General features: G+C 36.8%; 6 protein-coding genes across 6 annotated transcripts; 3 read left to right on the top strand and 3 right to left on the bottom strand.

Moving 5' to 3' along the window:
• Window positions 1-19,753: 19,753 nt before the first annotated feature.
• LOC141812311 (uncharacterized) lies at window positions 19,754-23,228 on the bottom strand. Its single transcript, XM_074700353.1, has 11 exons — window positions 23,192-23,228; window positions 22,966-23,034; window positions 22,809-22,890; window positions 21,978-22,057; window positions 21,752-21,820; window positions 21,657-21,676; window positions 21,104-21,156; window positions 20,987-21,017; window positions 20,827-20,905; window positions 19,942-20,072; window positions 19,754-19,855 (listed from the first exon to the last, which is right to left on the bottom strand). Exons 1-11 carry the CDS (start codon window positions 23,226-23,228, stop codon window positions 19,754-19,756), a joined length of 753 nt encoding a protein of 250 aa, XP_074556454.1.
• A 9,016-nt stretch (window positions 23,229-32,244) lies between these two features.
• Window positions 32,245-35,579, bottom strand: LOC141812310 (G-type lectin S-receptor-like serine/threonine-protein kinase LECRK4). The gene is given in 3 exon segments (XM_074700352.1): window positions 32,245-32,466; window positions 32,468-33,131; window positions 35,479-35,579. Coding segments are annotated over 3 exon segments (987 nt in total).
• LOC141812090 (chloride channel protein CLC-d) lies at window positions 35,395-58,590 on the top strand. The gene is made up of 23 exons (XM_074700137.1): window positions 35,395-35,846; window positions 35,946-36,018; window positions 39,538-39,759; window positions 39,831-39,877; window positions 39,949-40,047; window positions 40,630-40,704; window positions 40,899-40,987; window positions 45,200-45,340; window positions 45,430-45,500; window positions 45,618-45,697; window positions 46,142-46,282; window positions 46,415-46,474; window positions 46,563-46,637; window positions 49,337-49,488; window positions 51,817-51,952; window positions 56,830-56,961; window positions 57,020-57,097; window positions 57,177-57,232; window positions 57,325-57,405; window positions 57,498-57,651; window positions 57,726-57,827; window positions 57,896-57,942; window positions 58,366-58,590. The coding sequence occupies exons 1-23, from the start codon at window positions 35,667-35,669 to the stop codon at window positions 58,448-58,450; spliced, it is 2,376 nt and encodes a 791-aa protein (XP_074556238.1). The 5' UTR covers window positions 35,395-35,666; the 3' UTR covers window positions 58,451-58,590.
• LOC141812092 (uncharacterized) lies at window positions 52,562-53,805 on the top strand (the record flags this gene model as incomplete). The annotated part of the gene is made up of 2 exons (XM_074700138.1): window positions 52,562-53,573; window positions 53,705-53,805. Coding segments are annotated over exons 1-2 (1,110 nt in total), but the record flags the coding sequence as incomplete, so codon positions are not given.
• Window positions 58,591-59,402: 812 nt separating the features above from the next.
• On the bottom strand, window positions 59,403-60,167 carry LOC141812308 (mavicyanin-like). Its single transcript, XM_074700351.1, has 2 exons — window positions 60,008-60,167; window positions 59,403-59,839 (listed from the first exon to the last, which is right to left on the bottom strand). The coding sequence occupies exons 1-2, from the start codon at window positions 60,165-60,167 to the stop codon at window positions 59,403-59,405; spliced, it is 597 nt and encodes a 198-aa protein (XP_074556452.1).
• A 2,253-nt stretch (window positions 60,168-62,420) lies between these two features.
• Window positions 62,421-66,152, top strand: LOC141812307 (adenylate isopentenyltransferase-like). Its single transcript, XM_074700350.1, has 2 exons — window positions 62,421-63,469; window positions 66,107-66,152. Exons 1-2 carry the CDS (start codon window positions 62,421-62,423, stop codon window positions 66,150-66,152), a joined length of 1,095 nt encoding a protein of 364 aa, XP_074556451.1.
• The last annotated feature ends 40,305 nt before the right edge of the window (window positions 66,153-106,457 follow it).

Genomic DNA, 106,457 nt, shown 5'->3' with positions numbered 1-106,457 from the left:
ACAAGTAAGTGCCTGTTCGGCGTTAAAAGTGGGTGTTTCCTAGGCTACATTATCATCGAACGGGGGATTGAAGCCAACCCAAAGAAGGTCCGAGCCATAAAAGACATGACCTCTTCACGAAACACTAAGGAAGTACAAAGGTTGGTCGGATGAATCATGGTCGACGGAGAAGAGTCTGTCTTTCTTCAAGATCCTGCGCTAAGCTACTCGGTTCTCATGGGACGAGAAGTGTGAACAGGCCTTTGCCGAGCTGAAGAAGTATCTGGCCGACTTGCCTGTTCTGTCTAAACTGACCCTACACGAGCCTTTGTGGGTATATCTTTCCGCCTCAGAAGAGGCCCTTGGCTCAGTGTTGGTTAAACAAGAAGATCATACACAGCACCCAATATACTTTGCAAGTCATTTGTTGAAGGATGCGGAGACTCACTATACCTCTTTGGAGAAATTGGCATCGACCCTCACCCTCATGGCTCGAAGCTGCATCCTTACTTCCCATCACATCCTATAACGGTAACCGGGTTAGCGTTTGATCTTTATATTTTATCATTATTATTTTGCTTCCGCTAACAATCTCGCAGAGAAAGATCGAAAATCGCTATTCACTCCCCTCTAGCAAACGCCTCGGTCCCAACATAGAGATAGTACATAAAGCATTCTGGGTAGTCAAATCATGTAACCTGGGCATGGATCAAGCTGGAGTTGAGATGAAATTACAGATACAAGAATTGGAAGAATTAAGACTTGAAGCCTATGAGAATTCACGGATTTATAAAGAGAAGACCAAAGCATATCATGACAAGCACATACTATGAAAGGAGTTTCAAGTAGGTGATAAGGTTTTGTTGTACAACTCTAGACTCAAATGGTTTCCAAGTAAATTGAGATCTAAGTGGGATGGTCCTTTCTACATTATTAATATTTTTTCCTATGGAGTGATTAAGTTGCAGGACAAGGAAAATGGGAGGACCTTCTAAGTGAATGGACACCGTCTGAAGAAATTTCATGATGGGGCTATGCAGACGGAGTTGGAACGTGAAACGCTCAACAACCCCATCTACCCAACTTGAGGGGAGTTCATTCATTCTTCTTTTTATTTTCATGCTTTAGTTGTTTTGCTTGCATACATGTTTTTGTGAATAAGATACTTGATTTTGCATTTACACATAGTGTTAGGAATTTAGATTTCATTTCCTTGAGTGCTCATACCATTCTTTAGGAGATGTGAAAGTTAGTTAAGTTTGAATATTATGTTTTGAATTCTATGGCATGCTTAGATACTTTCTGTGCATATGGTCATTAGTGTGGTGAATGATTCTAATTGATTGACTTTACTTGGTGATTTTTTTACACCTAGTGAGGATTTAATCATTTTTCTCCTTGTTGTGTGATATGCACTCATGTTGTGGAACTCTAGAACTTGCTATGCTTCTTTTTGAGACCACAATATCATAAGTTATGTGATGATGATGATGAAGGCTATCTATACTCTTGGAACCTAGAATTTGTCATGCTATCTTCTCTTTTGTGTAAATGTCTTCTTCTTTTACTTCCTTGATAGTTGCATTCTTTTCCCTTATTATATATGACCTTCTTTGATATATCTTGACTAAAATAATTTACTATTATCTTGTTGAATTTATTGCCTAAGACGGTCAAATTTTAAGTGTGGGGGAGGAGATGTACACTTATAGAAGAGATGTGGTTGGAAAAAAAATATTGAGAAATGGTGAAAAAAATGAGGCTAGATATAATTGATAGCATGAGTGAGCCGTACTTGATCACCATAGTTGAACCATGCTTTATTATCTTTGAAGTCATATTTTTGTTTAGAAAGAATTGGTTGGTGTTGTTGAGAGACATATATGGATATCACATCATATTATGATTTGTAGATAGGTTTTTATTCTCTTTAGATTGGTTGAAAAAAAATCAAAAAATAAGAAACATAAGAAACATAAGAAAAAAAATTCTAAAAAAGAAAAAAATTGAAAAGAAATTTTGTTTGAAAAAATAAATAAATAAAATCATTGATATGATGTGTAATTTTTCTAAAAGTGAGTGTGATGATGATGATTAGTAATTTGGATGCGCATCCAACGGAGGAGGATGAGAGTCATTTTTCTCTTTTAGGGAGGAGGAAGTGGATTTCTTGTAATGGGTATGTTTAACATCATAATAGTTCATTGTTTTATGTCTTTTTTCTTCCACATTCATACCATCCTTTTATATATCTTGCTTTCTTGTGTTTCATTGTGATTTACTTACACGAGTTGTTCTTCATAGAGATGATAAACCTTTGGAGTCATGGATACTTGTGTTTATAGTGGTGGAGAGTAGGAGTCATGGATACTTGTGTTTATAGTGGTGGAGAGTAGGAGGCATGCAAGCATATGGTAGTGAAACATCATGAGTTGCATTGAGTGGGAACTTATGAAAGTGAGAGCGCCACCATATACATCATATACCTTGTGAGAATTACATCAAGTTTTAGTTTAATCATGTGCATGAAATCACCATGCTTGTTGATTTGTGTATGAATTGGGTCTCTTTATGCCTTGATTCATGAAAACTTGATATCCTAAGTAACTACCTTTTACTTTCTTTGAAGCATTGATATGAGTTACTTAGGGGGATGTTTGTTTTCTTTGCTTGCCCGAGACGTGCAAGAATTAGTGTGGGGGAATTGATAACATGCATTTGATTACTTAATATTGTCATTTCATTTTAGCAATTGCGTTTACTCAGATTAGTGTTCTTTCCATTGTTAGATGATTTAGAACTTAAAACAACCCCCCCTCCCCCGTCCAATACAAAAGGAAAACATAAATCCGGCTACAATAACTGCTAGAATTATCATACACCATCTACAATCATTGGGAGATGACTCAAGTTACCCTCTACTACTTTAGTTAGGAGGTTCGATCTTATTTAAGTTGGTGTGCTCATTTAGACAACAATCTGAGCATCACATCAGCGTAACACTTCAGCCGATCATTGTGGATCTCAAAGATGCCTTTGATTTGTTGGTCCACCCACTACGAGTCTGAATGAATAATAACTCGAGTAGCACCGATATGCCAAGTAGCTTAGAGTCCTACGAGGAGGGCTTCATACTCGGCTTCATTGTTGGTGGCTCGAAACTGTAATCTCACGGCCAATTGCAGCGTTTCTCCTCGAGGAGATCATAGTAAACCCCCAACTCCGCTGCTCTTCTTGGTGGTCGACCCATCCACAAAGATTTTTCACGTTTTCAATGATTCTCGGCCTGTAACTTCAATCAGGAAATCTGCTAGAGCCTAAGCTTTAATAGTCGTCTGAGGCTGATACTATATGTCATATTCACTTAGCTCAGTTATCCATTTAATGAGGTGTCCGGAGGCATCAGGATTAAGCAGGACCCGACCCAAGCTGCTGGTCGTGCCTCTTTAACAGGTGGTGCCTACCCCAGGCTATGCCTAAGAGGCACGGTTGTGTCACGGAGCAGTTTTGGGGGTATAAAAACTGATTTTTGGTGAAGAAAAAGGATTCTCTCCTCGGGATTCGCCCTAGCCGCCACCTACCTTCATTTCTTCACCACCATCTCCATTCATTGCCCAGAAAAGAAGATGAGGAGATTTTCTTTCTTCCATCCGACCACCTTCCATCCATCAAGGAGCCAAGAGGATCTTCTTCTCCTTCACGTCATCTCATCCATCCACATCATCTCCGGATTGCTTCGAAGTTAGGGATTCCTTATTTCGGCGCAACACTCGTGGAGTCTGCTTCGCCTCGCATCCACCTTCGGCGAGAACCTTAGGGAGAATCATTAGCTTTACTTTTCTTCCATTTTTAAGCATAGATTAGATTTTTGGCATGTCAAGTGTTTGTTAAAATTCCCCTTACAGTTTTGAATGTTGTTTGTCCTTAGATTTCTCTTGCTTGTTTCTGTGTTCATGCAATTATTTACTTGTTGCACTCCTTACTTCATTAATGCAATTTGTTCTTGATACTTAGTGTTCTTTCCATTGCTTAGAACTAGAACTTAAGACAACAACCCCCCCATCCAAACCAAAAAGAGAAAAAAATCTAAATCCCCAATTGTGATAACCACTAGAATTACCACACACCGTCTACAATCGTTGAGAGACGACTCGAGTTGCCCTATACTACTTTAGTTAGGGGATTCGGTATTAATTAAATTGACGTGCTCATTTAGACGACAATCTGAGCTACGCATCATCACCCAACGGTAGTCTATCAGTCGACTGCTCCAACACCAGTCGACTGGTGCCAGTCGACTGCTCACTCGACTGATCTTTCTATCTGCTTCGGTATGCTTCTGATCAATCTCCAGTCGACTGAAAAAATATTTCAGTCGACTGGTGAGGAACTGGTCAGTCGACTGATCAAGCTGAAACTCCTCTTTCAGCTTCTTCTTCAGTCCTTAGCCTTGACGCAAGCCTTCAAACGTCTTTCACAAGCCTCGTGCCCTTCCTTGCACTAACTTGAGACGTTTCCCTCAGCTTCATCGTGCTAAGTCTTCCTTTGCCAAGAGGCCGCACCTCCGGGACTTCATCCTTTGCCAAGAGGTCTCGCCTCCGGGACTTCACCTTTGCCAAGAGGCTGCGCCTCCGGGACTTCACCATTTGTCAAGTCTTCCAATCTGGACTTTCCTGTGAACTCAATTCACACACGTTAGATCACCAACATTGCCTAACTTAAACTCATTTTAGCCAAACATTAAAATCCAAATCACTTGGGGCAAGATTGCACCAACAATGAATAGCATTATTCACCCCTTAACACTTTCTCGATCCAACAATTGGTATTAGAGCAGGGTGCTCGAAATTGTGGCAACCACCAATCGAGCTTGGGGTTTTCATTCATTTTGTATTTTTTTCATTCTTAGCTAGAATTTGTGCAATCACCTCTTTTGATAAATCTTTTTGGTTTTTCAAAATTGCTCGAAGTTAGTGCAACACCACTCGAGCGACTTTTCCCTTCAGGTACTTTATTCTTCCCACACTACTAATCCAAGGCCAAGTCTTTAAACATCATTCTTTTTGTGTGTGTGTGTAAGTTTTTAAGTGGCACCAAGAGGGTTACAGCACAGCTTGTCCCCCGCTCTTCACCAAAGATGACTTCAGTTACTGAAAGAGTCGCATGGAATTTCATCTGAAGACTCAAGTGGAAATGTAGATCTCCATCTAGATCGAGTTCACGCTACCTACCAAACCAGACGAAAGTCTAATAGACCATGAGGAATGGAACCCCATCATCAAAAAAAATAAGTAGAAGTCGATGCTAAAGCTACTCATGCTCTTCAATATATATGGCTTGACCAAAGAGAAGCTCAATCGAGCCAGTCCCTTCATTAGTGTGCAAGATCTGTGGAATAAGCTAATCAAGCTCTGCGAAGAAACATCCGATGCTAAGGTAAGCAAAAGGGATTTGCTTTTAAATAATATATATAACACAACAATGCAGGAAGCAAAGTCCGCTAGTCAACTCCACGCCCAACTCCAGAACATTATCAATGGATTGCACGCAATCCAATAAATCATGGAGAATCAAGACATCATAAAGTACACACTGAGAGCTTTCCCACACCTTGTGGGCATCGATCGTCGATGCTTACAAAGTTTCCCAGGATCTCTCAAAAATTAAATTAGATCAATTATTTTTAAAACTTGAACTCCATGAGCAAACTATCACAAGCCAAGCCGAGAAGGGTATGACTCTTTTTGCAGGACAACTAAAAAAGAACAAGCAAAAGGTGAAAGTTGAAGAATCACTGCCGAACTAGTCAACCTCGTTCAGAAACTGGTGAAGAAGAAAAAAGGGTTCAACACACATGAAATTGAAAGAGCAACACGAAGCAAGAAGGACAAATCAAATCCAACATATACTCTGAAGCGCGACTCAACCTGCTAAGAGTGCAATCAAAAGGGGCACTTCAAAGTTGATTGTCCTAAGTTGAAGAAGAAATATCAAAAGACAATGAAGGCACTCAAATCATCATGGGTGAGTCATCATCCTCTGAAGAATAAGAAAAGCACCATAGCCACCTAGTAATGATGGCAGAACCAACATCAAGTCCGAGATCGAGTCCGAATCTACAGCTAAGTCCGGGAGAAGTCATAGATTTGTATCTGTTTTAGAAGGATCAAATCGCAATGTAAGTACTAAAGTAGAGTTACAGTTGTATGAAGTTATTAACTATTTGAATAATAAATTAGCAAAATTCAATATCTAGGTCAAATCACTCCTAAAGGAGATCAAACTCCTCAAAGAGCAGACTAACTCGAGTTTGATAACCACTCAAGTTTGGGTCGAAATCTCAACTCAAGTCCAATAACTTGAGGAAGAGAATTCTAATCTAAAAAATCAGGTTACCAAACTTAGAGGTTTATTGAAAAAGTTCACTGTCAGATCCAAGGGCCTAAATATGCTTCTTGGGTCTCAACGAGCCGTGTACAACTGAACCAAACTTGGATTCAAATCAAAACACAGTCAGAATAAATCATTCACATCTTTAATTGATCGGAACAAACCTAGAGTTCAAGCATGGGTTCCTAAGTCAAACTTGAGCAATCAAGTTGGTTTAAATCAATATTGGGTCCCCAAGGATTAGATTCACTTCTGACCAGACCTTATCAAGGTCATGATCTAAGAGGAGCCAATAGAAAAATCATCTTAGTTAGATAAATTCTTTTTTCCTTTTGCTTTTGAAATTATAGACTGAACCTAAGTTAGATAAGGGCACAAACTTGACTAATACTTGCTCAACCTAGTACCGGGGGGTGGGGCAAGATGATAGTATGTTAGAAAAGCTTAATTTTGATAGTCAAGTGAGGTAGGGAGTACTTTATTTGGTCTGTTGAGCAAAATGAAATTAACTGAAGCTACCTCACCACATTCTAGACTAGTTAGACTAGAGTTTTTTAATAAATTGACTAGGTATATAATTTTACTAATTAATTTTATCTTAGAAAGTGGTCGTTGCTCCAATATCTAAGAAAGCATCTGTGCCTCGCCACGACCTAGATGTTAAAATCTAAAATGTATACTTAATTGATCAATGGTTAAACTTAAATCTAACTAAGGTCAATCAAGTCTTAGAATTCAAAATTATGTTAATCAAGAATAAAATTGACAAACCATCTCACACAACTCATATAACTAACTAATTAAAAATCTTGAAATGAGTGAAATAAATTTAGGATTTAATTTGAAATTAATTTATTTAATTAATCAATTTAACTAAATTTAATAAATAATATTTAATCAATTAATCTGAAATTAAATGAGTAAAAAATTTCAAACTTAAATTCAAATTGAAAACTTAAATGATGAAAACCTAAATAAGTTAGGCTAAAGTAATTAAACAATTAAATCCTATATTTAAACTTAAATAACTCAATTAAATTCTAAATAAATTAAACTTAATTTAAAAACTTGAAATAATTAATTCAATCTTATCTTAAATAAGTTTAATTAATCCAAACTAAAACAAATTAATCTAAGTTACTTACTTAACTTAAATAAAATCTTAAAGGCAATTATTAATATAACTTTAATTAAATAAGATTTAAACGTAAACTTAATTATTAATTTAATTTTAATTAACTTAACTTAATCTAATCTAATAATCCAAGTAATTTAATTTAACCTAACATTCAATTAATCTAATTAATTTAACTCAATTTTAATTCAAACTAAAATTAATAAACTATCTCAGACAGCCCATCCAAAATTAATTAATAAATAAAATCTTGGCAAAATATAACAAAAATGTTAGGACCTGAGTGAGCTAGAGAGGGGTGAATAGCTCTGATTCGTGTCGATTAAAAGATTTGTGCAATCGAAGACTTCGACGTGCAGAAACAACCACACATAATATTAACACAAGTGGTTTACTTGGTTCACAACCCCCAAGGTTGCTACGTCCAAGGTTAGACCTATCGTTCTATCACCACTAATGAATTTTCTCATTTTCGGATTAAATACAAAGGTGGAGAAATCTCACTTACAATAATTTTACAACAGTTACAATCAAATAGTGAAAATAGAAGAGACAAGATGAAGAAACCTTAAGCATACGACCTCTTCTTTTCACTTCAAGAATGTTGAGATTTGATGCTTGAACACTTGAGAAGATGAGAAGAAATATAGCTAAAAGCATTGTCCAAAACCCACCTCAAACTCCCTTTTAAATAGTCCTCAATCGGGCTAGTTTTTGCACCTTTTTGCCACCGCCAGTTGATTGCTATCACCCAACAATCAATTGTTGTAGGAGATTGACCATTGACTTAGTTGTTGAATGGTCACTAACTCTAGATCAGTGGCTAATATCATCTTGAAATTTGAATGCAATTGATTGTTAGGAATCATCAATCAATTGTTATTCAACAATCGAACTGGCTAGTTGTGTTGGAAGCCTTCTGTTTGCTTGAAACTAGTTACCAATCAATTGCTACATCCCAACAATAAATTGTTGGCCAATAGTATAACTGGTCAGTTGCGTTGGAAGCCTTCTGTTTGCCCAAAATCAACTACCAATCAATTGTTACATCCCAACGATCGATTGCTAGCCAACAATCAAACTGGTTAATTGTATTGGGAGCATTCTATTTGCTTGAAATAATTTATCAATTGATTGTGATCTCACAGCAATCCATTGTTAAGGTTATTGTGCAAAATTTAGCTCAAAAATTGGTTGTTGTGCCTTAGCAATCAATTGTCATGCAAAAACTCTGATTCAATTCGGGGTTTGGCTTAGTAATCGATTGTCATGCCTTAGCAATCAATTGTTGGGAAAACCCATTCCCCATTTAGGATTTAGCTCACTAATTAATTGATAGGTTCCGCCAATCAATTGTTGAATCCTAATCCAGGGTTTCCAAACTTAACCCCTCAACCACAAACCCTCTTTAATTCTATAATGTATCAGTCAATTGTTAGATGCTACCAATCGGCTAATTTACTATTCATGCCTAAATTCACTACCCTTGTCTCACGAATATCTCATGTCAGATGAATCTCCTATTCTTTAAACTTTTGTGCCTAGAACTTCCTCGTCTCCAAATCTTCATCCATCCATGCATTCGATCTCATCACAATCTACTCGAGCTTTCTCCTTCTGTCAAGAATCCAACTCTCGACTTTCTTAAACTTCCATGCCTTGTATTCGGTCTTTCGAACTACAAGGACTTCTCCTTATCAAGAATCTAGCTCTCGACCTTCTTAAATTTCTCTTACCTTACATTCAGTCTCCAGACTTGCAAGGATTTTTTTTACACACTTATCACATTGCAAGGATTTTTTTTGTACACTTATCACATTGCAAGGATTTTTTTTTATACACTTATCACACAAATGAGATCTATATTTTTATCTAAACTTAAATACTCATCAAATATTAAAATTTCACATTCAAGACATGATTGTACTAATAAAAAAGGTCACCTTTACTTGCACAGTTTACCAAATTTGGAGGATGCGAAACCTTGTTACTTTTGAAGGAATTAAATCATGTAGTGGTGGAGCAAGTAGTTCATAAGATTAAAACTATGATTTTAAGAACCTTATTTGTAACGTGCCCTGAGGTCCAAATCTTATATTAGCATTGGATAAGAAGTACATGAAATTGGTCTTTAGAGGATGGGATGAATCATGTAGGTGGCAGCTAGTAATGCAACCTATGATGGGGGTATTACGTGACTATAAGTTGACTATTCAATTGATATATTTTGAATCTCAAAATGGAATAACATTCTAGGAATCTCAAAATGGAATGGTGGCTTCTAAGTATCCTGTACTTTGAATTTATCTGATAAGCGAACTAGAAGAAGATCGTCCACTTCAAAATTTATGGGATAAAGCCCGAACACTTAGATTATCAACTAAATTAGTAAGAGTTAAAAAATAGTAAAATTGAATAATTTTTCATCAATCAATTTTTTTATTTTTTTCTAAATATCTTTTCAAGCAAAGGAGAGTAAAGACGGAAAATTAATAATTCATCATATTTTTCTTGCCAATTTAATAGTTAATTGCCCCTGTAGACAGGCGTAGATGGTTCATGCATGGGTATTGCTGTCAATAGGTATGAGGTTGAATCTCAATAAGGATGAAAATATCCCATCGGTTGCCTCAATAACCTCGTACGACTGTTGTTAAGGGTGAAGTCTCTCATCATTTATCCCCTTCCAAATAGTGAGAGATCATCTTGAAAGGTCCGTTAAGGTGACAATTTCACCTTTTATTGTTAATAGTTAATAATTTAATCAATTTTTCTATTTGTTACCGATATTTTTGTTCATAAATAATAATAAAATAGTTTCCTATATATTCATAATGCAAAATATATTTAGTTAATATATACTGATTTGATAAAGCCAATTTAGTTAATGAGCAATGATACACTACATGAAAAATGTAGTATGAAATTTAACATGATACACTTCATACAGTGGATCTCACATTCATGCAGTGGGGTCCACGTCCATGTAATTGAGTGTGTCATGTTGAGTTTCATGCTACATTTTTCATGTAGCGTATCATTTTATTGTGGTCTCTCATTTACGACTTTTCAACCTAATATATTTTTGTCTATGAAAAGTCTTTACTCTCCTAAAAATTCTAATCTTATATCAAATAAACTATACATTTATTATGTAAACTTAAAAATAATTTAAATGTTACGCAATCATTTAGTGAAGTAATAGATATTATACAAAATAATAATAGATATTACACATAGTAATAGTCTATGTATGTTATGCTTGATCAATAATTTTAATTTATAAGTTTTTACTAATTTTCAATACTGATATTTTAAAAATCTAAAAAATTTAATTTAAACTCTTTTAGAAATGTCCACCTAATTACTATCTCTAATATCCAAAAACCTTCAATACCCAAAACATATGAGAGTGAGCTAGAGATAGGGGTGAATAAAAGTTCGATTAAACCAAATAAACTGATTGAATCGATCGAATTTAAAAATTTAGTTTGGTTATTTTAGAAAATTAGTTTTTTTCTTAAAAAATTGATTAATTCGGTTAATTCAGTTTGATTTTGATTTTAAAATTTTATTCGGTTAAACTGAATAAACCAAATTAATCAAAATAAAAAAATAATTGATAAATTTCTAATTAAGTGAACTTATAATCCTTAACTAATTGATAAATCTCCCATAATACTTTAAAAAATCAGTTATTTCAGTTAATTCAATTTTTGACTAAATTATTTAATATTTTATCGGTTTGGTTTATTTGATTTTTATTTTAAAATAATGTTGGTTCAATTAATTCAAAAAAATTCAATTCTATTTGATTTCGATTAATTCGATTTGGCTTGATTCGATTTTAACTGAATACTCAACCCTAGTTAGAAAGGGAATGAATACATGATACACCTAAATCAAATCTCCTATTTTCATACGTAAACCCAAACAATATAATTGTTAGTAATACAAATACACTTGTATGTATTTAGTTGATTGTGTCAAGATTATAATTACAAAAAATAATAAAGAAAAACAAATTACACAAAGTTAACATATGATTTTATGCAGTTTGAGATCCATCACTTACTCCACAGTAAGCTATATTTAGTGCATTAGCATCAAAGATTCACTATAAACTATCCTTTACAAACCTCTATAACACTTAACCAACAAGTTTTCTCTCAAACAATCGATCACTTTTCCTAAAGATAAAAGTGAAAGACTATAAAAGATTGAAGAGAAATAATGCTTCCAAATGGTTGGGTTTGATAAGATCATTTAATGTGCTTGATAAAAAATTTAATTAGATTTATTTGTATTTTTGATGTGTATATTAAGTGTGCAAGAACTTGATATAGTATACATAGAGCTAGTGAAATGGCTAGTTCAACTAGGTCAAGTTATCTTAGTTTTTTTCGCGATGAATCAAAGACCTAGTACAAGGACTTGGAAGGCAAGGAGAAGGATGCATGAATTCGAGGAGTTTGGTGCTTTTGATGGATCGAAGCTCTAATGCAAGGTGAACTCTAAGGAGGCATAAATGTAGTTAATTTGGAGGTGATGAAAAGGATGAAATAGAATAAATTCAAGAAGTTTGATACATATGAGGGATTGAAAGTCTGACGAGGTGGACTCTAATTAAGGTAAGAAGCTTTGACAAGATTAAAAATAGAGGTATGAAATTTTGAGAGATTGCATGAGTGAAATGTAATATTGTGATTTCTATTTTAAATTTGGTAGTGTAAATTATCTAGTGGCTTGGTTTTGAGCACTATTAGTCTCAGGTTGTAGCCTGCAACTTAGTTCAATCCTGATAGTTTGTGTAGGCTTACGGAAAAGTAAGAAAAGTAGAGGGACCACCAATAAGATTCAAACAATTGGATGGTGAACTCAATCCACTAGAAAGTTCATTCAATTTGGGAGTCAGTTTAATAAATTTGATGAATATAATATTTCTGTTAGTGTAATAGTTGATTAGGAAGTCCATTAAACGTAAGGGTGTAGGAAATGTGAATGGAAATAAAAGTGGCATGGATGAAAATGGACTCTCATTTTACTTGAGAAGTTTAGTCTTGTATTGGGGGATGAGTGACTTTGTGATTGGTTTATATATATTGGATCACAATACTTGAAGTTGTAAATATGTATGGAGAGCTAGAGACTCTCTCTCCTACACAGGTCCGTAAAGGATGTAAATCCAAGGCCTAGATTGCACTGAACTAAGATGACTTATATGTGAGCACGACCTATCCACTTCGAATGTCAAACCAATAAGGGTAAAATTTGTCCAAGCGAATCAACTAATATTTTTTCACCAATCTTCTTTTTGCTACTTGCTCAAGTATGTAACTGATGCATTAATGTATCAATTTGGATGATTAATATTGAATTTATAACCACCGATCTAAAACGGTCGACCATTGATGGTCGACGATTGACATTTCAAGCTAGGCGAGTGAAGGTAGTAATTGGTCATTAATCAACCATTGAATGTTGTCAATGGTTGGTGATCCTATATAAGGCGATCATGACCTTCAACAATGGAGAAGAGAGACACACAATGATGCACTCACTTCCTTCTATATGTCGTGCACTCTGCTCGACAACTCTACATGTGATAGCATTCAAGTACATGCTCAATTCGGCACGAACAACTAGTGCTTGTTGTGTACGTAATATTGTCATTGTATCCTAGGAAATAAACGTCTAGCATGACCTCGAAGCACAACTAAAGGGGACTAATTTGTTTTAAGAAAACTGCGTCAAATGCAAACCTCAGTATCTTTCTCTTCCGACTCGATGCTCTTCGGAGACAACCCACTTAGACTCGACCGACTTAGTAGTCAGATGATGCAACCACTCGGCATCCTATCAACAGCTCAAGTGACTCGGCACTCGGTTAGCTTGCTACTCAAGAGCACTGATGTGAGTTATTTTGGTGGGAATATTTTATTTATATATTTTTATTCCCTTATTTATTGTCACTCACACCCATCAAAATTATTTATTTATTTTATTTACTAAACCCTAACTATCGTCTTAAGTGGTATAGAAAGGTCCGAGTCGTCTCTCTAGGACTCAATGATGTAAGTTTATTCAAGACATATGGTGTGGGGTTTGTTATTGACTTTTATTCATTCCTAACTATTTATAGACGTCTTTTATTCAAATTAAATCCTATAATTTACAATAACAATCAATAATCGTATTTACAACAACCATATACAGAATATATGTATAATAAATAACAATCAACATGATACAATCCTGGTACATGATTACTACAAATGACTAAACATACAAGAGCAACAACAAACTTAAACAAATCACACTAACATACACTTTATACAAATCAAACAACCTATATACGCAATGTCATGTTACATCTAATTCACAATAGTTTACAAACCATTACAATCTACACTTCTCTATTCACACTACAACATAAATCATACAAGCGTTACCCTACGTTCCACAAGTATTACATTTATTACATAACACACTATACATGTATTTTACAAGAGATACAACAACAAATTTAACATATCCACAACAACATGAAATTTATTCATACAAACTCCACATACAACATGCTTTTAATTACAAGACATACAACTAATCGAACATGTATCATACTAAGACACACAAGCATACAACACTCAACCTACATAAACTATACAAGACATGAATCCCTCATACAATCTCAATTCACACGCTTATTCAAATCTACAACCCAATAACACATTATGCTATACAACCAGTACACTCAAAACAATATGAACATGTTCACAACATTTATCACATCCTCAAAGACAATCCAACATAAAGAATTCATTCTAATTTCATCGATAACGCAAATTCAAGTTCAACATGAATTACATTCCTCATACAATACATTAGCTAATGTGCACATGACAACTGGTTCCAATCACTACATATGATCCAATTACACTTGAATTAAAGCCACTTTACAATCATATACTCGTTCTGTTCACAGTTAAAGCCTCACCAAAATTCAATCAAAACATCCAATTCTCAACAAATTCATGCTAACAAAAACTCAACCAAACAGCAAACAATAATCATCCAACAAGATACCCATTTAAAGGAACCAAGGGGTTTTTGATACCATGACAAAACAAACAAGAACAATCAACATTTGAATTAGCTCCGGTTGAATCAACAAACAAGGCAACAAACAGGGGGGATTTTTGAATTTATCAGCTAGCAACAAAAATGGAAACAAAGGGAAAACAAAGCTAGGTTAAAGGGTTAATGGCTTCCCTTTCAATTGGCTCCGATACCAATCAAGGAAAGGAGAAATGGTGGAGATTGATGACTGTGGTGGTGGATGAACGGCGGGTTCCAATCGGCACAGAACAACAATCTCAGCACCTCCGGTTGTTAGCACTCATGGGACGTGTAACGCCCTCCCCTCTCTTACTAGTAAGGAAGACGTTACCAACTTACTTTATCTTAACATACATGCAAGAATTATTTATATGCATAAAATCTAAACTTAATTACAATCTATAGTGCTACCACTCACATTATACGACATTCTTATATGGTTTAATGACCAAATCAAAGTGCACATATCATCAATCTACAATGCAACTTAGTTCTAAGCATGGATAAACAATTTACTACGCATAGACCATTAAATGATCATCAATGCACTCTAACATACGGAAGCAAATAAATAACATGGAAGGGGTCTTATTTCAACTTAAGAATGCAAATTTTAATATTCTTCCGCGGTTCCGTTGCCACACACACCAACGTCCATCCTTGCCGCCTTCTTCTTTAGTTTAGCTTTTCCTTTCCTTTGTCTGCAATAAGAGGAATGCAACTATAAGCGGATAGCTTAGTAAGCACTTTCTAACTCACAAAAACACGAAGAAAAGTACATGTAACTGTTAAAACTTTCATGCTCTTAAAAGAAAATACATGCTTTCTACATTCACAATAACTTGTACTGGGATCCAAGTAACATGTAAATAATGAACTTGCTTAAACTTTTACTTATAAATTTACTTCAAAATACATAATCAACTTCTCTTGGGCCCTAGGCATGGTACCAAAGCGCGCTCCCTAATAGAAACTGGGGTAGCGAGCCACCAGTCCTACGAGGGCAAAGACTTTGGTCTTACCAGGGCCAAGACCTTGGAATTGGTCACCTGGATTTGTTTTACGACAACCTTGGAAGTCGGGTACTAGCCTCTTCAAAGTAAAATAACTTTTTTTTTCTTTTGTACTCATATGCTAGAATGTCTTGGCATTTCTTCAAACACTTGATATGCTTTTTTTTTCATTCTACATGCATATAAATTTAGGTTCTATCATTCCACATGCATATAAATCTAGGTTTTATCATCCCACATGCATATAAATCGAGGTTCTCATGTGTGAAGCGAAAATAACTCTTTAACATTCTACTATAGCAAGGAAGAACTTCGAAAACTACTCTTATTGCAGGTGAGAAGTACTTACCCCTTGTTCTTGTACTTACAACGAACCCTAAGGTCGAAGACTCCGAGAAAACACTAGCGTGTTTATAGAATCCTTGTCGGCATGTCCGAATCCCACCAATAAGGCTCTCTAACTTGCTTCTCTTGACTGCCCACCACAAGGAAGAAGAGGGAAGAAGAAAACCTAGGTTTTCTTCTAATTTCCGCCGCCCAAGGAGAAGGAAAATGAAAAACCCTCGTTTTCTCTCTAACTTAACCTCTTTTATACCCGATGAAAAAAATAAAAAAATAATTTCAGTTTCTAAAATTACTTAATCAAGATTTCGTTTCCTACTTGTTCATGGAACAAATTCTTGAACTCTTGGCTAGTTGAAACAAATTAAGGTGCTCTTTGGTTAGAGGTTTGCGGTTCGAGCCTCGGCTTGGTCCTTTTATGTGGCGATTTTGGTTCTTTTTATAAAAATACCAAATGACCTCCAAAAATTATATTAAAATACTCTAAAAATTTCTAAAAATCTTTAGAATATTTCTATGGCATTTCTAAATATTTTTAAGCACTCGGAATAAGGGAATTTGGGATGTTACAATCGGCGACGCGCGCTAGAGAAATCACCCACAACGGCGAGAACGGAGAGACGAAGGTGACAGAGCTCACCATTTGCTCTTCTTCCCTGCTGAAGTCACAGATAAAGCATCAGAAACAAGGGATGATACCCCATTACCTTGCCCTTTTCCGGTGACAATGGAGGACGAAGACGACGGCTGTGCTATGCTGAAATCATAGATAGAGGCCAAGCTTCCTGTTGAAATCACAGACAGGGAGCTTGGTTATCTCTGGCGCTTCTGGGAGAGCAGAAGAATGAGCTGTCGTCGACTGCCGATGCTGGAGAAATCATTCACAACATCGGATCCAAACAACAGAGGAAAGAAGAAGGATCACTGTCGGAGCTCTCGGCAGAACCCTCTGTGGCATTGATGCTCGACAATCAGAGGTGGATGTGCCGTGCTTTGCGCTGATCAGAAGGAGAAAGAGGACGGCGGGGCGCGCGACGAGGCTCGGGATCGCTGCAAATCGGTGGTGAAGAAGATGTACAGTAGCCACGATTGGGAAGCCATAGTGCTTCCCAATCGCGACTGAGCCTCCCTTCAGCTGTGAACCGGATTCCTTTTTATTCACGCGCTTGAACCCTAACCCAATGAACCAGATGACTCGATGAACCAACGCCGCTTGAATCGATTTTTATTCCAATTAATTTGAACCGGATTGATTGGGCCGAACCAAATTGAATTGCTTGATTCGGCTAAACTGGATTTGGGTTGCATTTTAGCTATATTGGGCTTGCTGGATTTGGGTTGAATGAGCTTATGAATTGAATCAGGAGTGAACCAAACTCAAATTGAACCAAAAGCTTACAAAACTGATTTTAAACCTGATCGAGCCAAATTAAATCTGATTTGAGCCCAACTCGAACCAGGATTGATTTTATTCAAATTGGACCTCCAATTATTATCAATTTCATCCAAATTTCCTGTGAAATAAAATATAACAAATTAATATTCATAAATGCCATGAATTAATGAAAAATAGGATACCCCCCAAAAATTCATCCAGATAAAGAATCAACCCAAAATCCATATTTATGATAAAAATTATAATTAAAATAGTCCAATCTAATCCCAATTTACCCCGACAAATAGTCAGTTATCAAATCCCCCACACTTATTCTTTCACATCTCATGAAAATAAACTAATATACATTATTTTCCACCGTAACAATATCAATCAAATTAAAAAGTTGCAACAACAAGTTAAATAAGAGTGCCAAATTTTAGAAATTCAAACAATCCAGAATTCAATTCATACATGGATCAATAAAATAGCAATTTTAATCTACCCAAAATAAATTGAGAATGATGACTAAAAAGACCTCACAGGATAAATAATGTGTGGTCGCTCATCCTCATAATCAAGTAAAAAATGGAGCTCTCTCAAGCTACTTATGGATCATGCACTACCATAGGTTTGCTCTTCTTCTAATCTCCACCACTATCATATGCATAAAATCACACAATTCATAAAGGTTTATATACAAAAGAATAAAGAATAACGAATAAGGAATAAAAAATAGGAAGAAAACAATGTATGGAAGAGAAAAATAAAGATAATAAATACAAGTGGGAGAAATGGGAAATATGATATACTTCATAGAGTCAATAAAATTATGCCCAATAGATATCAAACTAAGCTAGTGTGGGGTGAGTTAATAGCAAGAAAACAACTCCTATGATTCTTCTACACTCTAAAATGTCTACCATAAAACTCAAGAGGAGAAATAAGAATTACAAAAACTTACTACCAACTATTCCAATAATTTCACCAACTCAAACCTTTATTTTTATTTTTATTTTTATTTTCATTTATTTATTATTTTTTTTCATTTTTCAAAAAAGAACCAAACTCTCTTTTTTTTTCTCATTTTGTTTTTTTTCTTTTCTATTTTTTCTATTTTTTTCTTTTCTTTTCATTTTTTCTTTTTCTTTCTTTTTGTTTTTTTTCTTTTTTTTTACCTATCTAAAAATGTAATGAAACAAAAAATAAAAATACAACAAGAAAATAAAAGGCAACAAAATAAAACAAATAGTCTGTCGATGGTGAACTATCTACTCACACCCCCACACTTAAATTTTTGTCCGTCCCGGGCAAAACTCTCATCTCAGCATTCAGAGTTCCCACATCCAATGAAAGAATGAAAGAGACGATAGGAAAAAGAAATGGCAACAAGAGATGGATTATTCGATAACCTATACTAAATAGAAAGAATGAATGAATACAAGAATAAAAGAAGAACCTTCATAAAATTATGCAACCTCATGGTAATGTGGCCTTGACAGAATCAAAGCAAGTTCTAGCATAACATTTACCCTAAGTGCTACACAACAAATAAAAAATCAGGCTCAGTTCTCACTAGGTATAAACAAGTGATCATCTCAACTATTTAAGATAAAATCCATCACTAAATTGTATCCTCACGCAATCCAAGAACGCTTTCATGTCTATGAATTTCTAAAACCCGACAAACTTAGATAACTAAGTTATCACAATTCCTAAGATGATTGAGTCATGCAGGGGAAAAATTTGTTATGAAAGAATGATAAATAACTAAATATACACATCCTAAACTAAATTATTAAATATATACACATCCTAAGCTAAGAAGGAATGATAACAATTATATACATCCTAAAATAAACTAAACAATGAAATATATACAAACAAATAAAACAAATAATAAAGAATATCAATAAACATCCTACTAAACAAAAAAAAGAAGGGGTGAGTATTCGGTTAAAACTGAACCGAACCGAACCGAATAAACCGATTTTTTTTTCAAACCAACCGAATCGATCGAATTTCCCAATAAAAACCGAACAAACCAAACCGATATTTTATCGATTAATTCGGTTTTCAACCGAATTAACCGAATTAACCGATTTTTTTTAAATATTATAAAAATTTTACTAATAAATTAGAGATTTATATATTTATTTACTTTAAATTTATAAATTATTTTTTTAATTTAATTAATTCGGTTAATTCGGTTTAACCGAATAAGAAAATTTAAAATCGAAACCGAACCTAATTAACCGAATTAACCGATTTTTAAAAAAAAATAACCGAACTTCCGAAATAACCGAATCGAATTAAAATTTTGATTCGGTTCGATCGGTTTATTCGGTTTAACCGAATTTTTGTTCACCCCTACTTCCAATGCATCATTGACCTAAGTAATCAGGTATCATTTTGTGAACTTGGTATCTCAGTATCTGTAGCTTGTTTTGCACTTAGGGATTCATCAGTATCTGTAGCTTGTTTTGCACTTAGGGATTCATCCTGAAAAGAATTCGCAATTAGGGAAAAAAAATTGATAGCTAGATGATGAGTTGAGTCTCTCTATCAATTCTGGCGAGATCATTAACCTTGATGCAGACATATACGTAAAAGAGATCCAACTGTGAACGTAGAACTTCAGTGACCCAACTACCATCCCTGTCTAATGGCCATGGAGCGGACAGTTCCCAATTTATCTGCCGTGAACTCATCAGTCTCTCTGTAGTGCACCAAGCAATGATCAATTTCCACAAAACTAAATTCATGACGAGCAAGATCCATAATTGTTTTCTTGTTCAATAGTTTTGAGTAACTGATGAGCGAGATCTGAAAGAATATATGAATAGCAAATAGTACAAGAATTGATCTCAATGACTCAGATAGAGACTCAGGTTCAAACACTTGCCAAAAGTCCAAACAAGCAGGAAACAAGCTTGAGGGAAAATGACAGTCCTGAAAATGATTGGGTGCATCAAATTTTGTTGACTAAAAATGACAGCCAAACATCCCTGATTCTCAAAGAATGTATCAGATCAGAAACCGTTGTCACCTCAGGCAAAATCCAATGAACCACCCGTTAACAAATAAACGACATACATTATCATCACAATAGCTAGAATGCTTTCTTAGCTGATATGCTAACATGCATAGAAGCTTAGTTGAAAGAATGACAAGTAGTATTTGTCTGAACTCATGAATAAATGATTTCGATTAGACTACCACAACCAGCAACAATTTTTTGTTTTTTTTTTAACTCATGATACACTCAAAGGAAATTTGAAGATAGAGACAATTTATGACATTGCTAGAAGTGTAGATGTAGTAAATCATGTGGAATTATGGCACTTTCCACTCTCTTCCAATACTTCTTTTGTCCTTCTCGATTTTTTGTTCACATGTAGTGAACCAAAGAATATCAAATCATTCTGAAGAACCAATTGGAGAATTAATAATATAAACAAGTAAAAACTGACCCAGCGTATGCAGTTTTATATTCCATAGTACAACGCGCCTTAACAAATGCAATCGATGAATTGGAGGATCAAAAGTGATCTGCGTTAATAAAAAATGAGTTAGTAATAATACAACTTTCTTTTATTTCCTAAAATGCAATGAAATCCATGCCAAACATACCAAAATATATGCTCCTTTATCCTTGAGGACCATGACAGAGATTTCATATCGTACCGACGTTTGTTAAATGACCAATAGTTAGTTAAATTTATTACTATAATTGGGCAACACCTTTACCTTCCAACCTCCTTCAACAGTTGAGTTGCAACAGAAATATCATCCTCTCCACACTACATCAAACTAGGGGTGAGTATTCGGTTAAAATCGAACCGAATCGAATAAACCGAAAATCGAATAAACCGATTTTTTTCGAACCAACTGAACCGATCGAATTTCCCAATAAAAACCGAACAAACCGAACCGATATTTTATCGGTTAATTCGGTTTTCGACTGAATTAACTGAATTAACCGAATTTTTTTAAATATTATAAAAAATTTACTAATAAATTAGAGATTTATATATTTATTTACTTAAAATTTATACATTATTTTTTTAATTTAATTAATTCGGTTTAACCGAATAAGAAAATTTAAAACCGAAACCGAACCGAATTAACCGAATTTTTTTAAAAAAATAACCGAACTTCCGAAATAACCGAACCGAATTAAAAATTCGATTCGGTTTGATCGGTTTATTCGGTTTAATCGAATTTTTGCTCACCCCTACATGAAACCATCTTCTACTATCAGCTTACAAAACAAGAAAAGCTTGAGTCGCGATACACTCACCATTAAAGTATCAAGAGTTCCTGCAGAAGGTAGTTCAAATTTTAACCTTGTATACTTGAAACAATCCCAGGATAAAGTGATAATTGCATGAGTACCTTTATTAATAACAGCATCAAATGAACCAGACTCAAAAGGACTCATATCTCGTACATCCATTTTGATATCTGTTGATGTAATCAAGAAGCAGCATGCATCACATAAGAACTTTATCTACCTAACGACAAATAAAGACTAAAATATGTGATGAGAATATCATCACCCAATGAAAAAGTTTGTGGGCAAAAAATAGTAGAGCAAGCTATCATAGATTAGAGAGCATACACTTGAGCGCTGGTTTATCACCATACTTCGCCTGCATAGTTTCTATCAGCACAGATGATATATCTATGTTGACGACGTCACTACAAAAATAATCATAAATAACGACCGATTCCAAATCGGTCGCTAATTTAACGACTAATTTTTAATTTCGGTCGTTATTTAGCGACCGAATATAATTCGGTCGTTAATTAGCGACCGAAATTAATTCGGTCACTAATTAGCGACCGAAGTTAAAAATCGATCGATTTTAAAATCGGTCGCTAATTTAGCGACCGATTTTAATTTAGTCGCTAATTTTATAGTTGGATAGCAAGAGAAAAATTTTAACGAATCATAATGACCGACTCAAAATTCGGTGATTAACATTTACCGACCGAACTACGCTTCGGTCACTATTTTAGCGACCGAATCTGCAGAAACCGAATAAATCGAAAACCGAATAAACCGATTTTTTCGAACCAACCGAACCAACCGAATTTCCCAATAAAAACCGAACAAACCGAACCGATATTTTATCGGTTAATTCGGTTTTCGACCGAATTAACCGAATTAACAGATTTTTTTTAAATATTATAAAAAAATTACTAATAAATTAGAGATTTATATATTTATTTACTTAAAATTTATAAATTATTTTTTTTAATTTAATTAATTCGGTTAATTCGGTTAATTCGGTTTAACCGAATAAGAAAATTTAAAACCGAAACCGAACCGAATTAACCGATTTTTTTAAAAAAAATAACCGAACTTCCGAAATAACCGAACCGAATTAAAAATTCGATTCGGTTTGATCGGTTTATTCGGTTTAACTGAATTTTTGCTCACCCCTACATGAAACCATCTTCTACTATCAGCTTACAAAACAAGAAAAGCTTGAGTCGCGATACACTCACCATTAAAGTATCAAGAGTTCCTGCAGAAGGTAGTTCAAATTTTAACCTTGTATACTTGAAACAATCCAAGGATAAAGTGATAATTGCATGAGTACCTTTATTAATAACAGCATCAAATGAACCAGACTCGAAAGGACTCATATCTCGTACATCCATTTTGATATCTGTTGATGTAATCAAGAAGCAGCATGCATCACATAAGAACTTTATCTACCTAACGACAAATAAAGACTAAAATATGTGATGAGAATATCATCACCCAATGAAAAAGTTTGTGGGCTAAAAATAGTAGAGCAAGCTATCATAGATTAGAGAGCATACACTTGAGCGCTGGTTTATCACCATACTTCGCCTGCATAGTTTCTATCAGCACAGATGATATATCTATGTTGACGACGTCACTACAAAAATAATCATAAATAACGACCGATTCCAAATCGGTCGCTAATTTAACGACTAATTTTTAATTTCGGTCGTTATTTAGCGACCGAATATAATTCGGTCGTTAATTAGCGATCGAAATTAATTCGGTCGCTAATTAGCGACCGAAGTTAAAAATCGATCGATTTTAAAATCGGTCGCTAATTTAGCGACCGATTTTAATTTAGTCGCTAATTTTATAGTTGGATAGCAAGAGAAAAATTTTAACGAATCATAATGACCGACTCAAAATTCGGTGATTAACATTTACCGACCGAACTACGCTTCGGTCACTATTTTAGCGACCGAATCTGCAGAAACCGAATAAACCGAAAACCGAATAAATCGATTTTTTCGAACCAACCGAATTTCCCAATAAAAACCGAACAAACCGAACCGATATTTTATCGGTTAATTCAGTTTTCGACCGAATTAACCGAATTAACAGAATTTTTTTAAATATTATAAAAAATTTACTAATAAATTAGAGATTTATATATTTATTTACTTAAAATTTATAAATTATTTTTTTTTAATTTAATTAATTCGGTTTATTCGGTTTAACCGAATAAGAAAATTTAAAACCGAAACCGAACCGAACCGAATTAACCGATTTTTTTTAAAAAAATAACCGAACTTCCGAAATAACCGAACCGAATTAAAAATTCGATTCGGTTTGATCGGTTTATTCGATTTAACCGAATTTTTGCTCACCCCTACATGAAACCATCTTCTACTATCAGCTTACAAAACAAGAAAAGCTTGAGTCACGATACACTCACCATTAAGTATCAAGAGTTCCTGCAGAAGGTAGTTCAAATTTTAACCTTGTATACTTGAAACAATCCAAGGATAAAGTGATAATTGCATGAGTACCTTTATTAATAACAACATCAAATGAACCAGACTCGAAAGAACTCATATCTCGTACATCCATTTTGATATCTGTTGATGTAATCAAGAAGCAGCATGCATCACATAAGAACTTTATCTACCTAACGACAAATAAAGACTAAAATATGTGATGAGAATATCATCACCCAATGAAAAAGTTTGTGGGCTAAAAATAGTAGAGCAAGCTATCATAGATTAGAGAGCATACACTTGAGCGCTGGTTTATCACCATACTTCGCCTGCATAGTTTCTATCAGCACAGATGATATATCTATGTTGACGACGTCACTACAAAAATAATCATAAATAACGACCGATTCCAAATCGATCGCTAATTTAACGATTGATTTTTAATTTCGGTCGTTATTTAGCGACCGAATATAATTCGGTCGTTAATTAGCGACCGAAGTTAAAAATCGATCGATTTTAAAATCGGTCGCTAATTTAGCGACCGATTTTAATTTAGTCGCTAATTTTATAGTTGGATAGCAAGAGAAAAATTTTAACGAATCATAATGACCGACTCAAAATTCGGTGATTAACATTTACCGACCGAACTACGCTTCGGTCACTATTTTAGCGACCGAATCTGCAGAAACCGAATAAACCGAAAACCGAATAAACCGATTTTTTCGAACCAACCGAACCAACCGAATTTCCCAATAAAAACCGAACAAACCGAACCGATATTTTATCGGTTAATTCGGTTTTCGACCGGATTAACCGAATTAACAGAATTTTTTTAAATATTATAAAAAATTTACTAATAAATTAGAGATTTATATATTTATTTACTTAAAATTTATAAATTATTTTTTTAATTTAATTAATTCGGTTTATTCGGTTTAACCGAATAAGAAAATTTAAAACCGAAACCGAACCGAATTAACCGATTTTTTTTAAAAAAATAACCGAACTTCCGAAATAACCGAACCGAATTAAAAATTCGATTCGGTTTGATCGGTTTATTCGGTTTAACTGAATTTTTGCTCACCCCTACATGAAACCATCTTCTACTATCAGCTTACAAAATAAGAAAAGCTTGAGTCGCGATACACTCACCATTAAAGTATCAAGAGTTCCTGCAGAAGGTAGTTTAAATTTTAACCTTGTATACTTGAAACAATCCAAGGATAAAGTGATAATTGCATGAGTACCTTTATTAATAACAGCATCAAATGAACCAGACTCGAAAGGACTCATATCTCGTACGTCCATTTTGATATCTGTTGATGTAATCAAGAAGCAGCATGCATCACATAAGAACTTTATCTACCTAACGACAAATAAAGACTAAAATATATGATGAGAATATCATCACCCAATGAAGAAGTTTGTGGGCTAAAAATAGTAGAGCAAGCTATCATAGATTAGAGAGCATACACTTGAGCGCTGGTTTATCAACATACTTCGCCTGCATAGTTTCTATCAGCACAGATGATATATCAATGTTGACGACGTCACTACAAAAATAATCATAAATAACGACCGATTCCAAATCGGTCGCTAATTTAACGACTGATTTTTAATTTCGATCGTTATTTAGCGACCGAATATAATTCGGTCGTTAATTAGCGACCGAAATTAATTCGGTCGCTAATTAGCGACCGAAATTAATTCGGTCGCTAATTAGCGACCGAAGTTTAAAATCGATCGATTTTAAAATCGGTCGCTAATTTAGCGACCGATTTTAATTTAGTCGCTAATTTTATAGTTGGATAGCAAGAGAAAAATTTTAACGAATCATAATGACCGACTCAAAATTCGGTGATTAACATTTACTGACCGAACTACGCTTCGGTCACTATTTTAGCGACCGAATCTGCAGAAACACAATTCAGTTGCTAAAATAGCGACTGAACTGCAGTTCGGTCGCTAATTAGCGAATGAAATGCAGTCGCTAAAATAGCGCCTGAACCCAAATCTCTCCGAACTCTCGATCTACTCCTCCGGTGCGTTTTCCAGCATGATCTCCTTCACTTCGATTTTTCTTTTTTCTGTTGGCGCGGTGCGGTGGCGGCGGGCTGGTGCCCAACTCGCGCGGTCCCACCCGAGCCTGGGGCTGGTGGTGCGCCAACCGCCTGTCTGGTGGGGCGGCCGGCCGCTGGGTCTTTTGACGCGGTCGGCCGCCGGGCTGTTGGTGCGGTCGAACACGGATCTGATGACGCGGTAGCAGGGGCTGGTGGCGCTGTTAACCTCTTGGTAGGCTGGGTCAACATGAGCAAGTTTGATAGTGAAGCTGTCTGGTACTTGTATGAATTGGAAGATTAATACTGGTGTGATATTCCATTGTGCAATTGTTTGTTCTTGTTTTTAGTTTTTCCACACTTGAAAGACTGTGTGTTGTTTTTACAGATAGGAAAAATTGTGCTGGATCATGTTGATGAGCGGGCCTTAGGGCTTCATCTTATTTATTCTACTTGGTTACTGTTCAAGATATCAAGTGACACTGCGTTCTTCAACACACTGTTGGAACTGTTAGTTGGCATCAAGGAAACCTATTTGGTACTGCATTTTCATCTTATTTATTCTACTTGATTTTCTTCCTAAGTAAGCCCATTTCTATTTTTGGTACTGCATTTTCATTTCTTATAATTCATTATTATCTAGTCTCATTATTTATGAGTTGTCTAATTTGCACCTGCTGGCAGGTATCTGATGTAGTTTATTACAACTCTTATTCTAGTCAAGAATAATCACTGATCAGCCCTTCCAAGTCAATCCCAGTCTTTTACAATTCCAATTTGAGATGTGTACCAAATTAAAATAGTTAACTGTACACTTTTCAGGTATGTTTGTATACCAATTGTGATGTTTTCCTTCCTTCACTTGTCATCCACACTGTTGCTGTGTTTGATAGGTCATCAACATTTGTGCTTGTGTTGTGCATTAAGTTTTATCCATCTTGCTGGCTGTTGCTTGGATTATGTGACAGATTTATTTTTTGTGTTGCTGTTTTCCTGTGTATCATATGACCACTCTTTGTTTCAGATGAAAGAAAGTGAAGAAATTGTATGGGCATCCGCCGTTAGTTGTTTATTCTATTTTGTGTGTGATAATGTAAAAATAGTAAGGAGCAGACTTGCTGGTCTTGACATAAGGGTGAGAACACTTGAACATCAGGTTTTCTTGATTACAGGCATCTCATTAAAGTTAAGTCATTATCATCTTTGGTTTCTTGCTGTAGGTTATTAAGACCAATCTGGACAGCAATGAATATTCATGGGCAGAGGTAGTTCATTGATAGAACATGTTCTATCAAACTTCAAATGATCCTCCAAAGGATGCTCTGCATATTTCCAAGTTTCTTGTTTAACAGATGTACTGTTATTCTAGTTCAGACCTTGATCTTTAATATGGATATATTGTTGAACCTTGTATGAAATTTACAATACCCTAGTATTGTGAATAATCTTGATGATGTTATTATATCAATGCATTCAACTCAACTTCGATTTTATTATGAAGTGTTTTTATCAATAAATTTCCAAGTCTTGCTTCATTAATGGCTATATCATGCTTCCATCTCTGTCACTACTGATTGGTCCTCTCCAGTTTGGGAGCCAATACTATATTGATGTCTTTGAAAAACAGTTCTTTGCTGGTGACGATTCAGATACGGAGTCTCCTCCTAGAGGTAGGTATTTGCTGCTTCCATATCTCTGTATATGTCAAATTATTCAACATATAGTCTTTTGATTAACAGGTCCACTAGTCATCCCCTGATGCGGCTTCATCCCAAGATGTAATCATGGACGACACTCTCTCTAGTGGGATCCATTTGTTGAACAAACAATTGTTATGGCCTGGAATGTCCATTGTCACCGCTGCTGTATGGGGGTTGAATACAAGGTTACTAAAATTGAGATTGTCACAGAGAACTACAAGCCAGTGAAGGACGACAAAGAAAAATGTATTGTAAGAAAGCTTTATAGGACTGAGTTTGTCGGAGTTGTGTGTGAGAAAATCTTAAGCTTTATAGGGACTGAGTTGGTCGGAGTTGTGTGTGAGAAAATAAGATTGTTATTTTCTGTTTAATCATTTTATTTTAAAAAATTTTCTTGTATGAACAAGTTTGTCTTTCAATAAGAAATTAATTTTTTTATCATTTATATAAATTTGTGATATGTATTTTAAATGTGAATTGTAAATATAGCTTGTATGAGAAAGATTTTAATATGAGTTGTAGGGAAATATAATCATTGGATTTTGATTAATTTTTAAAATAGTAACGATGAAATTAGCGACTGAATTGGAATTCGGTCGCTAATTTTAGCGACGGAATTAGAATTCGGTCGTTAAAATTAACGACCGAATTAGAATTCGGTCGTTAAAATTAGCGACCGAAATGAAATTCGGTCACTAAATCGAATTACGACGGTATTTTTTACGCTTTTTTTTCGGTTGCTAATCGGTCGCTAAATCCGATTAACGACCGATTTAGCGATCGAAATTTCGGTCGCTAATCGGTATTATTTTTGTAGTGCGTCTTGGTAACCAGCATCAATCATGTCCTCACCAAGTGCTGTTAGAATTTGAGTATCAACTTTAACAAGCTAATCATTGTCAAGAAAGCAATATTTGTAAATACATCAAGGATTGATGAGGCACCTAGGGATGAATAATTGAACTCAAAAAGATCAATAAAATTTTAACAGCAACATATGATCATGATTTTATAACTGATGCCAATAGTGAACCTATAACACTACTCGGTAACTAATCTCTAAGTTATGAAATTTTGTTGCCAATAGTTCTATTAGTTCCTTATCTAAAATGCAATAAGTACATACAAATCACTAAACAAGTTACAATAAAATCTTAAGGATTGATCGGAGATCTAGGAATAACTGATTGAAATTCTAAAAGGTCAACGGTAATCTTCAACAGGAACATATTGGTCATGATTTTATAAGTGATACCAACACTGAACTCAATACAACTCGTAGCTAATTTGTATCTTGTGAAAGTTTGTTGCCAATAGTTTTACTCTGTTCTTATCTAAAATGCAATAAATATATCAATGGTTCAAGAGAACAATCAACTAAGCAGCTCAACTAGGAATGAGAACTTTTTTTTCGAACCAACCGAATCGACCGAATTTTCCAATAAAAACTGAACAAATCGAACCGATATTTTATCGGTTAATTCGGATTTTCGACCGAATTAACCGAATTAACCGAATTTTTTTAAATATTATAAAATTTTTATTAATAAATTAGAGATTTATATATTTATTTACTTAAAATTTATAAATTATTTTTTTATTTAATTAATTCAGTTTATTCGGTTTAACCGAATAAGAAAATTTAAAATCAAAATCGAACCGAATTAACCGATTTTTTTTAAAAAAAATAATCGAACTTCCGAAATAACCGAACCGAATTCTGACAACGACGTTTGGGCAGGCGACGTTTGCGCAGGCTGCGCCGCCGCTGGCACTTGGGGGCCGGAGGCGATCTCCGCTGGTTTTTTTTATCTCCGTTTTTTGGTAGGCTTCTCGAGCTGTTTGGACCCGGCGATGTAGTTTTCTTGAGTTCTTTGGTGTTCTGTCAACGCCAACGCCAACTTTACCTCTACTTGCTTCAACTGGAGTTGCAGTTGCCTTCTCTCTTCCACGAGGGTGTCGATCTCTTCAGGCGCGGCAGTTTTGCCTTTTTCTTCCGCCATCAAAAACTTCGGGTGAGCAGTTTTGTCCTTTTCTTCCGCCATCAAGAACTCCAGGTGACCATTCTTCTTCCCGAGGGTGAGTATTCAGTTAAAATCGAATCGAACCGAACCGAATAAATCAAAAATTGAATAAACCGATTTTTTTCGAACCAACCGAATCGACCGAATTTCCCAATAAAAATCGAACAAATCGAACCGATATTTTATCGGTTAATTCGGTTTTCGACCGAATTAACCGAATTTTTTTAAATATTATAAAAATTTTATTAATAAATTAGAGATTTATATATTTATTTACTTAAAATTTATAAATTATTTTTTTTATTTAATTAATTCGGTTTAACCGAATAAGAAAATTTAAAATCAAAATCGAACCGAATTAACCGATTTTTTTTAAAAAAAATAACCGAACTTCCGAAATAACCGAACCGAATTCTGACAACGACGTTTGGGCAGGCGACGTTTGCGCAGGCTGCGCCGCCGCTGGCACTTGGGGGCCGGAGGCGATCTCCGCTGGTTTTTTTTCTCGATCTCCGTTTTTTCTTGGTAGGCTTCTATACCGAGCTGTATTTACCGGGTATACCCGGCGATGTAGTTTTCTTGAGTTCTTTGGTGTTCTGTCAACGCCAACGCCAACTTTACCTCAACGCCAACGCCAACTTTACTTGCTTCAACTGGAGTTGCAGTTGCCTTCTCTCTTCCACGAGGGTGTCGATCTCTTCAGGCGCGGCAGTTTTGCCTTTTTCTTCCGCCATCAAAAACTTCGGGTGAGCAGTTTTGCCCTTTTCTTCCGCCATCAAGAACTCCAGGTGAGCATTCTTCTTCCCGAGGGTGAGTATTCAGTTAAAACCGAATCGAACCGAACCGAATAAATCAAAAATCAAATAAACCGATTTTTTTCGAACCAACCGAATCGACCGAATTTCCCAATAAAAACCGAACAAATCGAACCGATATTTTATCGGTTAATTCGGTTTTCGACCGAATTAACCGAATTAACCAAATTTTTTTAAATATTATAAAAATTTTATTAATAAATTAGAGATTTATATATTTATTTACTTAAAATTTATAAATTATTTTTTTTATTTAATTAATTCGGTTTATTCGGTTTAACCGAATAAGAAAATTTAAAATCGAAATCGAACCGAATTAACCGATTTTTTTTAAAAAAAATAACCGAACTTCCGAAATAACCGAACCGAATTCTGACAACGACGTTTGGGCAGGCGACGTTTGCGCAGGCTGCGCCGCCGCTGGCACTTGGGGGCCGGAGGCGATCTCCGCTGGTTTTTTTTATCTCCGTTTTTTGGTAGGCTTCTCGAGCTGTTTGGACCCGGCGATGTAGTTTTCTTGAGTTCTTTGGTGTTCTGTCAACGCCAACGCCAACTTTACCTCTACTTGCTTCAACTGGAGTTGCAGTTGCCTTCTCTCTTCCACGAGGGTGTCGATCTCTTCAGGCGCGGCAGTTTTGCCTTTTTCTTCCGCCATCAAAAACTTCGGGTGAGCAGTTTTGCCCTTTTCTTCCGCCATCAAGAACTCCAGGTGACCATTCTTCTTCCCGAGGGTGAGTATTCAGTTAAAATCGAATCGAACCGAACCGAATAAATCAAAAATTGAATAAACTGATTTTTTTCGAACCAACCGAATCGACCGAATTTCCCAATAAAAATCGAACAAATCGAACCGATATTTTATCGGTTAATTCGGTTTTCGACCGAATTAACCGAATTAACCGAATTTTTTTAAATATTATAAAAATTTTATTAATAAATTAGAGATTTATATATTTATTTACTTAAAATTTATAAATTATTATTTTTATTTAATTAATTCGGTTTATTCGGTTTAACCGAATAAGAAAATTTAAAATCGAAACTGAACCGAATTAACCGATTTTTTTTTAAAAAATAACCGAACTTCCGAAATAACCGAACCGAATTAAAAATTAATTCGATTTGATCAATTTATTTGGTTTAACCGAATTTTTGCTCACCCCTACTTCTTCCTACCTATCCCTTATTTATAAGTAAACCACCACCCCCCACCGCGATTTTTTCTGTCAAAATTTCAAAAAGCACATCATATTTTTATATTTATCAAAGAGCCTACTTTTTTTTAAAAATATTTTTTAATAAAAAATATACATATTTTCTTAAAATTATATACACCCTTGTAAAAAATATTGAATCCGCTTTGATAATTTATAATTTTAGTAGTTAAAATATCTATAGTATAAGACTGTCATTATATAATTTATAATTTTAGTAGTTAAAATATCTATAGTATAAGACTGTCATTATCATTGAGGTGTTTTTGACTAAAATTAAATTATCATTAAATTTGTCATGCTTTTAAAAAAAGATTTAGTCCTCCCCCGTAATCCTTATTTACTTATAAATCCAGATGGCCACCGTCACGAACCTCTCCATCCGCTCCCTATCATTCTCGTCGTCCCTCAGCAGCAGATCCAGCCTCCCTTCCTTGTAGCAATCGTAGGCCCAGTACACCAGCACCGCGTCCTCCTCCACCTCCTCCGAATCCTTCTCCGTCTCGAGATTCCTGCGGCAGCACACGATCTCCAGTAACATCACGCCGAAGCTGTACACGTACGTCCACTTTCTTCGTGATCGCCATGCTCTTGAACCACTCCGGCGCCACGTACCCCCTCGTTCCCCGTATCCCCGTGTTGGTTCGCGTCTGGTCCGTCCGGAGCAGCTTCGCGAGGCCGAAGTCGGAGATCCTGGCGGTGAGGTTGTCGTCGAGGAGAACGTTCTGTGGTTTGACGTCGCAGTGGATGATAGGGGCGCTGCAGTCTTCGTGGAGGTACATGAGCCCCCTCGCGATCCCCACCGCGATCGAAGCCCTCTGCTGCCACGGAGGCCTCTCGCAGCCGAAGAGGAACTCCTGCAACGACCCTCTGCTCATGTATTCATACACCAGCAACCGATGCGTCCCCTCGTCGCAGTAGCCGATCAGCTTCACCAAGTTCTTGTGGTGCGTCAGCCCGATCGATCTCACCTCATTGGTGAACTCTTTATCGCCGTTGTCGTCGATCATCTTCCCCAACCTGTCCAATCTCTTCACGGCGACGAGTTTTGCGCTCCCGCTCGACGACGGCAATTGCCCTTTGTATACGACGCCAAAGGCGCCTCTGCCGAGCTCTTCTTTGAAGTCCTTCGTTGCCTGCTCCAGTTCTTTGTAGGAGAAAGCCCGCAAATTTAGCTCCGTTACGCTCCTCTGCTTCTGTGATTTGTTTCTACGGGAGCAAACGATACTGGCGTTCGTCACTCAGTCAAGGATAAACTCTATGGTGCTAAGGTGGCAGTGATCGACGTAAAAGGGTTGATGTGGCAGGCAAAGAGTGGCATAAATCAGATTTGGATCTGAATATCGAGGTAGTTGGATCATGGCTTTAATTAACTTTTTTCCTGCTCTGAGCATCTTACTATCATATTGATGCCTTATTCTAAATAAATTTTTTTTCACCAATAATGTTTTCCTATAATTGAAGGCATTCTGCCTCTTGAAACACATTGATCTTGTTTTCATTTTTATTATAGTTGTGATATGCTTTATGCTTGCTGTGATTTCCAACACATTAGTTTTAGTCATTTTTTTTTTTGAAAAAAGGCTCAAGTGTGGATGTTGTCACTCTTAATATAGTTATCAGAATCATACGATTTACAATTCAAATCACGTAATTCGATTTGTACTCAAAATGGTTCAAACTGTATGGGTGAATCATTTGTTTGTCTCATTTGACATGATTCAAACCGACCAATCAATTGAATTCTCGGATATGCACTTAGTCATTAATTAATTCTAATCAAATAAATAAAAAAAAATATGTATAATCTTCAATTTACATATACATTTTATAGTTAGATTAATTAGTTTGCAGGACCATCTCAAGATTTTATTTTATGAGATCTAGGCTAAATTTTTTTAGATCTTTAATATATATTTTTTAAATATAAAATTTTTTCATCCTTTTTCATTCGAATTTGGAACTGACAATGGTAGATTTAAATTTTTTAAAAATAGAATATTAATTTAAAAATAAATTTTTAAAAATAGAATATTAATTTATACAAAATTTAGTTTTCTAGTTATTAATTTAAAAATAAATTTTTAAAAATAGAATATTAATTTATACAAAATTTAGTTTTCTAGTTATTAATTTAAAAATAAATTTTTATATAAAATTTAATTTTCTAGTTTTTTTAAGATGCAAAATTATTAATTAAAATTTTATATTCAAGTTTTGTTAATAAATTTTTTCAATTGATAAAATTATTAAATTATTTAATCTTTCTTAAGCACACAGTATTGATTGATTTGTTAGCTCTTGAGAGAATGAAGATATAAAATAAGATTAAAAAAATTTACTTGTATTGACGTATAAATATAATTTTATATTTTTATAATAATATAATAATTATAATTAATATAAAATTAATTATTCTTACCGTTGTTTTTAAAATGATACATCAAATATTAATTCAGCCATGCATTAATTTTCATGCATGCAACAACTTCTCATGCATACAGGCATGAGCAGTGCATTAAATGTACGAAACAATATCAAATTCTCATGCGTAACCATACAGATGTGATGTGACCCTGTAGAAATTGAAACACCGCAATCTCGTGAAATAAATGCACTGTTCGATTGATATAAAAAAATTTTCATTAAAATAATTTTTTTAATAATAATGGGCCCCAATTTTATTGGGGCCTAGGCATAGGCCTTAATTATGCCTTGAGCCAGCTCTGTTAGTTTGAGATTACTAAAGCATGATTAAAAAGAGCTAAGACCAATGTCACATGAGGAACTAAATTAATGACTGAGTACAAGAGTAATAAAATGCCAAGGTGCATAGTAACTTAGGTGAAAATGTTTAGAATGATATTTATAATAAGGGATAGAATTGCTCAACGTGGCCTCCTCTTTTTTAGTATAAGATGGAATTTATCATTCTAGCAGTTTCACACGGTCGATTCCAAATCTCTCCATTTTCTCCACTTGCTGTACGATGTATTGAATTCTTGGGTCCTTGCTCGCAACGCCATCGGTCTGGGCTCAGCCTTGGTTTGGTCATGCAACCCAGTCTATTAGACGAGGAGGCCGGTTGACTTCCAGTTTGATGCTTTTGTTATCGGAGTAATGCAAACTTGTGCCATGTGGCTCCGGAGTTTTCTCTCCCTCGTGAGAAGTATGAAACTAAAAGATAAGTCAGCAAATGTTGCTTTATTTTTATTTTTTTATGTTTTCCTTTTGTGACGTGAAAATAAAGAAAGCTCTAAATTAAAACGAAATAGGAAAGTAATGGAGAGATGGATATGAAAATTTGTACCCGGATTAACTTTTAGATTCGTGTTTTTGATCAAATGCAATTTTGGATTATGCAACGTAAAATCCTCTCGAATTCGAACGCGGTCCGTTAAGCCCGCTAATTATAGCCGCTGATCGCCGCCGCCTCGTGCTCTAGTGGAGCGTCGACGATTATAATTCGAGATTCGACGAGTCAAGAAAGACTCGTGGTGGAATATCGGCGTCGAGTTTGGGGAAAAGGCACGTTTAACCGACGGCTAGCAACGACGCTCCGTTCCCTCCTTACGTCACTCCTGCTCCGTAGCATAACACGATCTGCCTCCCCTCGTCGTCTTCCTCTTCCTCTTCTTCGGCGTCCCTTCCGTCTCCGATCGCCCACTTCCACATCGCGTGCTGCGTGGCGGAGCTCCAATCACGTCGCGGGATCGGATCTCTTGCGGATCAGCCGATTCGTTTGGATCTGGTCCCGTCCCCATGCTGTCGAATCACCTCCAGAACGGGATCGAGACGGCCAAGCTCGTCTGGTCCCGCCTGCCGAGCTCCGAGGATGGCGCTGCTTCCGAGGTCGAGTTTGCTAACCGGAGCAACGACGGCGCCGGCTCCGAGAGCCTCGATTATGAGGTCGTCGAGAATCACGCTTACCGGGAACAGCAGGTGCGCTGTACCCTAGGATTCTCGGTCTTGCAAAATTAACGGGATTTCTAGTGATATATCTATCTTACAAAGACGAGATATTTGGCTCTTTTCTTGCAGGCGCAGAGAGGAACGCTCTGGGTTTCGTATTATGTAGTCCTCAGATGGTTGTTCTCTCTACTGATTGGCATCGGTATGACGTTTTGAACGTGTCTTGCATGCCAATTAAATGAATTCCTTGGTGGTCGTCTGAACTCTGAATGACTCGACACATTCTGTTCACAATTCCAGATCAAAGTTATATAATAGTAATTTTAAGTACGGATAAGCGCTGTTAGTTCTGAGTGTATAAGAAGGCATGAATCTTAATCTTAGTTGTTATAATTTACCCACGAACAACTTGTTTAAAAAAGATGGATTTGGAGAATTCCAAATCCTTATTTAAGTGTATCCCTTTTTTTTTTTGGAATGATAATATCATCATCAAGCCTTGTTCTCCCAACTATTTAACATCTCATACATAAATCTTATCTCACTAATGTATTCAAGGCTATATCACTTGGAACGATAACATATAGGAATCCAAAATTCCAAGAATAAGAAATTTTTTATTTACAAATCCTAGAGAACATGCTGGGGATTTCTAAGTTTTCATCCACTTTCTTTGCTACTTAAGAGAAACATCGAAGGAGAATCTACAAAAGTACTTTGAGAAATATAATTCCTAGTCTTCCAGGAGTTTACTTTTTCAATTCTTGCATTCATTTCTGTTAGAGAACTAAAATTCAATTCTTGTAAAAATTGGTTCTTGCACTAAGGAAATGGATCAAGAATCAACCATACTTGGAGATGTTGTGGTCCTTACTAGTTATCTGAATAATGTATCAACTTCTTGGAGTGGGTCATGTATCTTTCCTTAGTGTATCTTCAAACTACTTAAGGACACGAGTTTGTGTGCTCAAGAACGACCACTTATGTTGAGATGTTTTTGCCCTTAGTGTGTTCTCAAACTACTTGAGGCAAGTTTGTATGCTCAAGAATAAGCACATGCTTATTTACTGGCAATGTTATTTGACCATTTTCTATGTTCATCATCATTAGTTTCATGCATATGGGAGCTGAAGGCTATCCTGGTGCAGAGGAAGAATACCATTAGGTGTATATCAAGTAACATAAAGATTGCTGTTAAAGTTCCATCCTTTGGAAAATAAAAGAAACATGAAGCATAGAAATAAAGTTGCTCTAGGAGAAAACTTCATAAGTTGGTTAAAGCTTTGTTTGTAGAATCCCTGCATTCTCAATAGCTATACCATTGTGGATCAGTCTCAAAGTGAGGTAGAAGAGCTATCAACAAAAATTTTAAAAGTGACACAAAGGCCGCAAAAGGTGTAAAAATACGAAGTTGGAGCAGGTAGAATGTCATAGGATCAATTCATCTTGTAGAGAGTTGGGGTGGGGCTTCTAGTGAGGATTGCCGAGATTGAAGTTGTGAAGCCAGCAATGCAAGTGGAAAAGCAAGGAGAAAAAATGGAAAAGGAGGTGATGAGATTGATAAATCTACCCATAGTTATTTAAGGCATGAGACGCTGAAAAGTACATATGTATTATGGGACCTGAGGCGCACGATGCAAGATGAGGAGCATGCCTTACTGAAGTAAGACACTTTGGGTATAAAATTTTACAATTCAAACATATATAAGGAATTTCTGTCAAAATATTTCACTAACAAAATTATAGTTCATAAAATATTAAACAATAATGTAAATATAAAATTCACTAACAAATGAATACGTTATGCACATAATTCAAATTATTATTTTTTATCTAAATCATCAAAATCTTCATCATCTTCCTCAATCATATCATTATCATCATCACCAACCGAATCTTCATCGATTTCCTCAAGACCGATTTCTTCCTCATCTTCAACAAGGTGCACACTTAAGGCGCACAAGCACAAGAGGCTCGCTTGGCTGCGACTTATGCTTAGGGGTAGCTAGGTGAGCGCCTTTAATAACTGTGAATCTACCAAGTTGAATAATAATAAGTTAGTGAAACTTGAAGGTTGATGTGGATTGAGAATTGATCAAGACTACAAATCTTAGTGAGCAACAAATGATTTTATTAATGCAAATGAGTAACTAGAAAGTACAATGTGAACAATGATGCAATTTGCTGTCGAAATGTAGAGAAAGAAGAATCTATAAACAATAGGCTTCTCGTACTAGCGAAGGTCAAACTCCTAATCCAACTTGCACACCTCTTAGTTATTGTACAAGGAAATTCATCCTAGTGTCAACCAGTGGGTTTCAAGGAAGACAATGGATACATAGTTGTAGACTAGTAGAATGAAGTTCGTAGTTGTCTTGATAAATTAAAATTTTGAGTCTTTTTATGGTGGTGTACACATCGTGCATCCTGATATTTTCAAAAACATTATATGAAAGTAATACACCATATCTTAAGAGTTGCGGTCAATTACTGCATGCCATAGATGGTACTATTGCAATGTTCAGAAGTATTGGTGTTGCACATGAAGTATGCCCAAAATGGAGAGAAACCATTTTCATGTTGTATTAAGTATGTTTGTAGCTATGTTCGACTTGTTTCTTTCCATGCATACTTGATTTAACCATAAGTCTGTGACTGCAGACTTTCGTAATTAAGCAAGAATGGTCAAAAGAACACTATCATGGCAGAAGAGCAAATGGACTAATAAAGTAATATGGTCATAGCTGCATTCCCTTTGTTTCCTCTTGTGCATGCTGGATTTTATGCCAAGTGGTCGAGTCCTTGTGATAAATTATGAATGCAAACTTACATAACTAAGCCAAAATAGACAGGCTGCTTATAGTAAATGGCTTGAGATTTAGGTCCCATCTAGCTCATATTGGGTGACATGTCCCATTTTGCTCACACATTGAGATGGAAAACATCACATCTACCTCCTTTCAAGCTGTTAATGATCATTGTACAATGATCTCAATGAGGAAAAATAGAGGTCTGGTGAGGTGCTTGTGGTGGTTGCAAGGATAGCTTACTAAGCAAAATCAAACAACCTGCTTATAGTGAATAGTATGAAACTTCGGTGTTGTCTCACCCATATCTGGTGAGGTGTCCTGTGCTCTCACACCGAGATGTGCATGACATTGAAATGTGACATCATGCCTACTTCCTTTCTGTCGTCAGTGACTATCCAGTGGCAATCTTGGTGGGAAGAATAGAGGAAGGTCTAACAAGGCCATTGTGGTGGTTGGGTAGGATAGCGAGCTTTTTCTCTGCCAAACCCACCGAGTACCCTCCTCCTCCTCCTCCCTTTTCCCCCTCTTTTGCTTTTGAACCTCCCTCTCTGTTGCTGGTTCCAGGTTAGCATGGTTGATCTATAGCATTTTTCAGCCAGGTTGGCACCAGTACCAAACTGTTTAGTCTAGGACTTGAACTGGTTCTGGTACTGGCATTTTGAATCTTGTTATAATGCACTCATGAAATAAGGGTTTAATTGTGCTAATGACCTGCAGAGTGCAAAAAAAGAAGAAAAATATTACAATTTTTTTCTGGTTACTGGCGACTGATTTATGCAGAATTTAATGTTAGTAACACCAATACAAAATCAGTTACTAAAATCATGCTTAAATAGTTAAATCTATATTGGTTTGAGTTTTATTTTTCTGTGGTATTTACCAAATACTACATTTACCATCTTTTCCCTCAGGTACTGCTTTGGCTGCTGTATTCATTAATCTAGCTGTTGAAAACTTTTCGGGCTGGAAATATGCTGCAACTTTCTCTATAATACAGCACTCATATTTTGCTGGCTTTTTGGTGTTCATATTATTCAACTTGGGTCTTGTTTTATCTTCTGTTTTCATTGTGACAAAGTTTGCACCAGCAGCTGCAGGCTCTGGTATACCCGAGATTAAGGGTTACTTAAATGGTAAGCAGGACCTATATTCAAAGTTGTATGCTATCACTTAGAATGAAAGTAAATAACTGAGGTATGTGCAGGAGTTGATACACCTGGAATCCTTCTTTTCAGAACTTTGATTGGGAAGGTATTTTTTCTTTCTATGGTGTTGGTTGTTATTGTTGAGATAGAAGTATTAATGCCTTTTCTCTAATCTAGATTTTTGGAAGCATTGGCTCTGTGGGAGGTGGACTTGCTCTGGGTAAAGAAGGACCACTGGTCCATACTGGTGCTTGTATTGCTTCTCTTCTCGGACAAGTAATTTTTTTCTTTTCAAACTAATTTATGCTTAACTAGTATAATGTGTATATTAAGCTTTTGAAGCATCACTTACAAGTTACAATAATCTTTCTGCCTTATTTTAACACAGCTGTAATCTTAGTCCACCTCTTTTAAGTTTTAACACCTGTAGTCCTAATTAGCTCTAAGTGCTTTGTGGGCTAGATCTTACTTGTCCGGTTTGCCTAGTTAAACCAATGGACTGTGGGTTGCCTTGACAAACTTGCTTGTAAATACCTATAGATGCATCCTTCAAAATTTTTTTTTGTTATCCTATATGTTTTTCAATGTTGAAATGTCTTTAGGGGTTTCTATAAAAATGTTTTTAGGAATGTTTCTTGGTTCAGTAGGATTTCCATTAAGAAAATGGATCTTTTCATTACATGAATGTACTGATTTAATTCATTAAGATGTTTATCTCAGAGTTGAACAATTCAAAATCAACTTTGCAAACTCTTTTATTGAATCTGCATGGAGAATTTTGTTCCTTTCTGTTGTTTATCTGGATGATTAAATTAACTGAGTAGATCATGCTAATTTTGTTCTTTTTGTATTATGTAGGGTGGAACCAAGAAGTACCACTTAAGTTCAAAGTGGGTACGGATTTTTGAGAGTGATCGTGATCGGCGTGATCTTGTATGTTACATTATTGAGTTAATAATATTTTGGTTTCTCGTTCACTTTATCAGGAAATATTGTATTGTACAATTACTTTCTGTTGCTCTCTGAAGATCAGCTTTATTTAATACATTTAATTGCTTCTATCAATTGGTTTGTGAAACTTGGTGTTTCTTTAGATGCTCTTGACTGTTTGCTAAATTTTTGAAAAGGTGACATGTGGATGTGCAGCTGGGGTTGCTGCTGCTTTTCGAGCTCCAGTTGGCGGTGTATTGTTTGCCTTGGAAGAAGTTACATCTTGGTAATTAAACTAACCTTTTTTTTACTATTCTCCTTAGTGTTCACAATTATGTTTTTCTTCTTTGTAATCATTTCTAATGATACAAAATGTTGCTATTTATGACTAACCAATAGATGCAAATAACAATGGCGAAGATCAATTAAAAATTTTCTTGACAAGTGAGCTCTTTTGTATATGTATTTTTTAAAAAAGTAATTTCAAGTAATTGCTAAGGGTAAATTATCCTACAATTGAGATTTTCTTGATAATCTCATTGGTGCAGTAGGATATCTTGGGAGTTGATAATCTCAACCAAGGATTGAAATTTCGAGCTATTTTGCTTGATATCGGCGAAAATTTTCATTCCGCTAGCAGACTGGTACTAGCACTAGCGTTCCAGCCAGGATACCGTCCGGAGGCGTCGTATGGGTTGCACGCGCCCTCGGTCGTGCGTGCCCAATCGCGGTTACGACATTGATTTTTTTTTAAAACTTATATTTTAATAATTAACTCCTATCTATAGTTGGGGATAATTTAAATAGGCTTAATTAAAGCCTCATAAAATTATTCTATTATTTTTATTAAAAAAATTTATTTTTTTAGTTAATATATTTTATACTTTAAAAATACCAAAACTATACTGGCATGGTATGATACGGTCTCGAAACTGTATCGTTTCGGTTCGAGACCGAAACGTCAGCACGGTTCGATATTTTAAACCTTGATCTCAACCTTTCTTTTAGGTTCAATCGTCATAAGATTGGTTGGACTTCATTGGCTTGAAATTTGCTGTTTTAAGGGAAACAGCTTTAATAGGGAAATCTATCTGTGACTTGATGCCTCAATGGACGTATTGGAATTATCCAATTACTACCACCAGCTGTAGGTCAAATGGGTAAAGCCAGTCTTAGGCTAAGAGTATCTAAGATCACTGAAGCACCAAATAATGATCATGCTTGTGTTGAATGACTCACCTTGATTTGAATTAGATAATCTTGTAAACCATAAATCAACTACTTAATCATGTTTAGTTTCTTTCACTTTTGAATATGTACTTAATCATGTTTAGTTTCTTTCACTTTTGAATATGCACCTCAATTATAATATCTTCATTGTTGCAGCATATGAGTTATCGTGAATTTCACATAGGCTTCCAACTAATCTGCAATGCAGATGCAGTGATCCATGTGGAATTTCGTTAGATGAAAACCATTTAATCACTAAAACCAAAAACCTCCAACTTTCTTTAAAATGGATCCGTTAATAATTTGTGTTATCAACACTCTTCCTTGTTTTGGAGGTGGATATATCTGGCCCAAGTCTATCATATGGATTGACTTGAGTGGGCACTTTTGGAATATTGACATTAGTAAGATTCTAACAGAGGCTTGTTTGCTCTAGTGCCAAGTTAAAGGATAAAATCCATATCTAATTAAAATTAACAAGTAAAATAATACACCACATATGAATGGATTCCGGGCCTAATACTCCTAGGCTGATTAGCAATTTGGTACTAAAACTTATTTGTTCTAACAATCTCCCTCATGTTCAAGCATATATATCGCTTATGCTTAGCTTGTTGCACAGAATATATTATTCTGAAGTAGATATTTGATAAGTAGTAACTTTACTTAGTCTGCAACAAAAAAATGCTCTAATGCTTGTTGCATAGAATACATTATCTTGAAGTAGATATTTTAAGCGGCAACTTCACATAGTCTGCAACGAAGAATGCTTTAATGTTTTGATGTCTATTCTTCTTGTAGAGTAAGCATTTCTTCAAAGAGCATTTAAGATATTATAAAATTCTTATACTACTTCTGAATGATACTTTTAATGGGTTTTAAATTAACTCACTGAATGAACCACAAGGCAGATATCTGTCGTAGGATAGTAAGATAAATTTCTCAGAAGTTGTCGATGATGAGAGCAATTTTTGAAGTCATCATCACCTTCTCATCATAGTTTATGACTCAAAGTTATGATATCGTAGGTTTGCATCTATCTAGTTTTTTTTTTATTGTAGGCAATCCATCACACACTTCCTTTTTAACTGTAAGTGCAATTTCGATTCCACCAAAATCATGTGACTTCTCCATGTCTTTGGGGACAACTTTAACTTTCACATACCAACTTCAGCAATTTCTTACATGCGGCATCATTGTAAACAATGTAAGCAGCCATTCTTGTGGCATTATGCCCAACAAACACTAGTTTTACTCACTTATAGTTGAATATTAGTGTTGCCTAAGATAATTTCTCGATTTCATTCAGTGACTTTGTCTGAGGCCATAAGTTGCCATTTTGCTCTTGCATAGTTTGGTCTCCTTTATACCTTAGTGTTCTTCCTTGTCTACCTCAACAACAAGGTCACCATCCGAAGAAACAATTTTCTCATCTTTGATTGATTGCTAAAGAATTCAAACACAAAATAAAGACCATCAAATGGTGAAGATGTCCTAAAACATTCAATATTGTATGTCTAACTATATTTAGCAAAATAATTGAGTGGTGTACCAATTTTTCCATTTGGAATATCTAGCTGTGATACCCAACGTCATAAAGTAGATTGACTCCAGGAGGTAGAGAAACTAGATCCAACTGTAAACATCTCATTGATGACATGTTTCTATTGGATATCACCAAGGGCATCATGAAATGGGCTCAGTATTGTCACAACGGATACAAACAAAGACAAAATTGTAAAAAGGTGATATCAAATGTGTGAGAGGAGCATGAGGGATGCATGGTGAGGGCGGGCCTACCCTTTTGAAGAGTCATATGAAGCTAATTGTGTTGATTATAGAGATGGGCTAGTGAAGGCTGAGGATCTACTGAAGGGAGTTTCCTTCATTGATGATAACCTTATAATGGAGGAAAGATGATGTCGAATAGCTGGTAGAGGAAGTGTTATGAATGCAGGTCGAGATGGCAAGAAGGCCAAAAGATATGGCAATTCCAAAGGAGTGTGATTTCAGTAGATAAACAAGAGCAATAAGGCAATGAATCATAACAATTGTACCCTTCTGTGTGAGTACCTAAGAAAATACAAGTGGAGGAATAACTTAGGTTGTAGTGCCCTAGTATAAGAACATGGAGAAAATATAAACAAGCATAGTTCCCTAATAATAAAGAAAACTATGATGTTAAGGATAGTGGTATAAGGTAGTTCTACCACTGAGCACAGGATGGAACCTTAAGAAGATATACTTAAGGTGAGAATGGTCTTCTATATTGCTGTTGTGGTCATATTGAACATAAGGAAATGAACTTCCTCTATGAACACTAGCATGCTCATCACCTCCACACTCTCATCCAACATGAGTAACAACATCTGAAGAAGAATGGAGACTGCAGGTGCAAATGCATGAGAAGCATAAAGTGCACGAGCTAAAGTATTGGAAAGAAGAGTTATTGTGGCATTTGCAAGCGTGTGTGATTGAATAGCACCGTGAGAGTTTTCAAGAGTTCAAAACTAGATAAAACATTGTTGATTTGGAATCTCCATGCTGGTGCTTCAGAAAGAACATGGATATAGGATGATATATGGCAAATATTTTTCCCTTGCTTTGGAGAAGGACAAAGTATTTGTGTTACGATCAATTATCTTGATTTCAATTAAAATTTTTATATCCAATAAATCTGAGAGCCATTCTTCTCATGAGAATACATAAAATAGATATAATTCCATGTCTTCTTCAATACAAGAAGCATCATGGAACAAGCTATGGTTGTTTCCCTGGAATTGAATAGCTAAACAAAGTGACATCAGAACTCTTTCATCCAGTTACGAGCGTCCTAGGCTGTGATGTGAGGTGACTATCCTTTCCATGAATCAACAAGAATCTAAATGATCCACGCACATGAAGATAATTGGAACCATTTAGTTTGATATTGATTCTGTTTGGTCACTTGGATCTGAAGCAATTGATATACAAGGATTCCAAGAGAGATGCGTTGGTGATTTCATTAGAATATCCAGTTAGGCTGAAATTGTAACACAGAACAATGATGTTCTCCATGTTAAGCTATTGTATATCATGATTAAAAAATTGTTTTAAGCGTTTAAAATGCTCATTAGCAAGTTCTGTATGTATTGATAATCAACATTAGATAAGACTAGTGATGATTTCAAACTAAATGAACATGAAATTTCATTTTGGTTCGATTTTGTTACTGATGCTGGAATAAGAACAAATAACTTGAAAACTTTGGTCTTATTTACTATTGAAGGTGGAGAAGTCAGCTTATGTGGAGAGTGTTCTTTACATCGGCTGTCGTGGCTGTGGTGGTAAGATCAGCAATGAACTGGTGCAAGAGTGGGAAATGCGGACATTTTGGTTCTGGTGGCTTCATTATCTGGGACATATCAGGGTCGGTATTCCATCTGATTATCCACTGACATTTTCTTTTCAGAATGCTTGATCAATTGATTCTGAATTATGATAAATGCTTACTTAAAGTGGTCAAGAAGACTACTCTTTTCAGGAATTTCTTCCTATGGCTATTATTGGGGTGATTGGCGGTCTTCTAGGTAAGCCTTTCACGATCCAAAGTTTTTATGAATCTCCAAGTGTTGAAATCACGTATACAAATTTTGCTTAACCTATTGATTGTCAAATGGCTTTTGCTGTGCTCTGTCATTCTCCAGGAGCCCTATTTAATCAGCTTACACTTTATATAACAAGTTGGCGCAGAAATTCTTTGCATAAGAAGGGAAACAGAGTCAAGGTATGCTATAGGGTAGTATTTCTTGAAATATTTTCTAGGTTAACGTCTCTGTACTCCTTTGAGTTTAGTGATATTCCATTTACTCCCTTTCAATTTCAAGACTTCCACCTTTAATCCCTACTTTCAACATGTTATATAAGTTAATACAAATTAGGTAGACTTAAAAGATTATAAAATCCTATGTCAATTTCTTTAATATTACCATGCATGCAAACAAGGGATATTTTGTATTTTCCTTTTTGTACTTTTACTTTCCACACTGGTTTAAGAGGTAATAAAGTGAATATTTAGATTTTATTTTATTTTTGGGTGGGAGGACATGGAATTTGCCTATTCTCCAAGGCTTTAGTCAATTTTTTACTATTTTTTAATATGGTCTTTTGATGCCTTATTATCAAGTGCTGTTTATATACCTGAAGTGGATGACTCTTGTGCTTGTCTCAGATTTTGGAAGTTTGCATAATATCCCTTGTAACCTCTGCTATCTCTTTTGGCTTACCGCTTCTAAGAAGATGTAGCCAATGCCCTGATTCAGAAGGCATTGAATGCCCCCGCCCACCTGGGACAGATGGAAATTTCGTGAATGTAAGATCTCTTTTGTATCTATTCCACCTTGCTTATCAAGTATTATAACCACTTTGCAACCTTTCTTTCTTCTAGCAAACCCGAAAATCTTCCATATATATTTTTGTTTAACAATTGTATCTCTGTATACAGTTTCACTGTGCTAGGGATAGAGAATACAATGATTTGGCAACAATCTTCTTCAATACACAGGTGTCTTACCAATACCTTATGGTTTGTTCAGGAAAGGAACTTCTTTAAATTTGCCCTGGTTTTTCATACCTTGATATTTCTGTGGCAGGATGATGCTATACGAAATTTATTTAGTGCAAAAACATTCCATGAGTACAGTGCACAAAGCCTTGTCATCTTTTTGGTATTACTTTTATCATTTTGTTCAATCAAGCACTCATGTTTGCTTTATTTTGTTGTTCCTCAATTATAGATGTTACATTCTGCAAAATTTGAGATAGGTTGCAGTTTAAGATTGGTTATTTGGAAGCTACCAAAGCATGGAGTAAAATCTTGGTCCTATATCAGTACCTTTCCTATGACGGACCAGTATGGTATTAGAGTAGTATATCTTGGGCATCGGCCCATCCAATGTTTGATGCTTTTTACTATGTCTTTGTCCCAAAATACCTTATTTAAATGTCTGTTTGAACTAGTGAATTGATTAAAATTTGAATGAAACAGGACAATGCTTTTCTTGTCTCCATGGTCTTTTTTGTTTATATCTACCACTTCAATGTTGAATTGTAGTGAATCAGTTCATCCCCTCCTCATCGCTACACGAGAATCTAACAAGAAGACAAATCACCTACATCAGATATCACCAAGATGATGATAGTTCCCATAATCCGTTTTGCATGAGACTTGGTCGAGTGGTTATTAAAGTATTTGAAAACTTAGATTAATGCTGGATGAATTTTGGGATTGCCAATCAGCTTCTTGGTAATTTCAGGAACAATAATGAAACTAGTTATTTACTATTCCTAGTTTAGCTTCCTATTGTAACTGCAAAATTAATAGAATAGGTATTTGTAGGTGCATTTTGAATATGTGAAGATAAATATTCATTTTGTTTCCTAAGTAGTTGCAACTTTAAACTATTAGTTTTTTGAGGGTTATATCATTACTAATTCCTGATAAAATAGGATGGTGAAGGGGTCCTTAAGCAACTTGTCCAAGTTAAGTATTTGTTTGTTTTACATTTGACACGCTGCCACTGGGCTTCCACATTTGAATTAAAGTCTGCATAATTTATTGTGAAAGAAATGATAAATGAGCAGTTTAGAAATTTATAGTGAGTTATTGTGAACTTGGAAGATAAATGTTTGGGAGTCGTGGGGGCCTACATAAGCATTTAATGACTCTCAACATCCAAATGGTGGCCAACACATTCACTGAATTCTTGTATGAAAACTGAATAACTCGTGATCTTAGAACACTTTTGATTGTCAAATAACTAAAATTGCTCAGATTTATCTTAAAGCTGGAATTAATAATTTTAACCAAAATAAACCTCAGATCAAACTGAAAAAAATAAAATTAAGATAATGCAACACCTAGTCACTAGTGATATTGTAGCCTGATCTAGCATATTGATTTGTTGAGGACTAATAAATTATATATTACAGAAAAAACACAAATCCTAGAATGATACTAAAATCTAGTTTAGTGCACTTGATATTGAACTAGATTGTAAATCATAATCGCATTCGATTGGATTGTCCTAAACCAAAATTTTAATATCAACAATTTGGTAAAAACATGAGGCCACAAGTTTTTTCCATTATATATCTCAAAAAATCAAATTGCAACCAATTGAAAATTCAATTCAGCTTAAATTTAACCATATTGATTGGAATTGTCAAGGTTGACTAAATCATTATAAATCTTTAGTTTGATTTCCTTTTAGTTTATTGGCAATTGAACCAAATAGGAAAATCATTGAAGTTTTATAAAGTTTGATGTAAATTCGTAATGACAATTTCATTTGTTATATTATTTTTTAATATAAAATTTATGTAAAAAAATAATTTCAAAAATAATACTTAAAAAATTGTTATTTCAATTCGGTTTAAATGGAACTAAATCAAACCAAATATATAAGTTTGTTCTAGTTTTAATTTAATTTATATATCTACTCGATTTGGTTGAATTTGTAAAAGTTGACAAAAAAATTTGATCTAAAGTTAGTCTAGTTCAGTTTGGTTCAAATTGAACTAACTCTCTATGCCTAGATGCTTAACAATATTAGTATGCGTCTTTCATATAATGTAATTAAGAGTGTTCACTTAAATTAATCTCACAAAGATAAACTTATTATATGCTCTTAAAATCAATAGAATTGGCATATGAGTCAAATTCAAACTGAGCTGAAACTATTCAATTTGATTGAGTTTAGTTTGAGTTAAAGCAAGTTACTGACCAAATATGATATTTTTTTAGTTTAAATATTAATTTCCAGTGACATATTTTTTTAATTTACAAACAAATTAAAATTGAATTGAAATTTGGAGATGTTTCAACAAACTGAAACAAACACAATGATTTGCTTGAAAACGAATTGAAAATATATTAAATTAGGCTCAAATAAAATAAAAAATTGAACAAGGATAGGTTAAAATGATTTTTTTTTCATATCATTCTTGTAAAATCAAAGAAAATTGAAATAATAACTGAACAAAATTGAACTTGAATTAAAAATTTCAATTTAGTTCGGTATAGGTTAGATTAATTTTTAAAATTTTCAAATTTAATGTGTCTTATTTTTTTAAAGAAAAATTACCTGTGCTTTGAGTGGTTATTATACTATCTGGTACGCTATTAATTTGTGTATATGCCCTTCAAACTTAAATTGATATGTATCTTTCTAGTTTTGATCAGTTTGTCCTAGTGAAGAATTGAAAATGGTCTTTATTTTTCTGTATTTAATGTTTCTAGTACTTATGATTCTTTTGCGATTCATGATATCCTACGTTTGACTGTGAACCTGATATGTCTGTTATTTCCAACCAACTTCAATAAAAAACACATCACGTGAATAGTTTTACTCTGATTCTTTTCCAGGTTATGTTTTATTCCCTGGCAGTAGTGACATTTGGGACTGCTGTTCCAGCTGGACAATTTGTGCCGGGTATAATGATTGGATCAACTTATGGACGTCTTGTCGGAATGTTTGTGGTCAAATTCTACCAAAAACTAAATGTTGAGGAAGGAACGTAAGTGCTTCTTCTTTTCAGTTTTCTCTTGTGCTGTTTGAGTACTTTTTCCCGTAAATTCTCCAAACAAGATTTTGACGAGAACATCCACAGAGAACACCTTACCTACTACCTTAATATAGTTGTGGCCCTATAAAGTGAACATGTTGTGAGATGTGACTTAAAATACTAAAATTCAATCCAGAACTAGTTGGAGGAAACATAAAGCCAGTCTTCTGGTTTCTAACAAACAGGTTATGGCCAGGGCAGTTAGATAAATAGGTAAAATGCATAGCTGCATTTGTGCCATGCAGCATTGACCAGTTTAATGGCACATGATATATTTGAAATTGCTTGATATCAGATTAGAAGAGTAGATCTGACTGAAGTTAAGTAGCAGATGCGACAAAAGAGGATAGCAAGGTAAGGGGCAGCTTTCATGATCAGATTTCTAAGGACATCTTATATAAGATCTAAGTACAATGAGGACACATAAAAGAATAGTAAAAAACTTGTGAATACTTTTTTCATTAACTATATGTTAACTGAAGCCTACTAATTTTTTCAGCTAAATGGTTTACCAATTTGATTTTAGCACTATTTTTTTTTCTGTCTCAAAAGCAATCTCATAGTCCAGAGGCATCTAAAGTTCCATCAAGTGCTAGCTTATTCTATCCACTTAATAAATGCTTTTTTTTTCTTTTTGGTTTTAACCGAGGTGTCTTCACATCACCTTGCATGTGAAACTATTTCCCATTCAGAGTGTGAGGGAAAAGGTTAAACCATTCTCTCAACAGTGTTATTATATGGATTCAAACACTTAACCTTTAGCCAGAAGCCCTCAGGATACTGATGCACTACCAACAGTGTTATTATATGGATTCAAACACTTAACCTTCTTTAATCTGGTATCTAACAAACCGCTTATTTATAATTTCTCTCTGTTGAACTTAGTTGCTAATACACCACCAAAGACCAAATTCACCAAAGAAAAAATTTATTACAAATAATATGGTTAACATTGAGGAGGGAGGGGAAGCGGAGGGATCTCTTTAAAGGTAATCAACGAAAAATTGGAAACCAGTTGTAGGAAAGAAACAATCCTGTACCTATTGAACTCATTCAAACTTGGAATGCATTTCTATTTTCTAAACAAGAAAATTACCAAATCAGAAAAATACCTTGATTAACTTATTCTCTTGAACAAAAAGATCTACCAAAATAAACTTATTAGAACTAAAAAATTAATTTCCTCATATGAATGACTAATGAAAGCAAAGAACCAACCAACTATTCTGATTCAACATATTAAGATAGTCTGTTTAGAACCTCAACAGTTTTGGCACTACTTTGGACAGTCATTCAAATTAATTAATATATCAAACAAACATCATAAACTCATAATATGCTCAAGACAATGATTGATTATGCAATCAAAAGATCAAAATACCATAGACTTAGCCTATAAAGAATGCATCATTAGTGTAAATGAAATAGTTGTGGGATAGGGAGAACAGATAAGAGAAGACAAGATATCCAATAATGACCATAAGTAAAAACATTTTTTAGGATCATGAGACCATATGGTTGCTCTCCTTGATGAATCATTGTGAATCTTAGATGAACTGCAATCTACCTACACAGTTAGAGGAGCCATGGCCAATTGGATGGGGAGTTCAGGGGTGGGGGTTTGGCAGCCTGGGGCAGAGAGATTGACGATTGAACAGCAATGGAATCCAACAAACAACTATGAGTTGGCACCTATGCCTGATTGATGGTGGAGGAAATAGGGGCAGTCTCACTGATTCTGATAAACCTGACAGGGTAGGTTGTGATTCAACAGTGTTTCTATCAGGGTGCAAGCCTGCATCTGTTCCAGCTGGGATTTCATGATCCTATGGCCTGATTTGCATTTTTGATAACCTTAGTTGTGTGTACTAGTGAGCCTGAACAGAAGCTATTATATGATCTTAGTGTGCTTTACAGAATGATCTGAAATATTGCTCTTGTACATTTTGTGTTACTTTCTCTCTCTCGTCCTCCTCCTCCTCCAGTGTTTTCTTTGTTAACATTTCAGTTATATTCTGACACAATCAAGTACAATGATGGCATCTGTGTGCATATAGTCTTGGTATTTTTAAAGTTAAAACTTAAATTTGTTTGTGGTAAGGGTAGTTCTCTATGCGGTAATTTTAAAATCTATCAGTTTCTGGGTTCAACATTTCATTATCTTATTGAAGGGATGTGTTAATTGGGTAGTTATATGATTCTAGTTGTTTTTTTTTTAATATCAAGAACCAATAGTTAGTGATGTGTGTCCTTTACTCCTGAAATTTATTTCCTTCTCAGATATGCTCTACTTGGTGCTGCTTCTTTTCTTGGTGGTTCCATGCGGATGACTGTTTCTTTATGTGTCATTATGGTTGAAATTACAAATAACTTGCAGCTCTTACCCCTTATCATGCTTGTTCTTCTAATATCAAAGGTATGAATTTGTTTGTTTTTGTTGTGAAAAGTAGGGGTAGACACGTCTTTTTCTCTTATGATCTTAGGGTTATATTGGCTATATAAACCCTGTACATATCTTCTTTTGGAGTTAAGATAATTTAACATGGTATCAGAGCGGGTTTTTCCAAAACCCTTATTTTTTCTCCGCCGCCTCCCGCAACCGCTACCTCTCTTCTTTCTTTTCTCTGTTCGACGCTGCGACGGAGAACCATCGCCTCGAATTTTTTTTTCTCTCCTCTTCCGAAGCGTTGCACGCTCGAGCCTCTTTCCTCCGTAGCCATCGCCTCAAGCTTTCCTCTTCCGAAGCACTGCACAGCCACGCGTTGGACGCCGCCTCCCACTCTTCTTCGTTCTGCCGCTACTCACGAAGAGAAAAGGAGTGGTGGCCGACCGCGACGTGTGGAGGGTTGCCGATCAAGGAAGGCCCTGTTCTTCTTCTCCTTCTCCTTTGTGATCGCCGGCTGTGTGGGAGATGCTTGAGAAATTTGTAGCCACAACCTTATTTTATGACGGACACCTCTGGAGAAACTTCTGGTATTTCTGCAGATCCCATGGCTTCTTCTGGACACAAGTACAACCATTTTTCACAATGTCAGGAACTGGAGGATCCGGTCTTCAGATAACCTCGGAGAAATTGACAGAGACAAATTATGCATCTTGGGCAGTTGCTGTTGAACTTTATGTTGAAGGCCATGATAAACTTGATGTTCTTCATGGTACTAAAGTGAAACCAGATGAAAAGGACCCAAATTTTCGTATTTGGAGGCGTGACAATATTCAGTTGATGACTTGGATACTCAATTCTGTCAGTTCTGGCATCAAACAGGTCATTCTTCATAACAAAACAGCTTTTGACATGTGGAAGACTCTGGAGCAAATGTACGGACGCAAGCATGACATGTTGCGTACTTATCAGCTAAGTAGTCAAATCTTTAAACTTGATCAAGGTTCTATGTCTGTCACAAATTATTTTGCTGCTCTGAAGGGGTTGTGGGATGAGTTTGACTATTACAGGATGGAGAATTGGATTTCCACTGATGATCACCAGAGATATCTAAAGCTTCTGGAGAAGGACAGAATTATTAAGTTTCTAGATGGGCTTCATGCAGAGTTTGAGAGTTTAAAAGGACAAATTCTTAGTCTTGATCCTACTCCCTCTCTAGAACAAGTTTACTACAAAGTTCTCAGTGAGGAGGGCAGGAAAAGGACCATGAGCAACAAGGGTATTTCTGCTACCAGCACTCCAATTGGGGAGACTTCTGCTCTTGTCAGTTCTGTAAACAGGTCCAAGCCTGGGGGAACTAAAGGAAAAGGTGATAAATTTTGTCGGCACTGCAAGAGGACTAATCATGATTCAGATTTTTGTTGGGAGAAATATCCAGAGAAGAAACCTGACAAATTCAAACACAGTGACAAGAAGGCCCCTAGTCGTGGGAATGTTGCTGTCAAGAAATTAGTGGAGGAGGAGACTGCTGGTTCCTCTGTGTCTTCTTCTGTTGGGTTGTCCTCTACTGACATTGCCAACCTTCAGCACCTTCTCTCGCGGCTTCAGGCTTCATCTTCTGCCTCTACCCCTCCATCTCAAGCGCACACAGGTATCCGTGGCTTGGGATTGAGTGTTGCTGGTTCAAGCTCTTATAGCCCCTGGGTCATTGACTCAGGAGCTACAGATCATATGACAAACATTGCTAACTCCTTTATTTCCTACTCTTTGTCCTCTGGGCAAGATAAAGTGACCATTGCAAATGGAACCAAAGCCACTGTTGCTGGCAAAGGTTCCATACAACTGGCAGATCATTTTATCCTATCCTCTGCTCTTCATGTTCCTTCTATTTCTCTTAATTTACTTTCTGTTAGCAGCATTACAAAACAACTTCACTGCTCAGTAACCTTTTTTCCTGATCATTGTGTCTTCCAGGATCTCGAGACCAAGCAAACGATTGGGACTGGCCGTGAAGTAGGAGGTCTTTATTACTATCAGCTTGGAACAGCCTCTGCTCTGAAGTCTACAGCACAGTGTTTGGAGAATAAACATCAAGAAATCCTCTTATGGCATTCCCGGTTGGGACATTTATCCTTTAGGTCTTTGAAAGTCTTATTTCCTAGTCTTTTCTCTTCAATTTCTTTTGAGTCACTTCAGTGTGAAGTCTGTCAGTTATCAAAACATTGTAGAACTCAATTTTCTGAGTCCATAAATAAAAGTTCTTCTCCATTTGATCTTGTTCATTCTGATGTGTGGGGGCCCTCTCCTGTGACTTCTTTGGATGGCTATCGATACTTTTCTCTCTTTTATTGATGATTACACCCACTGTACATGGCTTTATTTGATGAAAAGCAGGGAAGAAGTTCCTCGACTCATTCAAACTTTTTGTCAAATGGTAGAAACTCAATTTCATACAAGAGTAAAGACTTTACGTTCTGATAATGCCCGTGAGTACTTTGCTCAGTCTCTAAATACTTTCCTTGAGGATTCAGGAATTCTTCATGAGTCATCCTGTCCCTACACACCACAACAGAATGGAGTGGCTGAAAGAAAGAATCGTCATATCCTTGAAACAGCCCGTGCACTATTATTTCAACGCCACTTACCCAAATATTTCTGGGCTGATGCTGTCCTTGCCGCTGCCTATATCATCAATAGATTGCCATCCAAAGGTCTCGGGTATCGGTGCCCTCTCACTATTCTTCGTCCTGGCACCACGTTGTTCTCCCTTACACCTCGGGTTTTTGGCTCTCTCTGCTTTATTCATGTTCTTGGTCCCAAGTCCTCCAAACTTGATCCTCGTTCTATACGGGGAGTTTTTCTAGGATATTCCACTTGTCAGAAAGGCTACAAGTGCTTTGATCCTATTACTAGGACGAGATATGTCTTGAAGGATGTTACCTTTTTTGAGTCCGAGTCTTATTATTCTCTTCAGCCTCATCCTCAGGGGGAGAATATTACCTCTTCTGTGTCTCCTTGTGTACCTCAAGTGGTCCCATCATCTCCTATTCCACTGGATGCCATGGAAAATAAAATATGTTACATCACTGGGCTCGCAGTCTTCACAAGAAATTATCACTTACAAGCGACGAAGACACAAGCAAGGACCTACTACTGACCGGCTAGCCGAATCAGATGCTCTGGCTCCTGATTCCTTGGAGCAGTCATTAAATATGAATGAGCTGAACCTTCCTGTTGCTGTTAGGAAGGGGGTCAGGTCATGTACTCAACATCCTATCTCCAATCACGTTTCTTACTCTCGTTTGTCTTCTTCATATCATGCCTTTGTTTCACAGTTATCAAACCATGCTATACCTTCTTCTTATTATGAAGCTGTAAAGGATGCTAGGTGGCTGGAAGCAATGAATGAAGAGATAGAGGCTCTTAACAGGAATGGTACTTGGGAATTAGTTGATCCTCCAAAGGGGAAGAACTTGGTTGGTTCTAAATGGGTCTATGCTATCAAGTATAATTCAGAGGGTGAAGTGGTCAGATATAAAGCCAGACTTGTTGCCAAGGGATTCACTCAAACATATGGGGTGGATTACTTGGAGACTTTTGCTCCAGTTGCAAAACTGAATTCGGTCAGAGTAATTCTTTCTCTTGCTGCTCAATATGATTGGCCTCTATTTCAGCTAGATGTTAAAAATGCCTTTTTGAATGGTGACCTTCATGAAGAAGTCTACATGTTGCCACCTCCTGGAATCGAAACAAAAGGAAAAGTTTGCAGGCTAAGAAAAGCTTTGTATGGGCTTAAACAATCTCCCAGAGCATGGTTTGATAGGTTTTGCAAAGCCATGATATTGTTTGGCTTTAAACAAGGAAATGCTGATCATACACTTTTTGTTAAAAAGAAAGAGGGCAGAACTACCATTCTCTTGGTTTATGTTGATGATATGATAGTTACAGGTGATGACGAAGCTGAAATCCAGGCTCTTAAGTCCAAGTTAACATCAGAATTTGAAATTAAAGATCTTGGACTATTGAGGTACTTCCTTGGTATTGAAGTTGCTCGGTCTCAAGAAGGAATTTATATATGTCAGAGAAAGTATGTGTTGGATTTACTCAAGGAGATAGGGAAGTTGGGTTGTCGACCAACATCTACTCCTATAGAAGTAAATCATGATATATTTGTCTATGACTAGGCCTGACATCACTTATGCTGTTAGTGTGGTGAGCCAGTACATGCATGCTCCTAAAACTGTCCATATGAAGGCTGTTGATCGGATTTTAAGGTACTTGAAGTCATGTCCCGGAAAAGGGTTGCTGTTCAAAAGAGGTGGAAGGAAGTGCACGAGGCTTGTGCAAGGAAAAGGATTGCTGTTCCGGAAAAGGGTTGCTGTTCAATCGATTTGCAGGCGCTGATGCCTCTCTCTTTGTTATCTCCGATCGTAGCACTGAAGGAGCGCGCAACAAGGGAAAAGGGTTGCTTATCCCTTTTTCCCTTGTTGCCGGAAAAGGGTTGCTGTTCAAATCGACTGACTTCAATATTGCAAATAATCCAGTACAACATGATCGGACTAAACACATCGAGATTGATCGCCACTTCATTCGGGAGAGGCTTGATTCCGGAGAGCTATGTTTACCTTATGTCAAATCGGAGGATCAACTTGCTGATATGTTTACTAAGGCTATACCCCAAGCTATGTTTAATTCTGTTCTTAGTAAGTTGAACATGTTTGATATATATGTTCAACTTGAGGGGGAGTGTTGTGAAAAGTAGGGATAGACACGTCTTTTTCTCTTATGATCTTAGGGTTATATTGATATAAACCCTGTACATATCTTCTTTTGGAGTTAAGATAATTTAACAGTTTTTAACAAGCATAATGAGTTCAGCAAGCGTGTTAATTTATTTTTCTTCTGTCCAGTCTGTTGGTGATTTTTTTAATAAAGGCCTATATGAAGAACAAGCTCAGTTGAAAGGCATTCCTTTACTTGAATCTCGACCAAAGCTTTATATGCGTAACATGACAGTTAGGGAGGCCTGCAAGAATCAAAAGGTGAATAGCTCTTTTATTCAAATTTTTATTTAACATTTGACTTCTGTTGCGTTGAAAGGTTGTGTCCTTCCCCCGCATAGCTAAAGTTGGGGAAATTGTTTCAGTGTTGCGTAGCATCAAGCACAATGGCTTCCCAGTGAGTAAAAACTAGAGCCTTTTGATATTCATAACTTAATTGATTAGTTATTGTAATTGATTCACATGGTTTATGCTAGGTGGTAGACCAAGGGTATAATGGCGAGACACATGTTATTGGTCTCATTCTTCGCAGGTATCTTCGTTTGTCATCACAAGGAAAACTTTGCTTGTTGGAAGAACTGATCAAAGTGTGGCTTAGTTCTGTAATTGTCTTTGATTTTGCAGCCATTTATTGGTACTTCTACATTCTAAGCTGGATTTTCAAAACAACCCTTTTCCTTGCGAGATGAGAGGAATATCCAACAGGTAGTTGCCTTTATTACTTTAAAATTTTAATCAATTTTTTCTTTACAAATGAGTGACTGCCTATTTCTTTTCATTTCCATTTCTATTTCTAGACACTTGAGTGATTTTGTCAAACCTATTTCAAGCAAAGGAATGTCGATTGAGGAAATTCATGTGACTGAGGATGAAATGGAACTTTATCTCGATCTTGCGCCGTTTCTAAATCCTTGCCCATACATTGTGCCAGAAGACATGTCTTTGGCGAAGGTAAATGGAACTTTTTGTATTTGTGTTGTAACTAGTTTCCTATGCATACTCATCTATGAAATCAATAATGACAGGTGTACAATCTTTTCCGGCAATTAGGACTGAGGCATATATTTGTTGTTCCTCGTCCTTCACGTGTTATGGGTTTAATCACTAGGAAGGATTTGTTAGTCGAGGTGAGATGACAGATTTTGTCATTTATGGGAACCTGGCAGTGACACTAATGTTACATGTTGAATTACAGGAGAGTGATAGTTCTGCCACCATGGAACTTCAATCAACTAGTGTAAGGTCTCGACACCGCTTCACTTTAGTTGCTCAGTGATTCAGAATTTTAGTCTTTCATCAATTGGTATTTTACATGCATAAGTAAAACAGTTGGAAGTCATGTGCATCTATGCCTCCTTAGAAATAAATATTTCTTGTTGGGTACATGGCCAATCAACAAACTTTCTGGTTGCAAAGCTTCTTATTGAAATTTATCCAACCTTGACGATTCCAGACAATTGCAAATGTTAGGATGTGCCCTAATTGCATTTTCATAAACTATCATTAATTGTTTGATATGACATTACCAAACTCAATCTGTTTTTTACCAACCAAATGATAATTATTCTGTTTCTTTCTTTTTTATGAAAAAAAATAGAATCAGTCTGCTAGTTGAAATTGTTTTTGTAGTGTATTCTAATTCATGGCTTCTGTTTGTATTGGCAGAGATCAACATCAATACAGCAGAGCAAATGGTCGACACGCACATCTGGAACACCCTCTTCTTGATAGTCTCCTCTTCCAAGAGTAGCAATATACTATTTTCTTTTTGTTGGCATGGCATCAATATTCTATATATGTTATGATCCATCATGCAATGGAGCACATTATCATATACTGGATCATTCTCAATGTGTAATATAGAGAAAACTGGAAATTCTTCTTTCGTTATTATTTTGCCTTAATATCTTTATAATAGGGAGACTAGATGGTGGAATTATTTTGTAGGGCCAAAAACTCACGAGTAGCCACAGATTCAGTACATAGAAATGTAAAGCTTCGACAAGCAATAAGTGGTTGAAAAGATGTGATTGTACATGCTACGTTTTGTGTAATATTCTTGAAATTTGATCTGTTCTGATATTAACATCTTAATGCTCGCTAAATTTATTGTTGTAATCATCTGAGCACCCAGTGTGAGTTGCCTAGAACCAAAATAGTTTGCAATGTTTGTCAGTCAGAATAAAAAAGAAATATTTCGCATATGAACTGTGTTTCATGTTTTTTATTTCGTCCTGATCTGATTTTCCACAGCTCTAGTTGGCTCGATTCATTTCTGTCCAAGTAATTCATAGCCATGATCGGCACAGGGTATTGAAGATAATTTGAAACCATAATGAATCTCCAAGAAGACTCTTCCCAGTAAAGTGCTTAGTCGGTTCCCAAATTGCTCCATCGAACATCACCGGAAGCAGTGATATGGATTAGTTCTTACCTGACTTATTCTGAGAAATATGAATGAAAAGCCCAAATCTGTACTGTCTCTTATTAAAAATATTAAATTCCTAATTTATATTTGAATTTTATCAGTAATAAGACAAACTAAAACTAAAATTGGGAGAGAAATTTGAACCTGAAACAAACGCACGCCAGTTTTAAACGAGAAACAGACGAGTTCTTGCCTGGCTTATTTCATACTTAGGACGCGACTCAAGTTACGACAAACTCAACTCCAAATGACCATCCATCCATTTTTATAGATCCTACGCGAGGGCCACGACAAAGGCAACGACCCCCAGCGTCTGAGCCCATCCCTGGGGCACCACACTCGTACCAGCACCCCGGGCAGGGGCCGGGGCCGGGCCCAGGAGCGGGAACGGGGAAGGGCCTTGCTCCGAGGGCCCCGGCTGGGGTGGCGGAGAGGAGGAGTTGGATGACAGCGGCTGAATGCCCCTGGAAGGCCGGGTGGTGGTCTGGGGCGGCAGAGCCGGGCGGTCGAGGACCCGGACGTCGACTTTCTGGCCGCGGAGACAGTGGTCGGGGAAGCCGCAGATGAAGTAGATGTGGGCCCTCTTCACCAAGATGAACTTGTCCAAACCAGTTTGGTAGAAACGGATCGGTCTGTTGGAGCTGCAGCTGCGGAAATCATCCAGGCTCACCATCATCACATTCTCCCCGCGCTCCTTGTCATACTCGAACCCTGATCGAACAAGAACAAATTAAAACGATAAACTAGAAACATCAGAATTCAGGAAATCGATCGACGACGACACTAAAATATAATAAAAAAGAATGGAGCTAGGAAGAAATCATCATTAATCATTTATATATACAAACGCAATCGATCATGATCATATATAATTAATACCGATAGTGTCTCCCACATAGAAAGTCTTGGAAGCAGTCCACTCAGTGTAGTTGACGTAGTACCCCTTCCATCCTTGCTCATCTCCAACTTGGTAAACGGCTGCCTCGGACACGCACAAAATGCACACAAACACAGCCATCAGAAACCCTACCTTCCCCATTGCCACAAACCCTAAGAATTAAGGAGATGAACACCACGACGGTAACAGCAAGGGTCGTCTTATATAATTGGTCGTTCTTCAGCAACTCTGTTCTCTTTCTATTGCACCCTCTCACTGTAGTCTATAGATAGGGAGGCACGGGCACATGGAAACCTGCCATGCATTTTTCTCGTGATGGATTTGCATGCATGGCCATCGAGCGTCCATTGATCTTGATGGACGGCTGGATTTCTTGGGTTCGAATTCATGCCCCTACTGATACGTACGTAGGGATTTTCCATTTTAGAGATTTTATTATATGCATTTTGCTTAATTCAAACGATTTAGACATTTTTTTAGGTTTAATTCCCGCAGAATATTATGGACGATCGATGCTACTGTGCTTCCAAAGGTAGTTGCCATATATGGAGGGACTTATATTTAAAATGCCCCTATATTTTTCCACAATTTGATTAACATGAATGTACATTTTTCAAAATTTTGTTTTGTTGTGAAAATATCTTTATTATATATAAGAAGGTGTAGTTTAAAACTAGTAGATCAATTAATTATTTGGATGCATATTTAAAATTGTTATTTTATTATAATTTAGTCATTTGGTTGGGTGATTCTAGGTATAGCCTTAAAAAAGATTTGTAGCTTTGCATCAGTGGTGGTCTTGTTATGCATGTTTATGTTTTTATAGAAAGAAAAACTAAGCAATTTAATTACTCTATTTCTTCTAAAGGTTGATATTGAAATATAAATATATCTCTTATTCAGTTATTTGGAATTTTTTCCTGGAATTTCCACGTGCCAACATTTAAATATTTATATATATGTGACGCTAAAAAAAAAACAAACGTTTCCTCTTCTGAGTTGTTTTTGTTAATGGTAATGATGTTAAAACGAGGCTAGTGAAATAATTTATAATTAATAATTATCAAATTGTTTCATTAAGTAGTGCATGAAACGCATGGGGGAAGAGAACCAATTGGAGACGAATTTATTCTTCATCAGACAATTCTTGAAGTCGGACGTTTCAACATATTTGCTTCATTTTCTTTTTTACTAAGTCAAATCAAATTTTATGTTGTGCAAATTTATTTGATAAAGTAATCAAATCGATTAACTTAAATTTAAAATTAATCAAATTGAAAGGATTATTTTAGGAGATCATTTCTTTTAAGTTTGGGTTTAATTTAAATTTGATTTGAGTTTGGTTCATCTAGAAATATTATTAAATTTTTTTATTTTGCATTTATTTAATTGTTTGTAATTTTTATATTTTTAAATTTATTTAATTAATATAATAAATTTGATAAAAATTTTATTGATAAATATAATTTATAAAATTTATTCTTTGTTGATAAATATTAATAAATTAAACGCATGCATGTATGAGTTCTTATATGAGTCTTAAAAGACTTTGGTGAGTAAATTAATTATAAAATATCCCGAGTGGGATGGTGAAGAGAGTTACCCCTATCTCTTATATATCAAGGGGTATGTTTTTTATTCCATCAGAGTAAAATATAATGTCTTCTAATGTCTAATTCTAACGGTCTTATCATTTACTATGCGAGGGATATGCTAGTTTAAATCATATCAAATGACTCATTAATAATAATAATAATAATAATAATATTATTATTATTATTATTATTATATATATATATATATATATATATATATATATATATATATATATAATTCCTATTGCATATTCATGATCCAAACAACTCTAGCTAGGAGCTAGGATAATTGACTATTTTATATTTTTGTGTTTAAGTAAAAAAAAAATAATTTAGATTAATTGGTTATCTACCTCCTACCCTCTAACGGGTCAAGCGAGCCATCAATGATTCTACACTTCACTCCATTTTTAATAAAGAAATATTGTTTTTGTAACTATATATCACGAATGTCCTTCCGATCATATCTATCATATCATATCATATTAACATGAACAACCAAATTGCAAGATGAGGACACTAGTAAATAAGTTGTTACATGAGACATAATTGAATTGATTATGAGGAATTCAATAAACAGACTGATTAATACAAGGTGTCAAAGAAGGATAGGACTATATTTACCATTTATTGTTTCAACGAATTCGAATCCGTGACCTTAAGTCCACATGCTTTGAACTTTGAAGGAGAATAAGTACTGGTTATATATGTCACTTCTCTTCTTCCTTCCATTCCTTGGCCTTCTTCATTCACGGCTCAAGCTGCTTCTTTTTGTCCTAGTGCTCGTGGACTGGGCAATATGAGAATTCTACTCGACAGAGCGGGCAGCGTTCGCTGGGACTTCCCAGCCTGTCGTGCTCTTGCTGCCGCCACGGGTGTCGTGCCGTCGCCGAGCAGCTGCCCCCGTCACCTCGACATGCGCCGGAGCTCTTATCGCCCTGGACGCCACTGTCTTCGAGGCAACGGTGATGGGACGACGGAGGAGAGCGTGGTGGTGGTCATGGGCGCTACTGGCACGGGGAAGTCGAAACTAGCTGTGGAGCTGGCCATCGAGTTCGCCGGTGAGGTGGTGAACTCTGATAAGATTCAGGTCTACCGGGGGCTCGACGTCGCGACCAACAAGATTCCCATGGATGAGCGACACGGCGTGGTGCACCATTTGCTGGGGGAGCTCGACCCAGAGGAAGGTGAGCTCCCGCCTGCAGCTTACCGGGAGTTGGCAGCGGTCGCCATCGCCCGTATCACTGACCGCGGTCAGCTTCCGGTGGTGACCGGCGGGTCGAACTCCTTCATCCATGCGGCCTTGGCCGGGAGCTTTGACCCACGGTGGAGCCCGTTCGAGGCGCCGTGGGGGAGGCCGACGAGGAGGAAGGCGGCGCTGCGGTACCGTTGCTGCTTTCTGTGGGTAAACGTGGACGCGGCTGCGCTGGCAGAGCATCTCGACCGGCGTGTAGGCGAGATGGTGGCGGCAGGAATGGTGGAGGAGCTGGCTCGGTACTTCGTGGAAGAGGCGGCGGCGGAGAAAGGCGAGTTAAGGCATCCGGGGCTAGGCAAGGCGATCGGGGTGGCTGAGTTCCGGGAGTACTTCCGGGGGAAGAGTCAGGGGACAGTGGCGGCGTACCAGGCGGCCCTCGCGGCCACCAAGGCAAACACGCGGCGGCTCGCGAAGGATCAAGTGCGGAAGATCGAGCGACTGAGGTGGATGGGGTGGCCACTGCGGAAGCTCGACGCTACCGCAGCGGTGGCATCTCGATTGGTGGGGTCCGTGGCGGAGGCAGAGGCCGCGTGGCAGAGGGACGTGGCAGGGCCCGGTGCCGCAGCCGTGGAGCATTTCCTAAACGACGCGAAGTTAGGCACGTACAATTTGCATCATTCATGGGTTCTCAACGATTGTGATAATTGTTTGTTTAATTAAATAATTACTCAAGGATTAGGGTTAGTTGAATCAAGCATCATTGGGGTTTATTATTTATTCAAATATGATTGCATTGATTCTTTTATATTTTTCCAATCTGTAAATATAATCATCGATCTGTGTCAGTTTACATTAGAGCCCTGCACCAAATGATACATATAAGATTCTAATACACAGCAAATAGGATCTCATGTGTGTATTTCTGGTTTGCTTCAGGGTATTGAGAAAGGCTTCTTCCATGGGGCTATGTTACTGATATCCCAGTAGATCCGGGTCCATATGGAACTGACCCGATTGATAGTTCGTATAGGATAGCAAAGACTATAGTAATAAAGAGCTCAATCAACATCATCAAAATGCCAACGTTTGTGGGAAGACGACGAGAAAAACATTGAGGATTCTAGCTAGACCACCATATGTTGGTGGCCGACGGTAGCCAAGGAACCACCGTAACAAAAGCCCCAAGTAAGACATCGCAGAGTAGAATTAACTCTCTGCGTAGAGAAAATGCACAATGATTTGGAAACAAAATGTTAATGTCAGTCCTTAGTGTCAATTCGGATTGAGTGAGATTCGAATTGGACTAAAATCAAATCGAATCCATTAAGATGATTACATGATCATCATGCATGAGATTAATAGGGTATTAATTCTCTCATCATTAAGAGGGCTGCATGAGCATTATTAAGAGGGTTGCATGATCATACATGACATGCATGAGATTATTAAATGTATTAATTTCATGAAATCCCAAGAGCCAAAATCCCTTTCATATTCCATGGTTGGATATAAAAATGGATGAGAACTCTTGAGAGAAGGACTATTGGTCTTCTTCCTCTTCTCTTCTACCTTGGCTGAACCTAGTATTATAGCTAGCACCACGATCTGGTTCTTCTTCATCTTAGTGTTCGTGTGGATACCGTGGAGGTGCGAATACACTGATCGTGTTGATATTCGTCAACCTTTGAAGGCAAGAGTTGCTGTTGGGATTGCGAAGGACTCGCATCGAAAGTAACTTTGATTCCAGTAGATAGAATCGATAAAATAAATATGGTTTCGCATGGATCTTCTGGAGGGATCCCTTTTCCGATGCGTGCATGCAGATCCTTACACAAAAGACGTGAAGAGGAAGTAACAGCTCTATAACAACTCCCACGGCGACCCAACCGCATCACCAGTGTTGGCGCCGCCTTGTTGTTGGATTTTGAATAAAGAAAGAGGAGGAATGACATTCAATAGAATCCATGGGATTGCGATTGTAGGCTCGATCCACCCACTGTAGCATGGGACTATACTTGCAGCTAGGGCTTAATTGACTGTAGCCGTGTGATTATATAATAAGGAATGAAGCGTTGGAAGTACACTTGCAGCAGCTGTCCGGCGCCCATTGTCAGCCAAATCCACCGTTAACAAAGCAGCAAAGTCAAATTACCATTAGTGGCGGCAACTGCTTTAATGAAGAATGGACAAAACATACCAAAAACAAATTTATCATTAACAGTGAGACTTGATGAATGGGTAAAACATGTACACTAAAGTCAAATCCGTCTTCTTCTTATATGATTGGGACTAGGAAAGGAGTTCATCAATATTAAAATATTTCTTCTGTGAACAGCTGAAAATAAATTGGAATTGAAGAAAAAGTTAAGAACTAATACTTTATTTGAGGTACTTATATTCATTCTCTCACGTTTGTGAGATGGAGTTATCTTTCTTGATTGTTCGATCAAGATTGAGTTTATCGCAAAACATACCAAAGTCAAATCCGTCTTCTTCTACACGATTGGGGCTTGAAAGGAGTTTGTCGGCATTGCCATTTTATCCACAGATCGCCGAGACAAACTCAAATCAAAAGAAAAAGTCAAGAAGACTTAATGCTCTATTTGAGATACTTATATTCTCTCTAGGTCCTCTAGTTGGGATTAAGTTATCTTTCTTGGCTGTTTGATCAGGATCGAGCCATCTCTCTCTACCGACTACTAGATTGAGTCATCTTTTCTTACCATTCAATTGGGATCAAGCCACCTCTCCTTGTCATCTGACAATGATAGAGTTCTCTTTTCTTGTCATCGGGTCAAGATCTATAGTTATCTCTCCCTGCTTTCCAGTGGGGATCGAACCATCTCTCCCTATCATCAGACGGGGATAGAGGTATCTCTCCTTGTCGTCTGATTGGGATCGAGCCATCTCTACCTGCCATCCGATCGGGATAAAGTTATCTCTCCATATTGTCAAGTCGAGATCGAATTCTCTCTCCTTGTCGTCCAACCGGGATCGAGCCATCTCTCCTAGTTGTCTGATAAGGATTGAGTTATCTCTATCTACCATCCAATTAAGATTGAGTTATTTCTCCTCGCCGTCTGGCCAAGATTGAGTTATCTCTGCTTGTTGTCTGGCCGAGATCAAATATCTCTCAATGTCGTCCGATTAAGATTGAGACATCTCTCCTGACCATCCAAACAGGATCGAGTCATCTCTGTAGAAAAAACATGAATTATGTTAGTCATAGCCTGTCTAGTAGTTCTATGCTTTACTTGACAGTTGATACGTTACAAGTGCATGCTAATTAGAAGTAAAATGCATAGTTTAAAGTTAGGGAACCATTTCTGCTGTTAACATGCTGTTTATGATGAAATCAGTTGATAGCATTGCTTAGTTTTAGTGCCAAGTTGATACAAAGTCCAGGTTTCTAAATTCATGCTTAGAAATCGCTAAAGTATGCCTAATTGTCATGCAAACATATGTTTAATAGTCTAGGATCATTTAATACCTGTTGTAAAGCTTAACTATATATTTATTGTTCCACTCCCTTCTCCATGTTCTTCGATTGTAATGATTGTTTGGCCATTGTTTGCTATTATATTTAGACTTTATGCTACTCTTTCGAAAGTATGTGTTTACTCAACTATCACATTGCAAGAAAATTTAAAATTAATAGTAGATTTTAGCAAGCAAGTAACAGATCGCCTTCGGGGTAAGAAGGGCGGTCGTTACAAGGTCCACCTCAGGTTATGTCTTCATATTGGCGGGAGGGGTTATATCATGGAAAAGCATCAAATAGACTCTAATAGCTAATTTCACTATGGAGATAGAATTTACAGCTTACTATAAAGCTTCCAACTATGGGATATGGATGCAGAACCTCATTACAGGGTTAAAGATCATTGGGGGTATTGACAGACTATTGAGGATCAATTGTGATAATAAAATAGCAGAATTATATTCCAAGAATAACCACTGTTCATCAAAGTCTAACACATCAACATATATAAAGTCTCTGGCGGTTAAAGAAAAGGTTTAGAATGGTCAAATTATGACAGAGCATATAATGATAGATTTCATATTAGTAGATCCGCTCACCAGGGGCTTGTCATCCAAGGTGTTTCATGCTAAATATGGGGGTTCTTGATAGATCATATAAGGACAGATTCCATATTAATAGATCTGCTCATCAGGAGCTTGTTACCCTATGTGTTGAATATGGGGGTTCTTCATTTTAACAAAGTACCCATCTGGTAGGAATTTGTATTTAATGTGATGCTCTGTACTAATGAATACATGTATTTTTGATTTATTATACGTACTAAAGTTTTACATACGTATATAGTTTTTTTTTACTCTGATATAAGGATATCATGATTTACTATTACGATTTTGCATACGATTTTGTAAATATGATGTGAGATTCTTTTGAGTCATAAGGTTGAATCATGGTTTACTATTGCGATTTTGCATAAGGTTTAAGTAAACATGATTTGAGACCGAGCTTGGTCATAATGTAAACATGATTGATGTCCAAGCTCTTGTTTACACCTTCATAAACCTACGTAAAGCTCCGATAGAGAGCTTTTGGTCATCAATCACAACCAGAAATCTTTTTTCCTAAGTAGAAGGCTTTCTAAGACACATTTACACTTACCTAAAATATGTGAATCTAGAAATTATAAGTCATACAATTTTTTTTCATTGATCACAATATTTCAAGTCTTGACCAACTGTACCAAGACTCACTTCAGCAAAAGGTGAAATCCGCCACCCTAACTGCCCCATACGGTCAACCCCACGACCATCTGTGAGGAGGTAAATCGGGAAGCTGTAGTTTGTCACGATGGGGGAGGACATTGCCTCGGCTTCACAGAGATTCGACACTTGCCCACTTCAGTAAGTCTGTCCTGTCGTAACCAACTCAACTATGCCCTGGGGGCTAACTATATCAAGACTACGTCTTTACGACTTCTTACCCAAAATCCGCCCTCCTAAGACTTTCACATACCTAAAGGTTGTACTTGTAAGACTTCATTCACTTGCCTACAAGCTACACATCATGGTCCTCCAACGCGTTCACCTCTAAAACTTTTGTAATCAGATGTCAAATAGCATCCTATACTAATGTCTAATATACAATTTGTCAAGTCTCTTCAAACTCGATGCACACACATTAGTAACATATACAAACTTAAGTTATTTAGAAATTGTTATAAAACTTTTTACATGATCAAAATTAAGAGAATCACAAGAAGAGTATCATGATTTTTTTAGTGAATATGATGATTATAGTGCTATAGGTATGCAATGTTCAACAACCTCACACGCAATGCAATGCTCAAAAGATATTCAACAATTGATCAAAAGTGCATTTAAAGTTATGGAATTTTTAAAGGTGTACATAACTTTCAGATTTTCCAAAGGATGTATTTGTATTTATTTTTCATTTTACCTTTCCCGCCAACCACTATGATACTGCATTCAAAAAATAGCACCACAGTGATATTAATTTTTAAAAATTAATACCACTATGATACTGCATTTTAAAAATCAATACCATTGTGATATTAATTTTTCAAGATCAACACTACTTTAGTTCCGCATAAATCTTAAAATCAACACCATAATATGGTGTTAATTTTTTAAACCACATTGGTATTAATTTTTAAATACAGCATCATCATGCAAAATCATAGTGAATGACGGGAGGGGTAAAATGAGAAGTGTGCCCTTTAAAAAAAATAAAAATAAAATTAGGTATTCTTTTTTAAAGTTCTACAACTTTAAATGCCTCTTTTGATCAATTATCAAAAAAATATTTATAGAAGAAATTAATAGTATAATAAATCATTTAATTAAATTTTTAATAAATTTAATACTTAACTAAATTTACATATATTTAAGGAAACACTCTAAAAAGAAAATTATAAATTACACTTGTAAGAACAATTTTAATATTACTAATAAATAACCTATGTTTGTTAATAAAAAATTATTTTTTACATGTATTATTTTTTATTGTTTGTCAACAAATTTTTAAAATATTTTTTAACAGATTTTTTTATAGAATGTGACAAAAAGTTATAGATGAATATTTTTATTTTTTTAAAGCATAACTCTACTGTTATTATTTTTATATATGTGATACTTGGCATTAAAATATTTTATTTTATTAAAAAGTAGTAGTACTAATATTGTTTTAAATTGATTAAAAAATTACTATTTTCATTAAATTGTGAGAAACATGAATGCATGCTTACTAAGATTGAGAAGGGAAGTAGGTTATAGATGGTATTATAAATAAAATATTAGTATAAAAATTTTAAATAAATAATAATTAGTGATGCATTACATGTCGACAAAAAATCCATGTTATAATTTTAACATAATTCAAAATTTTAAACATGATAGTTATGTAAATTACATTTAGCAATCTATTAACATATACTATATATATATGTCAATATTATTTGACTAGCTACTTGCAAGTAACTTATATCAATGCTCACTTGATCTTGTATTAATACATAATATATATATTTTAAATATAAACAAATACATATGCCTTTAAAATTAAAAATATACCTTCTGACCCGTACATGGACAATGGTAATTCCTTTCTATATATGGTCACTATTTCTTGTTTTGGATTTCCATAACTCATTTGAAAGATTTCATAACACCTCTATAAAAGTCAACGAAGAAGCTAAGTGGGGAAATACATATCACTTAACAAACATTACGCATAGTAAGACTAGAGTGAAGGATCAATGGCATTATCAAAAGGAGTGATCCTTTGTGTGCTCTTCAATATGATCATTTGCTCGTGTTATATTATTGCAACAGGTTTGATCATAGTTCAATAGAAAGATTTATCATTTTAACATGCTTTGGTAGGAGATATTCTTGCTTAAATTTGACTCTCATATGCAATTAAATTTTAATTTGGTTCTAACAAAATGTCTTTATGTACTTCTCTTATTTGTAAAGAGTCAAGAAATTTTGGAGAATATCGCAACGTGGTAAGTTACTTCGATGCTCAATTAACATGTATAAGTTAGCTAAGGTTATTGTAATTTTTAATTGAATAAGTGTACTGTGCACGCATTTTTTAGGCAAGAACATGGTGCATAGCAAATCCCATTGCAAGCCCAGACGCATTACAAAGGGACATCGATAGCTTATGCAATGGCGTTGTTGATTGTAGCTCGATTCAACCAGGGGCCTCATGCTTCGAACCCAACACAGTGGCGGATCATGCCTCTGTTGCCTTGAACCTCAACTATAGGAATCATCAGTCTCAACAACAATTTTGTACTGGTGATGGATTCATAACGGTGACTAATCCATGTGAGTTGATTTTGATTAAGATCAATCGAGAATAATTCTTTTAATGGTTTTTGTTCTTCAAATAGGGTTCATCTTTCATTAGATAATTTCTTAACTAGTTTATTTGTTTCGATATTTGGCAGCTCATGGATCTTGCGTTTTTTCATAAAGGAGAAGGTTGTTGAATTAAATGGGACTCATTGCCAATAAATGTTTCTTATCTTGTTTTTAAACATGTGATGTGCCATTTTTGGCAAGCTTAATAAAAGATGTCCCTCTTATGAAAATTCAGCAAACGAATTTATGCAAAATAAGGAAAATTTCAATTAATGTCTGTTTAAAATTGATTTTTTTAAAAAATAAAACTAAATAGATTTATTTATAAATTAAATTTATTCTTTTAAAAATAATAAAAAAATTCTACTCTATTATATTTTTTTATATTTTCAAAAAATTAATAAGAATTTATTAAATGAAAACTAATGCTCGTTTCGTATTAAAAAATAGTTTAGATCCATAGTCAAATACTAATTATTTATCTATATCTAGATTTTAAGTAGAGAGCTCGAAAATTTTAATAATTGGTTATTATTCATTTAAAGGAATATGGTTAGCCCCATTAACCAATCAACCATCGAATTAACATCACGTGTAACTCTATTATTAATTAACTTATCTCTTTGATGTGGTCTTCTTCTCCATCCCGTTACATGTACTACTCTTGAACTTTTTGCACAAGCCACAACAAAGGCATTGTATTTCAAAATTTGATTTTATTATATTTTATCATCAATCCAAAATCAAGACTTTAATGATGGAACTTCTTTTAATCATGTGGATGAAATCAATCTTGGGATAACTACCATTTAATTATGGTAGTAGTCACTCAATCATTGCAGACCAGGGATTAGGATATGGAGGGGCTACCATTTAGATCATGGTCATGTCATCTCAATGATTGTTGGGGGTAACAGTTCAACTTGGGTAGACGAGTTTAAGTTGACTAAGAGAACTCGAGTATTGAGTTACACAAGGATTTTGGGTGACTGAGTCACATGGGGAACTCAAGCAATTGAGTCACATGGGAAACTTTGATGGACAAGTCAATAGAGTTGATGAGTTAAGGTGCTCGAGACACAAAACTCCTGAGCTGATATGTTAGGGTCCTAAGGGTGATTAGCACCTTACATATATATTGATGTGGCAAAGCACCTTGCATATGTGTATGTGGATGGGGACGACAAACGCTTAGTGCCTTTTTTACAATTAGGTGTTCGAGCTTCACTCAACTAATTTTGAAGATAAATGGTGTTCCCAACTCCTTGGTTTACCTGTCAGATAAACCTAAAGTACAACCTATGAACACTTAGAGGTCGATCTCTGAGATATTGGCCTCATTTGAACTTTGATTCTCTTATTGTTCTTTTGAGCGCTTTACTACTCTAGCACACCTATGGAGTTTTTTTGATAGGTAAATGTAGGTATGTATTACTAAAAAAAATGTACAAGACTACCTTAGTTCTCTACTCTTATTTTATACAGTAGTAAGTCAGAGTAGATAAACAAGGTTCAATATACATGCATTTTTATTCCTCTAAAAATTCTCTACATAAATTTTCTCATTCTTATGTATGCTTCAGTTCCTTTCTTGTCACACATGATGTATCATGTATGACATGGGTATATGGCAGGCCTTTACTAAGACTCCATCACTACTATAGTGTCGTCTATAAATTTTTAACACCCTCTTATAGGTGAGCATCTCCTGTTGCATATGTACCCATGCGCTGACTCTCCTCTATAGCAAAGCCACAGAGGGGCACATGAAGAAGAGGTGCTCCTGCATTTCCATCTATTCTTAATAAAATTAAGATGCAATTCTTTTTAGTAGCATACTCTCATCGATCTCTAATGGGGAGCCTCCTGTTCGCTAGAAGCCATACTGTGGACACATGGCTTGGTTGGATACATGATTTCTACACCATGCGAGCCCATGATTTCTTCGGAGGTAACTGCCTGAAATGATCATATGCTATGGCTACTCTTTTCCCCCTATCCAAACCATCTAGCTAGCATCTATGCAGTTGCCTATGAAGAACCTGTTGAAGAAGCCATCTCATCCCATATTTGCAACATATTTTTAATCAATGGAGAAAAGTATGCATGACCTGCCAAGCCCAAATGTCCAGACTGCTTAAGTATGTGTGATATATCCATTTGATTTATTTTAGTTGTGTTCGTTGCACCCTTTTTTGCTCTTCTCTCTTCGTATTTATCGTTGATCCAATTGAGATGGGGTGATAGATTGATACCAAGAAGATGACTTTGAATGGGTCTATGTGTGCATGTCAGCGTGCATGGGACAATTGTTAACTGGGTCGACTCTTACTAAATCGCCTCAATCCTATTGAGGTTGGGTGACGAGTATAGGATCGCTAGAACACGCTAGAGGGGGGTGAATAGCGTGTTGTCATTTTTCGAACTCGTTCATTTTCTATCAAGATACTAAGCAGCGGATTAGAAAACAAAACACAGGGACACGTGGATTTTACTTGGTTCCTAACCCCCCAGGATTAGTACGTCCAAGGCCTATGTACGGGAGGCGCCCGTCCACTAGTGGTCTCCTTTCCAAATCGTGTTCGGAGGCGGAGAAACCCGTCTTACAGTCTGATCAACAATGCAAATAAAATAAATATAGAAAGGACAAGTAAGAAAAGATTAACCAAATAATAGCCGCTGATCTGAAAGTCCAAGCGCTGCGCACTCTTGGATCTTCCCCGGTTGCACGTGTTTGGCTCCGTTTGCGTTTAGAATCACCACTAGTAGGAGATGGGAACTTTTTGGTTGGATTCTTCTGTTCATGCACGTTCGCCCTCTTTTATACTGCACCTGAGTCGACTCCAGTGCAAATCTATGTCGACTCCAGTCGGCATGGCAGATAACTTTTCTTTCCCGCTCATTATCCTCTATCTGAGTTGACTCCAACTTGAGTCGACTCCAGCTTGAGTCAACTCCAACCTGAGTCGACTCCAAGACACTTTTTGTAGAGCTCTGAAAGGGTTTCAAACGCATCCAACTGTGCCTCGTTCTAAGTCCCGAGTCAAACGTTATGACCCGTTGAAGTCGGACTTCTCATATGTTACCCCTGCATCAAGATCTCTGCAATATAAGCATGCAAACAAAGCAACACATCTTACCCTTATTTTGTGGGTCTAACTTCAGATTTCTATCGAAATCCTAGGTTAGTCTGACGCCTACCATTCCACTCCAGGAACGCGCCCTTACCCATTCCACTCAGGAGAATTTACCTTTGTCAACCAAGTCCTCCTGACTTGTTAAACTTTTGCTCGGCTCTGTCCTCAGCCCCCAGGATCTGTGTTGCGGCTCGATTCTCTCTGACCAGCCCAGACTTCTGCTGTGACTCGATCCTCCAGATCAGCCCAGACTTCTGCTGCGACTCGATCCTCCAGACCAGCCCAGACTTCTGTTGCGATTCGGGCCTTCAGACCAACCCAGACTTCACCTGGTGCTTCGACTCTACCAAAACTTCCTTCTGATCCTCCAAATTAGGACTTCCCTTTGCCTAGCCTACAACTAGGACTTTCCCTTGCCTAGATTCACTCACTAGGACTTCCCTGCCCGATCATCCAGATTAAGACTTCCACTGCCTAGTCTAACCGAATAGGACTTCTCGCTAGTAATCTAACTAGATTTCACTCACTTCCACACATTCAAACATCAAGTCCTGTTTGGATCAACCCTTGGTCAAACTGACCAGACTTAGGTATATTATCAAACATCGAAACCCTAGGAAAGATCTAGTACTTCTTGCATCAACAACGAGTTAACACTAGGAAAAGAATTCTGAAGGGTTGGCTTTAATCAAATCGCCTCCTATCAAGTCGGCTCTTATTAAGTCGGTTTCCAAGCGACTTAGAATATTGTCAAGTCCGACACCAATAGGTTGTCTTGGCAAGCATGGAAGAATGAGAACGAGGTTAGTAGAGGGTCGTGGCGGACCTCGAGAAAACCCTTATGATGCTCAAGTAAGAGTCAAGGAAGAGAGAAGATAATAAGCCACATTATAGTTTTGACAGTTGAAAGAATAACAAACCTACATAGCTCGTAAGGGTTGAACCTCTTCAAGAATTGAACATCTTTCATCATTAGGGATCCACCTCAAGAATCCACCGAATCATCCACCTTGTCAGTGATTATCTATTTGTCTCTTGAGTCGTGCCTCTCCATAATTGGAGATCATCCTCTAGAATTGCTAAATCCCCTGACCTATCACAAATATCCATTTGACAGTTAACTCGAGATTGGGTGTCTAGGTCTCGAGTCCTACGTTGATATACTATCCATTAGATCTGATGATTCTATTTTGTGAACCACTCCTCTACCTAGATCCAATGGTTCCTAGTTGACATCCAAGCCTTTACTAAGGCTAAAGCATGTTGAATCCCAACATTCGTTGCCTCCAGGCCTCGCCGAGCAGTTACCTTCATCTTTGTCTTCCTCAGATCTATAAGTTTCTTTTGAAACTTCTTCTCCTTTGCTTTCTTCAACATTAGATGGATCCCAATATCCCCACCTAGTTCTAGTTTGAAGCAACCAGATCGATCTATAGTGAGATAGAGTACTCATTCCTTAGGGCAATCTTCGGCATACTTGCCAATCACCAATTCATGATTCATTATCCCATCACTTCCATTTGCCCCACATCGACTACACCTCCCTTATCTACAAGCCGACGACCTACGTTTCCATCTTTCTACATTCTTCAGTGAGATTTCATCCTACTTTCAAATTTTCTTTGTTAGAACTTCCAACTCCTTTTGACTTCTCTATGGAGTTGTTATCATTTTTTGCTTCTATCACATTTCCCTTTCCTCCTCTATCTTCCATTACTTCTTCTATACAAAGAAGAGTGAAGCTAGGATCTTCTACTTCATTGTCAGCCCTTTCACCTAGTTTCTACAATATTATTCAGCATCTCACACACATCAAAAAGAACATTATTTTTTCATCTAGTATGCTTCTCCTTTCTCATGGACAACCTCTTGACAACTCGAGCTCCCTCCTCAACCTGAGTTAGGATACTTTAAGGATCACTTGACCTATTATCAAGTCATTAAAGTCCTCCAATGTCTACATTTTGACATTAGTTTGCTGATCAAGGAGAATTTACTCTTCTACTTCGGGTTGAGTTCAATGAAGACTAAGCTCACACTTCCTCTAAGTATTCTGCCTAGCATTTATCTTCCTTTTTGGTGATAATTGACTTATTTTTCTCTACTGCTTCTTTGGTAGGAGACAAGATTTGGCTTGCTTCCATCACCAAGTACTTGAAGGGTCCTTGATCATCACCTAGACAATCTGATCCTTCTGCCCCTATTGAGCTGATTTAATAGAAATATCTAACTCCCTAGGCATTTCCTCTTTAATGTCCGAGGAGCATTTCTAGCCCCGTAAGAGGGCCCAATGCCTCCAATCATCAGGAGACACTAAGTATCAAGAACAAATTGCATTAATAAAGTAAAGAGTGCAATAAGTAAATAAGTGCATAAACAAAGAAACAAGCAAGAGAAATCTAAAGACAAGCAGCATCCAAAACTGTAAGGGGAATTTTAACAAACACTTAACATGCCAAAAGTATAGAATAGGAAGAAAAGTAAAGCTAATGATTCTCCCTAAGGTTATAGCCGAAGGTGGATGCGAAGTGAAGCAGATTCCACGAATGATGCGCCGAAGGAAGGAATCCCAACTTCGAAGTAACTTGGAGATGATGTGGATGGATGATATGAAGTGAAGGAGAAGAAGATCCTCTTGGCTCCTTGATGGATGGAAGGTGGTCGGATTGAAGAAAGGAAATCTCCTCGCCTTCTTTTCCAGGGCAATGAATGGAGATGGCGGTGAAGAAATGAAGGTAGGTGGCGGCTAGAGCAAATCCCGAGGAGAGAATACCTTTTCTTCACAAAAAATCAGCTTTTATACCCCCAAAAGCTGCTCCGCGACATGACCGTGCCTATCGGGCACGGCCTGGGGTAGGCACCCCCCTAGAAAATAGGCACGGCCAAGAGCAAGCGTTTCTCTGGAAAAGAGGCACGACCGTGTCTATCGGGCACGGCCGTGACCTGTTGCGCCTCTGGAAAAAAAACACAACCGTGCCTTCTTGGCACGGTCTAGGCATGACACACTTCTGGAAAAAATAACACGACCATGCCTTTTTGGCACGGTCTGGGTAAAATAAGGCACGCTCGTGCCTTTTGGCTACGGTCTGCATAAGCCTCTTTTCTGTTAAGTAGGCATGGCCGTGCCTATTATACACGGCCTGGGCAAGGTGGGGCACGACCATGCCTTGTGAGACACGGCCTGAAAAGATGAAGCACGGCCCTGGGAGCCTCTTAAACACTTCAAATGACCTCCAAACACGTCAAATTGTGCTCCAACTTGGTTCAACTTCATGGCTCTTTAAGTATCCTACAAAAATACATAAAAAATGTTAGATTCAATCCAAAATTTGTAGGAATAAGCAATAAGGTCCAAAATAAGCTCCTACTCACAATATGTGTTAATATTCAATAGTTACACAACGAGAGAGTTAAAATATCAATTTTTAGAGCCAAAATAAACTATGAAAATGAGTGTTATCACCTGATAGCACCTAACTTGTGCAGTGCTATAATGCTCTCACCCAACCTGTGCAGTGAGAGTTAACAACACCAATTTATGCTATGATGCATAGTTCAACACATAGCTACTACAATATCAAGATATGCAAAACATCAATCATGATAAGTCAACATAGATAAACAACAATTATTGAGATTGTACAGATCATATCAAGGTCAACGGGAAGTGGCAAGCAACGAATTAAGCAACAAATGTAATAAGAATAGCAACAGGATAATTATGCACTATGAAAAGAAGACCTGTGTTGACCAAGCACAGGAGTACCCACCTGATATGTCGAATCATCAAATAAGAACCCCTCCGTATAACAAGATCTATAAATCAAGGTCCTGTAATTTAAAATAAACAATACTCACTAACTACAATTATCAATTTAATTTTATTAACAACAGTCATGATACATTAGATTATTATCAACCTCACTTGACTTAACCTATTCCAATTAAGCTCAATTTAACCTAATCAATTTAAATCCATTAACCCTAACGTTAATCGGATCTAATGTTAACCTTCATCATTTCCAATGAATCGAATTAAACTGATCAAATCAAATATTAACTAAATATTAATACTTTAACCAACTCAATAATTATATAATTAATTTAATTGTTTAACTATAAGCAAACTTTAATCTAATTTACTCAATTAAACTCGTTCTTTAATTAAACACAAATTAATCTTATTTACAAACTTCACCCAAATTTAAGTTATCCTAAAAACAAAAACTAGTATCAAACCAAACCGAATCCAAACTAACCCAACCAATTAAACTCTAATTAACCTAATTAGATCAATCTTTAATTAGATCAACCCATCCACTAAGCTAATCAAATAGAAACCCTAAAATCCAATTTCAATTTCATCTACCCTACATCATGGAATAGGATTAATCCCATTAACCTTGTCAAATCCACTTGCTAATTTGACCTAAAATATCAGCTCGAATCCATCAATTTTCAACATCAAATTCAAAATCCTAAAACCGATCTATCCCCAAAATCGTTACTAAACAAGAACACTAATTGTAATCCAGAACGCCTACCTCAGATTGATCAGACCCCTTACCTCAAATCGCCCCCGGTTCCAACTCTCTCGCGGCGGGCGACGGTGTCGGGGATCGCAAGGGAAGGGCGGCATCAGGCGCTGGCTCCATGCAGCAGGCGACGGGCGACGATCGGTGTCTTCTCCACGCGGCCAGTTAGGGCAAAGGACGGCGGCGGCGTTAAGTAGGGCGAGCAGCGGCGGTGTTGAGTAGGGTGAGCGGCGGCGGCGTTGAGCAGGATTGCGAGATGGGGGAGGAGCAAGGGACGATGAACAGGGGCGTAGAGGGGCAATCGCGCGGTGGTGCGGCGGAGCGGTGGCTAAACGCGAACAGAGGGAATAATCACCGGCGAGGCGCGACGGGGTTGATGGCGAGGGTCGGCTAGGGTTTCGGTCTCCTCTTATAGGTCTCGTCGGCATGAGAAATCCAACGAAGGATTTGACGACGAACATGGCGTCGGCGTCGCGGGTCGCGCGGAGAAGGGGACGGGGTCGCGCGGTTGTGGGTTGGGAACAGTTATCGAGGTATATTTTGAGGAGTAATAGTAACTCCTAAACTGGGGTTTAGGTTTAGGCTAAACCGGTTTAAAACTTTCAGGTTTACTATAATTAATTGATTATCTTGATTCACTAATCAAACGATCTCCAATTTGATCCAAACTAGTTTTGTTCATTTTGTCTTCTCAAGATGAAAATTCTAATATATTCCGCTTTGCCAAAATTCTTGAATATGTTTTGGATGTAAATTTTCCTAGGTAATCTTTGGTGTTAAGTATATAAACTTTACATCCAAATACTTTAAGATAATTTAAATTAGGTATTTTATTGTTAAAGATTTCATAAGCCATTTTATTATGTCTTTTATTTATTAAGACCCTATTTATTAGATGTGACAGGTTGTGTTAATTGCCTCAACCCAAAATTTATTAGCGAGTCTTTATTCATTTAACATGATTCTGGCGGCTTCTTGTAGGGTTCGATTTTTACGTTCAACTATCTCATTTTGTTGTGCGGTTCTAGGGCAAGAGAATTCATGATGGTATTCGTTGTCTTGACAGAACTTAGTGAATTTGGCATTTTCAAATTCACCACCATGATCACTACAAATTCTTTTGATTTTTAAGTCTTTTTCGTTTCCTTGTAGTTTACATAATGTTGTAAACTTTTTCAAAGGTTTCATCTTTTGTCTTTAAAAATTTTACCCAAGTGAACCTTGAGTAATTGTCGATTATTACTAAACAATATTAATTTTCGCTTAGTGACTTAACCCCATAAGAGTTAAATAGGTCTAAATGCAATATTTCAATGATCGAATTGGATTGAGTCTGACTAGTTACCTTATGTGAAGATTTATTTTATTTTCCCTATTGACAAGCATTACAAACTTCGTTTTCTAAGTTTATTAAGGTTAGTAGGCTTCTTACTAATCCATTGTGACTTATTTTTGAAATAAGTCTGACATGTGTGTGCCCCAATCACTACAAAAAAATACTGATTTTGGGATGAATTCTGCGATGAATTATTTTTCATTGCTATAAAGTCGTCGCCAAGCTTGGCGACAAAATTTCTCATTTCGTTGCAGATATTTACGATGAAAACTAAAATTCATCCTCAAATTCATCGTAGATTTGCGATGAATCCGATTTTCATCACAAATCTACGACAAATTTGGGGACGAAATCATTTTCATCGCAGAATTCGTCGTAGATTTGCGACGAATCCAGTTTTCATCGCAAATCTACGATGAATTTGGGGATAAATTTTGAGACAAAATCATTTTCGTCGCAGAATTCGTCGCAAAATCAAATTTTTTCTTTCCTACCCCTTTATTTGTTGATTATCCCATAGATACAATACATGATCCAATCGAATCGAATCAAATTTTACAAATAACTTGTACACATATTAATATCAATCCACATCCACATACATATATCAATTCACATAAATTGAAATCACAAACATCCACATCCATATATATCGTCAATCCACACTCTACAAATTAATATAAATATCAATCGACATCCACAAACATATATCAATTCACACAAATTAAAATCACAAACATCCATATCCATATATATCAATCCACACTCTATAAATATACATATCAATCCATATCATGATCAAAAACATTAATATCACTCCAGAACAACATCAATATCAACATAATGAAATCCAAACCAGTACATCCAGTTATATAAATCCATATACAATATATGTAATGTCAAGAGGGATGATCAGGTCCAAGAAAAGATGTAATAGAATCATCATGCTCGTTTCTTCAATGGTACCATAGGATGCTTTAACCAGAGTCATTATCCTTCTGACTAATGAAATCATTAGGCATATCATTATCCTTCTTTAACCCACGTATCATGGCATAAGTATATCTACTGCTAGTTGTTGCCTTTAAGATGCTATTCAATGAAATAGGTAGCATTTTATTCTGGATCAAAGTAATAGGAACTCCTCTGGTGTCGAAGGATGAAGGTAAAGGCACAAAAGTTTCAATTAAAGCTCTTGTCTGAGAATGGTCAAGCTCAAACTAGAAGTGTTGAGGTGTATAGTAGTTATCCTTGATAATCCCCTTGAATTGGTTCTCTGTGAGGGGTGCACATTATACCTTGAAGTGCACTAAGACCTTCATAAACAAAACATACACTAGACAAAGTGAGTATAAAAAGGCTAAAACAATTTTGATGCAACCAAAATATAATCTTTTGACATGTGAAAGGAAGTAGCTTTAGAGAGATATCTGTGTTGGAAATTGTGTTCTTTCATCACCATCAGTCCATGCATATGAGTTGATGTTTATCTAGCCACGGCTTGTGGCCTCAAAGATGTCATGTAGTGGAGTTAAGGGAAGGATAGTAATGGCCATTGCCCTGGCAGGCCATTACTTGATCTATTTAACTACAGTGATAGGAAATTACATGGTATTTTTTTTTTTACAAAAAAAAGATGTCATGTAATTCCGATCACTGTAGTTAAATAGAATAGGTGGTAATCATTCTTCAATATTTTTGACATAGTTGAAGTGAGGTGAAGGTAAACCTGCCAAAGACATTTTGTGTCAACAAACAGTACCGATGGATGAAAGTAAATTTAAGAAGAAAATGCAATATTGATCATCCTTAATAGCAAAATCCTAGATAGTGCATTACTATCTTAACATCTTCACGCTAACTATATGCATTGTTTTTTAAAATCTCAACAATTTAATTCATAAACTAAATTAAATAAATAAATATTAACATTAAACTAAATACAATTATAACTACAAACTATTCACATTTCTAAAATAACTATACTTATAAATATACCTCAAGTCGGTAAATTATCTCTCTAATTATTTTCATCCACGTAAATTTGTCAACCTGCAAAAACAACATTAAAAAAATAATCAACATTAAATTCACATTGTGTATCATACAAAATCTGATCACTGAGCATGCACATTTATCTATCGGACAAAATCTAAAAACTTGAATTATTAATGAATAAATTAATAAATGTAACCAAGAATAAAATATAATGTGTCACAGGTGTTCCTACTGAGAACCAGTGGAATCCTTTTGCCACTCTACTTGGTAATGCGATTCATTGCAGCATTTCAGGAAGCAGAAGAAGAAGATCACCTGCAGCAGCAACTTCATGTAAAGTTTTTTTCCCCTTCCTTTTACTTCCCTATTTTGTCTTGCTTGCTTTCTTCAAATTTTTATTGTAATTCACAATCCTTTTTTTCCCATCTAACATATGGAGGAAATTTTCTCTACACAGAGAGAAGCTTTGGATGAGCACTACGAGCACAGAATTCAAATACGTTTGTGACTGTATATTTGTATCATTATTTTCCCAATCTTTCTTTCAGTCTCTCTGACATCTTGTTCCTATTAAGACAGTGCTGAGGCAGAGTTTTCATTTCATAGTATATTTGTAAATTTCACTTGTATTGAGGTGGCCACACCTAATGAAACAGCTCCACCGTTTCTTCTTTTTTTTCTCAGCTTTAAAGTAAAAGAGAAAATGAAATAAATAAAGACAAGACATCAAATGTTCAAACATATACTGGTTGTATAGAATGCACTGCCCAAACCTATAAATTTTATACCAAAAAACATTTTGAAGCACCGACCAGCACCGGCCAACGACGGCCAACGTTGGCCAGCAGCAGTCGCGCAGCCAGCGCCGGCCGGTAGCAGCCGCGTGGCCAGCGGCCAGTGGGCGCGCAAGCGCAGCCAGCGCCAGCCAGCACCCGCCAGCACGACCCAACGCTGCCAGCAGTCGGCCGGCAGCGGCGACTGGCCCCTACAGCGGTTCGACGACGAAAACACACTCACGAGGAAGGAAAAAGGAGGAACGAGGAAAATTACCACACGCGAGGAGGAAACATCCGGCAAGATCCCGACCGGCAAAAGCGAGAAATCGACGAGGAAGAGACTGTTGGCTGGCGTTGTTGAGGAAAGGGGGCATTTTTCGTGTAAAGAAGGAGGCGGAGAGGCGGTTGTTCGCGTAAAGAGGAAAGGATTCGCGATTCATATCTAGGTTATTAAAGATTTGGCGACGAAATGTGTTTGTCGCCAAATTTGTCGCTGAATTGGCGACGAACATCGTATTCGTCGCCAATTTACAACGAACAGAAAGTTCGTTACAAATTTGCGACGAAAAGAGTTCGTCGCAAAAATTCATCCCTAAAAATCAATTTTTTAAATTATAATTTAGCGACCGAATCGGAGTTCGGACGCTAATTTAGCGATCGACAGGAATTTGATCGCTAATTTAGCGATCGAACGCCGGTTCGATCACTAAATTAGCGACCGAATTCTAGTCGATCGCTAAATTATGGCATTTGTCCCTAAAAAATTTATTTTTTTATAGTGGCATTCGTCCCAAAATTAGGGACGAATCCAGAATTCGTCCCAAAATTTTTACGACGAATCCTAGATTCGTCCCAAAATTAGGGATGAATCCAGAATTTATCCCAAAATTAGAGACGAATCCAGAATTCGTCCCAATATTTTTGCGACGAATCCTGGATTCATCCCTAAGTTTGGGACGAATCTAGAATTCGTCCCAAAATTAGGGACGAATCCAGAAATCATCCTAAAATTAGGGACGAATCCAAAATTCGTCCCTAATTTTTACGACAAATCTTGGATTCGTCCCTAAATTTGCGATGAATACTAGATTCATTGTAAATTTACGACGAAACAAGAATTTATCATAAATTTTGATGATGAATTCAAATTGGACATCCAAACATCAAAAAATTAGCGACGAATCCAAGATTCGTCGTAAAAATTAGGGACAAATCCTAGATTTGTCTCAAAATTAAGGACGAATCCAAAATTCATCCCAAAATTAGGGATGAATCCAGAATTCATCCCTAATTTTTGCGATGAATCTTGGATTCGTCCCTAAATTTGCGAGGTGGTGCCTTTTTAGTGACGAAAAAATATTTCATCGCCAATTTACGACGAATAAAAGTTTCATCACAAATTTGTAATGAATTTGGCAACAAAATTTATTTTTGCAACGAATTTTATGACGAATTTAGTTTGTTGCTAATTCAGCAACTAATTTGTTTTTGTCATAATTTTTGTTGTCAATTAGCGACGAAAATCATATTCATCGCAAAATTGGTTGCCAATTTACGACGAAAAAAATTCGTCCCAAAAATTCATCGCTAAAAATCAATTTTTTTATAGTGAATCTTCTGTGCTACAACCTAATTTCCTCTTGTTGTATTAATAAACACTTATTTGAGGATATGGGTAGGTCAATATTATAGATGTTATTTTTCCTGATTCCAGTTAACTTAATTCTTGGGTTTTCTATATTTTTTATTAAGCACTTAGTTTTGGTGAACCTAACTTTATAAGCTGAGTCACACAGCTGACTTATACTAAGTAGATTGAACTCAAACTTTGCAACCAAAAGTACCTTCTTAATTACAAAATTAGAATCTAGTTCGATGTTACTTGATCCAATTACTTTCAATTTGTTATTGTTTCCGAAGGCAACGGACCCTAGGTCTTTGAACTTGAGTTTTGTAAATTTTGATTGGTCTCCAGTCATATGTCTGGAGCATCCATTGTCCAAGATCCACTTGTCCAATTTCTTATGTTCCTACACAACGAAACATATAGTTGGATTTTATAGATTTTAGCTTTAAACAATTTTTAATTTAGAATTAAAATTATTTGTAAATATGTAAAGTTTTGAGAGTTATTAAAATATTTAAGTTTTAAAAAATTAATTAAGATATTTAAGTTTTGAAAATTAATTAAGATATTTAAGTTTTAAAAAATTAATTAAGATATTTAAGTTTTAAAAAATTAATTAAGATATTTAAGTTTTGAAAAATTAATTAGAATATTTAAGTTTTAAAAATATTTAAGTTTTTAAAAAATTAATTAAGATATTTAAGTTTTAAAAAATTAATTAAGATATTTAAGTTTTGAAAAATTAATTAGAATATTTAAGTTTTGAAAATATTTAAGTTTTAAAAATATTTAAGTTTTAAAAATATTTAAGTTTTAAAAATATTAATTAGAATATTTAATTGATTAATTAGGTAAAATTAATCTAGTTGGTTGAGTTGATTTAGAAAATTATTACCTAACTAATCTCACCCGAGTCTAAGTGAATAAACAATTGATCCTATGGGTGTTGTGAGATAATTTCACCGATTTTCTCTTTGTTTATTGTTTGAGGTATCTATATTTGATTAACCTTGAGTTAGATTCAGGTTTAACCGTCAATCAATTAAGTCCACATTTTAAAAATTAGTTTACAGACAGTGGCAAGGCATAGAGACCTTCTTGGTTATCGAAGCAATGACCACATTCTAAGATAAAACTAATTTAGAAAATTATGACCTTAACCAATTTCTTGATAAACCTTGGTTTAACTAGTTTAGAATGTGGTGAGGTAGCTTCGGCTAGTTTGGTCTGACTAAGCGAATCAAGTCAGGTACTCCTTATCCTTCTTAACCACTTAACGCAAACTTCCCTAACGTACTATCATCTCGCCCCACCCTGGTACTAGGTTGTTAAGTATTAATCAAATAGTTAGTCCTTATCTAACCTAAGTTTTCTATTGCTGGAAAGTAAAGACTAAGTTAAGCATGTTATCAAACAATGTGTTTTGGATCCCCCTGGATCGTGACCCTTGATGGGTCGGATCAAGTAGACCTGATCCTTACGGACCCAAAATTGGTTTAGTCCGACTGGATTAACCAATTTAGACTTAGGAACCCATGCTTGGACTCTAGTTCGATTTTGTTTTCTATGTGTCAATGATATGAATGATTATGTTTAGTTGTAAATCCAATACCCGATTGATTGTATCCAGCCTTCTGTGACTCAAGCATCATATTCAAATACTTGGACCCAGAGGTGAATCACTCAAGTGACCATCTGAGTTCATTGACTTGGGTCTTCAGTTGAGAATTTTCTTCCTCGAGTTGAACTCAAGTCGAATCCTCAACTAAATTGACCTTAGTTGGTGGCTCAATGTTGACTTTCTCTTTGAGGTGTACTAACTCCTCTTGGAGCGATTCAACTAAGGCGTTGGACTTAGCTAATTTCTTAGTTAAGCTGATAATAATGGAAAGTCAAACCTTCTGAATCGGATACGGATCTGTGGCTTTCGTCGTTGTCCGAGTCGCTGTCGCTTAGATTAGATTCATCCTGAGTTGGAAGGGTGAGGAAGCTGGTCGTTGTTGGTTCCTCGTCTGACTCTTCAAAAGATGACTCATCCCAAGTCACCTTGAGAGCCTTCTTTCTGGTCATCCAATCTTTCCTCTGATTTGGGCAGTCGGCTATGAAGTGCCCTTTCTGACCACACCCATAGCATTTCATCTCAGTCTTGCCGGTAGATACCGATTTTATCTTGTTGATGACTTTTTTGATCTCCGATCGTCTAACTTCGCGCTTCTTCCAGACGAGGTTCACTAGTTCCAAGGTGACTTCATCGTTTGCCTTGGATTCTGAAGATTCAGAGTCTTCTTGTACTTTCTTCCTTCCTTTCTGTTCTTGATCGGTACCTGCAATAAGCGTTATACCCTTTTCCTGCACTTCCGTATTAGATTGTTCTTGTAATTCAAATTCAGAGAAGAGGTCGTCGAGTTTTACCTTGGAAAGGTCCCGGGAAACTTTGTAAGCATCCACCATGGATGCCCACAATGTGTTCCTCGGGAACGCTTTCAAAGTGTACCTAATTATGTCACAGTTCACCACTATTTGTCCAATTGCGTGTAGCCCATTGAGTAGGTCTAGTATTCTTGTGTGTAGGCCACTCGTAGTCTCTCCTTCTAACATCTGAATATTATATAATTTATTAAAAAGCAAATCTCATTTGCTTACCTTAGTGTCGGAAGTCCCTTCGTGAAGCTCGATTAGTTTCACCCATAGTGCTTTTGCACTTTTGAATGGGTCGGCATGGTTCAACTCCTCCTTAGTTAGACCACACTAGAGAGTCTGAGTTACTTTCACGTCTACTTCTATCTTCTTCCGGGTAGAAGCATCCCAGTGCTCGCAAGACTGTAAAATTTCATCACTATCAAACGGGATTGTGAATCATGTCTGTATGATGATCCACATCTCCACATATGTCTTCAAGTGACATTCCATCCTACTTTTCTAGTAGGAGAAATCATCCCCTGAGAATAGTGGAGGTCTCGCGGTGCTGAATCCTTCTTGATGGGCCATTAGTCTAGCACACAAGAAAAACAAGCAGGATGAGTTCCAAGACTGGATCTTGGATTAATAGTGCGGGAAGTCTAGGCAGTCAGGAGAATCGATAGCCTAGCAGCAAATCCTGGGGGTCGAGCACTATGGCTAAGCGGGAAGTCTAACAAGTCTGGAGGACTTGTTGGCAAAACTTCTCTTAAATGGAGTGGGTAAGGGTGTGTTCGTAGTGTTTAGAGCAGTAGGCGTCAGACTAACCCAGGATTTCGGTATAAATCTGAAGTTAGACCTACAGAGTAAGACTTAAGTTGTTTGCATATTTGTATGCTTGTCTTGTAGGAACCAGGAGCTGGAAGCAAGATGAAGAAAGCATAAGTGAAGCAAATAGAAGCAGCCAAAGCAATCCCGGAGTCAACTCAGGTCAAATCTGAGTCAGATGGATCCAGACGACTCTATCAGATCCAATTGACCGGACGGTTGATAACCCTAGATTAGATGTCACGAGTAGGGCTTCAAATTGAAATTTGTAGATTTTATCGAAAACTCATAATAAATTCAAATAAATGAAGTAAAGGGGCCTCGAGTCGTGTTTTTCCAAGGACTAGTAGAAAATCATTTAATTCGAGCTTAAGTGTCGCTCTTTTTGAATTTTCACATATAAAATGGGGTTTTGGTGTTTTGCAATGAAATGTAAATTTAAAATCCGTAAATTAAACAAACTGCAAGTTGCTAAACTAAAACTAAAATTATTGAATTGAAATATAGACTAATCTATCATTGCAACAAACCTAACGAGCAATTCATGAAGCAAGGAAGGAAAGAAACTAAGCTAAATGCAAGTAATTGAATTTGAAAGCAACAAACCTAACTAGCAAGACTACTATGCAATGTAACTATTCAACCTAAAGCAACTAACATCAAGTCCACCGATTAACCTACTCAAGCTTATCAAACTGATACAAAGAAGCTGAAAATGGCACGCAACAGTGTCAATTTGAGATTTCAGAATTGCAAAAATCAGATTGCAAGAAAGCTTGAACTCGGCTAAACCAACGCTAATGCAAATCAAAATCTAAAACAAATCAGGATCCAAACAGAAGCTAAGAATTAACCCAATAACTGAATTTACATAGTTGCTAAGAAAAGAAATTGACAAGAACTTCAATTACAGAAACTGCAAACTGAAATCAGAAACAAAACTATCAAAAATGTTCAGTAACACATCCAATCCTTCCCTTTCTTCGATTTCCTCGTCTCGGTGTCAAATGAGAGCCGAATTGGAGACCCTCCTCATCGGAAATCCTTTTAGAAGCTCGAACCAATCGCTGGGACTTGTCTGCTCGCGTCCAAAACCATAAAATCAGCAGAAACCCTCTACTGAAATCAGAACAGTGGCATGAGTAGGATTTTGAATCTGTAAAATATGGAATTCCTCGTCTCGTCGGGTTCTGATGGGTTCGAAGATGCTGTAGAAGGTGCTCCACAATCCTTAGAGAACCCCTCGTCGCCTTGTGGGAGCTAATGACGCCGCCGAACACCAGAACACCGTGAAACAGGGGAAATCAGCGCCGCAGAAACCCTCGCCGGTCGCTCGCCTCCAGCCGCCGGTTGTCGCCCAACGAAGCTGTTCTATACTCTTCAAGGATCAAGACACACGAATCAAAGGGGAAAATTGGAAGGGGCTTTGCCGTTTGCTACATCGCGCAACAGGGGTAAGCGGCGCGGGACGAAGGTGAACAGTGTGGCCAACCCTGTTCACTTCGTGATTAAACGTGGTTATATAGCCGGTTGATTAATCAAGGATCCTGGCCGTCCGTTTTTGATTTGATGATCTGAACTTGATCTAGGGCTTTAGGGCTTGCAAAAAATTGAGGGATCTTGATCGGGCTCGATCTAGGTCATGTCTTCCATGTTGGCTTGATCAATTTGGGCAAATTTGACTCGATTTGATCGTGAATTGAGCTCGAGCTTAGTCCCGATTTGAGCCCTAAAATCAAATAAACTCAATTAATGTAAAATTTGCCATTAAATCATAGAAATTATAATCAAACCTTCAATTATACCATATGACACAAATATAATCAAATTGATTCATTTAATAATTATTTTCATGTAAAAATCCAAAATTGAATCGATTAAAAATGCATAAAAACCCTGACTCATCAAATTCCCCCACACTTACCCTTGAGCGTCCCGCTCAAGTAAAAAAAATAAAACTAAGTAAAACTCCTACTATCGTACCCCCTAGATCATCCTCAATCATAATTAGAAAACTATTGAAAGAAAGTTATCTAGGATTATTAAGTATCAAAAATCTAAGCCATGAATTAGACCTTTGTTCTTGGCTAACCACCTAGCAAATTTCATCCTTCATGATTAATTGAGATAAATGTATCACACTCATGCTCACAAGGTTATTAAATAATTTTTAGTGGCTCTCATCCTAAATGCTAAGTCATGATCAATGTAGAGTGGAGCTCACTCAAACACTCATGTTTCATGCTTTCCATAGGCTTGCTTGCTATCTACTCTCCACTAGCATTCATGATTTGGAATCCACACCTATTAAGGATTATTGAAGACAATAGAGAAATCATGAACTGAAACAAATGAAATAGCAAATTTTGTAGAAAGAAAATTTCAAGTAAAAGTGCTTTCAAGGAAAGTGAATGATAGTGGTAGATATGGGTATAACTAAATGCTAATCAATGACTTCTTGCCCTCTTTTCTGAATTCTTTCTTTGGTTCCATTTGTTTCTGTGTGTTCTTCAAATCCATGAAAAAATTCTGATCTAAACTCCTTGAAATTCCTTCACTTGATACAAACTCCTCTTTCACTTTTTCTTCTTTTCTCAAAATCACCCAAATGTGCCATTTTTGTTTTTCTTTTCGAAAACAAACCCAATTCTTTCACATTTAGACTTTCACAAGAGCTAAGAAATAGCATCCAATCATCAGAAATCAAAATTCACTTCACATGAAACCATAAATTCAATGTATCATTGGCACGTTTAAATCTGAAAATTATTGAAAACCAATCTGAAATTTTGCTTTTTCTCTCTTGTTTCTTGCTGTTTTGCTTCCATTCTTTTTGCATCATGAAGCTTGATTGATAATGCTAATATCCATGCAAAATTCCGTGAAATCCAGATTCGGATCAGTAGCAGCAAAATTAGAAAACATGGCTGAAAATCAAAGCTGAAAACTGAATTTTTCTCAAAATGAAATTTTGTTTTTCTCTTTTGTTTCTTGCTCTTTTGCCTCCATTCTTTTTGCATCATGAAGCTTGATTGATTAGGAAGCTAATAGCCATGCAAAGGTTTCCATGGGTTCATCCATGGATCAGTTTTCAAAAATTTGTTGAAAGTACTGAAAAATAACAACTGAAATTTGTTTTTTTTTCTGATTTTTTTTTCTTCTGTTTTCTTTGTTTTGTTTTTCTTTGCAGCAGCATCTTGAAGCTTGGAAATCTAATCTGAGTTGGTTGTTTAGGAAGTGACTGAAGTGGAGTAGGTTTTACCATGTGCTTCATCCACCGATCGGAATTCTTGAAACTCTCTTGATACATTTGATACAAACTTCTTTCTCTTTTTGTTTTTTTTTTGATTTCTGCATTCTCTTTCTTTTTTTTTGAATTTTGAACTCCATTTCGAATCTGAGTTTGTATCCTGATTATCACACATCCATCCCACTTCTTCGACTGCTTTCAATTGATTTGTTGAAAGAAAACCAAGCAAAACTCATTCCCAACTTCACAACTCTCATAATTGTTTTCCTTTCTCTTTTCTTCTTTGTTTTTCTTTGTTCTGTTTGATTTCAAACTGATCATTTGCTTTCTCAACTCAATGCATTTCTACAAATATAGATCAATCAATTTTCTTTGAAATCGATCCATAAGAAGCTTCCAAGATCAAAATTGGTACAAACCATCCCAACTTTTGGCACACCCTTCTCATATTTGATTCTCCAATTGGTTTACAAGCTTCATTCTTACAATTTTGAATCCTCCTTTTCAAACTCATTTCTGAACATGTCTTTAACATTCTTTTGTGCCAAATCCAGCCATGAAACCAAATCATTAGTGCCCAAATCCGGCCACTAAGCAATTAACTTCTTGTTTTTCAACTTCATAACCTCTCATCAATGGAAAATCCTCAAAATAACTCATCAATGCATTACATTGCAAGCATGACTCAATGCACTCTGATATCAACTCATTTCCATCTCAAATCAGCAATTCAAAATGCTCTTTAATCAAACTTGGCACAAAACCTCCAACTTTTGGCACACTTCTCATTCTTTCTCAAAAAAAAAATTTTTTTTTTCAAAAATTCAAACCTCCTCCCCCACACTTAAATCTTTGACCGTCTCGGGCAAGAAACATTAATAGCATTCAAAAATATCCACATCCAAGATAAAAGAAAAAATGAACCGAAATTAGGATGAAAAAGAATAAAGAAAAATGGTGTGAAGTATAGGTATAGCATGAAATGTATGGGTTGATGAAACAAATTTATTAACCTTCATAAATGTGGACCCATCATAGAAAATATAGCCTTGAAAGAACACAAGCAAGTTCTAGATTACAATCACATAAGTGCTTCACACAATTAAGGCTTAAACCTCACTAGGTAGAAAAGTACATCATCTCAATTTCATCAATTTGGACTCCATCACTAAGGGTTACTCAAGTGTTCAAAAATTTTCATCCATGAACTCAAATTATTCAACTTGATAATCAAAGTTAACTAGCTTTTAAGAGCCTCTAGCATGATGTAAAGAACTACTAAGGGGGTACATTTATTTCCTAAACCAAAGCATGCATGAGATGATATTCACAATGAAATTTTCAAACTAAAATGCTCATGAAAATGAAATTTATTACTGATATAAAAATGCAAAGAAAAAAAAATGAAAAATAAAAGATGGAACAAACTCCCCTTAAAGTTGGGTAGATATCCATGATGTCCAATCCATCCACCTCTAGCTCCTTGATCTTCAAACAATTTCTTGAGCCGGTGGCCATCAACACTCCATGCATGTCCTTTAACTTTACCCCTAATCTCAACCACACCATAGGGAAAAACGTTAATAATACAAAAGGGACCTTTCCATTGAGACCTCAACTTACCTTTGAACAATTTGTGCCTCGATTTGTACCAAGGAATCTTGTTACCAATTTGCAACTTTTTCTTCAAAATGAGTTTGTCTTGAAAATTCTTGATCTTTTCCTTGTAAAATCTTGAGTTTTCATAAGCTTCCCACCATATATCTTTAAATTCTTGAATTTGCAATTCCCTTTTCTCTTCACCTTTATTTGCAACAAATTCATCAAAGGTCGTCACGTGTCCATATCCATCTATCTTCAATTGTTTTGGCAAAAAATTTATCTCAAGTTGTGACTGCTTAGTAAATATGGGTGATTCCTGGGGCTTAGTGCAATCCCCTACACTCGCATATCTATCCTCTAAATTCTCTGATATATCAAGCAATATAAGTGATTCCTGGGGCTCAGTAAAATCCCCTACACTCAATTGTCCATCTCCATCTGAATGTAAGTCACAAGTAGGCTCCAGATCAATGGCTAAAACATGCTCTCCATCATCTAAACTGAAATCAACCTGTGACACTGTGCTTATTGAATTTTGTTCACCATTAATTGTTGTAAAATCCATTTCAGGGCTGATTTGTGTGGGAGAAAGAGTTGCTGAAATTTCTTCATAAAAATTTAAATTTTTAGTGCTTGGAATTGCAGTAGGCTCCTCATTCTTCAAAATTATTTCATTAAAATTTTCTTCAGGATTTGAAATTTCTTGAGAAGGTGATTGACCTGATCTTTGAGCCTGCAATTGATTCATGCTATTTAAAAGTTGTTCAACTTGCCTTTCAAGATTTTGTAAATTCTGTTGTTGCATCGATACTTGTTGCGTCATCTCCTCAAGCTCTTGTTCTTGTTTTTGCATAAACTCACTAGAACTTCCATAGTCTTCTTGGATTGAAACTGAGTTTTGTTGATCTTGAAATGAGATGGGCTGCTCAAAATTAATTGAATTCTGTGGAGGCTGGTAATTTTGAAATTGATGAAGTTGGAATTGATTTGAATGTTGAATTGGTTCGTTTTGATACTGAAAATTCCCCTGAAAATTTGATGAAGATTGTTGGAAAGTGTCGCTTTGAAAATTCTGATTTTGGGGCTGCTGAAAATTGTTGGAAAATTGCTGAAAATTCTGATATGGTGGCTGAAATTGTAGTTGTTCGTAATTTGAGAATTGAGGCTGAAAATTTTGAAATGGTTGCTGAAACTCATTGTAGTTTTGCTGGAATTGTTGTGGTGGCTGGTATGGATGTTGAAAATTCTGATCTTGATACTGAAACTGTTGGTTCACTTGTTGAAAATCCTGATAAGGTTGTTGGAATTGATATTGAGGATGTCCACTCTGAAAATCTTGCTGATAAGGTTGAAATTGCAGCTGATTTTGCTGTTGATATTGTTGAGAGGGTTGTTGATAACATGAGTCTCCGTACCACATCCTCTCAATCAATGTATCAAACTCTACCAACAAACCTGGTCATAAAACCAACAAAGATGAAGAATCAAGTAGATATACAGTCAAATCAAGAAAAATAGAAACAAAGAAATGTAAAACTATGCACAAGCTAAAATCAAACAATTTCTACTAGTTTTCCCCGGCAACGGCGCCAAAATTTGATAAGCCCTAAATTAGATGTCACGATAGGGCTTCAAATTAAATTTATAAATTTTATCGAAAACCCACGATAAATTCAAATAAATGAAGTATAGGGGCCTCGAGTCGTATTTTTCCAAGGACTAGTAGAAAATCGTTTAATTCGAGCTTAAGTGTCGTATTTTTGGGTTTTTCTAAATAAAAATGGGGGTTTTGGTAAATGTTTTTTGAAAGCAATGAAATGTGTAAATTCAACCTAAAAGAAATTGACAAGAACTTCAATTACAGAAACTGCAAACTGAAATCAGAAACAAAACTATCAGAAATGTTCAGTAACACATCCAATCCTTCCCTTTCTTCGATTTCCTCGTCTCGGTGTCAAATGAGAGCCGAATTGGAGACCCTCCTCATCGGAAATCCTTTTAGAAGCTCGAACCAATCGCTGGGACTTGTCTGCTCGCGTCCAAAACCATAAAATCAGCAGAAACCCTCTCCTGAAATCAGAACAGTGGCACGAGTAGGATTTTGAATCTGTAAAATCTGGAATTCCTCGTCTCGTCGGGTTCTGATGAAGTTCGAAGACGCTGTGAAGGTGCTCCACAATCCTTCAGAGAACCCCTCGTCGCCTTGTGGATTACTAATGAACGCCGCCGAACACCAGAACACCGTGAAACAAGGGAAATCAGCGCCGGAGAAACCCTCGCCGGTCGCTCGCCTCCAGCCGCCGGTTGTCGCCAAACGAAGCTGTTCTATACTCTTCAAGGATCAAGGTACACACGAATCAAAGGGGAAAATTGGAAGGGGCTTTGCCGTTTGCTACGTCGCGCAACAGGGGTAAGCGGCGCGGGACGAAGGTGAACAGTGCGGCCAGCCCTGTTCACTTCGTGATTTTCTGGTTATATAGCCGGTTGATTAATTGAAGGATCTAGGCCGTCCGTTTTTTATTTGATAATCAAAACTTGATCTAGAGCTTTAGGGCTTCCAAAAATTTGAGGGATCTTGATCGGGCTTGATCTAGGTCATGTCTTCCATGTGGGCTTGATCAATTTGGGCAAATTGACTCGATTTGATCGTGAATTGAGCTCGAGCTTAGTCCAATTTGAACCCTACAATCAATTAAACTCAATTAATGTAAAATTTGTCATTAAATCACATAAATTATAATCAAACCTTCAATTATACCACATGACACAAATATAATCAAATTGATCCATTTAACAATTTATTTTCATGCAAAAATCCAAAATCGAATCGATTAAAAATGCATAACAACCCTGACTCATCAACGGTCCAGGCGACTCAAAGGTGGAATCCAGGCGACTCTATCAGATCCAGTCGACCGGACGGTCCAAGCGACTCGAAGGTGGAATCTAGGCGACTCGATCGGGAAGACTCAGCCCGGATATAATCGAGAAGATCGGATCAGATCAGATCATATCCAGTCAACTGGATTGGGTTTCTAGTCGCTTGGAAGGGGCTATAAAAGGAGGATGAATGTGCACAACCATATACAACAACTACAAGTCATCCTCTCCATCTAGTGGTGATTTTAAATGCGAACAGAGTCAAGCTTGTGCAATCGACGAAGTTTCAGGAGGAGTGCGCAGCGCTCAAGATTTTCGGATCGGATCTACACGTGTTTGGTTTTTTCCTTACTTGTCTTACTTTGCTTTAATTTATTGTTATTCCTTATTGGATTGTAAGACGAGTTTCTCCGCCTCTGAATGAACGTTCGGAAAGAAGACTACTAGTGGACAGGTGCCTCCCGTACATAGGTCTTAGATATACTAACTTTTGGGGGGGTTAGGAACCAAGTAAAAATCCGCATGTCCCAGCATTCTTTTCTAATATCCGCTGGTTAGTGATTTCTGATAGAATGAACGAAAAAATGACGACCGCGCTATTCACCCCCCTCTAGTACTCATTGTTGGTGCAGGAAGCACTAGCAGATCGAATCAGGATTTTGATTATGGAACTAGGATCAAGTTAAGTATATGATTATGCTAATGATGTTGAACTGAGTATACAAGAGACACAGGTTAAGTCCTAGTGGAAGCTATGCATAAAGTCTTGGCAGAGACAAGTGCACCAGGTGAAGTCTGGACTGGTCAAGAGGACCACGCCGCAGTAGAAGTCTGGGCTTGGTCAGGAGGACCAAGTTGCAGCAGAAGACTGGGATGATCAGGAGGATCAGTTGCAGCAGAAGACTGGGCTGATCAGAAGGATCAATCGCAGCACAAATCTTGGGGGTCGAGGATAGAGCCGAGCACAAGTCCAACGAGCCAGGAGGACTCGATTGGCAATCAGGTAAATTCTTCCGAGAGGAGTAGGTGAGGACGCGTTCCCAAGGGGAACATTAGGCGTCGGTCTAACCCCGGGTCTCACTGGAAATCCGAAGTTAAGACTCTTAGTCGGTTCTGAGAACTGACTTAAAATAGTTATACTTTGCATGTTATTTCACTAACATTCTTTGCAGGAAGAAAAATCGAACGAAAACTAACTCCGGGTCGAAAAGCTGATCTTTCGGTCTAGAGTCAACTCAGATGATGGATGGAGTCAACTCCAGCTGAGTCAACCTAAATCTAGATGTCAGCGCGTCGATTTTCCGCCAACTCGGCCTGGAGTCGACTCAGGTGAGGTTTTGAATCGACTCAGGCTTATTCAGAGTCAAAGTTTATCGCAGTTGACGCCACAATGACTAGAGTCGACTCAGGAGGCAACTGGAGTCGACTTAGAGAGGATAACGGACGGAAGCGATAAAACTTCATCTGCCACGTCAGCTGGAGTCAACTTAGATAGGCATTTGAGTCGACTCAGGTGTAGTATAAAAGCAACCCGCGAGCAGCAACCGAGGAACAATTGCTTTCCATCCCAAAACTTCGTTCTCGCGACTCCCAAGCTCTTATTCTTCGACGTCGGTGTTGTACGCGATCCAAGTCACTTCGAATCACACCGCAACGTCGAGATCAACTTTCGAGGAGCTACTGCGCGATCAAAAGTCGGTAAAAGTTTATTTTTATTATTTCTATTATACCGAGCTTTTGTAAAAGAATTCATATTTGTATTTTCGATACACTTGCTGCTGAAAGGGGGCAAGTGCCTTAGTGGAATTGCCCAAAGAAAACGGTCAAGGACCGTGGGCCTTGGAGTAGTAGTCTAGGGCTATGAACCAAGTAAAACAAAACTGTCTATTATTTTATTTTTGTTTTAGCTTCTGTGCGCAAATGAGATTTACAAAAATCGAAAAGCGTGCAACACGCTATTCACCCCCCCCCCCTCTAGGGTGTTTTGGATCCTACAATTGGTATCAGAGCGGGGGCTCTTGAAAATAGTGCAACCACTGATTCAAGAATTATTTTTTGATTTTCTTTTTCGTTCTCTTTTCTTCCACACTACTAATCCAAGACCAAGTCTTGGAATATTTTTTTTGCTGCTTTATTGTGTGCTAGATTAATGACCCATCAAGAAGGTTTCAGCACCACAAGACCACCTTGTTCTCAGGTGATGGCTTTTCATACTGGAAAACCAGAATGGAATGCCACTTGAAGACTCAGGTGGAAATGTGGATCATCATCCAGACGGGATTAACAATCCCAACTGGTAATGATGAGCAACCACAGTCTTGTGAGTTCTGGGACGCCGCCACACGGAAGAAAATCTAGGCGGATGCAAAAGCAACCCAGACACTCCAGTGCGGCCTAACCAAGGAGGAACTGAACCGAGTCGGACCCTTCAGCAGCGCCAAGGATCTCTGGACCAAACTAATCAAGCTCCACGAAGGAACCTCCGAATCATCGGACTCCGAGACAAAAGAAGACGAAGAACCAACGACGAGTTTCCTCGCTCTTCCGGCTCAGAACGAACCAAACCAAAGCGACTACGACTCGGACGACGAAAGCCACGGATCCGTATCCGTTTTCGAAGGTCTGAACTCCACTGTAAGTCAAGAAAGGTTATTTTCGATAATTCTTAGTTTAAGTAAGAAACTAGCTAAGTCCGATGCCTTAGTTGAATCGCTCTAAGAGGAGTTGATACCTCTCAAGGAGAAAGTCAACCCTGAGCCACCGACTCAGAACAATTCGGTTGAAGATTCAAATAATTTAAATTTAATTCTAAACTAAATTAGAAAATCACTAAAAAAATAAGAAAAATTCATGTAATTTAGATAAAGTAATTAATAAATCTGAATTAAATAATAATTTAACTAATTCATTTGTAACCAATTCTGTTATTGATAACTCAAAATTAAAAATTCAAGATAATCCTGCTAATAAGAAAAATTTAAATTCTTACAAAATAAATAATGAAAATTTGAAATTAAATAATCAAATTAATTATAACAATGTACCTTTTAATACATTGAAAATTCTTACAAAATAAATAATAAAAAATTGAAATTAAATAATTAAATTAATTATAACAATGTACCTTTTAATTATGATACATTGAATAATTCTTACAAAATAAATAATAAAAATTTAAAATTAAATAATCAAATTAATTATAACAATGTACCTTTTAATTATGATACATTGAATAATCCTTACAAAATAAATAATAAAAATTTAAAATTAAATAATCAAATTAATTATAACAATGTACCTTTTAATTATGATACATTGAATAATTCTTATAAAATAAATAATAAAAATTTAAAATTAAATAATTATAACAATATACCTTTTAATTATCAAACATTGAATAATTTTAATAAACTAAATAATAAAAATTCAAAATTAAATAATAAAATTAATTATAACAATGTACCTTTTAGAAACCGATCACGAGTCCGAGCGTGGGTTCCGAAGTCCCGACTGGTTAACCCAATTGGACCGAACCAATTTTTGGTTCCCAAGGATCAGGTCCACTTGGTTCGACCAATCAAGGGGCACGATCCCGGGAGAACCAAATCACATTGCTTGATTTCCTATATAACTTAGATTTATTTTTCTGCATTAGAAATTAGGTTAGGTTAAGGACCAACTACCTGATCAACGTTGCCAACCTAGTACCAGGGTGGGGCGAGATGATAGTACGTCAGGAAGGCTAGATTAAGTGGTCAAGAAGGGTAAGGAGTACCTGACTTGATTCACTGAGTCGAACCGAACTGACCGAAGCTACCTCGCCACATCCTAGACTAGTTAGACCAAGGTTTATCAATAAATTGATTAAATCCATAATTTCTTGAATTGATTTTGTCTTAGAAAGTGGTCGTTGTTCCGATAACCAAGAAGGCCTCTGTGCCTCGCCACGGCCTGGAAATCAGTTCTTGAAATGTGTACTTAATTGATTGAAGGTTAAACCTGAATCTAACTCAAAATTGATCAAGTATAGATACCTTATCACAATAAACAAAGATACAATTGAAATCATCTCACACTCAACTCATAGGGTAACTGATTGACCACTTAGACCGAGTGAGATGAATAGGTAATAAATATTTTGAAATTAACCCAACAAACAACTTTAAAATTAATTAAAATAATTTTCAAAATTAAAACAACTTTAAAATTAATTAAAATAATTTTTAAAATTAAAATAACTTCAAAAATTAATTAAATAATTTTCTAAATTAAACTAACATTAAAAATGATTAAACCATCAAATTGGCAAAGTTCACCGATCTGAGTCGACTCCAGGTCCACTGGAGTCGACTCAAGTCCGGTCAGCGAAACGGCAGGAATATTCCCGCCTAAAACATCTTTTCGCCTGCCAGAGTCGACTCCAGACCTACCTGAGTCGACTCACACCGCCACCTGAGTCGACTTAGAACTCTGGAGTCGACTCAGACCGAAGGATAAATACAGAATCGGCGACGGTCGAAGTTTTTCGCCTGTCAGAGTTTTTGAAACCCTATTTTCACCAGTTTTTCATCGTTTTTACCGCTGTTAGAGCCAGTACAACCCATAGGGAAGCTCTATTCCACACGATGGGTCCCAAGTAATATACTAATCTCAGCTTTTTCCTTTCTTTTCATAGTTTTGCTGTATTTTTCTTATTATTTATAGATTGCTATTTCTTAGACGTGCTACGAGGGTTAGAGAGGCTGCTTTTGATAATACCCCCTCAACAGACCCTAGGTTTCCAACAGAGGGTCATAGGACTAGGTTCAAACAAACTACTTATGTAGTACTCCCATGTAGATCCTTGGATAGGGGATTTTTTGCACGATCCTATCCCCTATCAGTACAAACCATCACTCATTACCATTTAGACCGGTTAGTATTTTGTACTACCCCTGTGAACACAATTTTGTGTTCAGAGTTCTTCAACAATCTTGACCTACTAAATGATCAGACCATTATATCTAGAGTTGCCCGTAGGACCATCACCATCACACCAGCTATGATCAACAACTTCGTAGGATTCAGACCATCCCCATCCCAGTTCGTTGTTTATCCACTTTCGAGCCTACCCTTTGATGAACCGCATGAGGAGGTCACCCTAGACGTCATGCATACTTACTTTTTCCAGCAGGACCGAGTGTCACGACCCGGGAGATAGCCGTCCGAAAAATTTCGGCAGCACCTCCCCAATATCACTGACAATTTCCTGTATACACACATATTTAAAGGCCCACACGGCCTATCCATACTACAAAATATGGATTTAAACAAGTAATGAAAATAAAAGTGACCCACATGGTCACATACACATCCTACACAATGCATAAGAATAGAATTCTAATTCTACACAACAAATAATGAATAAACTCGTAAAGTAACGACAAATCCAAAGTTTCGTAAGCGAAAACGTAACAAATACAAGTATGAAATCAAAATAGGAAATCATAAAGTCCGATACGGTAGAAAGTAAACCAACGATACAAGAATACCAACACATGCTACCAACACATCCAACGCACACACACATAAATCCTCGTCGTGAGATGGCATCGCTGGCAGATCTCTGGCATCCTCTGTAAGCTCCTACCTGATATCTGGGAAGACAGAAAAATCCCAGGGTCCATAGATGTGAGTACAAATATTCAGTGGGTAATATAGAAAGACAGTGCATGAATAAAAGAAATAACAAAAGGATAGGTACATACCAAAGGTCAACAAGGTATCAATAAAGTCTCTGCAGATAATAAACAACTAACATAGATCTCATGTAATGCATCATATGAATGACATGTCAAACATAGTGCAACAGTCAAGAATCAAACAAGTAGACAATCAAAATGCAGTATCAGTGCGGTCCAATACATATATATCATGCACATGATGCACATATGCATGATGCAACTGCCCCACTCACTACAGCACTCGTGCAAGCATCTGAGGCTGGGATGGCCGGCATCTGGGGATCAGTACTCCGCGCCCTACAACAAAGTAGTCCGGTGATCCAAATCGGGGATCAGTGCTCCGCGTCCGGTGATCCCGTAGCTATGATAAGCTACATATCCTATGGCCGATATCTGTCCTCTAATACTCATCACCGACGTACCAACCATGTACTCTCCGAGTACCACCCCTATCCGGTGTCGAGGTCAAATCATCGACTCGGCTGCGTACACTGCCATACAGCCGTCGACTGCGTACACTGCCATACAGTCGCCATCACCATGATGGAAATAGGGTATAATAACCACCTATGTAGATATACAACTAAAGTCATCTACCATCACGATAGACCCACAACAATGGGATTTACAATCGTTATCATGCATCATGATGAGATGCTCAAATCATAGTAATCAGCACCTACCATACTAATCAATAAGCGTAGGTATAAGTCATGATGATCTCAGGTATCATAAGGAAAGAACTATATCAATAAGGATCACAGATGTCATATCAATGATAGAAACAAGCAAGATTAATAATCCAAGATCAACAGGCATAAGGACAAGTATGGTATAAACATGAGTAATGTAAAAGGTATACAAATAACAGGAAAGAGTAACATCAAGGTATCAAACTACAATGACTACAACAGAATCATGCACTGGAAAAAGAAAGAACTGTATTGACCAAATACAGTAAATTACCCACCTGATATATCGCAAGTCAAATCCTAGAACCCCCAGAAATATCCTCGTATAGTAACTGAAGTCGATAATCGCTCAGGACCTGCAAAAGAAATAATCAACATCCATTAATAAACATATAGATCTTAACAAATTTAAGATCTACATATAACCCAAATCCAATTAGATCCATAATTCAATTAACTCATGTTAATTAAACATGAATTAATTTCATTAAGTCTAATCGGATTTAAACCAACCTAACTTAATTAACCTAACTAACCTAATTAACCTAACTAACTAACTAATCTAATCACATAACTCCAATAAATAAATTCTAACCTAACCAAGAAATCTAGCATAAATTCTAAGTAACCTATCTAAATCAATCAGAAACCCTAAATCCAATAGCACAACATAATCTAACATAAACCAAATCAATCTACAGTTAGGTCAAACCCAACCAATAACAATCTCAATCCAAGGCTTATAATCCTAGAATCAATCTCCTATTTAAATCAAAGCCTAACAGCTATAATTAATCCTACAAGAATTGATTCCAAATGCTTACCTTATAGAAAACCCTAGCTGTGTTCTTGAAGCAAGAATTCTGCTGACACCAATCTGATCGAACAGAGAACAAATTAGCAAACCTAGATCATCAACGAAAACCTATGAACCAAGGGTTCTAAGCCTTACCTCAAATCTGAACAGCCCCAAACTACGGAACAGATCTCTTAGCCCTGGTATTCTTGCTCAATTCTTGAATCAAGGTTGCATCAACACCTAATCTAGCAGATCCAATCAACCAAGAACACGACACTATCCATCAATAGCATCCAACTGATCAAAGCACAATCCAACAACAACTCAACAGATTAATTCCACCAAAATCTAACAAAATAGAGTATTGGTTTCAAGATCCGAACTCATGAAATCCGGATACATCCTAAAGAGTCGATCAGGATTAAGCAATAACCAAACCATATTCAAAACTTACCTAAACCAGAAACCCTAGGATCCCAATTTCAACTCCAATCGGCGGCTTGAGGAAGAAGGAAGGCGGTTCGGATCGAAGCCCTGGATGACTGAGCTCGTAAGGTTTCCTCTGCTCGATCTCGATGAAGAGGAAATCGGTCGATCGGAGAAGAAGGGGAGAAAGGTTCGGCTTCGGGCGGTGACTTAGCTCCGGAGAACGGCGACGGCGAAAGAGGTGGCTCTAGTGCACGGACGGCAGGAAGAGGAGACAACTCCGGGCGAGATGGGGAAGAACCGCGGCACCCCTGGTCTAGTCAACTTCCACTCCACCGAGCTGAGAATTCAGGAATATGTCTTATACCGAGTCATAGTGAACTGCATCTTACCCTTGACCACCAGGAATCTTACCCCGATGAGACCCTTCCATTCTTTTCTTCTCTATGCCTTCACTCACCGATTCGACTTAGACATTGGACTATTGATGTTTCACACCATTCTCTATGCTTCATCGATAGTCACCAGTAGGAGGGTGCATATGCCATACTGCCACATTTTGACAGGTATCTTTGCATCACTTGGAGTAGATACCACTATAGGTGATATCATACCTCATGGTGATTATGACAGTATTGGCTCTAGGCAGATCACCTTAGGTAGAGTTGGCATAGATGATGAGGGGAGACTTTATTGGAAGCAGCCTCAGGCCCAACAGCCACCACTGGACTTGCCACAGCAGCCACAGCCAGACCCAGCCGATATTGACCTTGGAGCAGAGATCGAGGGATTACTTGATCTACCTGACGTACCAGCTCCACCTCCACCCATGACGACAGACCAGAGATTGGATAGGATGGAGGAGTCGCTTCATGCTGTGTCTACCTCACTTCAGTCAGTGACCACTCGATTAGATGCACAGGGGGCTAGCATAGCTGAGATTCTTCAGCTATTGAGAGCTATGCAGCCTCCCCCACCACCACCACCATCTGACTAGACACTTGATTTGGATTTAGACTTATTCTGATGATTGTATATGATACTTGGATTTGATTTGACCTATGGTTGACTTTGACTTTTAACTTTGACTTTCATCTTTGACTATGTGAGATTTTAATTTCACTTATAAACTGTGTTTAAATTGTGTTAGATTGTGCTTAAACTGAAAATTAGGATTATGTTTGGTAGAATAGGAAAAAGAAGTTATCTTTTTCAAAACTCATGATTTCAAATCTATTATAAATATTTTTCAAAGGCTTTTCAAAACCCTACTTATTTTTGAAAATTTTAAGTTTTGTTTAAATTTGTTTTCAAAAATAAAGGAAAGAACTGTTTTAGCCTTAGACTAGAAGCAAACCCCCTAGAAAGCATGTACCTATAGATCTAGGTGGACATCTCACAAAGCACACTAGATACCTTATTTTTGATTGCCAAACTTAGAATGGTGTGAGATGTATAGGCCTCTAGTCTAAGCAAAAGGTGCTTTAAGTCAGTGCATCGAACCAAAAGCTTAGACTTTAATTTCAAATGGATCAAGTTAAGTGTCCCAAAATAAAAAGACAATCTTTTAATTGGGATGATACACTTAAACTTGGCTAACTGGGTCAAGCTACTACTTTCTAGTAGTTAGCTAAAACCTAAGTTGGACACACGCCCCAAAGGAAAATTTTTTTTGTCTATCTATTTTACCTATTTGTTAAGCTTGGACTCTACCCAAAAGATCACATATTTTTGATTATGTCAAAGGGGGAGAGAATAGAAAAGGTTCAAGTTTACAAGTTCAAAATTTTAAACTTAAACTTTTAAATAAAGTATTTAAAATCCTTGAAAAAGGGGGAATATTAGATTCAGGGGGAGTATTGGATTCAGGGGGAGTATTGAAAAACACAAGTGCATTTTTTTTTTGCATTTTTACTTATGCTACTGCATTTCTTAATGCAAATATATTTGTGAGTTATATTTTTAACTTAACTTGAAACCTTAAGTTGCCATAATCAAAAAGGGGGAGATTGTTGGTGCAGGAAGCACTAGCAAATCGAACCAGGGTTTTGATTATGGAACTAGGATCAAGTTAAGTATGTGATTGTGCTAATGATGTTGAACTGAGCTTACAGGAGACACAGGTTAAGTCCTAGTGGAAGCTAGGCATGAAGTCTTGGCAAAGTCAAGTGCACCAGGTGAAGTCTGGGCTGGTCAGGAGGACCACGCCGCAGCAGAAGTCTGGGCTTGGTCAGGAGGACCAAGTTGCAGCAGAAGTCTGGGCTTGGTCAGGAGGACCAAGTTGCAGCGGAAGACTGGGCTGATCAGGAGGATCAGTTGCAGCACAAATCCTGGGGGGCGAAGACAGAGCCAAGCACAAGTCCAACGAGTCAGGAGGACTCGGTTGGCAATCAGGTAAATTCTCCCGAGGGGAGTGGGTGAGGACGCGTTCCCGAGGGGAACATTAGGCGTCGGTCTAACCCAGGATCTCACTGGAGATCCGAAGTTAAGACTCGTAGTTGGTTCCGAGAACCGACTCAAAAATTATCCTTTGCATGTTATTTTGCTAACATCTTTTGCAGGAAGGAAAAATCAAACGAACGCAAACTCCGGACGAAAAGTTGACTTTTCGGGCCTGGAGTCGACTCAGATGGGTTCTGGAGTCGACTCCGGCAGAGTCAGCCGAAATCCGGAAGTCAGCGCGTTGATTTTCCGCCAGCTCGGCTTGGAGTCGACTCAGGTAAGGATTTGAGTCGACTCAGGCTGACTCAGAGTCAAAAGTTATCGCCATTGACGCCACAGCGACTGGAGTCGACCCAGAAGGCAATCGGAGTCGACTCAGAGAGGATAACGGGCGAAGGCGATAAAGCTTTATCTGCCACGCAAGCTGGAGTCGACCCAGATAGGCATCTGAGTCGACTCAGGAGGACTATAAAAGGAGGTCGCGAGCAGCAGCCGAAACACAACTCTTTCTTGCATCCAAACTCCGTTCTCGCGACTCCCGAGCTTCCGTTCTTCGACGTCGGTGCTGCACTCGATCCAAGCAACTCAGAATCACACCGAGACGCCGAGATCTTCATCCGGGGAGCGACTGCGCGAACAAAAAGTCGGTAAAAGTTTATTATTGTTATTTCCATTAAACCGAACTTTTTGTAAACTTTTGATTTTGTAATTGTCGATACACTTGCTGCCGAAAAGGGGCAAGTGCCTTAGTGGATTTGCCCAAAGGAAACGGTCAAGGACCGTGGGCCTTGGAGTAGCAGCCTTGGGCTGTGAACCAAGTAAAAAACCAACCGAGTCTTTACTTTTCGCATTAGTTTCTTTCTGCTTATAATCGCTTTCGCATTCGAGTTTATCTCTCGCTTCCGTTCGCACTCGTGATTTACGAAAAAATTGAAAAGCGTGCAACACGCTATTCACCCCCCCCCCTAGCGTGTTTCCGATCCTACAAAAAACAAGGATAACAACTGGATAGGAAGATAATAACAGGTCATGCACTAGAAGTAAAGTCTGTAGTGACCAAGTACAGGGTACCCACCTGAATTTGACGAATGTAAAATAAAAACCCCCAATATATGCTCCGAGTATAATAGGATCAATCAAATCAAGGTCTTGAAATTAAACAACAATACAACACTTACTAAGATGATACTGCATTAAATTTATAGTAATTAAACTCTATAATCTAATCCAACTAATCCCCTTATCGAAATTCATCCCATATTAATCTAACCCAGGGTTAAACAAATTTAACTACGATTCAATCCACACTAACATCCATATTTAGCTTTAGTCAGATTTAACCTAACCTAAATCAACTCAACCATCCCTTGGTTTACAACCAAATTCAAAAAATAAAACCCAACAACCAGTTAACCGAAAAATCAACAAAACCCCCAAATCCAAATCAACCTTCCATTCATTGTAGGAAACAAAGTTTAATTGAATCCTTAGGAAAGAACTCACCTTAGATTAGCTAATCGTGCCCTAGCTCCACTCTTCTCTGCTGATCTATAGAAATCAAGCAGATCAGAGCAAGGTTCATCACCAACCGGCTTACAAGCATTCACCATCAACCGATTGGATTCAAGATCTTACCTAAATTCAAGACGATCTTGCCCTAGAATTCCTTGCTTTAGAAACCTTAGCTCAACTCAATCAAAGCTGTCGTTTGCCAAATTCAAGAAATATTCACCAAGATCCCCTCCGTTGATCAACTCCAATCGGCTGTACGAAGCACCATTAAATTTAGAAATCTGAACCCAAAATCCCTCAATAAGTTCTC

Source organism: Curcuma longa, chromosome 18 (genome assembly GCF_044706935.1).
Source record: "Curcuma longa cultivar G26 ecotype Majalengka, Jawa Barat chromosome 18, ITB_CL_G26_1.1, whole genome shotgun sequence".
NCBI lineage: Eukaryota > Viridiplantae > Streptophyta > Magnoliopsida > Zingiberales > Zingiberaceae > Curcuma > Curcuma longa.
The sequence above is the reverse complement of the archived record's forward strand: the minus strand, read 5'-3'. Positions and strand labels throughout refer to the sequence as shown.

What these genes read in the sequence shown, in the direction of transcription:
- LOC141812307 (XM_074700350.1), top strand. Translation starts at nt 62,421, where the DNA reads ATGAGAATTCTACTCGACAGAGCGGGCAGCGTTCGCTGGGACTTCCCA. An exon ending in CATTTCCTAAACGACGCGAA is followed by an intron (nt 63,470 to 66,106) that starts GTTAGGCACGTA and finishes CATGCTAATTAG; the next exon opens with AAGTAAAATGCATAGTTTAA.
- LOC141812311 (XM_074700353.1), bottom strand. Translation starts at nt 23,228, where the DNA reads ATGCAGGCGAAGTATGGTGATAAACCAGCGCTCAAGT. An exon ending in TGATGCTGTTATTAATAAAG is followed by an intron (nt 22,891 to 22,965) that starts GTACTCATGCAA and finishes TACCTTCTGCAG; the next exon opens with GAACTCTTGATACTTTAATG. An exon ending in ATAGTAGAAGATGGTTTCAT is followed by an intron (nt 22,058 to 22,808) that starts GTAGGGGTGAGC and finishes TTATTTTTGTAG; the next exon opens with TGACGTCGTCAACATAGATA.
- LOC141812090 (XM_074700137.1), top strand. Translation starts at nt 35,667, where the DNA reads ATGCTGTCGAATCACCTCCAGAACGGGATCGAGACGGCCAAGCTCGTC. An exon ending in ATTGGTCTCATTCTTCGCAG is followed by an intron (nt 57,233 to 57,324) that starts GTATCTTCGTTT and finishes TTGATTTTGCAG; the next exon opens with CCATTTATTGGTACTTCTAC. An exon ending in GGAAGGATTTGTTAGTCGAG is followed by an intron (nt 57,828 to 57,895) that starts GTGAGATGACAG and finishes GTTGAATTACAG; the next exon opens with GAGAGTGATAGTTCTGCCAC.
- LOC141812308 (XM_074700351.1), bottom strand. Translation starts at nt 60,167, where the DNA reads ATGGGGAAGGTAGGGTTTCTGATGGCTGTGTTTGTGTGCATTTTGTGC. An exon ending in CTATGTGGGAGACACTATCG is followed by an intron (nt 59,840 to 60,007) that starts GTATTAATTATA and finishes TTGTTCGATCAG; the next exon opens with GGTTCGAGTATGACAAGGAG.